The sequence below is a fragment of the Maniola hyperantus genome, chromosome 24 (assembly GCF_902806685.2).
Source record: "Maniola hyperantus chromosome 24, iAphHyp1.2, whole genome shotgun sequence".
NCBI lineage: Eukaryota > Metazoa > Arthropoda > Insecta > Lepidoptera > Nymphalidae > Maniola > Maniola hyperantus.
Window position 1 is genome coordinate 3,048,151 of NC_048559.1, and position 120,385 is coordinate 3,168,535.

The following is a 120,385-nucleotide window of genomic DNA, read 5'->3' on the forward strand; positions in this document are numbered from 1 at the left end:
TCTAATACTATTCCAAAAAAAATACAAAAATATTGGACTTTATAGTTTGACGTAAGATTTTTTACACGTTTATTACCTGTTATCTCCTAAAGCCACCATGATCCAAACATCATAGTCGCTGATCGTTCCTCCCTGTGTTGGGGACAGTAAACTTTCAGCATTTATAAAATAACGAAGGTCTGGCACGCGCTGGCTCTCTGTCTCTATTATAATGTAACCTAGATATACTTTAATATCTTATTGTTAAACGACTTTTTTACTGTATTTTAAATTAAATTTACATTAAAAAAATAAAAATCGTTCGCTTTCTTTTAAGGTTCACCTGCAAGTGGTTAAAGGGTAAAATTAAGGACGTTATCTAAATATATAAAAGGAAAAGGTACCTGAATGACTGACTGACTGATCTATCAACGCACAGCTCAAACTACTGGACGGATCGGGCTGAAAATTCTCACGCAGGTAGCTTTTATGACGTAGACATCCGCTAAGAAAGGATTTTTGAAAATTCAACCCCTAATAGGGTGAAATAGGGGTTTGAAATTTCTGTAGTCCACGCGAACAAAGTCGGGAGCATAAGCTAGTGTAACATAAATTATAAATAATTATCTTTATGTTAAACGACTTTACTGTATTTTTAAAATAATACTTACATTTATAAAATACAAGCTCATGCTCGCGACTTCGTCCGCGTGAACTACACAAATTTCAAACTCCTAATTTACCGCCTTAGGGATGGAATTTCCAAAAATCCTTTCTTAGCGGATGCCTACGTCATAATAACTATCTGCATGCTAAATTCCAGCCCGATCCGTCCAGTAGTTTGAGCTGTGCGTTGATAGATCAGTCAGTCAGTCAGTCAGTCAGTCAGTCAGTCAGTCAGTCATTCAGTCAGTCAGTCACCTTTTCCTTTTATATATATAGATTAAAAAAGTGAATAGCTGTGAAAGCCTAGTGGTTAGGACGTCCGCCTTCTAATCGGAGGTCGGGGGTTTGATCCCTGGGCACGCACCACTTACTTTTCAGAATTATCTGCGTTTTAAGAAATTAAAATAACACTTGCTTTAACGATAAAGGAAAACTTCGTGAGAAAACCTGCATGCCTGAGAGTTCTCCATAATGTACACAAAGGTGTGTGAAGTCTACCACGCTGGCTATGTGCAGATTGAACTGTCAGGCATGCAGGTTTCCTCACGATATTTTACCTTCACCATTAAAGCAAGTGATATTTACTTAATTGTTTTACCAATTAACGTCGTCTTAATATTGGCTTTTTTTTGTTGTGTTTATAATTTTTTTTTAAATGGATTATTAGCCATGTTAAATGACTAATATTCCCCTCTCCTCTCCAACTAAGCGTCAAGCTTGTGCTAGGAGTAGGTACGACAATAGTGCAACGGGCGGGGTTTGAACCGTCGACCTTTCGGTTTTCAGTCCACTCCTTTACCCGTTGAGCTATTGAGGCTCTATATATAATTGTCGGGAAAAGGTTTGTATGCAAGAAAATTCTTGGGAAATCCAGGGGAAAAGACAGTTCGTGGGACGCGGACGAAGTTCCGGGCAACAGCAAGTCTAAATATATAAAAGGAAAAGGTGACTGACTGACTGACTGATTGATCTATCAACGCACAGCTCAAACTGAGCGTAGCGAAAAAATTCTAAGCCTATGGCTCAAACTATTGGACGGATCGGGCTGAAATTTGGCATGCAGATAGCTATTATGACGTAGGCATCCGCTGAGAAAGGATTTTTGAAAATTCAACCCCTAAGAGGGTAAAATAGGGGGTCGAAATTTGAGTAGTCCACGCGGATGAACTCGCGGGCATAAGCTAGTTCTGAATAAAATTGAAAAAATTATAATGATTTAATTTTTATTACAAAAACATAATATATTATCACATACAAAACGAACGCAACTAAAATCTAAATGTTTAGCAGAATACGGTATTTGACTATATCAAAAATAAATTATTTCTCAGTGATTATTAAATAGAGCGTATATAATTACCAAAATACGTAAATTCCATTTCCTTTGTTAGTTTTATGTGTGACAACCATTTTAAATTATCGATTAAACTAAAAAAGCACGTCAAATGATTGTGACGTCACATACCGGCATTTGATAGAATTTTGCATACTAAACGCGCGTTTTGACGTTAGATAAAAAGTTACTGTGACTAGTTGTCAAATACCGGATTGGTGACTGAGAAGGCTTAGTTACTATTTGTTAAGAAGTTCCTGTATTTCCAACAAACTCTTCCCTTTGGTCTCTATAAGGAAGAAGAAGGCAAAGAGGAAGGCGCCAGCACATACACACGTGAAAAACCAGAAGATAACATGGCCGCCAACGATCTCCAATAGGATTCCACACCCTGTGGTCACGAAAAATCCCCATAACCACGCCAGGGTCATCGTCAGTGTCGATCCTTTGCTTCTGACGTTAGACGTGAACATTTCACCTACAATCACATTTGGGACTACGCCAAAACCTGAAAGAAGAAAAAAATTAAACTACTTACCTACTAAGAACCAAAAAAGAACGTTCTTAATTCGATGCGGAAAACGGAACCGTTATAGAGTCGTCATGTCTGTCTGTCCGTCCGTATGTCACAGCCACTTTTATCCGAAACTATAAGAACTATACTGTTGAAACTTGGTAAGATGTATTCTGTGAATCACACAAAAATAGAAAAAAAAAACAATAAATTTTGGGGTTCCCCCATACTTAGAACTGAAAATCAAAAAATTTTTTTTTTTCATGAAACCCATACGTGTATCTATGGATAGGTCTTCAAAAATGATATTGAGGTTTTTAATATCATTTTTTTCATAACTGAATAGTTTGCGCGAGAGACACTTCCAAAGTGGTAAAATGTGTGTGTCCCCCCCCTGTAACTTCTAAACTAAGAGAATGATAAAACTAAAAAAATATATGATGTACATTACCATGCAAACTTCCACCAAAAATTGGTTTGAACGAGATCTAGTAAAGTTTTTGATTTATCGTGCAAAATGTCGATAAAATACGATTGTAGTACGGAACCCTCAGTGCGCGAGTCTGATTCGCACTTGGCCGGTTTTTTTTCTATGTATGTATAATAATATAGCGATTTTTCCATGGTTTCTGAGCCGATTTGCAATTTTTTTTGACTCAATAGAGGAAGGTTGTGAAATGGTCCCATAAATTTTTTTCGAACTTCTAGAATTTCTAGACGCTGCAGGGTACACCACTCTTAAACCGTAAGGATTCAGGAACTGCTGATGGTGGCCAAGTTGCGTGGAAGCAACCGGCTGAGCTTTCTTATTGAAAGGTCTTGGAGTTTGGACTGTAGTACCTAATAAAATGTTGTGATTTTTTGTATAGCGGTAATTCATTATTAAGGAGAATAACTTAAAAAATAATATTTTTTATTTGTATACGTATATGTAGCTTAGGATATGTTACACTAGTTGTACCTGTGGTCTACATGAAACAATATATGATTTGGGAAACGTACTATGTACCTATATAATATGCGGACTGCGCGTCAAACAGTTCAATCTTAGAAAAAGGCATCCATAATTTCTTTAAACTAAGATAATGTTACGTTTTACAAATAATTACTCACCAAAATCATACGCGATGAAATATACAACCAATATTAGTAAAGGAAACCATTTAACTTTTTCAACTAACGAAGGGTCCACAGAATTTAAGTAAAAGTATAACCCCAGCAGAAACTGAAAAAAGAGAAAAAAATAAGTACACGTAACCCGATGATTTAATATCGATGGCGTAACCTTTAAAACGCGTGGTTGAAGCCTGAACAATTCCATTTTTAAGGTTCCGTACCTCTAAAGAAAAAACGGAACCCTTATAGGATCACTTTGTTGTCTGCCTGTCTGTCTGTCTGTCGGTCGGTCAATAAACCTACAGGGTACTTCCCCTTTGACCTAGAATCATGAAATTTGGCAGGTAGGTAGGTCTTATTGCAGACATTCGGGGAAAAATCTGAAAACCGTGAATTTGTGGTTACATCACACAAAAAAATTAAATTGTAGTCATGAATTAATAATTGGTATTTTCAATTTTCTATCTGTTCTATGACTTATTTAAGTACTTACCATACTCAACGAGCATAAAAATGTAGATATTAACAACATGATTCTCCTTCCTACCCTCTCGACAAACATCGATGACAGAACGCTTCCAATCAGTTGAAACGACACAATAATGATCATAGAGAGATCAGTGCTCAGTGACGAGCCAGCCATCTTGAATATGGACGCGCAGAAATATAGAACCACAAGAAATCCGCTGCTATTTTGCAAGGAGCTCAACACAAATGCAATGAAAAAAGCCTGAAAAAGATAAGAAATAAAATGATACAATTAATAAGGGTTTGAACAAGTTTAATAGTGACTATAGCTTATTCGTGTGGACTTAGGTTATTAGGTGTAAAATTTTAATTGAATAATTTTTTTTTAAAGATGAGGGACTTTTGGTCTCCTCTGCGCAGGCCTTTAACGAGTCATTTTTGAATACAGAAATTACCTTCCTGTTACTTCTTATTGTAAATAGCTCGGACCAGTCTTTCATGCTACTGGTTTGCACATACTCCTTTTTGACTGATAGTAGTTTATCTATGTCTTCTGATCTGCCCAAGTCGTGTAACACTTCTTTCACTTTTTCATCATCACCTACAATAATATTATGTTTACTTATAAAAGCATAAGCCAGAAGAGCAGGTATAATTTAACTAATTTCTGGATAAGTTTTTAAAATGTCCTCTCATAGTAAAGCTTGTGCGGGGATATAAATCACAACGCGTAGAGGCTTGAAAGACGAAAAAAGCTTGGATTTGACATGCTCCAGCAATGCACGGGGCTGCAATTTGTTTGTACAATATAGTATCCTAATAACATTGTAAATTGAAAACTTATAAAGAGCAACCGCCGAGTTTCTTGCTGGTTCTTCTCGGTAGGAACGGCATTCCGAACCAGTGGTAAATTAAACTATCTGACGATTCAAAAGCACTTTTAACAGTTTACTTGAATAAAAATATATTCTACTCTATTCTGTTCTGTTCTGTTCTATTCTAATCCATTCTATTCTATTCGAAAGTCTTATATATTTTCAGTTCTTTGAGTATGGAGGTGTTTGTATGAAGTGCGTTCCATTTTATTTTTAAGAGGCGTCTCCAGCAACACATTTCTAATTGCTAATAATGTTATAATTAAAAAATGCTTTAATTTTTCTACGAAATATTTTTATTTAATAAGAGTACCTATTAGCCTTGTTAATTTATGACTAATATTCCCCTTTCCCCTCCAACTAAGTGAAAAGCTTGTGCTAATTAATAGTAGGTACGACAAATAGTGCAATGGGCGGGGTTTGAATCGACATCCTTAAGGAATTCAGTCCGCTCATTAACCGTTCAACTGTTGAGGCTCAAATAATAAAATAATATATAATTTACCTTTCAAAATATAATATATCGGTGACTCAGGTATAAATAAGGCTCCTAATGCAACACATACATACATGGCGAAACCACAAAAAGTCGTTCCAGAATACGACAGAAATGGTCCAATTAAGAACAACAATATAGTGCCTATAGTCTGGCATATACCAATAACTATTAGAAGAATGCCTCTGATATTTGTTGATCTGTGAAAATTAAAACATTCATTAAAAACCTTTCCCTCTCAGTGGACTCAAATTATTACTTTTCTCAAAAGCTGAATACTTGCAGATAATTTAGTAAAAAGATGGCGAAAGATTTCCATTTTTAATCGTGGAAATAAGAGACCTAACACACCAAATTCCTATTTTTAACCGACTTCAAAAAAAGGAGGAGGTTCTCAATTCGTCGGAATCTTTTTTTTTTTTTTATGTATGTTCCCCGATTACTCAAAAACGCCTGGACCGATTTTGAAAATTCTTTTTTTGTTTGAAAGGGTATACTTCAAAGTTGGTCCCATTTCAATTTGGTGAAGATCTGATGAACATCTTCGAAGATAGATACTGGAACTCCTCAACGGATAAGAGTAAATTGCTCGCGATCAGTGTAATAGCTTAGTAAACAGTAGATTTTTAACCAGTCATAGCATAATTCTATGGGGCCACTAAAAATTGTGAAATAAAATTTTTTTACAAAAAAAATAAAAACCGACTTCTTACATAAACACTAAAAATTGAAAAATAATTTAATTTATTACCGAATATATTATGTGTACAAGAGTTAATATAGTTCCATAATAATATTTTTTGGGGTCGGTGCCAATGAGGTGCCATTGTGGAGTCTCATAAAAATATGAAGTCTAGACGATTCGCGCAGCTAAAGCTAATTGGCACCGGCACCAAAAAGTATTATTATGGAACTATATTAACTCTTGTACACATAATATATTCGGTAATAAATTAAATTATTTTTCAATTTTTAGTGTTTATGTAAGAAGTCGGTTTTTATTTTTTTTGTAATTTTTTTTTAACAATAATGTATTTGAAGTTTTCTACTCTTACTTTGAGGTGGCTAAACTTCTAAGTTCTGAGGTGTTGCTGGATCTCGTCGTTTCGAATCTTATACTTCCGGAAAACTTTGAATATAGTCTTATAGCTTGCCGAGTGAGCGGCAGAAAATAATGTACATCAACCTAGAATGAGATTTCGGCTTTGTAGAACGTTGTCTCTGTCACTCATACATATGTGACGTTTTGTCGATCTCAACAACAGAGACAATGCTCTACAAAACCGCTATCTCCTTCTAAAGATCGATATACATTATTTTCTGCCCCGTACTGTACCTAATACGCAATTTCACCAATATACACAAACCACATCACAGCTAGGATGCCTCCATTGAACCCCAGCAACAACCTGCCGCAGTACAACATAGCCAAGTTCGTAGCAAGGGCTAGTGTACACGACCCTATCACTCCTAGCGCAGCGCCAGCTATCAGACATGGCTTCCTTCCTACGGTATTCGATACCCTCTAACAGTGACTCTTTTGTGGATCATGATTTACCTAATACTCAAGTTATTTCACCAATATACACAATCCACATCACAGCTAGGATGCCTTGCTCCATTGAACCCCAGCAACGACCTGCCGCAGTACAACGCACCGTATCGTATCGTAGCGAGGGATAGTATACACGACCCTATCACTCCTAGCGCAGCGCCGGCTATCAGACATGGCTTCCTTCCTACGGTATTCGATAGCCTCTAATAGTGTATCTAAATTTGTGGATCATGATGTACCTAATACTCACGCGATTTCTCCAGTATACACAATCGACATTACGGCAAGGATGCCTCCATTGAACCCCAGCAACAACCTGCCGCAGTACAACATAGCCAAGTTCGTAGCGAGGGATAGTATACACGACCCTATCACTCCTAGCGCAGCGCCAGCTATCAGATATGGTTTCCTTCCTACGGTATTCGATAGCCTCTAATAGTGTATCTAAATTTGTGGATCATGATGTACCTAATACTCACGGAATTTCACCAATATACACAATCGACATCACGGCAAGGATGCCTCCATTGAACCCCAGCAACAACCTGCCGCAGTACAACATAGCCAAGTTCGTAGCGAGGGATAGTATACACGACCCTATCACTCCTAGCGCAGCGCCGGCTATCAGATATGGCTTCCTTTCTACGGTATTCGATAGCCTCTAATAGTGTATCTAAATTTGTGGATCATGATTTACCTAATACTCACGCAATTTCACCAATATACACAATCGACATCACGGCAAGGACGCCTCCATTGAACCCCAGCAACAATCTGCCGCAGTACAACATAGCTAAGTTCGTAGCGAGGGATAGTATACACGACCCTATCACTCCTAGCGCAGCGCCGGCTATCAGACATGGCTTCCTTCCTACGGTATTTGATAGCCATCCGGACAAGTAAGGACCTGAAAAATAACAACTTGTTGTACTTATTTAAATATAATTAAACTCATAACTGCCCTGGGTAGGGCAGGGTTCCCTAAGTCTAGTCTTGGTAGAAAATTAAGATGGTAAAAAGTACATAGTTAAAACTGGTTTGTTTTCAGCTGGCATTTTCATTTACCTAGTGTTATGTAGCAAAAAATATCAAAATTGGCTCATGTATTCTTTTGGGTGTTAAAATATTTGTTCGAATAACTCAGGTTAAGTCAGGTATAGTCTGCGAAAGGTTGAGATGGCACACCGGGCTAATGCGGGGGCGGTGCGGGTGTGCGGGACGTTCCCTCCCCGATTGCCATTTCGATCTGTCACGTTCCTACTATAGGCATTTTGTTGCTGTGAAAGTCAAATTATTAAGATCACTGTGACAGACGGACAGATAGTCAGACAAACAGACAGGTCCCGTTAGTCTTCTGTCTTTTTATTAGAAAGTAGATATATAAAAATCAATGCAGGTAAACCTATGACTCTTAATGATGCATGACTTGCAACGGTATTTGACTGTCGATGACGCCTGACGCTGGACAGCCAGGCTGATTCTTTGCGGAAGAAATTTGAGTAGGCGCTTCTACATACCTGGTATAGCCCCTATATACACAATGGTGGCAACCAGTGACAAATCCGTCTCAGTCAGGTTATATGGAATCGGCGATTGTTCTGGATCCTGTAATTTTGGAGTAATAGTTCCAGTCCAGGCTGCATAGTATCCTATAGCTATTTGTCCCACGTATACTGAAAAAAATCATCACCTTAAATATTTATATTTCGCATGGAACAGAGTGCAACAGAATAGAACAGAACGGAGCGGAACAGACCGGGCCAGAACGAAGAGAAGAGAAGATAAGAGAGGATAAGAGAAGAGAAGATAAGAGAAGAGAAGAGAAGAGAAGAGAAGAGAAGAGAAGAGAAGAGAAGAGAAGAGAAGAGAAGAGAAGAGAAGAGAAGAGAAGAGAATAGGAGAAGGCGAATTTTAGAATTTATAGACGAAAGTTTTCGTGTGGCTCTAGGTCTCAGATTGGGAACAGCACGGATGTCCGTTTGGAAAAGAGATTTTGGAATCCATGGACTCTCTTGCCAAGGGAGCTCGGGTAGGCAATTTAGGCATGCGATTAAAAGGGTTCTTGCCACCATAAACATTGCTGCGCTCATTGAGCCGGCAGGGATTAGTCGGGATGATGGCAAAAGACCTGATGGATTGACGCTGGTTCCCTTAGAACGGGTACGGGCGCTAATGTGGGACGCCACGTGCGTTGACACATTGCCCCATGTCATATCAGGGAGACAGCATCAAGACCGGGAACCGCAGCAGAAATAGCTGAAACCGGCAAGCGGCGTAATATTCCTCTCTTATCGAGTGTTACATTTTTATTCGGTTACCGTGAAGACCCCAGCAACTATGGAGACTTAGTGCTAAAAAAATTTACGAGACATTTTACCGCGATTAATATTCCTCATCTGGTGCGTGCGATGCCAAACCAACCAGCACGTATCGCGTGATCCTTGCTGTTTGTTGTTAATCTTATAACTATTATAATTATTATTATCTTATAACTGAACACGCAGGGCATTGTACTGTTTCTGCGTGTAGTCCACCCACAGGGTGCTCGTGTAAAAAGAAAAAACACGGCACAACCGTACAAAGCGCAGCGCAGCAGGGTTTGTTTCTATCTTCCTTATAATCTAAGAGCAGCATAGCTCAGTGACGCGAGCTGCCGCGTACTGCAGTTGTAGTGCGATAGTCGCGCCCTGCAGTCACACTGCAGTGACGCGACGTGCAGCTCAGGTGCGTAGGCAGCTTTATGCCTGACACACATACCGCATACACATACCGGTATCCGTGGTTACAAGATGAATGATATCAAAATGCGGTCAATAGTACCTACTTAAAGATAAGAAACAGGTAGGTAGGTACTAAAAATCATGATCAATCCATCGCCAGCCTCCTGCTGAACATGGGTCTCTTCTCAGATTGAGATAGGTGTAGAGTGTAGACCAGTCTGCCACGCTGGCTCAGTGCGAATAGGCATTAGGCATACTTCACACACCTTTCAGAACATTATGGAGAACTCTCAGGCGTGCAGGTTTCCTCACGAAGTTTTCTTTTACCGTTAAATCAAGTGATATTTAAATTGCATAAAACACAGATAACTCTGAAAGTTGCGTGCCCGAGATCGAACCTCCGACCTCCCGAATAGAAGGCCTACGTCTTAACCAGAAGGCTATCAGCGCTTACTATATAGAAATCTTTCAAATGAATTGATCGTTCGCGTGGAATTAATTAGGTTTTTGAAAATCCCGTGGGAACTCTTTGATTTTCTGGAATAAAAAGTAGCAGGACTTCAACTACCCATGCGAAAAATCACGTCAATCCGTTGCTCCGTTGCGCCGTGATTGAAGGACAAACCAACAAACAAACACACTTTCGCATTTATAATAGTAGTGATATTGACAAATGGGCTGACCTCATGGGTCAGATCTTGCACTTTTGTGAAAATTTATAATTTTGCTTTTTAAAATTTATAATTTTAACAATTTTTGTAAGTATGTTTATGTTAGTTTGTACTCGTAGTTTAATCAGTGTAATTGGCTTTATGGCCGTTCTAATTAAATAATAAATAAATAATAATAATAATAATAATATTTTAACACAGTATTTAAACTTTGCAAAAGTTATTTTACCTAATATTACTTATTGTAAATTGGCTAGGTACTCACGACACAATGACACCAACACCTGTTTCTTCACACCAGTAATCCGTATAAACATTATAATATATAAAACTTGATTTGATCTCACACTACCAAGACGTATATAATATAAATATGTGGTTAAAGAATTTTATTCTCAAAAGAAATCAGATATACAAATTTCACTTAATGAGAAATTATAGTAACAAAACTTAAACTAATTTTATCTTTCGGCACAGCGCGGTGGCAAGCAACAACACGATCGTAAAAATAGCGGGTAGTATAATGTATGGCAATGCTCATACACTTTGCCGGCAGGGCCGGACTCAGATATTTATAATAACAAAATTTTTCAGTTTCTTTTTGAAAATGTTTATCTTACTAATATTTTTAATTTCTGTAGGTATTTTATTAAACATTTGTGCTCCTTCAAAAGTTATATTCTTTTTACCGTAATTAGTGCGTGAACCTTTTAGAGAGATGTTATCAACGTTACGTAAAAGTCGGCCTCCCAGTTCCCTTTTAGTTTTAAATGATAATTTTGAATGTATTGTCTTTGATATAATTTTTTTAATTAATATGCATGTATTATAGTAATACATTTGTAGGATATTCATTAATTTAGTTTCCGCATAAATAATTTTTGTAGGGGTAAGGAAGTCATAATTATAAAGAATTTTTATTATTTTATTTTGGATTATTTGTAGACAATTTAAATTAGTTTTAGCCGCACTGCCCCAAATTTCTATCAAATAATCAAGATGAGGTTTTACGAGTGAGTTGTAAATGTTTATCCGAACCTTTTGTGGAAGACATCGAACTATACCATATAGCGATCCTAGAAGAGATGACAGTGTTGATTTTACTTTACTTATGTGCGGTTTCCAAGTTAACTGGCTGTCAATCGTTAAACCAAGGTATTTTTCTTCGGTAGATTGTTTAATTTTAAAATTATTTATTGTAAGTGGAATGTGTACCGGGACTTTTTTGTTTTTTTGCTTTAAAATAACATAGCTCGTTTTGATGTATTGACAGTTAGTAGGTTGTATTGAAACCAGTCATGTAAGGTGTTGAGATCCTCTTGTGCTAATTTTATTAAGTCATCGATTGAGCGTCCATAGTAGAATATACATGTATCGTCAGCATATAGACTTACTTCTCCATGTAAAGATAAATCACTAATATCATTGACATATATTAAAAATAACAGAGGCCCTAGTATAGAGCCCTGAGGAACTCCGCAAGTAATTGGCTGAGCATCACTTTGATAATTGCCAATTTTTACAATTTGGAACCGATTTGTTAGGTAAGACTCAATTGTTTTGTACGCAGAGCCCGTAATTCCTATGTTTACAAGTTTTTTTAATAAGACTGAGTGACTTACGGTGTCAAACGCTTTCTTTAAGTCTATAAATATACCAAGAGCAATATTTTTTGAGTCTATGTTCGATTTAATTTTGGTCACGAGATCTATTGTAGCTGATAAAGTATTTGACTTTGGACGAAATCCGTACTGCCGTTCGAAAATAAAATTTAGTTGGTTAAGGTAAATATCTAGTCTATTATAAATAATCTTCTCAAATATTTTTGAAATTACTGGCAATACTGAAACTGGTCTGTAGTTACTGGGATCCGATTTCTTTCCAGATTTATATATTGGCGTAACTTTTGCTATTTTGTGCTCATCTGGGAATTGGCCTTTGTCTAAATAATGGTTAATGCAATTTACAAGAGACGGGCACAGGTAATCTTTTATACATTTAATAGTTTTTGTGCTGATTCTGTCTATACCTGAACTGCAATTTGAATCAAGATTATTTACTATTTGAATTACTTCTTCTGCGGTACAGGGTGTAAATTTAGGTAACTTTTGCGAAAATTTATCTCGATTTGCAGTACATGTATTAATGTGATATTTTAATGGAATTTGTTTAGCTAATTGCGGACCAATTTCAACAAAAAAATTGTTAAAATATTTACATATTTCATTACCGTTCGTTATTATACCGGATTCAGTCATAAGCTTTGGAGGAGCACATTCTGTTTTGATTTTATTATTAGATAGAGTATTGATAAGATTCCATGTCCTTTTACGATCGGTTTTACATTTGTCAAATAAATTAAGATAATATTTCTTCTTAGTCTTAGCAATTAATCCAAAAGTTTCATTCCTTTCTTTCTTGAAGTTCGATAGAATATCTGTATTATTAGGGTTTTTCTTTGTTTTTCTCCAAATTTCATTTCTCTTATTTATTTTATTGATTACATCTTTATTTATCCAATCCTGTTGCGGTAGATTAAGTATTTTTGTTTTCTGTATTGAGCTTTTCTTTACTAAATCTTTAATTGTATTTTCCAGTAAACTGTAATCGTAATTATCAAATGTGACTTCTTTCGAATAAGTTCGCAGGTTTTCATAGTTGATAGTTTCATAGTTGACTTTTCGATGTGATTCTGGTTTGTAATTTTTAATACCAAGTACAAGTTGTTGATGATCTGAAATTGAAGAGTCCAGTAATGCTACGTGGTAGTTTATATCTTTTAGGTTTGTAATGATATGGTCTAAAATACTATTTGTAGTAGCCGTGGTGCGTGTAGAATACTCTGGCGATATATTGTTTATAATTTTGTATCCATTTTCTTCTATCATTTCTTTATACTTTTGTATGTTTCCATCATTAGCTAGAAGGTTAATATTGAAATCACCAAATATTATGGCTCGTTTCCTCTGCCGTAGTTGCGTTTCAAAATCAACCAAAAATGTGTCCATATTTGAATATCCAGGTTTGTACACTAGTCCTATATCCATGTTGTATTTTTCAGTATGAATCCATAAGTAATTGTTACCATTCCTATATACCTCCTGAACTACATTATGTTTTATATTGTTATGTATATAGATTGATACTCCTCCACCAAGTTTATCATTTCTGTAATTATAGTAATGTGTATAGTTAGAAATTTGAAGGTTTTTAGCATCTTGTTCACATTTTATCCAAGTTTCTGTTAAAAGTAATATATGAATCTGTTGTTCAAACGAATTCAAAATACACTTTAACTCATCTAATTTTCCTGGTTTCACAATACTTCTCACATTGCTATACAAAAAATTAAAGGCACATCGTCTTTTATCTAAATCTTTGTAATTTTGTAATATCTGGTAGGTTATTTCTTCTTGGTTAGTATTATCATCCGATCGTGTTACTTTTCCTAGTTTTTTGATGATTTCACTATTTTTGGAGTCCCTTTAATATATTTTATCGTAAGGTTGTTTTCACCAAGTTTTTGCCTGCTTGAAAGTTCTTCTTTTAATTCCTTAAAGTATAATAGCTGTGACGGTGTTCGGTCAGCAAAAACTTTTATATTTTTATCCTTAATATTTCCCTTGTTTTGGAGAATTTTTCTGGATTCCGCAGTTGTATTAAATAAAACCTAATATATGTTTTATTATTTACTTTAAAATGATTTTTTTAAATGTAATGTAGTAATTCAACACATTACTAAATGACAATCGCACGGTCTCTTCGGAGGTAAGTTTGCAAATGGGTTAGTTCAACGTGCTTAAAAAATCTGGCAAGTGCTAGTTGGACTCGCACACAAAGGGTTCCGTACCATCCTACACGATAATATATTAACCATAATGACAACTCTCGATCTATTACGGTTCACAGGTTCTGTACAGGCTACAGCCTGCTAACAGACAGAAATGGATGTATTTATCAGTCATTGAAGTACAAATACTTTTTTATATTTATTTTCTTATCAGTCAATCGCGCAGATACGTATGTAAATATGAGCAGCTGGCGAAGACGCGGTATAAAATTTACACTTTTTGTCAAAATCCTTTTTAACCGACTTCAAAAGAGGAGAAGGTTCTCAATTCGTCGGATCTCTTCTTTCGTTACCCAGAATCTAGTAAAAAACCGGCCAAGTGCGAGTCAGGCTCGCACACCGAGGGTTCCGTAGTACAGTCGTATTTTTTCGACATTTTGCACGATAAATCAAAAACTATGATTCATAAAAATAAAAAAATACTAATTATTAGTTCATGACCACAATTTTTTTTGTGTGTGATGTGACCACAAACTCACGGTTTTTAGATTCTGCCCCTAAAGCCAGCTGTAAGACCCACCTACCTACCAAATTTCATCATTCTTGGTCAACGGGAAGTACCCTGTAGGTTTCTTGACAGACAGACAGACAGACAACAAAGTGAGAGAGATAAGGGTTCCGTTTTTCCTTTTAAGGTACAGAACCCTAAAAATTAGACCTTCCATTCACAAAAAAAGGATTTTAAGAAATTTCCAAGCTAAGCCGAGACCAGTTAGCTGTCTCGGAATAAAAAACCAATCAGATATTACAAACTCATTTTTTATTCAAAATCTGCTGAATCTCAAATAAGCTTCTTCCCTTCGTCTCCACAACGCAAAATGTTGAGAATAATACGGAACAAAAACACGTCCCTGAGAAGAACCAGAACGCAACATGTCCTCCGATCCTATCAATCAAGGCTCCAAACGCTGTGGTGATTAGGAAACCGGCTGCCGCTGATGACGTCATGCATACAGCTGATCCTTTACTCCTTACATTGCTTGTAAACATCTCTCCCATAAGAACATGTGGAATTACTCCAAGCCCTGAAAAAAAAATTGGTCAAGTGCGAGTCGGACTCTCACACAACGTTTTACGTAACGACGGTTCCGTAACGTACAAAAAACAACTCTTTTAACTTTTTTTATTTTCATGGCGGCCATTTTGAAATTTTTACTATTTGCTGTTATACCGGACACACACTCTGTGGAAATTTCAATTCTCTAACACGAGATACAGCTTGCTGAGAGACAGATGAATGGACTGACGGATGGAAGAACGGACGGACGGACGGCCAGCGGGGGCTTAGTAAAAGGATCCCGTAGGCAGTCTTCGGGTACGGAACCCTAAAAATTGTAACATAATTATCTTTTGATGTCCTCCCTGCGATGTGGTCTTAGAATGACGGCTTGGGTTCGATTCCCGGCAGGTGCAATTTATAATATACAGTGCCATATCCCTTCCAAGTTAGCCCGCTTCCATCATAGACAGCATCATCATCCCCAGATCGCAGTCAAGGGCTAACATGTATGTGAATAAAAAAGATATAATTAATCAGTACCTACCCTTATTATAAATTCAAAAGTGTGTTTGTTTGTTGGTGTGTTGGTTTATCCATCAATCACGTCGCAGTGATTTTTTGCATGGCTATAGATAAAGACCTGGAGAGTGACATAGGCTACTTTTTATCCCGGAAAATCAAAGAGTTCCCACGGGATTTTTGAATCCCGGGCATCAGCTAGTAAGTAATTATAATCTTAATCTATATATATAAAATTCAAAGTCCTGATTGACTGACAGACTGACTTATAATATATCAACGCACTGCCTAAACCGCTGGTTCTAGAGACATGAAATTTGAGGGAGTGTTCTTTTTAAAGAGTAGGCATCCACTAAGAAAGGATTTTTGGAAATTCCACCCCTAAGTGGGTTAAATAGGGGATGAAAGTTTGTAGGAAATTTCGTAATTTTTAAGTTACTTGCATAAAAATTGGTATTTGGTTTGTCGGTCACAAATGAAGAAATACGTGTTCCAGGATTTTTGGAAATTCAACCCCCACCTCTATTGTCACCTCGAAATTCCACCCGAGCGAAGCCGGGGCGGGTCAGCTAGTAATGAATATAAAGCAGCAGCCTATAATTGGTGATAATTTAAAAACCTAAATCCACGCGGACGGTGTAGAGGATAAAAGTTATTACAGTCATAAACCTTGAAAATTTACCTGAAACGCCTAAATTTTATGTAATGAGTAAGGCTGTACAATACAAAAACCAATAAAAAGATTACGTTTTTTAGAATTCCGCGCCTCATTTAAGTGGAAAAAAACACCTAAAGGATGACATGTCAGTCTGAGCAATGGTAATACGAAGCGGCGTAATGGGCTGATTACACCTACCGAGTAGTGAAGCGAGACAGTAAAATGTCACTCGGCCGAGACAGTGCTGTGGTGGCCGTTTATATATGTATTTCGAAATTGCGCCGAGCACTCGTAAGTGTTTATACCAACCGAGTACTCGGCCGAGGACAACTGACTCGCCACTGTACTCGTTAGGTGTAACCGTACCATAAATGTCGTAACTAATGGTACGATTACACCTACCGAGTAGTGAAGCGAGACAGTAAAATGTCACTCGGCCGAGACAGTGCTGTGGCTGAGAAATTGTGGCGAAATTGCACTCGTTAAAGTGTTTAAACACCAACCGAGTACTCGGCCGAGGACACTGACTCGCCACTGTACTCGTTAGGTGTAATCGTACCATTAGGAAAAGTTATACGTAACTATAGTACGCGACAGGTTATGGCAATTGGGGTATGAGGCAGAGGGACGCCCCGCACACCCGCATTTTATCCGCACTAGCCCGCACCGGGTAAGCGCGGGGGCTATGCGGGTGTGCGAGGCGTTCCCTCCCCGATTGCCATCTCGATCTGTCGCCGACTATACCTATCGCTCAGTGATAATCAAATGTTGGGATTAAAAGCAGGCCCCGATAAAATACTGAGATGAGATACCAAAAGTAAGTACTTAAGATAAATACTACTGTCTATGAGAGATAACTTCTAAGCAAAAAACCGGCCAAGTGCCAGTCAGACTCGCGCACTGAGGGTTCTGTACTACAATCGTATTTTACACGACATTTTGCACGATAAATCAAAAACAGTTATGCCTAAAAATAAATAAAAATCTGTTTTAGAATGTACCAGTAAAGCCCTTTCATATGACACCGCACTTTGTATAGTAATCTTACTTTGAAAGTTGAAAATAACAATATTTGTTCATGGATATATTTTACTTATTTTCTTGTGATGTAACCACAAATTCACGGTTTTTAGATTTTGCCATTCATGTCTGCTATAAGACTACCTTCCTGCCAAATTTCATGAATCTAGGTCAACGGGAAGTACCCAATAGGTTTCTAGACAGATGGACCGCCAGACAGACAGAGAGTCAGACAGACAGACAACGGAACCCTAAAAATCAGTCAAGTGAGAGTAGGACTCGCAAACGAAGACGTCATCATTATCATCATCAACCAATAGACGTCCACTGCTGGACATAGGTCTCTTGTAGGGACTTACACACGCCACGGTCTTGCGCCGCCTGAATCCAGCAGCTCCCTGCGGACTCGTCTGATGTCGTCCACCTAGTGGGGGGTCTTCCAACGCTGCGCCTTCCGGTGCGAGGTCGCCATTCCAGCACCTTGGGAGTGGAACTTGGGACCCTAACGTCTGTCGGTTTTCCGAAACATGTGCCCTGCCCAATGCCACTTCAGCTTCGCAACCCGTTGAGCTATGTCAAGATCTCTTCATTTCTGATTTGATCACGTAGAGAAACTCCAAGCATAGCTCTCTTCAGAAAAGTTCCGTAGTTACCATCGTACAAAAAACAACACTTTTTTTAATATTTATGACGGCCATTTTGAATCACGAGATACAACCCGCTGACAGACAGACAGACGGACGGACGGACGGACAGCGGAGTCTTAATATATATAGGGTCCCGCAATTTTCGATATGTATTTAATAATTATTTAGAAAATTCCTTAAAGTGTAGGTAAAATACCACCATTATAAAAGATAGGGTCCCGCTGGCACCGTTCGGGTACGGAACCCTAAAAAGAAGAAAAACACGTGTAAAATTATTAGGCACTTACCACATTCAAAGCCAATGAAAAATACGATCAAGATAGCTAGAGGTAACCATTTCACATCACTCACTATGGGATTTTGTATGTGATCCAAGTAAAAGTATAGGCCAAGAAAGAACTGAAAAAAAACCATAGGTACTATTCAGATTATCCACAATTGGGTACCTATTTTACTACTTTTGAATTTGATAAATATTATTACTTTATTATAAACTAGGATGAAAATAATGACGTACGCTGAAAAAAATATTAAAATCCAGCAATGATTTACAAAATTACAGGCATTTTAATTTTGGAGTGGGAGGGTCTTCTATCCCTTTCTCGCAAAACGAGAATTTGTATGAAACCGCACGAAGCTACTATAGCATTTGTCAAAATGACGTCATAATTCTATATTGCTATCTCTGTCTAATCAGAAATATTTAAATGCTTATAACTTTTTTATTATTAATTCGATTTAATTAGTTTTTTCAGTTTACGTCATTATTTTTATCCTAGTCCATACTAATACTCGTGTGCTAATATTACGTGCTTTTCACGGCCCATCCGTTCAACCGATTTGGATGAAATTTGGTATAGAGATAGCTTGCATCCCAGGGAAGGACATAGGCTACTTGTTTATCCCAGAAAATCAAAGAGTTCCCACGGGATTTGTAAAAACCTAAATCCACGTGGACGAAGTCGCGGGCAGTCTTCTAAATATATAAAAGGAAAGGGTGACTGACTGACTGACTGACTGACTGACTGACTGACTGACTGACTGACTGACTGATCTATCAACGCACAGCTCAAACTACTGGACGGATCGGGCTAAAATTTGGCATGCAGATAGCTATTATGACGTAGGCATCCGCTAAGAAAGGATTTTTGAAAATTCAACCCCTAAGGGGGTGAAATAGGGGTTTGAAATTTGTGAAGTCCACGCGGACGAAGTCGCGAGCATAAGCTAGTTTATAATAAAGTAATAAAAAAATTGGAGTCAAATACCCAATTGGCTGTTTTTTAAAGTGTATCCTGTATTCTTACTCTCTGTAATTTTGTTAACAATAAAGTTGTTTAAAGTAAAATTAAATTAAATTATTCCATCATACTTTCATCCACACTAATATTATAAACTAGATGATGCCCGCGACTTTGTCGGCGTGGATTTAGGTTTCTAAAAATCCATTGGAAACCCTTTGATTTTCCGGGGTAAAATCAGCCTATGACCTTCCTCAGGATGTAAGCTATCTCTGTACTAAATTTCGTCAAAATCGGTGAACGGATGGGCCGTGAAAGGCTAGCAGACAGACAGACAGACACACTTCCGCATATATAATATTAGTATGGATGTTGGCATCCGCAACTACCCTGATCCATTAAAATGTAATATCTTTTTATGGTGTAGATACAAATGTAGTACATTTTACTAAGTATTGTGGCGGTTGCCACAGTAGAATCTAGATGGCGCTGTTCAATCGATAACTTTTCATGACGTAGTCCCGAACAAATGTACCGCCGACAGTACTCACACTAACGGAGTTTTCTGCAATCTGGACTATAAATATAGAAGTTTCAAGATACAACCGTCGATCCTGCACACCGCTCCCGTACACTTACCATACTTAAAGAGCAAATGGCACTTGATATCGTAAGCAACATTTTTCTCCCAGCTCTTTCAACGAGAACTGTGCTAATAGCAGTACCAGTCAATTGAAACCCTGCTATAATAAGCATAGACAAACTGGCGTCAAGCTTAGAACCGGCCATATCAAAAATAATTGATGCAAAAAATATAACTGCCATAATCCCACTGCAGTGTTGTAGAATATTAACTGCTACTACTATAAACAGTGCTCTACTATTGCTTCTTATAGAAAATAGCTCTTGCCAGTCTTTTTTGCTCGACAATTCATGAAATTCCTTTTTTGCTTCCACTAATGTCTCTACATCATCATCTCTTCCTAATTGTTGGAGAACTTTTCTTAATGCTTTCTCATCACCTATAAAATAAAAACATTCGCTAAATAATTTCAAATACATATCAAAAATTGCGGACCGGTTAGGTAAAATATTATAAAAATATAGTAAAAACGCTAATCACTTAGCATCAGGTGACCCGCCTGCTCATTTGCTCGCTATTTTTATTAAATCCTCTACAACCTCTCGCACTGCCAAGGGCCACTGGTAGAGATCTCTCATAGAGATAAGTGCTTCTCTGTTCACTTTTACTCTCTTTTTCTCTTTATTGTAAATGTTTTTAGTACTTTAAAAAAATTAGTTTACAAGCACTTATACAGGTTGTAACCAGAACGCTAGCAAAAACTTAGCGTTATTGTTATAATACCTAAACAAAATCCATTACCAATAACCATTTGCCTCATTTTGTAGTTTTAGTGATTTAATATTTTTAAACCCGCATGCAAACCTCGGGTCATTGCCCCGCTTACGACGCGGAATTGACTCCGAGTGACCTACTAACGTAACGTTCGTTGACCTCTGGCGTCAGTCAGATTTTTTATTTGCAATATATCATAATTTTTTTAAAAACAATAGGATTTAGGAAATAGGAATGCACTTCCGGTCGAAATAAGACGCTCCAAATCGCTGGCAATCTTTAAAAACCGTGTCAAGAAACACTATCTGTCACTGTAGATTTTCTGCCATAACTATATGTACAGTTAGCTATGTAGTATGTATTATTTATTTAATTATACTATATTGATTTTATATAGTATTTATATACATGTATATATTATATTATGTTTTATAGTATGTACCAATTAGAGTGTATATGTTTATATATACCTATATATATTTATATATATATTTTATTTATAGCTACATTGCGATTCCCCGTCTTACAGTTCTATAAATTCTTAAGTATGGGTTGCCTGGAAGAGATCACTTTAGTGATAAGGTCGCCCTTTGTTTTTTAAGTGTATCCTGTATTCTTACTCTCTGTAAATCTATTAACAATAAAGTTGTTTTAAATTAAAATTAAATTAAAATTAAATTTTTTATTTATTTTTTCGCGGTTTTCTTTATGCTAGCATATCAGTAATCATCAGTACTATCAGGCCTGTCTTCGTTTTTGCTAGCGTACTGGTTACACACTGTATTTATATGGATTACCTTTCAACATATGAAATATTGGTGTTTCAGGTATAGTTAGTGCTGCCACTGTAAAAGCAAGACTTATGCCTGCTCCAACAAAAGTCGTTCCTGCGTATGTAAGAAAGTAGCCAGTTGTGAGGACCATTATAGATCCACATACTATTGATATTCCAACACCTGTCAAAAGAATGCCTCTATTGTTCGTAGACCTGCAAAACGAACAATCTGTATACAGTTATCTAAATGATAAAAGGGCGTGGATTTGACCTGCAGCTCGTTCCAGCAACGCACAAGACTGCAAATACTTTTGTATACATGGCATAATCTTGTACCTATATCAAATATTTGAAAAGAGCAACCGCCGAGTTTCTTGCTGGTTCTTCTCGGTAGGAAAGGCATTCCGAACCAGTGGTAGATGCATCCGACTATTCGAAAGTACTTGTAAAAGTTTATTTGAATAAAAAAGATTTTTATTTCATTTTTATTTTATTTTAGTGTGTCTGGTTACCGATGTCGCACCCGTTAAGGGTAGGTAAGCGACACAAACAATTTTATCGACAAATCATATTTTTTTTTAATCAACTTTGTGAAAAAGGCAGCCATTTTAATTTTCATTTCGACTTAGCAAGGGTACTTGCATTTTAGTTAGCAATTTCTCATGATATAGCAGTCATACAGACACAAAACTAGCTTTGTTCGATAGCTAAAAATGTACCCAACAAATTAGTTGCAAGTTTATATCATCATCATCATCATGATCAACCCATCGCCGGCTCACTACAGAGCACGGGTCTCCTCTCAGAGGGAGAAGGGTTTTGGCAATAGTCTACCACGCTGGCCATGTGCGGATTGGTAGATTTCACACACCTTTGAAAACAATATGGACAACTCTCGAACATGCAGATTTTCTCACGATGTTTTCCTTCACAGTTAAAGCAAGTGATATTTAATTACTTAAAACGCACATGACTCCGAAAAGTTAGAGGTGCGTGCCCGGGATCGAACCCCCGAGCTCCGATTAGAAGGCGGACGTCCTAACTACTAGGCTATCACAACTTACTAGGACTAAACCGGGTTTTTTGTTACAGAAATCCAACTTATCCTGCATACGTTCGGAGTCAGACTCTGGGTCGGACAAACTGTCGCTGAGACAATGCCTGTAAGCAGCCCTCTAAAACATTACATATATATTATAACAGCTGTGATAGCCTAGTCCGCGTCCTATCACAGCTGTTATATATGTTATGTTTAAATTTGAAGTAATTAAGTTAAGTAATTCAGAAGTTATAAGGCTCTGACAAACGGATGGACGGACGGACGGATAAATGCAATTTCTCTCAAGTTCTCCGGGCGAGTTTCCACCCCTATGTCGTCAACATTCCGTCTTCGCGTACGAAACGCTTTGCGTCATCATTCCTTAGAGTAGGGTCTGGAATACTCTTCCTAGATCAGTGTTTCCTGCAAATTATAGTCCGGGTATCTTTAAAACAAAAGTGTATAGGCACCTTCTAGGCAAACGCGTCCAATCTTAGGCCACATCATCACTTCCCATCGTGTGCTGGTGGTCAAGCGTGCGCCTATAATGAATTAAAAAAAAGTAGATTCAGAGACTTGCTTCGCTCGATCAAAAAGAAGACATACTAACGCAATTTCCCCAATATACACCACGCTCATAACACTAAGGATGCCAGCACCAAATCCAGATAAGATCCTGCCGCAATACAGCACAGCAAGAGATTTCGCTGTCGCTAAGACAATATAGCCTATTGTAGCGATCAACCCGCCCAGGATTAGGCAAGGCTTTCGACCCTTGACGTTGGAGAGCCATCCCATTATGTATGGACCTAGAAGAAGGTACAAAAAACACTGAAAATAGTAGAAAAACCAGTAGGTCAAATTTTATTAAGTTTATCCATATGTGATTGCTTTACAGCGCTTCATCTTATTCAGATGACAGAGATTTAGACCGGCTCAGCGTCAGCACCGGCTTACTTAGTAGCTACGGACCTTCCAAAAATGTAATATACAGGTATAAATTTAATTTCCGGAAATTTAATATACAGTTTGTAACCAGAACGTTCGCAAAAGTTTTGCGTTATTGTTATCAGTATACCTACCCTTGTTATAAATGCGAAAGTGTGTTTGTTTGTTGGTTTGTCCTTTAATCACGTCGCAACGGTACAACGGATTGCATGGGTACAGATAAAGACCTGGAGAGTGACATAGGCTACTTTTTATCCCGGAAAATCAAAGAGTTCCCAGGGTATTTTTAAAAAACCTAATTCCACGCGGACGAAGTCGCGGGCATCAGCTAGTAATACCTTAATTGTATTAGCTATGGGCTATTGCTGCAAAAAAAGCAATCGAATTAATTGACAAACAAACAATTAAGTAAACGATTTTCGATTTATTAGTCTTTACAACAAAAAAACAATCGAATAAAAATCGACAGTCAAAAATCAATATTCGAATGAATATTGAAAATATTGTGAGGTATCGCCCATAAAGTTTTTAATTTTAACTCGATTCCGATTGTTTAATTGTTATCAAATAAGAATAATCGAATAATTCGATTATTTTTCGAATTAATTGCTAATCGCTACTTTGTAAATCGTAAGTTCCCGGCAGTTAAATAGTCGCGTCTGCGAGTGCGCGCTCGCGCAGGTATTGTTTCACGCGCTCGTGTACTGTGTACAGATATAGTACTCACACTAATGCAGATGGCAAACGCGGGGTGCGGTGCGGCGCACGGGCTGGTGTTTTCAACCCCTCGCGTCGCAGTAGCATTTTTAGGCGTCTGTCCCACTGACGCCCAAAAATGCTATTACGACGCGTTTTGCGGTTAACTTCCAAAACGACTATTTAATGAGGAAGTTTCAGGGCAACGTTCGATAAAATTTTCATAGATGGCGCTTAAATACTAGCACCACTAAAAACGAAAAATAATACCTACATATCTCTATATTATGATCTATGCTCAAGGTCAATCCTTACGTTTCTTCCCCTATGCAAAATTAATTTATTACTTGTATTATAGTTCACAGATTTTGTGGCAGAAGAAAAGAAACATAAGGAAAACTGCAGTGCACGCTAGCTGTTACTCTTCATCTATGTCATTGATTAACACGACCTATAGGTATTATTTTTCGTTTTTCGTGGTATTTAAGCGCCATCGATGAAAATTTTATCGAACGTTGGCTAGAAACTTTCTCATTGGCGTTGACTAATGCCAGGTTTCTGAGGTACTTTTGACGACGGTTTATCTATTCAAAAGCGCTTTTGGTCCGATAACTCGAGGCAGTGCGTTTCTGAACAACGCAATGCAAGATAAACTCCGTTCAAACTTAACTGGCCAATGTGCGCCGTTTATCTATTTGATAAAGTTATTTGACGTTTCATCTGTCAGTAGGTAGTTCATGGTTTGCGTATTTTTTGATTAAAAAGTATTTTATTAGTAAGTTGTTCGTTACTTTGCAAAAACAGTGTTTAGCCACTTATTTAGCATAGAAAAAATACTATTATTAATAAAATTAGCGTTAATGGCGAAATAAAATAATAATATGCATTTCAAACTCGTTTCCAGTAACAGACCCATCTAATGACAGAAAAATGAACTAGTTATCGGTTTCATAGTTTTTTTTTGTATTCAGAAACGCATGGACAGTAAATTTAAACGACGTTTATCTTATACTTAACTTTATTGAACTTGATTGAGCTAATGAGAACATAACTGACGAGTTTAGAAACCGGGCATGAGTAGGTATGCAATGCAAATGGATGCAAGCTGATAGTTACCCGGAATGGACCCCAGGTATAGTAAAGATGCAACTAAGGAAAGCTGGGTGTCCGTCAACCACTTTGGAAGCGGGGATTGTTTAGGATCTTGCAGCTTTGACAAAATGGGCACCGTCCAGCTTATTGTAAAACCTATCAGCGTTATGCCTATGTATACTGAAAATATACAAGACAAAAATTAAAAACTATAATCAGACCTCATCGTGATCTTCCAGGTCTCCTCTTATAATAAGCCCTCAATAGCTCAACGGGTACAGGAGTGGACTGAAAAGCGAAAGGGCGGCGGTTCAAACCCCGCCCGTTGCACTATTGTCGTACCTATTCCTAGCACAAGCTTTACGTTCAGTTGGAGAGGAAAGGGGAATATTAGTAATTTAACATGGCTAATATTATTTTAAAATCGGCCAAGTGCGAGTCAGACTCGCGCACTGAGGGTTCCGTAGTACAGTCGTATTTTGCGACATTTTTCACGATAATTCAAAAACTATGATGCATAAAAATAAACAAAAATCTGTTTTAAAATGCACAGGTGCCCTCTCATATGATACCCCACTTGATATAGTTATCTTACTTCGAAATGGAAAATACTAATTTTTAGTTCATGACTACCATTTATTTTTTTGTGTGTGATGTAACCACAAATTCACGGTTTTCAGTTTTTCCCCTAATGTCTGCCTATAAGACCTACCTACCTGCCAAATTTTATGATTCTAGGTCAACGGGAAGTACCCTGTAGGTTTATTGACAGACCGACAGACCGACAGACAGACAACAAAATGATCCTATAAGGGCTCCGTTTTTCCTTTTGAGGTACGGAACCCTAAAAACTATAATCAGACCTCATCGTGATCTTCCAGGTCTCCTCTTATAATAAGAGGAGATTGGTCCTCCACGTTGGCCAAATGCAGATCAGCAGACTTCACACATCTTTGAGAAAATTATTTAGAACTCTTAGGCATGCAGGTGCTTTTCTTCCACGTTAAAGCAAGGTAAAGTTAAGGTTTTTTTTTCAGATACAAGTTAGCCCTTGGCTGCAATCCCACCTGGTGGTAAGTGATGATGCAGTCTAAGATGGAAGCGCGCTAACCTGGAAGGGGTAAGCCAGTTTTATCATAAGTATATCAAAGAGTTCCCACAGGACTTTTTCCCGCAGACAGCATCTACTCCATACTAATACCTATTATAAATGCGAAAGTGTGTCTGTCTGTCTGTCTGCTAGCTTTTCACGGCCCAACAGTTCAACCGATTTTGATGAAATTTAATACAGAGTTAGCTTACATTCGGGGAAGGACATAGGCTACTTTTTATCCCGAGAAGTTAAAGAGTTCCTACGGAATTTTGAAAAACCTAAATCCACGCGGACGAAGTCGCGGGCATCATCTAGTAATAAATAAGGTAACTTACCACACATTGAAGCCAACACTTGCCGCTTCTTCCCAGTTATTTCCAAAATCATTTTAAACTTTTCAAACTAAATGTTTAACGTATCCAATGGGAAAATGGTTAACTCACTTGTTTCTAAATCAATAGATACTTAATTAAAATGCTACCAAAACGGAATTTGAAATAGGTAATAGAAATAGTATCTGCAGCATATCGCAAATTTTGAGCTATTAGTAGTATATAGTATTCAGTCCAATCAATCCATCAGTCTGTATGCATTGGTAATAAGAATGTGTCACCAAACACGGTCCTCTGCCTTCCTCATCCACCCGCTTCCTGTCCTTCTTCAGACCATCGGCTGGAGGTCGTCTTACACTGCTCTTATCGTACGCGGTTTCTGCATTTACTTTAATAGAAATAATCTTAATATATAAAATGAACAAGGTGACTGACTGACTGACTGACCTATCAACGCACAGCTCAAACTACTGGACGGATCGGGCTGAAATTTGGCATGCAGATAGCTATTATAACGTAGGCGTCCGCTAAGAAAGAATTTTTGAATAAAATGAAAAAGGTGACTGACTGACTGACTGACTGACTGACTGACCTATCAACGCGCAGCTCAAACTACTGGACGGATCGGGCTGAAATTTGGCATGCAGATAGCTATTATAACGTAGGCGTCCGCTAAGAAAGGATTTTTGAAAATTCAACCCCTAAGGGGGTGAAATAGGGGTTTGAAATTTGTGTAGTCCACGCGGACAAAGTCGCGAGCATAAGCTAGTTACGTCATAATAATATCTCTAGCAACCAATGCACCGTAAATTATATCTTAATGCTATAAAAATAGGTCTGTTTTTATTAAAAAAATCGCACTGATGTTTCACTAGCCAAGCTCACATACCACTTCTATTCCTTTTCCGAATTCTTTCTGTGGTTGCAAACGTTTCTTAATTAATTGTAATTAGTTACGACTCACAATATATTTAATACTAAGCATATTGTTTTATTGCTTTAAATATATATACACGTAATATTTTTAACAAAATATGTTTTGCACTGGAAGATAACATGGGTTTTTTTTAAATTACATACTTAATTGAAACTAATCTCGAAATCAATATTTTGATGATTAGATTACTTTCATCATCCGATAGTGAAGAGGGATTTTAATAATAATTTGACAGCTATTTCGCTATTCGCCAAAATACTGTTGCAGCAAGAAAATCTTGAACTCAGCCAATTACAGCCATTGAAATTGTAGTACCTAATCGCACCTTTCGTACTAAGGGGTTATCAATTAATAAATACTGATAGACAATTCCTATCTAGGTACGTTGAAGGTCTTCGCTAAACATCCATCTGGGCTTATTATCTTGTCTCTTCGACATGGTGCTTAAACAAAAATCACTAAAAAAAATTCAAGATGGCGGAATTTACTCTTCCATAGAAAATATATGGCGAATATTGAAGAGACTACCAGTTGAGAACTATGCAAGACTTTGATATGGTTCCTTTTCAAAATGTATACATCTGTCCGTCTGTCTGTCTATCCGTTCGTATGTCACAGCCACTTTTTTTCGAAACTATAAGAACTATATACCTACTGTTGAAACTTGGTAGGTCTTCAAAAATTATATTGAGGTTTCTAAACTATCATCATCTTTTTAAAATTTATAATTTTAAGTTGTTAATTTTTGTAAGTATGTTTATGTTAGTTTGTACTCGTATTTTAATTAGTGTAATTGGCTTTATGGCCGTTCTAATTAAATAATAAATAAATAATAATAATAATAATAATAATGTATGTATGTATGTAATGTAATGTATGTAATGTATGTATGTAATGTTTATGTAGGTTTATTTATTTTTATGTATGTAAGTATATTATAAACTTTTTTGGCTTTTATATGTATCTATTTTGTACACGGGCGTGAGAGTAAATGATATATAATAATAATAATTATAGATATAATTTTTTTGTAAACTAAATAGTTTGCGCGAGAGACACTTCCAAAGTGGCAAAATGTGTGCCCCCCCCCCCCCCTCTGTAACTTCTAAAATAAGAGAATATAATTATTATTATTATGATGTACGCAAACTTCCACCGAAAATTAATTTGAATGAGATCTAGTAAGTAGTTTTTGATTTATCCTGAAAAATGTCGATAAAATACGATTGTAGTACGGAACTCACAGTGCGCGAGTCTGATTCGCTCTTGGCCGGTTTTTTTAAGTGTATCCTGTATTCTAACTCTCTGTAATTTTGTTAAGGATAAAGTTGTTTTAAATTAAATTTAAATTAAAAATATGACAAATTATGACCATGGAAGGCAAGCAGCATATCGGCATAACGATATAATATATGAGAAAAACTACAGAAAAAACAGAACAAAATCATTAAAACCTCAATTACAATTTTTAAAGCTTTATTCTGATATTCATAAAATTCATAATTATGAGAACACAGTTATCACACAAACACAATTGAATAAGGTTAAATCTTATCTGGTAATTATCTAATATTCATTTTTTACTTAGTAAATCTTGAATCTCCAGCAAACTTTTCCCTTTAGTCTCCAAAACGCAAAAAATTGTAAAAACCACAGCACCAAGACATGTAGCGGCAAAAATCCAGAATGCTATATAGCCTATGCTTTCTATGATAGAGCCAAAAATCGTGGTGACCACAAATCCTGCTGCCCATGAAGATGTTAGGGCTACCGCAGAACCTTTGCTTCTTACGTTGGTTGTAAACATTTCGCCGATCAGAGTGTTTGGGATTATGCCCAAGCCTGAAAAATTGAAATTATTTATTAAAATCTTCGAACAAAAATCATTCCAGCGGGCGATGGAGAGCTTGGAGTTTCTCTATGTGTTCAAATCAGAAATGAGGAGATCCGTAGGAGAACTAGATTAACCGACATATTAGCTCATGGGGTTGCGAAGCTGAAGTGGCAATGGGCAGGGTACATAGTTCAAAACCGATAGACGTTGGGGTCCTAATTAGGTGCTAGAATGGTGACCTCGCACCGGAATGCGCAGCGTTGGAAGACCCCCACTAGATGGACAGACATCAAACGAGTCGCAGGGGGCCGCTGGATTCAGGCGGCGCAAGATCGTGGCGTGTGGAAGTCCCACACCACAAGATACCTATGTCCAGCAGTGCACGTCGCCGCCGGGTCACTACTGAGCACGCGTCTACTCACAGAATTAGAAGGGTTTGGCCATAGTCCACCAAGCTGATGAAGTGCGGATTGGCAGACTGCACACACCTTTGAAAACATTATGGAGAACTCTCAGGCATTCAGGTTTCCTGGCCGTTAAAGCAAGTGATATTTTAATTGCTTAGAACACACATACCCAACTCTGCAAAGTTCGAGGTGCATACCCGGGATAGAATCCGAGACCCTATAGAATAGGAGTCCGACACCTAAACTTTACACTAGATTATACACTAGATTATAACATGGGGTTATTCAAGGGGCGGACCAACAAATTCCTAAAAGGCCGGCAACGCATCGGCGGTTCCTCTGGTGCTGCAAATGTTCATGGGCGACGGTAATCACTTAACATCAGGTGACCCGCCTGCTCGTTTGCACGCTAAAAAAAACTAAATATTTTAAACTTACCAGAATCATATCCAATGAAAAACAATATTAGCACGGCGAGTGGAAACCATTTAATCTTATCAATTACTGGATTCCCTACATGATCCAAATAGAAATAAAGACCTAAAAAGAACTGAAACAAATCATTCAAAAAAATTCAAAATTAAAATAATTTATTCAGAACTAGCTGACCCGGCGAACTTCGTACCGCCCGCCTAACAGTCGATTCTTTATTTTTTTATTTTTTTTATACTTACAATTTTTTTTAATTTTTCTCTCTTAATAATACTTACACAAATTAAAAAAAAATTAAAATGTACGAAGTTATATATAAGCTTGTTGTGTTGAGTCTTTGTTATTGCAAAAACATGGTCATCCGAAGCGAGCGGCTGTGAGCGAACGATCTGTGACCCTACCGCGGTTGTTTGACAGCTACAGTGTCACGATCGTAATCATCTCTGATTGGTTAATGCTCGCTCACTATTGGCCACAATGCATTGCTGCTCATTGTTGCAACAAGAATCGCACAAATTCAGCCAATCAGAACAATTGAGATTGTAATAATGATTGATGCAGGTTTTAGACAATCCGCTGGTGTCGATTGTCCGCGCTGCATGCCGCTTGCACGGCTCGAATCAGCTGGTGCATGCGGTCGTTCAAGCTCGGTGTCCAAACTTGCAGGATTTTAAAGTATTGTTTGCTCAAAATATAACACGTTGTAAAAATGATTGCAATCGATTCTGTTACTGATTCTGACCATACTTTCAGGTTTTGCGTTAGTAGGTACACCAAAACTAACGTTGTATACTCACTTAGAAGAATATGCAGATTTTAGAATACTCACCATTGCCAAAGAGCATATACAACTAGAGACGACTAACAAAACTTTTCTTCCACTCCTTTCAACCACAAAAGGACCGATGAAACTTCCAATCATCTGAAAAGCTGCTATAATCAACATAGATATATTCGATTCCATAGTAGAACCAGCTATTTCGAAAATTGTCCCAGCAAAAAACACTACAACCATAACCCCACTGCAATGTTGAAATACGCTTATAGTAAGGACAATAATTAGTGCTTTTCTATTGCCTCTTAGACTAAATAGTTCAATCCAGTCTTTTTTGGCAGTGGTATCTTGGAATTCTTTTTTTGCTACCAATATTTTGTCTATGTCTTCACTTCTACCTAGTTCATTTAGGGTTTTTATAACCGCGGCATCATTACCTGAAACAATATTAAATTAATTTCGTTTATATTGTTTTTCCAGTTGATGTCTTCATCGGCATGGATTTACGTTTTTGAAAATCCCGTGGGAACTCTTTTATTTTCCGGGATGAAAAATAACCTAATATCACTTTACGTCTTTAACAATGGTACTGATTTTGAGCACAACCTAATTTTAGAGTATTCTCATCCTCTTCTTACTAATGTAATATGAAAAGGACATACGCAGTTTGACAGTTTTAAATTTAATTTTTAGATGGTAAAACCCGTGATTTTAGCGCACAGTCGCCAGCCTACTGTTTAAATTTGTAGCGTGCACTAAAATTTAGAGTCTTTAAATGTTCATTTTCTGTCCGTTTTTAGCATTGTTAAAAAGAAAAGGATGCAGATACTTAAAATTTTGTTTAGAGAAAGACAACGGAATCGGTGCCAATATCCATGCAAAAATCACGTTGATCTGTTGCTCTGTTCGGCGTGATTGCAGGAACCAATCATGAGTCCGGTGAAACTCCATTTATATGGTTTAAGTGGGTACTTACCTTCTAAAACATGAAATATAGGAGACTCTGGTATCAAAAGGGAAGTCAGTGTAAAAGCTATGCAGCACGCTAGACCAACATAGTTCGTCCCAGAATATGAAAAAAAATGACTAGCGGTATATAAAATTATGGCACCGATTGTGTGAAATATTCCCAATATTGTTAAAAGGGTGCCTCTGATGTTTGTAGATCTGAGGGAAAACACATAACTACTTCATATAAAATTTAATTCTAATTACGTTATAGAAGAGCAAACTGGTAAGGTGCGAGTCGAATTCAAATGAAATCAAATCAAATGGTTTATTCAAAATTCATACTAATATTATAAATGCGAATGTGTGTCTGTCTGTCTGTCTGTCTGCTCGCTTTTCACGGCCCAACAGTTTAACCGATTTTGATGAAATTTGGTACAGAGTTAGCTTACATCCCGGGGAAGGACACAGGCTACGTTTTATCCAGGGAAATCAAAGAGTTCCCACGGGATTTTCAAAAACCTCAATCCACGTGACGTAGTCGCGGGCATCAGCTAGTAGGTAATAAATTACTGATACTTATGAAAATACTTTTGAAAGTCCGTTGTTGCGTTTGTAAGATGATATACCTAGTGGTGATAATTTTTACTCGAACTTAAAAACTAAAGCTACACGCGCACGAAGGGCTCCGTACCATCGTACTATACAAGATTTTTTTTTGTGATGTAACCATGAATTTGTGGTTAGATCACAAAAATCCAAAAAATGTTATTTCTTGTTTTGTATTTGGTTTTTGGATTTTTCCTTTTACTTGTGCTGTAAGACTGTGCCTTCCATGATTTTAGGCCAACGAGACGAGGCCCAATAGATTTTGATTCCCTTAACGGGTCTTAACGTACGAAGATATCAACATTGCAATCTTTTGTTTTTGTGGAAATAAATAATTATAAAATTAAATTAAATTAGACAGACAGACAGCGAAGTGATCCTATAGGGGTTCCTTTTTCTCGGAAGATACGGACACTTAAAAGCAAAAAATAGCACCATAGGTAGGTACTTACGCCATTTCTCCAATATAAACCAAATTCGTCACTGCAATGATGCCAAGTCCAATACCACACAAAACTCTGGTACATAACAACATCGCCAGATTTGTACTTAACGCCAAAATTAAAAGCGATAGAGAGGTTATAACCCCGCCAAAAAACTGGCATGGCTTCCTCCCTTTGATGTTTGATAACCAACCGGATATGTATGGACCTGAAAATGAAAATGGAAGACACGTAAATGTAAAACCAATATCGACAGTGGAAATTTCAATTGTCGCAAGGGCCATTTTGTCGTAACTAAATTTAATATGTACAGTTATGGTATATAACCGTTGGAAATTTTGATATCTCTTATAATAGAAAAGTTATAAGTTGAAACACCTTGTAGTAAGTGGCAATTATACGAAAATTTTAGGTCATAGGTATCGTAACTCTTTATAAATGTCAGATTTACATCTAGGCTATCACAGTTTTTTATTTACTAAAAAACAAAACAAATATTACCTGGTATACATCCCACATATAATATAGAAGCAACCAAAGAAAGCTGCGTCTCTGTAGGCAGTTCATTAAGTGGTGATTGACCACTATCCCGCAATTTAGGAAGAATCACTCCTGACCATGCCACTGAAAAACCTACCACTAGTTGTCCTAGATACACTGAAAATATAATCACATATTAGTTGTTCGACTCGCACTTGAGCGGTCTTTTTTTCATACAAAATGGTAAAATGTGCTTACACCTTTATAATAATGTCCTTTAACGCTAATGATCATCTGGGATTAAAATCATAACTTTAATCATAAGATTTTAGGTTAGGTTAGGTTAGTTAGGTTTAGGTAGGATTTTAGGTACGCTGTGATGTTAATTTCATTGTTTGTTTTTGCAATGCTAGGTATATAATCACATTTAACCAACCCATAAAAAACCGGTCAGATTTTAAGGTTCCGTACATAATTATGAACATCATATTTTGGGTGCGTGAAATATTTCTTTTCCGAGCTAGAACAACGCAATAAATCGTGAAAGAACAACCCAAAAAAGTTACAGCTTATATTATGGTATGTCGTATGGTTCATAATACATAGTATACCAAAATATCATATTCCTAACTAGTATAGTTTTGAGATAGCCCCCGTCACAAAAATGGTCTAAAAAATTACAACTTTGACTTTCCTTATTTTTTAAGATAAAAATAAAATAAAAAATATGTTTGTTTTCTACACAATTAACTGTGAAAAAACCGGCCAAGTGCGAGTCAGGCTCGCGCAACGAGGGTCAACGGGAAGTACCCTGTAGGTTTCTTGACAGACCCACAGACAGACAGAGAACAAAGTGATCCTATAAGGGTTCCGTTTTTCCTTTTGAGGTACGTAACCCTAAAAAACAACTTGAAAGCGTGAGAAACAATATAAATAACCGTAACGCTGGGCTGTAACTGAGACTTTTTTTAGCCAAACCCTAAAGTAAAGTAGGTACAGATTTTTGCCTGACCTAGGAATCGAACCCAGGACCTTGTGATTACCTAGTAACAAGACCAATACTTACTACATGTTGCTATCAACACTTGCCGCGTTCTTCCATTTATTTGTATTAAATTAGACTTCATATTACTATTTTACAATTCAATAAGTCACATTTAATAATGCACAGTAGTACACAGTATGCCACACAAAACACCGGCACAATTTAACTATCTCGTATGAACATTGTTGGATAAAACACAATTAACGTATATCTAGTGATAATCATTATAACAACAGTAGTCGTAATCCTGTTTATCAGCAAGACCGTCTAACTGTATACTTAAATCTAAGGTTCTTTATGTACTGCATTCGATACGAATCTGAGAATTCACAATCCGACACAACAGTAGGTATTACGTACTACTAAAAAGCGGCCAAGTACGAGTCAGGCTCGCGCACCGAAGGTTCCGTACTACAGTCGTATTTGTTCACCATTTTGCACGATGAATCAAAAACTATTAGGTATGCATAAAAACGAATAAAAATCCGTTTTAGATGTCCCTTTCATAATATGATACCCCACTTGGTATAGTTATCTTACTTTGAAAATTGGAAAACTAATTATTTGTTCATGAACAAATTTTAATTTTTTTGTGATGTAACCACAAATCACGTTTTTAGGGTGTATTCACTTGAGATATATTCGGTATACCTACCTACCTAACAAATTTAAATATTGTAGGTCAACGGGAAGTAACCCTATAAGTTTTTTTGACAGACACGATGGACAGACAGACAGACAACAAAGTGATCCTATAAGGGTTCCTTTTTTCCTTTTGAGGTACGGAACCTTAAAAATAAACCAAGTGTGAGTCTCGCTCTTATAGGGTTCCGTACATAATATTACGAACAACATAATATTTAGGGCGTATGAAATATTTCATTTCCGGGCTAGATATCATAACTAACTGTAAAAGAAAAAACCCTAAAAAACTTCGTTTGTTTTGGTCACAGTTTACAAACTACTTTATGCAATGTTGTTTTCAGCAGTTTAAATACAGTATATAATACATTAAAATTTCATATTCCTAACTAGTTTAGTTTAGTTATAAGATAGACCCCGTCACAAAAATTGGTCAAAAACTTTCAACTTTGACACCCCCCTTTTGTATTTTTTACGATAAAAAAGAATGAAAAATATACCTATTCGTACTTTACTCAATGAGCACTCATCATCATCATGATTCATGATCAACCCATCACCGGCTCACTACAGAGCACGGGTCTCCTCTCAGAGTGAGAAGGGTTTTGGCCATTGTCTACCATACTGGCCATGTGCGGATTGGTAGACTTCACACACCTTTGAGAACGTTATGGAGAACTCTCAGGCATGCAGGTTTCCTCACGATATTTTCCTTCACCGTTAAAGCAAGTGATATTTAATTAACTAAAACGCACATAACTCCGAAAAGTTAGAGGTGCGTGCCTGGGATCGAACCCCCGACCTCCGATTAGGCGGCGGACGTCCTAATCACTAAGCTATCACAGCTTTTTGAGCTCTAGCTAGACCTCTATCACAGCTCTATTCCATAATATGATAGGGATATGTTAGGGTTAGAAAAAAAATGAAGGCTCATTTGCCCTGACAAATAATTTAATTATTGAATTTCAAATTCAATATTCGGTTTTGGGTCAACGTTCTACACCAAAATACCAAAATTTTAGGTTTCAAACTTATTTCGTCTACGAGCTTTACCGTGACATGTGGACAGACAGACAGCAAAGCATTGCTTTGCAATTTGTGCATTGTAAGGTCGACATCTCCTGAGGATGCTCCGGTGTCGGGACGAAACGGCCGTCGATTGTGTTTGGGATTTGTGTGGTGCTGCGTGGTGGTGGTGCGTATTGCTTGCCGAGTGGCTGCTTTTCCTGCATGATTAGCAGTGGGAGGGCGGGTGGTGCTATTCGCATGCTGCATGTTGCATCATACAGATTCGACCTGTTTCAGCCGATTACAGCAAATTAAGCTTTTGGTTCATTGTACTTATATCATGGACTTCCGCAAAGTAACGCCTGCTTCTATACAACATAGACTGAAGTGACATTGGTAAGGCTCCGTTTTGCCCTTTGGGTACGGAGCCCTAACAACCGGTTCAGTGTCGAACAGGTTAAGTGTGTCAATCGTATCGCAATGTCACGCGAAGGTTTTGGTACCATCTCGTTAAAGCTGATCTAACACTATGTACTTTTTTAACCGACTTCCAAAAAGGAGGTGGTTATAAGTAAATACTTACCCCTAAAATATGTTATAGCAAAAAATAATTTGGAAGTCGGGTTTTTGATAATAATGTTTTTTCTTTTTTTTTAATTGGGAAAATCAACAGCTTAAATTAATCTATTATAATCTTTAAATTAAGTAACTACAAGCTAATGGTAGGTTTTCACAAGTACTTAGATAGAAATTAAAACTAAGATGAACACAGTGACAACTATAACTAGATAAGTATAATTACGTTGTGCTAGCAAATAAATTTATTAAACTGTGTGTTGGATTCGGATTGGATGCAGTGTGTTGGCTTTTTAAAGAGCCTGAGGATCAACGCATACCTACAGACGGGGTGGTATTGGGGTAAAAGGGGTAAGTATTCTAACGATATCCCATACGTCCGAATCTGTTCAGTCATATTATACTTAGAAGTTATGGTGGAATAAATAAACTCACATGCATATTACAGTACGCGACAGGTAGAGATGGTGATCGGGGTATGAGGCGGAGGGACCCCCCCCCCTCCCCCGCACACCCATGCGTCACCCGCACCGGATTAGCGCGGGGGCTGTCTGGGTGTGCGGGGCGTCCTCACCTGATTGGTATCTCGACCTATCGCGTACTATACCTACATACATCAGCCTTCTATGTCCGTCCATCCGTCTGTCTATCAGTGGGCTGTAGGTACCTATCTCATAGACTAGAGAGTTGAAATTTTTTAGTGTGTAGGTACCTACCTATTTCTAATGCCGCTATCACAACAAATCCTACTAATATTATAAACTAGCTGATCCCCGCGGCTTCGCCCGCGTAGATTTAGGTTTTTAAAGATCCCGTATAGCCTATGTCACTCAGGAATAATGTAGCTTTCTACTGGTGAAAGAATTTTTAAAATCGGTTCAGTAGTTCTAAAGATTACCCCCTACAAACAAACTTAACGACATTACCTCTTTATATAATACTAGCTGATCCCCGCGGCTTCGCCCGCGTAGATTTAGGTTTTTAAAGATCCCGTATAGCCTATGTCACTCAGGAATAATGTAGCTTTCTACTGGTGAAAGAATTTTTAAAATCGGTTCAGTAGTTCTAAAGATTACCCCCTACAAACAAACTTAACGACATCGGGCCGTGCAGCAGAAATCGTAATATTTTAATTTCGCCATAACTTCAAAACCAAACGTCCAATTTTAATCATTCAAAGACCAAATATTATCTCATTATCTCCATAAACTGTTCTTAGTGATGAAATCATTTATTTTGATAAGGATTAATAGCATGAGTAAAATAAACGCGTTTAAATGTAGTCCAAAAAAAATTCAAGATTTTTAAATAAAAAAATGGTTGCTGTGCCTCACTCGACATAGATGGGTATAGTGTGTCGCGGACTTTTTTGTAGATATTTATAAGATCTACAATTAATTAGAACATTTTATGGTTCTATCTTTTATAGTTTAGGCAGCGTACGCAAAATAAGTAACTTTTCTGGTTGATTTTTTACACCTTGTGTCCGAAAAACCCAAATATCTTACGGAACCCTATTTTTTTCCAAAATAAAATATAGCCTATGTTACTCGTGGATAATGTAACTTTCGAATGGTGAAAGAATTTTTAAAATCGGTCCAGTAGTTTTTGAGCCTATTCAGTACAAACAAACAAACAAAGTTTTCCTCTTTATAATATTAGTGTAGACTAGATGATGCCCGCGACTTCGTCCGCGAAATCCCGTGGGAACTCTTTAATTTTCCGGGACAAAAAGTAGCCTATGTCCTTCCTGAGAGAAAGTGTGGATGTTTGGATTTTTGGATGTTTGTTACTCAATCACGCAAAAACTACTGGACGGATTTGGCTGAAATGTTTAACGAAGATAGATTATACCCTGGATTAACACATATGCTACTTTTTGTCCCGGAAAATCAAACAGTTCCCGCGGGATGTTGAAAAACGTAAATCCACGCGGACGAAGTCGCAGGCATCAGCTAGTACTTAATAAAAATTTCGAAATGGCGACCCATGCTTTCTTAAACAATAGTACTGACTACGGAACTCTACGGGTTTTTTTAAGGTACCGTATAAAATTAAACCAAAACACAGCACAGTAGAAATCGTTAAAACACAACTACTAAGTATATACTATTTATTCAATAGCTCTTGAATCTCTAACAAATTTTTTCCTTTCGTTTCAGGAATGAAGAATAGTGTAAAAATAAATGCGCAAGCGCATACAAATGAAAAGAACATAAACGCAAAATGTCCGCCGACACTTTCCAGCAGCATCCCGAAGACCGTGTTCACGGTGAACCCAAAAACCCATGATATGCTCATGGTGAGGGTAGATCCCTTACTTCTGACGTTCGGTGTGAACATTTCACCGATAATCGTGATTGGGATTATGCCGTAACCTAAAAATAAATAATAAGTAACTCAAATCGATAAATAAATAAATAAAATAAAACGTTTTTATTTCGACCAACAAGGATCATATTGGTGTTAGTAATTACACGAAACTTAAACCTATTTGTTAGTAAAAAATCTATAACTATTTAAATTAGGACAGGATCGATTTGCCAGCACGTGAATCATACAACAGTGATTCAAGTACATAAAGAACAGCAATATGTAACTTTCAAAACAATTAATAGAAAACTGCAATAACTTCCAAATTATGGATTTGACTAGCAGCTTGCTCGAGCAATGCGCAAGACTATAATAATTATTGAATCGAATGCATCTACCACTGGTTCGGAATGCCTTTGCGACCGAGAAGAACCAGCATGGAACCAAGCGGTTGCTATTTTCAAAGTCATGTCATGTAAAAAGTACTTAGAGTCTGTTCACTAACATAGTGTCGCTACACCCGCAGGCGCATTTATTATTTTGCTTTTGTTATGTTATTTTTCACTGTGTTTGTTAAATAAACGTTTTCTATTCTAGGAATAAAATAGAATACCTGCTAGTTTGGGTAGTTTAAAATAAAAACAACTTACCGAAATTATAACTGATGAAGTAAATAATTAAAATCACAAGCGGCAACCACTTGAGTTTATTGATTATAGAGTTTTCTAAATAGTTCAAATAAAAGTATAATCCAAGAGTGAACTGAAAGTAAAAAATCAAATGCTACCTTTTCTGTGGAAAAATCTTTTACTAAAATGAGACCTAATTCTGACTGATAATCCATACTAATATTATAAATGCGAAAGTGTGTCTGTCTGTATGTCTGCTAGCTTTTCACGGCCCATCCGTTCAACCGATTTTGACGAAATTTAGTACAGAGATAGTGTACATCCCAGGGAAGGACATAGGCTATTATATATTTTTATCCCGGAAAATCAAAGAGTTCCCATGGGATTTTTAAAAACCTAAATCCACGCGGACGAAGTCGCGGGCATCATCTAGTAATTAAATAAATTAAAAGTAAATGGTGACATATTTTGTGAAACTTAAAACTAATTAATATTGAAAGAAATATCATATTGCAAGTGATATAAATTGAGGAACGAAAAGATAGTGCTGAATCTATCAAACAATGTGATCCCTAATAAAATGCAAAAGCAAGAAATTTTGGACAAAATAAAGGTCTAGTAATCTCTGAACTCAATTTAATTGTGTCAATGATTGAATCAATGAATAACTACCTACTTGATTTTTGTACACCACAAAAATTTGTACCTACAGAGAAAGAAAAATAAGTATTAATGTACAACGGCTTTAATTAATGTAGGGTAATCCATATTTTAGGTTTACTTACCATGCTCATACAACAACTGGCACAAGATATCATCAAAATCCTTCTCCTTCCCGTCCTTTCAATAAAGAAAGGTGTTATAATACTTCCCACTAATTGAAATCCTACTATAATTATCATAGATATATTCGATTTTATCGATGATCCAGCCATTTCAAAGATGGACGCAGAAAAGTAAACTACAGCTAAAAGACCACTGCAGTTTTGTAATACATTTATTACCACTGCTATGAGAAAAGCTTTTCTGTTACTTCTTATAGTGAATAGCTCTTTCCAATCTTGCCTATTGGTTGTTTCTAAATAGTCTTTTTTGGCTGATTCTAGTTTTAGTACGTCTTCCAATCGACCTAAATCTTGTAAAACTTCTATTGCTTTATCATCATTACCTGCAAATATTTTTTTATTCAAATATTGGATATCTAAGCCCCCTTTCACACGGCAGTCCAGTTTTTTGCAGGATCCCGTTTGATGCAGACGGTAAACGGGATCCTGCAAAAAACTGGAGCGCGGAACCTGGAACTCAAAGGCGTGTGAAGTCTACCAATCCGCACATGGCCAGCGTGGTAGACTATGGCCAAAACCCTTCTCACTCTGAAAGGAGACCGGCAGGGTTGATTACGTATCTCGCGACAGGCTTGCGACAGGCGTAAATCTCGCAATCATTGCTGTCAAACGTCCGGCTAGAGAGAGACAGCAATAGCCACAAACAAAATAAGAAGAAGAAGAAGAGAGACAGCAAATAAACTGTAGCATTGCTACTGCTGTCGCGTTGCTGTCGCTACTGTAACGTTTTACGTAATCACCCCGCCGTGCTCTGTAGTGAGCCGGCTATGGGTTGATCATGTTGATGATTATGATGACTCGTTCACTAGATAGTGTTTCTGTCCAAAAAAAAATGTCTAACGGCCTATTAAAAGTAACTCTACATTAATTTTTACGCTAAATCTAGTTTTACCCAAAAAGTTCTTTCGTTACATATTTTAATTTTGAAGTAATAATATCAAACTTTGATGAAATCTGAAGTTAGAGCGCACTCTGACTTAGCTTAGACTAAAACGAGTCAGAGACCTCTCACATAAATCTGTCTCGTTTTAATTCAATCTTAAGTCTTAGCAAAGTAAAAGTGCGCTCTATATATCTCACCCTTGGACTCCGTAGACGAATGATATCGTAAATGTAATATATCGAACAGGAACCCAAGCTTAGCAAACAAATTAACAAACCTTTGATTATATAAAAAGTAGGAGATTCTGGTAACAAAACTGCACCCAAGGTAAATGCGATTGACAATGCCAAACCAACAGAAGTCGTTAGGAAGTATGACAATAGTGGTCCTATAGAAAACAGTAATATTGAGCCCACCGTCATAAATATACCAGTGGCGGTCAACAGAATACCCCTGATGTTTGTAGATCTATAAACAAAAATTGGATTTAGTAGAGATACAAGAAGATTTCACAAAATTGATTATATCTGTAAATTATAAAGGGAAAAGCTGACTGATCTATTAACGCACAGCTCAAACTACACTACGCAACTAGACATCTGCTAAGAAAGGATTTGTGAAAATTCAACCCCTAAGGGGTTAAAGAATAGGGATTTGAAATTTGTGTAGTTCTCGCGGACGAAGTCTCGAGCTTAAGCTGTAGTTAACCTATAAAAGCTTGGTGCCAATTGGGTATTTGGCTACTTTTGAATTTGATAAATATTATTACTTTATTATAAACTAGGATAAAAATAATGACGTACACTGAAAAAAATATTAAAATCCAACAAATATTTACAAAGTTACAGGCATTTTAATTTATGAGTGGGAGGGTCTTCTATCCCTTTCTCGCAAAACGAAAATTTGTATGAAACTGCACGAAGCTACTATGGCATTAGTAGGTGTGACGTCAAACTGCTGTATTGCTTTCTCTGTCTAATCAGAAATATTTAAATGCTTATAACTTTTTTGATATTTGATCGATTTAATTAGTTTTTTCAGTTTACGTCAATTTTTTTATTCTAGTTTATAATAAAGTAATAAAAAAATTGGAGTCAAATACCCAATTGAGCAACGTAGACCGAACTAATACCAAATGAGCTCGGTGGCTATCATTCAGTGTTAGACACTGAGTTAGCGAATTACCCTACAGTTCATTAGGAAGCCAGCCACGTATAAATAGGAACGACTTACGCAATTTCACCAATGTAAACCACACTCATAACGCCAACTATGCCCCCAGCAAAACCTAATAGCAGTCTCCCACAGTACAGCATTGATAAATTCCTAGCTGCGGCCAATATGGCGGACCCGATGACCGACAGAACACCCCCTGCTATCATACAAGGTTTCCTTCCTATGGCGTTTGATAACCACCCACTGGCATATGGACCTGAAATAAATTTACAATTTACCTAATTAAAATCGAAACTCTAACTGAAATCCTTTATTCAGATTGGGTATTATTTGTATACACTTTCTGATTTGCAAGACAGTGGTGATAAAATTGTATTACGTAAACTTAAAACTAAAACAACGAGGGTTCCAAACGCGCCCAGGTCTGAGAAGAGCCCAAAAAAAACTTAGCCGAATATTCTTTTTTAACCGATTTCCACAAAGGAGGTGGTTCTCAATTCGGTCCGTTTTTTTATGTATGTACACCGATATCTCTTGCTATAATGGTGAAGAATAACATTGTGAGGAAACCTGCATGCCTGAGAGTTCTCCATAATGTTCTCAAAGGTGTGTGAATCTGCCCATCCGCACTTGGCTAGCGTGGCCAAAACCTTTTTCACTCTAAGAATCTAGGAGAGGGAGACCTGTGCTCTGTAGTGAGCCGGCGATGGTTTGATCATGATGAGACCATCATCTTAGAGTCCACCTATCCCATAAGTCATAGTATCATTGCTACCTAAGGAATGTCTCAAAGCTTTATATAGACCCATCGGTAAAACTGTACGTTGTCTGTCAGTTAGTCAGTCAGTGTTAGAGATCTATTTAGTAGGTGGTACCTAGATAAGCAATTATTTATTTTGACAATATGAGAAAACTCATACTTCCATAATTGTGTCTGTCTGTCTGTCTGCCTGCTAGCTTTTCACGGCCTAACAATTAAACCGATTTTGATGAAATTTGGTACAGAGTTAGCTTACGTCCCAGGGACGGATATATGCTACTTTTTATCCCGGAAAATCAAAGAGCTCCCAAAGGATTTTTAAAAAACGGGCATCTCTTAGTTATTAACTAAAAACTATTGCATAGGTACCTGGTATAGATCCTAGCATCGTCATAGTAGCAACCAAAGATAATTCTGTTTCAGTCAATTTGTACGGAACCGGCGATTGGTATGGATTACGTAGCTTAGGCAGGATAGGGCCGGGCCAGGCCCCATAGAATCCGACTGTCATCTGTCCTAGATACACTGAAACACAAGACTCTTTTCTATTAAAAAAATAGTTATATTGTGGCGGTCGCTCCGTAAGGACTAGATCACACTAACTCAGTTTCACACTCATAACGTTAGTAGGTACATAATAATTGAATGCACTCATATACGAAAAAAATCATAAAGCAATCATGCGATATGAACCTAAGACAGAAAGCAACTTGCAACGATCTTACTAGATGGCACCACAGGTATCTTTAATAACTCACTATGAAGCCTGGATCACGGTAACGAAGTGTTAATCCCAGACATTTATATAAATTGGCTTATATCTACAAATTTCCAACCCCTTTTTACCCCTTTACTGGTTGAATTTTCGAAATTCCATTCTTAGCGAATGTCTATGATCCGTCCAGTAGTTTGAGCTGTGCGTTGATAGATCAGTCAGTCAGGCAGGCAGCTTTTCCCTTTATATAATATTATGTATTTAGATAAATTTAAATAACTTACAGATAGATGAAATCAACACTTGTCTTTTAACTCCAGTAATTTGCAAGAGCATAATTGATAATATTTTTTTTATATTTACGTTTACTAACACTGACCTCACATTCATTAATCACATCAAAATTAATCATTCAAAATTACGATGCGAATAAAACAAAGTGAAGAAAAAAATAAAGAAAAGTAGTTGGCATTTGTAACAAAAATAAACACTGTATAGTCCGTACAAAATGACTCCTCACGCGCCATTTTAACTCTATGGGTCAACTGTCATCTCAAAAGAACGGGTTCACCTTTATAATAAGGACTAAAATCGCACTTTGAAATGTTACATGTTTTTTGACACATAAAAATGGCGCGTGAGGAGTTAAACTTTACGCGTTAGGTATATACTGAAAAATTGATAAGCTAGAGATGTGACTCAAGGTTATCCGATATCGATAAAGTAGATAATCGCGCATTTGGACCCGTCTTTGCGAAAAGTCGCGAATATAAAGAAAGAGTAAGTATAATAAATCAATAAATTTTATACTCCTAACTTTGTCTTTAGTTCATGAAAAATTTAAATAACAAAAGTAATTTAAATTTTTCGTGATTCCCATGACCCACAACCTATGTCAGTGTAGATCAGCCCCCCAATTGTGTAAGAATAACCATTTCATGGCTATCGCAATCGTCAAGAAATTCTGCCCTATGATTGGTTGATTCGCTGTTTACATATTTTCACAGCCAATCAAAGGGCAGAATTCTTGACGATTGCGATAGCCATGAAATGGTTATTCTTACACAATTGGGGGGCAGACCCGTATAATACCAGGGGTCGGCCAGTAAATTATTGCAAGTGGGGTCCGAATACTGTTGAAATGTTTTTATCAAGGTCTAGAAAAAAACTCATATTGCATATTCGATTTTATTTTGCCACATTTATGCAATTATACAAATCACAATTGGTAACATTAATACATTATAATATATATCTGTCCCGGCTTTACTCACGTGTTTAGTCGACGTTAGCCACAGTTAGTTACGGGCAGCGGCACGCGCAGCTCGCAGTCACAATTGCGACGCGTGCGCGAACTGGCTCCCTTGAAAAAGGGCCCCGGATATTATATATAATGCAAATCACTCACGATAGTTTAAGCGCTAAAATTAATGCATTAATGTAAAAATTACACTGGACGCGGCCTTGAGCCAGTTTTTTTTGTTTGTTGGTTTATTGGTTTGCTTTATTTTAGAAACTTACATCCACGCGGACGAAGTCGCGAGCATCATGTATTATTTAAATATAAAGAGATTATAGACACAATCTAAAAAGATTAAATAAATCTTATTATCTTATCTTCGCATCACATCAAACAATCGTCTTTGAAAAATACACAGCTTGGATAAATATTATTTTATGTTTCAACTAGCTTATGCGCGCGACTTCGTCCACGTGGACTACACAAATTTCAAACCCCTACTTCACCCCCTTAGGGGTTGAATTTTCAAAAATCCTTTCTTAACGGATGCCTACGTCATAATAGCTATCTGCATGCCAAACAGGCCGATCCGTCCAGTAGTTGAGCTGTGCGTTGATAGATCAGTCACCTTTACCCTTTATATATATATATATAAATATATCTTAAATATATTATATATATATATTTAAGATTCAGTATGACGTAATTTTACTTTATTAACTTAGTAATATGAAAATGATATCGATAAATGAGTGAAAAACTTATAAATATAGGCAGACATAATTTATTACTATAATTTATTACTTGTAATAAATTATCTCTGGTATAGGTAACCGATATAAATAGTGCAAACCATTTCAAAAATTCCATTACGTAAATGATTGCCAATCATATTATCTAAGACTAGCTGACCCGCCCCGGCTTCGCTCGGGTGGAGTTTAGAAAATTGAGGGGGGGATTGAATTAAGTTTTTCTCTCCGTAAGAACCATCCTCGTACTTTAAGGAATATTATAAAAAAATAATTAGCGAAATCGATTCAGCTGTTCTCGAGATTTGCGATTCATTTTTATTCAACACATTCAGCGATTCATTTTTATATATAGAGAGAGAAGATGCAAATCAACCAACTATTGTTTTCCTATAAATTGAAAATACTTTTGAAAGAACGTTTTCTTGCGTAGAAACACTTTACAATATAATATTAGGGAGTAAATAAAACTATTCGTAGTTTTGACATGACAGTTGACACATAAAGTTAAAATGGCGCGTGGGAACTCATGTTGTACGCGTTATAGTATTTTTTACACACACTCTGTGTACACTGTTCTGCAATTCAGATATTTTTTATCTTTTATTTACAAAGTTGCTGTAATCTATGTTAGCATTATCATGCCCTTAAATATACAAAATAGTTTACAGAAATTTTACTTACTTAGTAATTTTAGGTGATATTATGTATTTAAAAACTTGTTTCGAAATTTTCTTCAAGTGTAAGTTTAATAAACTTACTTATATCTATTATTAACTAGCTGCCCCGGCGAACTTCGTACCGCCTAACAGCCGATTCTTTTTCAGGATTTTTTAAATTTTTCTCTCCGTAAGAACCATCCTCGTACTTCAAGGAATATTATCTACACTATATAATAATATTATAAAGAGGAAAACTTTGTTTGTTTGTTTGTTTGTTTGTACTGAATAGGCTCAAAAACTACTGGACCGATTTTAAAAATTCTTTCACCATTCGAAAGCTACATTATCCACGAGTAACATAGGCTATATTTTATTTTGGAAAAAAATAGGGTTCCGTAAGATATTTGGGTTTTTCGGACACAAGGTGTAAAAAATCAACCAGAAAAGTTACTTATTTTGCGTACGCTGCCTAAACTATAAAAGATAGAACCATAAAATGTTCTAATTAATTGTAGATCTTATAAATATCTACAAAAAAGTCCGCGACACACTATACCCATCTATGTCGAGTGAGGCACAGCAACCATTTTTTTATTTAAAAATCTTGAATTTTTTTTGGACTACATTTAAACGCGTTTATTTTACTCATGCTATTAATCCTTATCAAAATAAATAATTTCATCACTAAGAACAGTTTATGGAGATAATATTTGGTCTTTGAATGATTAAAATTGGACGTTTGGTTTTGAAGTTATGGCGAAATTAAAATATTACGATTTCTGCTGCACGGCCCGTTGTCTACACTAATATTATAAAGAGGAAAACTTTGTTTGTTTGTTTGTTTGTTTGTACTGAATAGGCTCAAAAACTACTGGACCGATTTTAAAAATTCTTTCACCATTCGAAAGCTACATTATCCACGAGTAACATAGGCTATATTTTATTTTGGAAAAAAATAGGGTTCCGTAAGATATTTGGGTTTTTCGGACACAAGGTGTAAAAAATCAACCAGAAAAGTTACTTATTTTGCGTACGCTGCCTAAACTATAAAAGATAGAACCATAAAATGTTCTAATTAATTGTAGATCTTATAAATATCTACGAAAAAGTCCGCGACACACTATACCCATCTATGTCGAGTGAGGCACAGCAACCATTTTTTTATTTAAAAATCTTGAATTTTTTTTGGACTACATTTAAACGCGTTTATTTTACTCATGCTATTAATCCTTATCAAAATAAATGATTTCATCACTAAGAACAGTTTATGGAGATAATATTTGGTCTTTGAATGATTAAAATTGGACGTTTGGTTTTGAAGTTATGGCGAAATTAAAATATTACGATTTCTGCTGCACGGCCCGTTGTCTACACTAATATTATAAAGAGGAAAACTTTGTTTGTTTGTTTGTTTGTTTGTACTGAATAGGCTCAAAAACTACTGGACCGATTTTAAAAATTCTTTCACCATTCGAAAGCTACATTATCCACGAGTAACATAGGCTATATTTTATTTTGGAAAAAAATAGGGTTCCGTAAGATATTTGGGTTTTTCGGACACAAGGTGTAAAAAATCAACCAGAAAAGTTACTTATTTTGCGTACGCTGCCTAAACTATAAAAGATAGAACCATAAAATGTTCTAATTAATTGTAGATCTTATAAATATCTACGAAAAAGTCCGCGACACACTATACCCATCTATGTCGAGTGAGGCACAGCAACCATTTTTTTATTTAAAAATCTTGAATTTTTTTTGGACTACATTTAAACGCGTTTATTTTACTCATGCTATTAATCCTTATCAAAATAAATGATTTCATCACTAAGAACAGTTTATGGAGATAATATTTGGTCTTTGAATGATTAAAATTGGACGTTTGGTTTTGAAGTTATGGCGAAATTAAAATATTACGATTTCTGCTGCACGGCCCGTTGTCTACACTAATATTATAAAGAGGAAAACTTTGTTTGTTTGTTTGTTTGTTTGTTTGTTTGTTTGTTTGTTTGTACTGAATAGGCTCAAAAACTACTGGACCGATTTTAAAAATTCTTTCTCCATTCGAAAGCTACATTATCCACGAGTAACATAGGCTATATTTTATTTTGGAAAAAAATAGGGTTCCGTAAGATATTTGGGTTTTTCGGACACAAGGTGTAAAAAATCAACCAGAAAAGTTACTTATTTTGCGTACGCTGCCTAAACTATAAAAGATAGAACCATAAAATGTTCTAATTAATTGTAGATCTTATAAATATCTACAAAAAAGTCCGCGACACACTATACCCATCTATGTCGAGTGAGGCACAGCAACCATTTTTTTATTTAAAAATCTTGAATTTTTTTTGGACTACATTTAAACGCGTTTATTTTACTCATGCTATTAATCCTTATCAAAATAAATGATTTCATCACTAAGAACAGTTTATGGAGATAATATTTGGTCTTTGAATGATTAAAATTGGACGTTTGGTTTTGAAGTTATGGCGAAATTAAAATATTACGATTTCTGCTGCACGGCCCGTTGTATTATATAAAGAGGTAATGTCGTTAAGTTTGTTTGTAGGGGGTAATCTTTAGAACTACTGAACCGATTTTAAAAATTCTTTCACCAGTAGAAAGCTACATTATTCCTGAGTGACACAGGCTATACGGGATCTTTAAAAACCTAAATCTACGCGGGCGAAGCCGCGGGGATCATATTATATAAAGAGGTAATGTCGTTAAGTTTGTTTGTAGGGGGTAATCTTTAGAACTACTGAACCGATTTAAAAATTCTTTCACCAGTAGAAAGCTACATTATTCCTGAGTGACATAGGCTATACGGGATCTTTAAAAACCTAAATCTACGCGGGCGAAGCCGCGGGGATCAGCTAGTATTATATAAAGAGGTAATGTCGTTAAGTTTGTTTGTAGGGGGTAATCTTTAGAACTACTGAACCGATTTTAAAAATTCTTTCACCAGTAGAAAGCTACATTATTCCTGAGTGACATAGGCTATACGGGATCTTTAAAAACCTAAATCTACGCGGGCGAAGCCGCGGGGATCAGCTAGTATTATATAAGAGGTAATGTCGTTAAGTTTGTTTGTAGGGGGTAATCTTTAGAACTACTGAACCGATTTTAAAAATTCTTTCACCAGTAGAAAGCTACATTATTCCTGAGTGACATAGGCTATACGGGATCTTTAAAAACCTAAATCTACGCGGGCGAAGCCGCGGGGATCAGCTAGTGAAAAATAATTAGCGAAATCGGTTCAGCTGTTCTCGAGATTTGCGATCACCAACACATTCAGCGAATAATTTTTATATATAGAGATTATAACTTTAATAATAGTAGATTCTACAACAAGGGCATACAAGCCATTTTATCGGAGACGTTTCTTCACCTTGCCTTCAGCTCGGGCAGATATTATTTAAGTCGTGGATAAAAGGTGTTTTATGTCCGAGTACACTCTGCTTTCACTTCGATTGCGAGGAAAAGAAAAGCCATTTCATAATGTTCCCCCACTTGGTATAGTTATCTTACCTTGAAAATTAAAAATACTAATTATTCGGGTTTTCGGATTTATTCCTTTACTTACGCTATAAGACCTACCTACCAAATTTTATGATTCTAGGTCAACGGGAAGTACCCTATAGGTTTTCTGGACAGACACGACGGACAGACGGACAGACAGACAACAAAGTGATCCTATAAGGGTTCTTTTTTCCTTTTGAGGTATGAAATCCCTAGAAACTATAATTTATTGTTCTCGTTATAATAATTAATCAATTATTATTAATTGCTTCATTCAATAAGTTAACATTAAAATAAAGTAAGATATAAAGCTGCATATTTATCGAAATTTATTTTCTTTTTCAACAATTAAAATACTTAATTTTTTTTCTATAGATACAGCTAGATTTTTAATAATTAACTATGCCGCAAATTGCTATTGCGCTGGAACCATGTCTCATTAACATCGAAATGACGTCATTTGACGTATATTTTGAGTAAAAACATATCATCAGCTCGAAACTTCAGTCTAGTGCTGACGTCACGTGGCGGCCACGCGTATTAGCAATTTGCGGGACTTATACACATCCATATTTTAAAAATTACATACAAATTCGTTCGCTTGTGCACAAACTATATACAAAATACCTCAGTGTTTACTCACCTTTGAGTAAATAACATAATATGACGGCCATAATAATAGTAATATGACATAAGTTGCATTGGCACAATTCGTTTTCATAGAAAATCGTGCTAATAAAAACCGAATGTACACCAAAGAAGTACACATCTTAATGCTTGAATTTTTTAAATACAAGAAAAACAGTACGCTTATTACGAGATTTTATGTCTCACCAACGTTGATAGTATTCGAGTGTCGAAACACTTCCGCGTTATTGTAAACTGGATCTTAACTGCCTTGTTTTAAAGCTCAAGTTTGTCTACACATCTACATCCAGCGCTTCAACCGGTAACGTTGCAAAATTAAAATCAGTGGCATTGAATTTTTGACTTCAATTCAAGGCTCTTTAGTTCCATTTTACTTTGACGTTATTGTGTTTCGACTCTCGAATTTTACAACGCAACGTTGTACGTAAAATCTAAGCGTACAGAGGCTCGTGCTGTCTCGCTCATAATTCGCGCGTACAAAACATGGCGCGGAGGCAACAACCAATAGCGGACGGACGCGCGCTATGATTGGCTGAAATATATTCAAGCCATTCAAGAATAATATTTCTGCGCAAGTATATCAGCATAACTTATAAAAGTGGTGGTAGTACTGTACCCACCTTTGGGTAAAACGATATCTAAAGGTACTGATAGACTTGAGCATTCACTTGCAATGAGCATTCGTGCGAATGTTACATCACAGAAAAATACGAGAACATTTTAGCGAGCATTCTATCGAGCGTTCTGGCGAGCATTTTTGACCGACTTCAAAAAAAGGAGGAGGTTCTCAATTCGTCGGAATCTTTTTTTTTTTTTTTTTATGTATGTTCCCCGATTACTCGAAAACGCCTAGACCGATTTTGAAAAAATTTTTTTTGTTTGAAAGGGTATACTTCAAAGTTGGTCCCATTTCAATTTGGTGAAGATCTGATGAACATCTTCGAAGATAGATACTGGAACTCCTCAACGGATAAGAGTAAATTGCTCGCGATCAGTGTAATAGCTTAGTAAACAGTAGACTTTTAACCAGTAATAGCATAATTCCATGGGGCCACTAAAAATTGTGAAATAAAAATTTTTACAAAAAAAATAAAAACCGACTTCGTTACACAAACACTAAAAATTGAAAAATAATTTAATTTATTACCGAATATATTATGTATACAAGAGTTAATATAGTTCCATAATAATATTTTTTGGGGTCGGTGCCAATGAGGTGCCATGGTGGAGTCCCATAAAAATATGAAGTCTAGACGATTCGCGCAGCTAAAGCTAATTGGCACCGGCACCAAAAAGTATTATTATGGAACTATATTAACTCTTGTATACATAATATATTCGGTAATAAATTAAATTATTTTTCAATTTTTAGTGTTTGTGTAACGAAGTCGGTTTTTATTTTTTTTGTAAAAATTTTTTAGCGAACAGATTTGCATCTAAGACGAAACAGATTAGTTGGCCACCATCTTCTATTTTCCTTTTTTTTTAACATAACCAATGAGTATAAATGCAGCACACGCGACCGTCAAGTCTGATATCTTCATGAAGAATTGACGAGCATCGAATAGAGCGTTCGCTAGAATTCTCAAGATGTTCGTAGCAATATTTGGCGTATGCTTGGCTCGGCTCGTTGTTCAGTTCGACAAAATAAAAACGGCGAATGCTCGATGTTCTGTTACAAGTGAATGCTTAAGTCTATCAGCACCTTAAGAGGTTGCTTCAAAATATGACGGCCCGAAGTTGTTCTATTTCGCGAACACCGTTTCGCTATGTTGTGTAACTGCACACGTGCACTTTGGTTTAGTGTGCGTGGTTTTACGTTACGTTACGCACACAAATGCGTTAACGTTTATGTACACTTACTATAGTAGGGCCATTACGAACGTGCAAACTGGGTCATTTTATCGAACCTCTCGCTTGTACAATACATGTGTAATTCAACTAGATGGCGCTGTTCAATCGATAACATTTTTATGACGTAGTCCCGAACAAATGTAACGCCGACAGTACTCGCACTAACGGAGTTTTCTGCAATCTGGACTATATATATAGAAGTTTCAAGATACAACCGTCGCGCGTCGGCCCAGCTGGCGCTACCGAGCACAACCAACCCCTCGCCCGGTGGGAGAATCTCCCTTTGGTACGGTCGAGCCTGCACATCGCTCCCGTACACATGCCTTATGGAACTGGAACCCGATGCTCTGGTGTTGACGTTGTGTGTAACAGCAACAAAAGGATTTGTCGATAGCCGATTATAAAAAGCGCCCATACATTGTACCTGCGTCTACTTCCTGCGTCCGAATACGCCCTTTATCAATAACGATTTCTGTGGCATTCTCACAACCCTTGATCGTAATGATTTATGACTCAGTTCGCACGTCCGTAATAGCCTTAGTATAACAACCAAAGTTGTATTCTGCATTCTGCATTCTACAGGATATATACCGGAGAGTGTGCCCAAGTTCTTTTTGAGCTGGTTCCTCCTTCATCTTTCTACTATCATACCGCAAGGTATTGCCAAGGTCTGTACCCGTACGTACTCGAAATTCCACGGTCACGTACCTACGAAGCAAGATTTGCCTCCTCGTTTCTAATTAGAACCGCTAGAATATGGAAAGCACGTCCGGCATCAGTTTTTCCCTCCAATGGGGATGATGACTACTTATGTCAAAAATAAATAAAATTATTCCTTAGGAATTATAAAATAAAGAAATCTTCGGAAATCCACGTCCGCTAACATCATCATTTTAAATGATAAGTTACGTCACATCACGTCAAACGTTTATGATGTCACATCTATGTATTTCATACTAAGCGAGCGTTTTGATGTTTGATAAAAAGTCGCCGATTTGACAAGATCATCATCTCTATTTTAATATGGGTACCTTCAAGTCAAGAGTGAATAGCCATCGTCTAGGCAAGCACGCTTTATCTTAGGCTGCATCATTACTTGCCAGCAAGTCTGATTGCAGCCACGCGCTGGTTCATAAAAAAAGCTTAGCTTAGCTTCTCATAGCTTTAGTTTTCAGTACGTAATTAATTATCACCACTACATTATCATATTACAAATAAAACTTTTTTTACCATCAGTCAGCGTAACATGTTACCTATTCTGAATAAATAATTTGACTTTGACTTTGACTTTGAAAACAAAAAGTCAAGGCCGAGCGGTCATCATGAAATAGAACAACTAAGTATACCAGTCGTTATTTATTAAGCCGGCGCTTCACGTTTGTGACAAACAACAAACACCACAGCAGGCTTGCCTGCCAATTGGAACGCTCCAAAGCGTTGGCAAGCATACGCAGAGGCGGATTATCCTTAAGGCAAACTAGGCACGTGCCTAGGGGCGCGAGGTTACGAAGGTGCGCGCGCGATCATGTAGAGTTCAATTACCTGGCCTACCTAATTATCCCTACTAATATAAAGTATATCTTGGAGTGACCGAAACTGCCTCTTCTTTAATATTGCAATGCGTCATGACGTGATGTTCTTCACTAGTTAACATAAATAGTATTATCACCAACTACCAGCTATGCAATGAGACAATTTCTTGTTCTTTAGAAGTTAGTTTGTACAATTTGCTTAGGGCGCTCTGGACATTAATTAATCCGCCTCTGAGCATACACAAGCACCCGTCCACACGCTTGCTGTTTGCTGTTTGTCACAAGCGTCTGGCGCCGGCATTACATGTAATCTTCGGTTATCTGCTCAACAGTTTCTGGATCTCATTCAAGTTCTTGCCCTTAGTTTCGGGAACGAATTGGTACGTGAACCAGAAAGCGACTACACAGGACGCGGAGAAAATCCCGAACGTGACGTCACCGCCCAGTACTTTGACCATGGTGCCGAAACATGTGGCGATGCCGAAGCCGATGAGCCACGCGGTCGTCATGGAGACTGCGGAGCCCGTGCTGCGCGCGTTGCCTCTGAACATCTCGCCTACTAGCGCGCTAGGCATGGGGCCGAAACCTGGAAAAGTAAAATTCGCTATAGGTAACATCAAACAATTAATTTCTAAGGCTGCGTACCCGAAGGCAAACGGGATCCTAGTATAGTCCGAGACAGGTTGAAATGGCAATTGGGGTATGAAGTGGGGCGTCCCCACCCCGATTACCATCTCGACCTGTGGGGTACTATAATGTTTCCATCTCTCAGCCTGATTTCACTGCTCGTCCGTTAAGCCAATTTTGACGAAAGTCACAGAGCTAGTTTGCAACCCAGGGATGGACAGGCTACATTTTTTCCCGAACAATCAAAGAGATGCCAGAGGATTCTTAAGATTTAAGTAACTAAGGTTCATAAAAAGACTTTACTTTAGAACCTTAAACCATAAGGCTCCGCGTTAACGGGCCACCGACCACAGCCACCGGACCTGTCGCGCGCCACGTTCTTTGGTAACGCACAAACGAAAGTGGTCGATGGCCGCTACAATGAGGAAGTTTCAAGGCAACGTTCGATAAAATTTTCATAGGTGGCGCTAAGTTACTAACACCACTAAAAGCGAAAAATAATATAGATATAGGTATTATTTTTCGTTTTTAGTGGTGTTTTATTATAGCGCCTATTATAATATATTTATATATAATTTAGCGCCATCTATGAAAATTTTATCGAACGTTGGCTAGAAACTCATTCCTCATTTGTAACACTCTCCTACTGCATGTAGCGAGCGGCCGCCACCGGTGGCGTGTCGCGGATACTAAGTCGCGACTGGATGCCATTCGCTACACGTGTGCGGTGATCCCATACAAAACGTGTTAAAAATCATCACGCGTCAGTACGCGACAGAAAATATAGTACATCGATCTTTAGAAAGACATAGCGGTTTCGTAAACAGTTGTCTCTGTCGACCTACAGAACATCACATTTAGGTATAATTTGACAGAGACAACGCTCTACAAAGCCGAAATCTCATTCTAAAGGTCGATGTACTATATTTCTTGCCGGCTACTTTAAACAGCTTGTCGCCAGCCACCGGTGCCTGCTATGTTCCGTGGGCCGTGGCCCATTTGCAGTTTGCACGGAGCCTTAACGTGTACTACAAACTACTAAGTAACTTATACTTAACTAGCTGACCCGCCCCGGCTTCGCTCGGGTGGAATTTAGAAGTTCGGCGTGGGGGTAGAATTTTCAAAAATCCTGAAATTGGTCCCTCCAAATTTAATGTCTCTAGGACCAGCGGTTTAGGCTGTGTGTTGATATATAAGTCAGTCAGTCAGTCAGAACTTTTATATATAGAAGATTTACCAATCTCGTAGGAAAAGAAGTACATAATAAGCGCAGCTAGAGGCAGCCATCCCACTTCTGCAATCACTTCGCTCTCGATCCTCGACAAATAGAAGTATGTTCCGAGGGTAGACTGAAAATAGATAAAATACTTAATTACATAAGAGCTTTTTGACCTCATTCCACCCTCATTTTTCTACAACCGCACCGCGCGCCACCGTAAGGAATTTCACCCTCACCACCTGGGTGTCTGGTGCACTTCGACCGTCCGCTGTGCCAGATCCTTCTTTCCACGCACATGCAAACTGTGGAACCAACTCCCATCGGCGGTGTTCCCACTAGATTACAACATGGGGTTATTCAAGGGGTACTGATACAAGCTGAGTGGCCTACCTGTTCGAGGTGTTGCACTGCTGTACAGGACGATATTGCCTACACCATGTACCACCTATATACCTCGAATAAACATTATTCTATTCTATTCTATTCTATTCTTGATAATAAGGGTACTGATAATAAGGGTACTGATAATAAGGGTACTGATAATAAGGGTACTGATAATAAGGGTACTGATAATAAGGGTACTGATAATAAGGGTACTGATAATAAGAATATTGATAATAAGGGTACTGATAATAAGGGTACTGATGCACTTAACACAGTGTGTGATTTGTGAAGTCTGCCAATCCGCATTGGCCTACTCGTGTGGCGTAAGTCTATTGGGCATAATATACTCACTAAACTGAGAGCACAGAATGCAGTAGAGACGAGCAGCAATATCCTCCGTCCCGCTCTCTCCACCACAAAAGGCGCCACGCTGCTTGCTATCAATCTTGTCGCACCGATTATAATAGTTGCTAAGTCTGGCCTGAAAATAGTAAAATTTCATCTTTGAAGCGAAAAACTAGTCAAGTGCGAGTCGGAGTCGCACACGATGGGTAGACCATCGTATAGAAATAACATATTTCTTGACGTAACCACAAATTCACGGTTTTTGGATGTTTCCCTTTACTTGTGATATACTCATAAGACATTGCTACCTGCAAATTTCATGATTTTTGGTCAACTCGAAATACTATAGGTTTTTATTCACGAGTCTTGACAGACACGACGGACAGACAGAGAACGAAGTGATTCTGTTAGGGTCCCTTTTTTCTCAGGAGATATTAAGAACCCTATTAACAGTTGCGCTCAAACAATTGACCTATGTCAAACTCCGGGAAAAGTTCCAGAAGTTACCTATTACTGCTAGTAGAAGTGAAGGCTGGACCCAGAAACCTCACTATAGTTGGGCCAATATGAATGTGCGAACCATGAACAGAGTCATAATAAATCATAACGATCGGGTTGTGAGAATTCCGCAAATGTCGTTATCGATAAAAGGATGCCGTTCAGACGGAGCTGGTAACTAATTTTGTATTTCCTTGCTCTTTATAACCTGTTATCGACCTTCGACAAATCTTTTTTTCTGTTACACACAACAGTAGAGAGTAAGAGCGAGCGAGAGGTCTGACAAAAATGATTTATGACCCCGTTCGCACGTTCATAATGTCCCAACTATAGTGTGTTTTATAAGTTTTGGATTGACAAAGTCCCGCGGGGTGATTACGTAAAACGTTGCAGTAGCGACAGCAACGCGACAGCAGTACCTAGCAATCCGACAGTTCACTTGCTGTCTCTCTTCTTCTTCTTATTTTACTTTGTGGCTATTGCTATCTCTCTCTAGCCGGACGTTTGACAGAAATGATCTCAATAGCTCAACCGGTAAAGGAGTGGACTGAAAACCGAAAGCTCGACGGTTCAAATCCTGCCCGTTGCACTATAATTGTCGTACCTACTCCTAGCACAAGCCTGACGCTTAGTTGGAGAGGAAAGGGGAATATTAGTCATTTAACGCGGCTAATATTCTTTATATATAAAAAATTATCGCGAGAGTTACCCCTGTCGCAAGCCTGTCGCGAGATACGTAATCACCCCGCCGGACTAACTGACTCACTCCAAATAATATTACTTATGTTAATTTGTAGAACAGAACTTGTAAAACAGCCTAATTTTCGAGTAAATTAATTCATTACATAAATTACATTAACATAGCCAGTCTTCTCTGAGATTTGTTGCTAAGTTCACAACTCAATGTTATAAGCAGATTTCTTCAATGATAGATAGAATATAAAATTGTTGTTGGGAAAAACAACAACTCTACTGGATTGTTACAGAGTATCGAAACTCAATTTAATAAACTGAAACTATCTATAAAAAATAAAAAATAAACCAGAAAAATGGTAGTTGTGAAAAACAACACTGTTGCAACTCCGTTAGTATGTTGTAGAGTACACAAGCATAATGCATATTTAAATCAGGTAGTACTAGTGACTCCACTAACTTTAGACCGATATCTGTACTACCCACTTTTAGTAAAATCTTTGAAAAATTGATTTTAACTCAACTGTTAAATTTTTTCAATATAAATGACTTATTACACACCAAACAGTTTGGTTTTACACGGGGTCGCTCAACAACCGATGCTGGTGTTGAGTTAATACTAAATATATTTGAAGCCTGGGAGAAATCACGTGATGCGCTTGGCGTTTTCTGTGATCTACCCAAGGCTTTCGACTGCGTTGCTCATGAAACATTGGTCGCGAAATTGCACCATTATGGAATTAGGGGTGCAGCATTGGAATTGATGAGTTCTTACCTAAATAATAGAATACAAAAGGTAGACGTGAATGGAAAGCGATCTCCCGGATCCGTTGTAAAAATAGGGGTCCCACAAGGTTCTATTTTGGGACCTTTTCTGTTCCTCATTTACATAAATGACCTTCCTTACCTCGGTAAGGACAATTACGGGATAGTCTTGTTTGCTGATGATACATCACTTTTATTTAAAAACAATCGATATTTAACAACTTTTGATGAAGTAAGCAATTCTCTCACCAAGGTAGTACAGTGGTTCGAAGCTAATAACCTGCTTCTCAACGGGAAAATGACAAAGTGTATTAAATTCACACTACCAAATGTTAAGCAGGTGAAAACCACTGTGCAACTTAATAATGAGGAATTGGATTTAGTGGATACCGCTATTTTCCTAGGAATAACGTAAGATGCAAAACTTCAATGGGGCTCTCATATAAATAACTTATCGAACAGACTTAGTTCTGCCGCATATGCAGTAAAAAAGATTCGCCAGTTGACAGACATAGAAACGGCGAGACTAGTATATTTTAGTTACTTTCACATCATTATGTCATATGGTCATATTATTATGGGGTAGTGCTGCTAATATTAATTCTATTTTTGTGCTGCAGAAAAAGGCTGTTCGAGCCATATATAGTATGGGACCACGAGAGTCGCTGAGAACTAAATTTAGAGAAGTTAAAATTATGACAGTGCATTATCAATATATTTTTGAAAATTTATTGTACGTCCATAAAAACATAAATAAGTTCAAGAAAAAAAGTGACTGTCATAATGTAAATACTAGAAATAAAAATAAGCTTGTAATGCCCACCTCCAGGCTAAGTAAAGTTAGCAATTCATTTATTGGAAAATCTATAAGATTTTATAATAAGCTTCCAGAAGACATATTGGAGATGTCTCTCAACAAGTTCAAAGTTTTCATAAAACGTAAACTAATTGAACATTCCTATTACAATGTAAAGGATTATTTAAATGATAAGCAAGCTTGGGAATGAGTTGCTTAACGGATTGTGATAGTTCTATAATTTTGTAAAGTGGTGATAATAAAAACAATACCCGGCTGAGTTTGTTGTGGGCTCTTCTCAGACCTGGGCGCGTTTGGAACCCTCGTAGCTTTAGTTTTAAGTTTGCGAAATAATTATCACCACTATATCTTAGAAATCCAACATCTGACTTTCAAAAAGAGTTATTAATTACCTATTTTGAATAAATCATTTGATTTTGACTTTGACTTTGAATGTGATAAGCAGAGGTTTTTTAATATGTTTTTGCAATTATTAGCTAGAGAGACTTAAAATAAAGTCTTATTACACGATTCAGGGTACTAGCTGAAAATCAGCGCTGTATGTTCTTGTGCATCAAGGCATACAGCATAATGCTGAGCTGGGACCCTTTTTCGGGTTGAACCATAGATGACAGTTTGTTCCAGCGCTTCATTTGCTTGAAGCACGGCGGGCTTATACTCAGGTGGAAAAAGCGCCGGAATAACCAGCTAGTTATAAGGTGTGATGTGTGGCACAGTTTGGAAAATAAACGTCTTTCTTTCTTATTACTACAGGAAAATACCTATATCTTCCTGCCCTTATCCTACGCTATGTGGGGTCGGCACAACATGTCTTCTTCCACTCGCTTCTGTCATCCGTCAACGCACTATCCACCCCTTTAACACGCGCCATATCCTCTTTCACGCAATCTTTTCTTTGGTCTTCCTCTCCCCTTTTTCCCTTCCACATACATATTTACAGAAAATAACATATTATTAGAAATATTATACCTTATAGAAGAGCCGGCAGTTTTAAAAATTGTTGTTGCAAAAAACAACACGGCCGCAACTCCACTGGTTTGTTGCAGAGTACACAAACTCAATGTTATGAACAATGATTTTCTGTTGGCTTTCACAGTGAATATCTTGATCCACGCCTTCCAGCTGTTAGCCTCGCCTGGATTAGTACCCTTGACTGAGTCAAAAACGTTTTCCAAATCATCCAAACGGCCTAAAGAACGGAGGACTTTTTTGGCTTCCATTTCTTTCCCTGTGGACAAAAATATTGGAATAAAGATTTCTGTTTACACATCTTCGAGGAGGATTGCGTGTCTATGTGGGGACGCCCCGCACACCCGCACAGCCCCCGCAGATAGCGCGGATGACGTGCGGGTGTACTGGGCGTCCCCTGCCTGACGCCCCGATTGCCATCTCAACCTGTCGTGTACTATACCTATGTGGTTGTCAGTTCATAGGTTTTCTTATAATTGCTAAAGGACTCATTAAATTTTGACAAATGAGAGTCGTTAGTCGTTGAGAGCTCTCAGTTAGCGTATTTTTCAGGGAACTTAGCAACTGACAATTTTATTTACTTACTAGCTCAAGCCTGTGATTTCGTTGGCGTGGAAATTGGAATACACATATTTTAAACCCCTTTGATGAATTTTCAAAAATAACATGGACATAAACGAGAATTTGTAGAATTTGAATTGATAGAATTTGTTTTATAGTATCATGTAGTGATATAAACAAGAAACAAAGTAAGAACCACTACAAAATTAGACTGTTATTTTCCTCAATGACTCTTAAAAGTCACTAATAAATTCTGTACAGTTTTTTATTTGCTTAGAAATGAATTCAATAGGTAACGAAAATGATCATATAATTTTTTGACTGCCAATATCGATGGTTAGATTGAATAATAATTAAGAAGTACATATTTTAGGATTACGTTCTTAAAAATTAAAAAAAAACTTGCTCTCACACAATCAGTGATGCGTAAAAATTCCTAACCAAAATTAAAATCCATACTTCCATACTAATATTATAAATGCGAAAGTGTATCTGTCTGCTAGCCTTTCACGGCCCATCCGTTCAACCGATTTTGTCGAAATTTGGTACAGAGATAGCTTGCATCCCGGGAAAGGACATAGGCTACTTTTTATCCCGGAAAATCGAAGAGTTCCTATGGGATTTTTAAAAACGTAAATCCACGCGGACGAAGTTGCGGGCATCATCTAGTTGTAAATAAGTAGCACAAATGCAAGCACGCATATTAAGTTTTTATTAAAGTTTTTACCGAGTGATTTCAGCAGTATGACAGTCAGTCAATTTATTCTTTTTAGGATTCCGTACCCAAAGGGTAAAAACGAAGCCCTATTAATGTCACTATGCCGTCTGTCTGTCTAACCGCGTGTTACAGGTCTAGCGGCCATCTTGAAGTTTTTATTATACAGCTGCACTGGCGAACTTCGTACCGCCTAATAGTCGATTCAATTTTTTTTAATTTTTTTTTATTCAGATACAAGTTAGCCCTTGACTGCAATCTCACCTGATGGTAAGTGATGATGCAGTCTAAGATGATAGCGGGCTAACCTGGAAGGGGTATGGCAGTTTTTATTAAACCCATACCCCTTTGGTTTCTACACGGCATCGTACCGGAACGCTAAATCGCCTGGCGGCACGGCTTTGCCGGTAGGGTGGTAACTAGCCACGGCCGAAGCCTCCCACCAGACCAGACCAGAAATTTAGAAATTATAAAATTCCAAACCCCTGCCAGGAATCGAACCCGGGACCTCCCACTAATAAGACCACAGCGCTCACCACTGCGCCAGGGAGGTCGTCAAAATTTTTAAATTTTTAAATTTTTCTCACCGTAAAAACCATCCTCGTACTTCAAGGAATATTATAAAAAAAGAATTAGCGAAATCGGTGCAGCTGTTCTCGAGATTTGCGATCAGCAACACATTTAGGGATTCATTTTTATATATAGAGATAGGTATTTGTTGTTATAGCGGCAATAGAAATACACATTCAACGTCCTTCGTCAAAACTAGATTTTATTGGTTTTTTTTTTCAGATAAAAGTAGTTTTGACTGGATAACAGCTTTGACTATAACTTAGAATCATCGGTGATCGGCAAATTATTATGCAAATAAGTTTTGTATGGATCGATTGATAAAATTTTCCTATTTGTTTTGGTTATTTGCGAGTAAGTGCTGTTTGAGAATTTCGTTTGCATATTAAGCAGTTTGTTTTTAATTATTTTAGCCATTTCGATAGGTCTTTAATAGCGGTAGGCGGCTTCGCTAGTAATTGCTGTCGCTAAGTTGTGAAATACTTTACCATTTACTTACATAATAATAGGTATTATCTATATTGATTTATGTAAATGATTATATTACAATAAAACTTAAAACTAGTCTTATCTTATTACTTCACAAATTATGGCTGCGTGGAATGGTGGTTCCATTGGATCAGAGGTTCTATGGAAAAACGTTTGTTTTAAAAAGTTTCCTTTAAGAGCAGGTTTGCAAACTTACGCTCAGCCATACGAACGAAGCCATTGCGTGGCTATTTATTGTAATTTAGAGTGATGTTTATAATTTTTTTATGCTTGATCAAATAAATGGATTGTTACCAAAACTATACAAATAGATTTGTTAAAGAACGTAGTTTATTTTGATAAAAATTTTTGGTTGAATTTATGTTTTATTCAATACAAAAAGTTGTCTTAAACTACCCACATAATTCTTGAAAATTGGCAACAATTCTTTTTTTACCCAGTAGTGTAATTAAAAATCCATATTCTAGTACCTACATTATAAGTCAATAAGACTATATTTCTGATATTTTGGTATTTTTTTCCAGTAAATTTTATGATTTTCAAGGACATATTATGGGCTTCAAAGTTGAGTCTGTTATTTATTTAATTAAAACGGTGCGGGAGATTGGACACTACAAAATAGATTTTGTAAATATGATCCTTTAGTTTGGCTCGTCTTGGCGTCTGGCGTCTGATACATTAAATGTCAATACGAAAGATTGATTTATTTTAAACATGTATAGGTATTTAATTATATTATGAAAGTTCGTCCTATGATGGTATATTTGAAATCTTAGAATTTCATAGTTCAAGCAATAGCTGGCCCTTAAAAAAAAAAAACAACAAACCTTTTATAGCGTAATAAACTGGAGATTCTGGTATGAAATAGATCCCGATCACATGTAAAATGTTGATGCCTAGCACGGCGTAACCCGTGCCTGCGTACGATACTACGGACCCCACGGCGTATGCGGCCAGGGTCCCCGCAATACCAACAATTGAAGTCGACGTCAAAAGAATGCCGCGGATGTGAGTTGATCTGTAATAAGTTAAAACTTTTAAGTCTAAGTACGTACTAACTTAAATAAAAATCTGTTTTAGAATGCACAAGTGAAGCCCTTTCATATTATGATACCCCACTTGATATAGGTAATTATCTTACTTCGAAAGTTGAAAATAGCAATATTTGTTTATGACCACAATTTAATTTTTTTTTGTGCGATGTAACCACAAATTCATGGTTTTCAGATTTTTCCTCGAATGTCTGCTACGAGACCTACCTACCTGCCAAATTTCATGATTCTAGGTCAACGGGAAGTACCCTGTAGGTTTCTTGACAGACCGACAGACAGACAGACAACAAAGTGATCCTATAAGGGTTCCGTTATTCCTTTTGAGGTACGGAACCCTAAAAAGGAGTGATGTACCTATTTATTCGACCCGTATACAGGATGTAACCAGAACGCTGGCAAAAATAAAGACAGTTGATAATACTGATGATTACTTATATCAATCACCCCACAAAAATAAACACGAAAGAAATATATTAATAAATCCTATAATTATTTTATAAAAGTGTACGATATATTGCATATAAGTAAAACATCTGACTGACGCTAGAGGTCAACGAACGTTGCGTAAGTAGTCCACTCGGGGTCAATGCCGCGTCGTAGATGGGGCATTGACCCGAGATTTTCAAGCTATACATTGCGGGTTTGAAAAATACTAAATCACTAAAACTACAAAATGAGGCAAATAATTGTTGGTATTGGATTGTGTTTAGGTGGTATAACAATAACGCTAAGTTTTTGCTAGCGTTCTGGTTACAAGTTACAACCTGTATAATATCGTAATTATCTCTAAAACTAAACCAGTTTTTTCGTGAAGACTCTGGGCCATGGAGGCTTAGTGCTAAAAAATGAGACATTTCACCGCGATTAATAGCCTCATCTGGTGACAGAAGGACTGGCTCATTTTTTGCGCAAAGGATCAGCCTGGATGTGGCTGTCCAGGGCGGAAATGCAGCCAGTATTCTTGGCACCATTCCACGCAGGCATGATTTGTATAGATAAAGTTAGCTTTAAGTTCCATTGTAATATTTTGATTGTAACTGATTTATGAAACCGAAACAAATAAGTCCAAATTATTATACAATACACCTATCCTGCCATAATATGCCATCAGAGAGTTCCAATGTCTTGGCAAATTTTGTTTTGGACTAATCGTACTGGTTATTATTTCTAATGATTGCCTAGGCCAATCATGATATGCCAGTATTTCAACCTTGGACTATAACATAATAAATAACATACCCTGTACGGAATCGAAAAAGATATGAAATGCCAAAAGGGCAGAAAATAAAACTTTCAATTGAGCGTGATAGCCTGAGGAAGTGTAGGAAAGTGGAATAGTATTCCCTCAAATATTTCAAAAGTTGACGATAGAATATTAAAAAAGTTTTATCCACGATTCCTCTCACGTCCGTAAACCGAGTCATATGTATATTTATTGCTAAAGGTGGAGTTCCTAGCGACGCGAAATTTCCGCGACTTTTTAACATTACTTTTAACTCTAAGTACTTCTCACACTGATACACAGTCGAACAGTCTTACAACTATATACAATATCTGTCACCGGCTGTACTCACTTATTTAGTCGACGTTAGCCCGACTAGTTTAGAGCGGCACGCGCAGCTCACAGTCTCAACCGCGACGCGTGCGCGAACTGACTCCCTTGAAAAAGGACCCCGGATGGGTTCGAAACTAGTCGGGCTAACGTCGACTAAATATGTGAGTACAACCGGTGACAGATGTTGTATATAGTGGAAATCACTCAAGATAGTTTAAACGCTAAAATTTAAGGACCTATGCAGTAACATTTAAGGATCTATGCAGACGGTCTGCATTTGGACCGGAAGATAAATAATTTTCAAAAATGCAATTTGAATGCGCTGAAATGACATAACTGATTTGCAACTACCCACTGACTTTGCAGTCCTGCACGCCAGTACTGAACTGCACACAAACTGCAAGCGGACTGGAGGCGATATAATACACCCTACTCTGATAACACAAATGTGGTACCATTGTCGCAACAAATGCGCATTGGTACTCCACTTTAAGGTAAGAATCCATTATAAGAATTTATACTCACGCAATTTCACCGACGTAGACAAGATTGCTGACCGTCACCATTCCCATACCGATGCCACTTATGATTCGTATCGCGTACACCATTGCCACGTTTTTCGTAACTATTATTAAGATGATTGCTACCAAATTGAGTAGCCCTCCGAAGAAAAGACATGGCTTTCGGCCTATGACATTAGAAAGGTAACTTGGAATATATGGACCTAAAAACGAAATTAGGTGATAAATATAATGAATGGGTAACTTTTGATAGAATTGTGGGTTAACCATTAATTTCATTCATAATTCATATTATGTATGGAACATTTACGGTTGAAATCTGAAACTTATCTTAGTATTAAGCTCTCAAGAGTGCCCATGTAACGTCCTAAAATATATCTGACCACAAAGTAACAAATAAATGAACAGATAGACGGGCTCACTTTCGATCTACAACATTAGTACGAAATAAACGGTTAACTAATATATAAATCTTATTTATATACTAGCTTATGCTCGCGACTTCATTCGCGCGGACTACACAAATTTCAAACCCCTATTTTACCCCCTTAGGGGTTGTATTTTCAAAAATCCTTTCTTAGCGGATGTCTACGTCATAATAGCTATCTGCATGCTAAATTTCGGCCCGATCCGTCCAGTAGTTTGAGCTTTGCGTTGATAGATCAGTCAGTCAGTCACCTTTTCCTTTTATATATTTAGAGTACCGCAAAATACTCACCAACTATAGCTCCGACGTATAGAAGAGAACCAATCCAAGACGCTTCTAGATCTGTTATCAGACGTGGTAGCGGCGTCTGGTCAGGGTCCTGCAGCTTTGGTATGATGGGCGCGGACCAACCCACGCTGTAGCCATCGATGAACTGGCCTATGTTAACTGAAACAAGAATACCATAACTATAACGCATCATCATCATTATCATTATCATCATCATCATCATCATGGACCCATCGCAGGTTCACTACCTGAGAACCTGCATAATATGTTTACTGAAACAAGAATACCATAACTATCACTCATCATCATCATCATCGACCCATCGCAGGCTTCCTACCTGAGAACCTACCTCACTCTTTTTTGAACAAATAAAGGGTTTTATAATGTTCTCAAAGGTGTTTTATAATGGCCAAGCCCTTCTCACTCTGAGAGGAGACCCGTGCTCTGCAGTGAGCCGGCGATGGGTTGATCATGATGATGAACCACAAATTCACGGTTTCCGGATGTTAGCCTATACTGGTACCTACTATAAGACATTGCTACCTGCCAAATTTCATGATTCTAGGTTAACGGGAAGTACCCTATAGGTTTTGATTTCCTTGACGGGTCTTGTCAGACACGACAGACATACAGACTCAAAACTATTGATTTGTGCTTGTGCACTAATGTATTTATTTACTTTTTAGATAACCGAGGGAGAGGGCTGGCTATCCTTAACACAGATCTAAAAATCTAGCTAGGATAGCCAGTTCTTGATCTTGTAACATTCTTAATATTGTATATGATTATTCCAACAAGCACGCAAATTGTTCAAGATCAAATCCATGTATGTGTGTAACTAGATGATTGAAAAATAAACGTTTTATTTATTTATTTATTTATTATATTACTTGCTATTGTTAGGCAAAATCAAAACTTTAGGTACTTTAAAACTTAAAATATACTTGCGATATCTTGGTACCTAAGTGCTTAGTTACCTACAAATATTAGCTATGTCTTACTAAAGTGTAAACAAATACTACCTACATACCCAAGTAGGTTTAGCTATAACTATGTTAATAAGCACCACGTTTTGACAAGATGCTAGGTGACATCATAAAGAATTCTCCCCAATTCCTAGAATTTTAAACCATTAACCTAGCATATAAAAACCGGATTTTAAGTTTAAATGATTCGATGTAATGGCCATTATCGTTCATTTCCTTCAATCAATTCTGCATTCTACAGATTTATTAAGTTGTTATTGTCAAAAAGATATGTGTGTCATACAATATTCGACAAATTAATTTTAATTTAGAGGCTGCTAAGATTCTCAATAACATGAACATCAAAAAGGAAACAAAGAACCAAATCGTTCGAACTATTGTTAAAGTTTCACACTGCAGTCCAGTTTCTTGCAGGATCCCGTTTTCTGCAGGATCCCGTTTGATGGCGAATGTGTTTGTATGCTAGCTAGCGAGCATCCCGCAAGCGGGACAAAAAACAACGTTTATATCGGCAGATTATAGAGCTTGATTATTATTTACCTATTTCTGTGCTTAATGACTATTTCATTTATAACAACGAAATCAAAACTGTTTTAAAGGAAAGCTTTATAGACAAGTTTTAAAGTCCAAAAACTTTCAATCGTAACTAAAAAATAACGTCTAAGAAACTTTCTTAAACGCATTTTAAACAAAAAATGAAGCCCAAGAAACTTTCGAAACGCATTTTTATTTTTAAAAAAAGCCCAAGAAACTTTCTAAACGCATTTTAATTAAAAAACAAAGCCCAAGAAATTTTCCTAAACGCGTTTTGATTTCAAAAATAACGTCCAAGAAACTTTCCTAAACACATTTTACCTAAAAAATAAAGCCCAAGAAACTTTCTAATCGCATGTTAATTAAAAAACAAAGCTGAAGAAACTTTCCTAAACACATTTTAATATAAAAATAAAGCTCAAGAAACTTTCTAATCGCATGTTAATTAAAAAACAAAGATCAAGAAACTTTCCTAAAAACATTTTAATAAAAAATAAAGCCCAAGAAACTTTCCAAAACGAATTTTAATCTCTAAATATATAAAAGGAAAAGGTAGTCAACTTTTCCTGGTTTCCCGGAAAAGGTGACTGACTGAGTGACTGACTGACTGATCTATCAACGCACAGCTCAAACTATTGGATGGATCGGGCTGAAATTTGGCATGCAGATAGCTATTATGACGTAGGCATCCGCTAAGAATGGATTTTTTAAAATTCAACCCCTAAGGGGGTGAAATAGGGGTTTGAAATTTGTGTAGTCCACGCGGACGAAGTCGCGAGCATAAGCTAGTTAAAAAATAAAGTCCATGAACTTTTCTAATCATGTTAATTAAAAAATAAAGTCCAAGAACTTTTCTAATCATGTTAATTAAAAAATAAAGTCCAAGAAACATTTAATTTAAAAAACTCACCGCATGCAACAATAAGTATTTGCGCGCGCAAATTCATTTTCCGAATTTCCTTTTTCAAGCACTTTTTTAGTTTCGTTTAAAAATTACCGACGACACGTTTCATAAGCTAAAAGCGTTTTTATTATTCATGGAGACATTATTATAATAGACTGTCGTTTGTGCTTATAGGTCCACTACTAAATTAAATTAGTATGCCTACTATAAAATCATTTTAAAGCGTGCAGAACACGCATAAGATAGGGTTCCGCTGGCATGCTTATAAAAAACCGTCTTAGGCTCAAAGCTCACTGAAACGGCAGCGGCGCCGCCGCCGGCAGCGTCCCGAACGACCTTGGCGTCGAACCACTGAAGGGCTATGAAATTCTGCCTGGCTTAGTTCAGTATACAATCTACGCTCTAGAAGAAGTCTCGTGTGTATTCGTGTGTATATTTCACTCGTGGAGTGAAAATTGGAATTTCGGATTCGGTCGATCAAGTCCGAAATTCCTATTTTCACTCACGTATCTGTGGATAAAACTCTTTGTGGGGTCGAGCATTGCATTTTAATCACTGCGCTAAATAAACATAAATAAAAAAATAAAAAAAAAAACATATTATTTATTATACAATGGACGAATTTCGTAACGACAAGGTTGTGTGGGAACGGTCGACTTTGCATTCAGCAGCCCACAGGATATTGTTATTCTTAGTTACAATACTTATGTATTGTAATTTTTTTTTAATAATATTTTTTTGTATATTTACATATAAGAAAAAAAGAGCAACTGCTGAGTTTTTTGGCGGCTCTTCTCAATATAATCTCAAGGCTGAATATTTCAGCCAGATTCAAGCGATACTAGGTACTTATGTATCTTATTAGTGAAGCTGGGTTTACGCTATGAAACTGTAACCGCTCGCTGCCGCCCTGCCAGCTGCTGCTATTTCAGTGAGTTTTGAGCCTTAACGTAAAGAAAAAAAAGAATAATCAGAAACAAAGTTATTTTTGTGAGAATAACATTTTTTCTCTCACTGTGCAGTTTATTCCAAGTTGCAACTACACACTTGGTAGAATAAACTTGGTTAATAAATAATTATTGGTCTCAAAATAGTCTTGGTAGGTAATTTTTTATACCTACCCGTAAGTTCTACTATGTGCTATTTATTCTAGACTAGGGAACGTCCGCGGCTTTACTTCGTGGGCATTTTTAAAACTCATTATATAATATACTAGCTCGCGACTTCATCCGCGTGGACTACACACAAAACCCTTTTTCACCCCCTTAGGGGTTAAATTTTCAAAACCCTTTCTTAGCGGATGCCTACTACGTCATAATAGCTATCTGCATGCCAAGCCCGATCCGTCCAGTAGTTTGAGCTGTGCGTTGATAGATCAGTCAGTCAGTCAGTCAGTCATCTTTTCCTTTTATATATTTAGATTATACATTGTATAACATTGCTTAACTTGTATAACAATCATATAAAGCGAACCATTGTACACAATTTCAGCTTTCTAGGCAAGGATTTGACTGGGTATTGGTAAGTCCGGGAGTTTTCTTTTTACTGTATGAGATTATTTACTAGTTTAGAAGTAAGTAAGAGGGTAGAAAGTTTGTATCCAATGAGGAGGTTTCCAGGCAAAGTTCGAGAAAATATTCATAAATGGTGCTGAATATATTATTACCACCTCTAAAGACGAAAAATAATACCTATATCTATATCATATATCCTTTAAATTTTTAAATTTAAGTTGGATGCGAAATTAATTAATTACTTCTATTCACACAGATTTTGTGGGGAAGAAACGTGAGGAAAATTGCAGTGCACGCTAGCTCTTACTCTTCATCTATGTCATTGATTGACACGACCTAAACATTAAAGCATAGATCATATAGATATAGGTATTATTTTTCCTCTTTCGTGGCAACCTATGCGAAATATTCAAGAGACACCTATGAAAATTTTATTGAAGCTGTCCCTGAAACTTACTCATTGTGTTTCAATTTTTTGCAAAAATCATCTACTGAAATATTAAAATTATCGTATTTATGGTTTTCAAATAAAAAGCTTCTAAAAGTCGCGAATTGCACATTGCAAGGGCTTTTTAATAGTTTGCACACGGCCGCGAGTTGACAAAAGGCTGTGATAGACGGACAGACAGAGGGACTAGAGGAGGTATATCCCTCCTACATCATGGGACGAAACTAAAGGGTTCTTTCACTAGGGAGTCAACGCAAAGTTCGTCAATTTCTCCTTACGTCTTACCAGCACCTTAGAACACCAACGTCTATCAGTTCTAATTCTTTGGTTTACTACGGAACCCTAAAAATAGGAAGTCAATAGAAACCGGTCAGAATGTGAAGCACATAAATAGTCTCCATAGACGAATTCAAGTTTACCATTATTATTAGACAATAATATTATTGTTAGGTATGTGTTGCGAGAGAATTGGTTATAATCAGACATGATTCATAATGACCGATCGTTGGTGAAACTTTGGAAAATTTTATTATTTTTCACCAACTTTGGTAACAAGTCGCCTATTTTGAGGTTCCGTACCCGAAGAGTGCCAACGGGACCCTATTATTAAGCCTCCGCTGTCCGTCCGTCTGTCTCGTCTCGTGTCTGGCGTTGATAAGTCAGTCAGAACTTTTACATAATACTAGCTGATACCCGCGACTTCGTCCGCGTCGAATTAGGTTTTGCAAAAATCCCGTGGGTAGCTACTCTTTGATTTTCCGATAAAAAAAGTAGCCTATGTCACTCTCCAGGTCTTTATCTATATCCATGCAAAAAATCACGTCAATCCGTCGTTGCACCTTCGCGACGTGATTGAAGGACAAAGCAATAAAACAACAAACAAACACTTTCGCATTTATAACACTGTTGCCCGCAACTTCGTCCGCGTGAATTTAGGTTTTCAAAAATCCTGTGGGAATACTTTGATTTTCCGGGATAAGAAGTAGCCTATGTCCTTTCCCGGAATGCAAGCTATCGCTGTAGCTTTCGTCAAAATCGGTTGAACGGATGGGCCGTGAAAGGCTAGCAGACAGACAGACAGACACACTTTCGCATGTATAATATATGTAGCGATGGGTAGCGATGGCTAGCGATATGGGTAGCCATTATAAATATCGCAAGTCGCAATCAATATTTAAAAACTTGCGCTAATATAGGTTTGAGCGCGAAATGAAACACCACACCATTTTACATTAACTTTATTAGCTCATCATATCTTGTATTTCTTTCAACGTCTTCCCTTTCGTCTCAGGCACGCAGAAGAAGACGAAAAAGAAAGAGACAACGCATGACCCTCCGAAGATCCAGAATGTGACGTCACCTCCTAACTCATTAATCATGGTAGTGAAACTAGTAGTTAAAGCGAAGCCGACTAGCCATGTGAGGGTTATGGCTAGAGCTGATCCGTTTGAGCGTACATTAGCGCAGAACATTTCTCCCACTATCGCGTTCGGTATTGTTCCAAAACCTGAAAAAAAAATTTGCAAAATTGCAGTAAAAATTTCTTTAGGCGCGTTTTTTTAGAAACCCCATGGGAACTCCTTGATTTTCCGGAATAAAATATAGCCTATGTACGTCTTCAAGATGCAAGCTACACAGGGTGTAACCAGAACGCTGGCAAAAACGAAGACAGGTGATAGTACTGATGTTTACTGATATGATACCACCAAAAAACACGAAATTAACCGGAATAAATAAACCGTCACATCACAGTATTTTATAGAATCTCGCATACTAAGCGCTCGTTTTGACGTTTGATAAAAAGTTACTGATTTGACTAGTTGACTAGTTGTCAAATACCGTATAAGAAGACTTCAGAAGACTCTTACCAGCTTCATAGCTGAAGAAGTATATAATCAGGGCGAAGAGCGGCAGCCACCCGATGTCGTCCAAAAAGATGCTCTCTACTCTGTCGAAGTAGAAGTACAGACCTAGGACTCCCTAAAAAGTGAAAAACATAGAAATTAAATTCGTTATCTTGGGTGTAAATATTTTACTTTAAATGAGTAGGTAAATTGGTTAATTTAAATCTAGACTAGAATTCATCGTGAGGAAACCTGTATGCCTGAGAGTTCTTCACAATGTTCTCAAAGGTGTGTGAAGTCTGCCAATCCGCACATGGCTAGCGTGGTAGACTATGGCCAAAAACCCTTCTCACTTTGAGAGGAGACCCGTGTTCTGTAGTGAGCCAGCGATTCGCTGATTATGATGATGATGATTATAAAGGGAATTTCTGTTCAAAATTTATCCTTTCTAAGTCCAAGAGCTCTGACTGGGCGTTGGCCGTTGATAAGTCGGTCAGTGAATGATTAAGGACTTTTTATTGTGTGAGATTATTGACTTTAGTATGGCGCATTACTAAAGGTAATTCATGCAAAGTCAAAGCAAAACAACCAAAACCAATGAATGTTCTCTTACCAAACTCAACGCACAAGCAGTCATCGAAATAAGCAACAACAGCCGCCTTCCAGATTTTTCTATAAACAGTGGAGCGATAAGACTCGACACCAATCTTGTCACTCCAATTATGATGGTGGCTATATCGGACCTGATGGTTGACCCAGCCAGCTCAAATATCGTAGTTGCGAAGAACAAAACTACTGCCACACCGCTTAACTGCTGTAAAGTACCTAAAGTACAAAGAAATCACAATATTACTGAAAGGGGAAACCCACAAAATTATAAATAGGTAAAAGAGAAATAATCTCTTCGCAGTCTCAACCGCGACGAGTGCGTGAACTGAGTCCCTGTGAAAAAGGACCCCAAATAGGTTCGAAACTAGTCGGGCTAACGTCGACTAAACACGTGAGTAAAGCCGGGTGTAAGAGATTAATTGAAATCACTCACGATAGTTTAAACGCTAAAAGAGAAAGAGGTTTACCGCCGAATCCAAATCGGCTTAGCAGCGTTCGGGAAGCTTCGAGATGTTTTCTCGTCAAAACTTCCTCAGTGCTTGAAAAGTCTTCGAACAGTCCGTGTTGCCATGTGGATCCGAGACACTCGCTATGGGCCTCATAAGAAAGCTCAGAGTCACTTAACGTGTGATGGGGATGGGGATATCAGAAATGAAGATTTTTCTAAAACCGCACCGCGCGCCACCGTAAAGAATTTCACCCTCACCACCTGGGTGTCTGGTGCACTTCGACCGTCCGCTGTGCCAGATCCTTCTTTCCACGCACATGCAAACTGTGGAACCAACTCCCATCGGCGGTGTTCCCACTAGATTACAACATGGGGCTATTCAAGGGGTGGACCAACAGATTCCTAAAAGGCCGGCAACGCATCGGCGGTTCCTCTGGTGCTGCAAATGTTCATGGGCGGCGGTAATCACTTCACATCAGGTGACCCGCCTGCTCGTGTGCTCGCTATCTCTATTAAAAAAAGAAAAAAAAAGATATTCTTTTTGGAACTTTTTGGAGCATTGCGGGAGATCCACTAGACTACCACCGCTGTTTGGAACATTGCGGAATAATAATAAGATGTAAGTATCAAAACATCAGCTCTCTTACCTAAAGTAAATGTTATGAATAAAGACATCCTGTTGGATTTGATTGTGAATATTTCTATCCAGTCTTTCAGTTTGGTTGATTCGTTTCCCTTGTTGCAGTAGGTCTCAAGTAGCTTCTCGACGTCGTATGATCTTCCGAGTAGATTCAGTGTCTTTGCTGCTTTCACGTCCTCACCTGAAAGATAAGTGTTTCATATATATAGTGACATAATATGTCGCTAACTATGGGCCTCATAAGAAAGCTCAGAGTCACTCAGCGGGCGATGGAGAGACCTATGCTCGGAGTTTCTCTACGTGATCAAATCAGGAATGAGGAGACCCGTAGGAGAACTAGAGTATCCGACATAGCTCAACGGGTTGCGAAGCTGAAGTGGCAATGGGTAGGGCACATATTTCGGAAAACCGATAGACGTTGGGGTCCCAAGGTGCTGGTATGGTGACTTCGCACCGGAGGGCGCAGAGTTGGAAGACCCCCCACTAGGTGGACGGATGACATCAGACGAGACGCAGGGAGCCGCTGGATTCAGGCGGTGCAAGACCGTTCCGTTTGCCGTTTCCGTTTGCATCATCATGATCAACCCACCGCCGGCTCACTACACAGCACGGGCCTCTTCCCAGAGTGAGAAGGGTTTTGGCCATAGTCTACAACGCTGGCCAAGTGCGGTATGGCAGACTTCACACACCTTTGAGAACATTATGGAGAACTCTTAGGCATGCAGATTTCTTCACGATGTTTGCCTTCGCCGTTAAAGCATTGTGATATTTAATTACTTAAAACGCACATAACTCCAAAAAGTTAGATTAAGTATTACTCATTCCAAAAACCCCTACCATTGTTTAATTAATGGAAACAGGTCACGACCCTCAGTAATAAGGAGTAAGACCAGAAGATTCCAAAGGCAGGAGTCGGATTTCGAAGTTTTTCGACGTTATTAAAACCATACTTTCATTATTTTACCTGCCCATTATTCTTGTCAGCTCGTTCATCATTTTAGCTGTTTGGTAATTATAGGTAGGTATATTATGTTGCCCAAAATTTATACTTACCCAATATTTTTATTTTTTATACCAACCTACTATTTTTATAACTCATCCGTAATAAATCAGCTGTGGTCTGTCGTTTTTGTTTTTTTATACGGAAGGTTGTTTAGTTTAATGTTTGTATATTTTGTTGGCAAAATATTAAAACTGACTACACAGTAAAATTATGAAGTCGTTCCTTTTTAGGGTTCCGTACCTCAAAAGGAAAACGGAACCCTTATAGGATCACTTTGTTGTCTGTCTGTCTGTCAATAAATCTACAGGGTACTTCCCGTTGACCAAGACTCATGAAATTTGGCAGGTAGGTAGGTCTTATAGCAGCCATAAGGGGAAAAATCTGAAAACCATGAATTTGTAGTTACGTCACACAAATAAATTGTGGTCATAAACTAATACATAATTATCTAATTAATATTTTCAATTTTCAATGTAAGATAACTATATCAAGTGGGGTATCATATCATATGAAAGGGGGAAAAAAGGAAAAAATATCACATTACCTGTGCATTCTAAAACAGATTTTTATTTATTTTTATGCATTTTTTTTTTATGTTTTTGATTTCTCTTGCAAAATGTCGAAAAAATACGACTTTAGTACGGAGCCCTCGGTGCGCGAGCCTGACTCACACTTGGCCGGTTTTTAGGGAAAGGAAAACATCGTGAGTAAATCAACATACCTAATATTTTTAATGGATTAAGTACCTACCTACTAAAACCACGTTAGTAAGTCCACGCGGACGAAGTCGCAGGAATCAGCTAGTATTGTATAAAATGGTAAATATGTGTAATAATTTTATTTTAATGTTTTTTACCATACTCTTACAGGGTCTCATTAATGAATGAGTAATGACTAATGTTATTCTTGTAACTAGGTAGGTACATAATTTGAAACGCAAAATCTATACCTACTTAATAAATAAAATTGAAGTGTCTGTCTGTAATTTCGAAATAACTACCTCAAATTAAGCTCATATTGCAGCTCCTGCCTTCCGCCTCAGGAAAGTCCAAAAATTATTTGTGGGTATTGGTATTACCTTTTATAATAAAATCCCGCAAACTATTTTGGACTTACCTTTGCACAAGTTTAAAAATTCTATTAAAAATATGCTCCTGAAAAAAGCATATTACACAATTGAAGATTATCTAAATGATAAAAGAGCGTGGATTTGACCTGCAGCTCGTTCCAGCAACGCACAAGACTGCAAATACTATTTTATACATGGCATAATTTTGTACCTATATCAAATATTTGAAAAGAGCAACCGCCGAGTTTCTTGCTGGTTCTTCTCGGCAGGAAAGGCATTCCGAACCAGTGGTAGATGCATCCGACTATTCGTAAGCACTTGTAAAAGTTTATACGAATAAAAAAGATTTTCATTTTCATTTTCATTATGGTTATTTGAACTGTACCATAACTGAATCACGCGTTTTTAAAATTTTTGTCCGTCTGTCTGTCTGTTGAACGGACTAATCTTCGGAACGGCTAAACTAATTTTGACGGGACTTTCACAGGCAAGTAGGGAGTAACATAGGCTACTTTTTTAACCGACTTTCAAAATAGGAGGAGCTGTGTTTTTCTACCTATATCACCGAAATCTCCGAGGTTTTGAATCGATTGAGTAATTTTTTTTGATTCGACAGAGAAGCTTTGTGACATTGCCCCATAAAAAAATTTGGATTCCAACTCCTGAATCCTGATGCTGCACGGGACCTCACCACAAAAATTGTCTACTATAAATTGATGGGATTTAGAAACTGTCGTTTATAAATTGATATTGGAGGTACCTAACCTACCAAGTAAAGACTTTTTAAACTCGAGCACCCAACTCCTCAGCCCTGATGCTGTAAGGAATTGCGTTTTTAAATCGTGGCAATCCCACGGAATTTCTAAAATTAAAAAAAAAACCTTTATTTTGACCATAAGAGCGATCATTATTTTTGATTAAACGATAAATAAATATGATTTTGATATATGGTAAAGAACCATGCATTTAATTAATGTTTTTACGAAATTTGGTGCTGAGATATCTTGCATCTCGAGGACGGGCTACTACAGATAGGCTACTTTTTTCCTGGAGAATAAAAATTCCCACGGGTTTTTAAAAACCTAAATCCACGCGGGCGAAGCCGCGGGCATCAGCTAGTAAAGAATAAGAACTAATGAATGAATGGGAAAATTTTGGTATTTATGAACCTGAAATCATAAATACGCCGCCTGAATCCAGCGGCTCCCTGCGACTCGTCTGCATCGTCCACCTAGTGGGGGGTGTTCCAACGCTGCTCCTTCTCAAACGGAATAAAAATACAATGAGCCAAAAGCAGTCGGAGGGCGGGCGGTGCATGTCGCATGCTGCATGTTGCACCATACAGATTCGACCTGTTTCAGCGGATTATAGCAAATTAAGCTTTTGGTTCATTGCATATCCAGGGCCCTCTTTCCCACTGGGCACTCTGGGTACGTGCCCAGGGCCCACGATCGATAGGGGCCCACTAGTCGCTGCCACCAAATCACCAAACTATAAACGACCGACCGATATTTTAGTACCGAAAAACCAATTGAATATCTATTTCTATAAAATCAATGGTCAAAAATGCCCTCTCAAACAAACGACCATAGAGGTTGTTAAGAGGCCGCATGCCCGATTTTCGATTTTTTGGGAACTATTGAAGCTTCAGATATAACGATTCTAATACAAAAAAAAGGTAAAATATCATAGATCAATCCCTTCTTAATAGACTACCGGTAACAAAACATTAATTTTATTGAAAATTATAATTCAAATCTTAATTCTTGCAGAAGACGTTTTACTGATTTCACGCTTTTGAGTGAAACTTCGGCCACATATTTAATAACAAAAAATTGTAGAAAGCGACTTTAAAAAAATACCAATATTATGAACACACTCTCAAAATTATAATCCTGGATTTAGTTGTTATACGTTGTATACAAAATTAGTAGATAAAAAAATCAAAACCGTACGCACGATTTATGAAAATGTAAGCGTTAGAATAACCCGGATATCTTTAAATTGTCGCAATTTGACTAATAGTAAAAAATATAGCACGAAAGTTCAGTATTCACTTAGCGTAAATTGTAAAAATATAGAATTCTAGAAACTATTTATATGACCGAAAAAAATTATCAAAGTATCTTAAAATTTACACATAAAATGGTGCAGCAGACAGTACGACTGGCATACCGAGCTCAGCGCTCTTCGAGGGACGACGTGTTGTTGTCGGGCGCAGTCTCACGCACACATGCAAAGCTTGTGTAAATTACTGTTTTTAACAATACATAGCGCGATCGACTCAGTTTGATGAACATAGATCCGATCAATACTGAACAGATGATAAGTTTTTGATACAATTGGTATATATTATTTTGGTTTTTTTTTTGGTGTGACTATATTAAAATATCATACTAGAAGTTCTATTTAATTTAATTATATCAAAAAGAGGTTTTCAATTCAGTGCATAATTTTTTCAAGTGAAGTTTTGAATTAAATTAATAATTAGTTTTGATTATTTTTTGAAGCATATAGAAAATTCCACGCAGACCTTTATTGATATAGAGATAATAAAATAAATAATTTAATAAAAAAATAATATCATAAAAATAAGCACTTAACAAAAATATATAGATAGAATAAAAATATATCACTACCGTTATTATAAATGCGAAAGTGTGTTTGTTTGTTGATTGATTTTTTTGTTTGTTGGTTTGTCCTTCAATCATGTCGCATCGAAGCAACGGATTGATATTTTTGGGTATGGTTAGAGGGAGAGTGACATAGGCTACTTTTTATCCACTATCCTTATTTGAAATGCGAAAGTATGTTTGTTTGTTGTTTTGTTGGTTCGTCATTCAATCACGTCGCAACGGAGCAACGGATTGATGTGATTTTTGCATGGGTATAGTTAAAGACCTGGAAAGTAACATAGGCTACTTTTTATCCCGGAAAAGTTCCTCCGGGATTTTTTAAAACCTGAATCCACGCGGACGAAGTCGCGGGCATCAGCTAGTTAATTATAAAGTACATTATATAGGTATAAAATTAAGGTACATTATAAGTGTAAAATTTATGTTTAATATACGGAAAGGTACTATAAATGAGGTGCGTACCAGTTTAATTTATGACATATTTTATTGTATTTGCAAACTGCATCTAAACAATGATATACCTGAGAGTGTATATCAAAACCACAATGATGTTTCCGAACCAAGATTACCAGATTGTTGTGAGGATCAGTGTAGTAATCCTTTGCTAGTAATCTGTTCCTTTAATGATAAGCAGTTTATAACTAACTTAGTCTAGATTTTAACTTTAGTATCAAACTTGCTCCTCCCCCTTTCCCAGCCTCCCCGATGACGCTGTAGTGACCAGAAGGGCCTACGCAGCTTACTCTATTCAAAACTAAACAACAATGCAACTACTTTACTTATTCTATTGTTCGCGTTATCATCCAGGTACCTACTGCTAACAAAACCATAAAGTTAACTGTTTTGTTTATATGACGTTGGTACTTGGTATCCATATAATACGGTTTTTATTTGTTATTCAATTAATTCATGCTGTTTCTATTTTTACCCGACTTATATTGTAGTTGTTAGCAGTGCTTACTTTATAAATAAGGAATCCGTATTCAGTGTGCTTAGTATGAGATTATCATTTATTCATACCAACATTGCTAGAAATCGAGTGTCGAAATACAATAACGTCCGAATAAAAAGAACCTAAAAATTGAGATTCCCCATTTTTAGATTTCCGAAAAGCTCGATCGATACCTCTCAGGGACACTGTACCTATCATTAATGCGAAAGTGTGTTTGTTTGTTGGTTTATTGGTTTGTCCTTCAATCACATCGCAACAGTGCAATGGATTGGCGTGAGATGTGCTTGGGTATAGATAAAGACCTGGAGAGTGACGTAGGCTAATTTTTATCCTGGAAAATCAAAGGGATTTCCCACGGGATTTTAAAAACACTTAATTCCACGTGGACAAAGTCGCGGGCATCAGCTAGTTATATAGTAAAAATATAATTTTTATCGAAAATTATGCCCAAATATAGTTAAAACTATTAAAATATACACGCTGAAATTTTAATAGTTGTTTTCCCGAAGCGAAATGTCATAGTATAACAATCGATTTACAACTAAAGGAAAATTAGAATCAAAAACCGGACAAGTGCGAGTCAGACTCACGCACCGAGAGTTCCATACTAAAGTGATATTTTTTCCACATTTTGCACGATAATTCAAAAGCTTTGATGCATAAAAATAAATAAAAATATATTTTAGAATGCACAGGTGAAGTCTTTTTATATCCTTTAGATATCTTACTTCGAAAATTGAAATTACTAATTATTAGTTCATGACCACAATTTAATTTTTTTGTGTGATGTAACCATAAAAATCACGGTTTTCAGATTTTTCCCCGAATGTCTGCTATAAGACCTACCTACCTGCCAAATGTCTTGATTCTAGGTCAACGGGAAGTACCCTGTAGGTTTCTTGACAGACCGACAGACAGATAGACAGATAGACAGACAGACAACAAAATGGTCTTATAAGGGTTCCGTTATTCCTTTCGAGGTATGAAACCCTAAACAAGGCTTTACAGTGTAGAAAACAAAAGAGACCTCGAACCAATAGTAATACCTGTGTCACTACGCGCGGAAGCTTATTTTGCTGTAAACCTTTTATCGGCAGCTCGTACGATTCTACTTACCTTCTAATACTTAGGCACATTTCTGGTCGAGTGCGTGCAAGCTAGTTTATGCCATATCACTACGCGCGAGATTTTATTTTGCACTAAACATTTTCACTATCGACAGCGCGGTTGGAATGGACCTACTTACCTACTATTTACGTTATATCTATTGAATTGTGTAGTATTGTTTCTCACACTATTGAGTTGATGATTACCTAAATGGCTCTCAAGAACTATCAGTCAGAGACATGGGCCCAATACTAAAACTACGGACTGACACGTAAAGAATTCTATACCATCGTATAAGAAAGAACACTTTTTTTTTCAAGGCGGGCATTTTAAAATTCTTATTACGTACTAGATGATGCCCGCGACTTCGTCCGCGTGGATTTAGGTTTTTAAAATCCTGTGGGAACTCTTCAATTTTTCCGGGATAAAAAGTAGCCTTTGTCCTTCCCCGGGATGTAAGCTATCTCTACTAAATTTCGTCAAAATCGGTTGAACGGTTGAGCCGTGAGAAGCTAGCAGACAGACAGACAGACACACTTTTGCATTTATAATATCAGTATGGATTTGTTGTTATAGCGGCAATAAAAATACACATCCTATGCAAATTTAACTCTCTACCTACTACGGTTCTTGAGATACAGCCCGCTGATAGACAGACGGACGGACGGATGGATGGTGAGACGGAAGGACAGCGGAGTCTTAGTAATAAGATCCCATTGGCACCCTTCCGGTACGGAACCCTTATTACCAGCGGACCCCAACAGTTCTCAAAAACTATTGATCATAGAATATATATTATATATCATAGAATAGCATTCTTCAACTAATTTTCCATCTCTGTAGGTACTCATCAAAATTGGCTAAAAGAAAGCGTGAAAAGTCTAGGCCGGTCAACACTTATATTCTTTTTTCAACAAAACAAAAACATCACAGTTTGAATACGACCAAATATTAGTTTACTTATAATAGTAGGTAACTACCTAATCATCAAGTCTTTTGTAATATAATATTTTAGGTAGTAATCGGGCCATTGTCGATCGGTTGAAAAGTTGGTTCGAAGCAAATACAAACACAATAAATGTCCCTGCAAGAATTCAGCACGTGCAAATTTTATTTACCTAAAGCTTAGCACCTGTACAATAGACAATTGCACACCTAAGACACGGTAATATTACGTGCCTGAGAGTACTTCTTTATGAAAATAACAATAGTATACCTGAGATAACCAGATTACTCTATTGACCAATGTCATAAACATTAGTTAGTAATCGGGTTCCTTCCATTGTTCATCGCAGTTTGATGCCCGCGACGTCATCCGCGTGGATTTACGTTTTTAATTATCCCATCCAAACTTTTTGGTTTTCCGAGATAAAACTTATGTTACTCTCCAGATCACTGTCACTTTAACTAGGTATATCCATGCAAAAAATTACGCCAATCTGTTGTTTTGTGATTGAAGGACAAACCAGCAAACCAATAAACCAACAAACGAATACACTTTCGCATTTATAATATGCATTCTTATAGGTGTTTACCTATGTGTAAGTAACTGTGTAAGTTATTACACATCTTAATACAAAATAAATAAATCTAACAAAAAATAAATTAAAAACATACTAAAGATCCAAAATTGTGTTCTATAAGAGCTTAGATTTTTTGGAATCGACTACGCAAAGTATCAATATAGGCCTGTCCGACCTAAGGTGAGTATGCCATGTCTATGTGTGAGTGCAGATTACGGTGCCATTGTGAGGTACACGCACACATTTAAAACTCGAGCTGAAACTCATTAGAGCGCTACAGCGTACGGCCTCTTAACCAGTCAAAACTGACTTATATCCGAGCCTTCTTATTTTTACCTGCTCTGTCAAGATCATAGGAGCCCCGTTATTGTAATGTGCCCAGGGCCTCCAATAGGTTAAAGACGGCTCTGTGTATATCATGGATTTCCGCAAAGTATAATAATAGTATTTTACCTTTCATAGCATAATATACCGGTGATTCGGGAATAAATATCAAGGTGATGATATGAACGAAGCAGATGGCTAGTGCTATGTAGCCCGTCGCGACGTAGGACACGAAGGGCGCCACCGAGTACACCACGAGCGTTCCGGTTATACCCATGATGGATGTGGACGTCAGGAGAATACCTCGGATGTGGGTAGACCTGAAAAATTGAAGAAATTAAAGCTGGAATAACAATATCAGTAACCATCTTAAATATATAAAATGCAAAGGTGACTGACAGACTGATCTATCAACGCACAGCTCAAACTACTCGGGCTTAAATTTGGCATGCAGATAGCTTTTACGACGTAGGCAGCCGCTAAGAAAGGATTTTTGAAAATTCAACCTCTAAGGGGGTGTATGATGCTGAGGGTGGCACCGATGGCTTACGACTGATCGTAATTCTAGCAACTTGGCTTGGGAGTTGGGACCCCAACGTCTGTCGGTTTTTTGAACTGTGTCCCTTGTCACTTCAGCTGTGCAACTCGTTGAGCTATGTCGGTTACTCTGGTTCCCCTACGAATCTCCTCATTTCTGATTTGGTCACAGAAACTCCAACCTACCTAATGAGGGGAACTACCGCCGCTGCGTGATCGCTATTCTATCGTCTTGGTACCCTAACGTCTACTGCCGGTAAAAAGATCGTTGGTAAAAAAAACCGGCCAAGTGCGAGTCAGGCTCGCGCAATGAGGGGTCCGTACTACAGTCGTATTTTTTCGACATTTTGCACGATAATTCAAAAACTATGATGCATAAAAATAAATAAAAATCTGTTTTAGAATGTACATGTGAAGACCTTTCATATGATACCCCACTTGATATAGTCACTCACTTCGAAAGTTGAAAATACTAATTATTAGTTCATGACCACAATTTAATTTTTTGTGTGTGATCTAACCCTAAATTCACGGTTTTCAGATGTTTTCCCAAATGTCAGCTATAAGATCTACCTACCTGCCAAATTTCATGATTCTAGGTCAACGGGAAGTACCCTGTAGGTTTCTTGGCAGACAGACAGACAGACAGACAGACAGACAACAAAGTGATCCTATAAGGGTTCCGTTGTTCCTTTTGAGGTACGAAACCCTAATAAAAGCATACATACGCAATTTCGCCAACGTAGACTATATTCCCGACGATCGTGATGCCCATGCCCAGTCCACTGACTATCCTGATCGCGTACACCATGGCCAGGTTGTTGGTGGTCACCACCAGGATGTAAGCCAGGATGTTGAGGGTGGCGCCGATGGCCAGGCATGGCTTACGACCGATCACGTTTGACAGGAACCCGGTAGCGTACGGTCCTGAAAAGTAAGGAAAACTAAGAAAACCCGGTCAAGTGCAAGTTGGATTCGCACACGAAGAATTCCGTACCATCATACAAGATATACATACCTAACACTCTTATGTAGAACACTGCAAGTTATTGTAATTTTTCATGTTTTTTGTGACTAGTTTATGCTCGCGATTTCGTCCGCGAGGTCTATATAAATTTCAAACCCCTGTTTCACCCCCTTAGGGGTTGAATTTTCAAAAATCCTTTCTTAGCGGATGCCTATGTCATAATAGCTATCTGCGTGCCAAATTTCAGCCCGCGTCCAGTAGTTTCAGCTGTGCGTTGATAGATCAGTCAGTCAGTCAGTCACCTTTTATATATTCAGACAGATGTAACCACAAATTCACGGTTTTCGGATTTATTCCTTTACTTGTCCTAAAAGACCTATACCTACCTGCCAAATTTCATGATTCTAGGTCAACGGGAAGTACCCAATAGGTTTTCTTGACAGACACGACAGACGGACAGACCTGTGGTCCTATTTGGGTTCATTTTTTCCTTTTGAGATACGGAACCCTAAAAACTAAAGTACGTATAAACGGGCATACGATGTATCGCTACTGCGTCGCGACATTTTTGCGACTGTATCGCTGCAAAAGTGAATAAGCATCTTCTAGGCAAGCCCGTTCCATCTTAGGCTGCATCATCACTTACCACCAGGTCTGATTGCAGCCGAGCACTGGTCTGTACCTAAGATTATGTTCACCGAATGCATAGGGTTAATTCAAGAGCCTCAATAGCTCAACGGGTAAAGGAGTGACTGAAAACTGAAAGGTCGACGGTTCAAACCCCGCCCGTTGCACTATTGTCGTACCTACTCCTAGCACAAGCCTAACGCTTAGTTGGAGAGGAATGGGGAATATTAATCATTTAACATGGCTAATATTCTTTTAAAAAATGTGTAATGTGTATTAGATCCTGGGCATGTTTTATACTCCTTTCACAAAAGCTTTATTTCATCATCATCATCATGATCAACCCATCGCCGGCTCACTATAGAGCACGGGTCTCCTCTCAGAGTGAGAAGGGTTTTTGGCCATAGTCTACCACGCTGGTCATGTGCGGCTTCACACCTTTGAGAATATTATGGTGTATTAAAAAAAAACCGGCCAAGTGCGTGACGGGCAACGCGCAGTGTACCACTCGTGTGGGGTTCCGTAGTCACAATCCTCGACAAACAGATGTTACTCCTTAACCTGTGAACCCTACTTAGCCATGATAGTTTTCCCTTAAAATTGATTATATATACTACTGCTGTGAATTTTTTCACGTTCCTATATACTACCATTTGGCTGATAGAGGGGGGGACACTTGACTCTAATAAAAATTAACACTTTAAAACATCATATTTTACAAACGGATCTAGTAATCAAAAAATGATGTTCCCAGACCCACGGTATTTTTAAAAGACCTATTCAACAATACCCCACACTACAGGGCAGACGAGAAAAAAAAAAGTTCATCCCCACTTTACATTTCATCATGGCGCGTTTTCCGCCAAGAAGTCCCCTTTTACACTGCCTCTTCTCTTTCAGAGCACTCCCCTCACACCTTCCAACAGCATTGGGATCCTTGGAGTCCACATTTCGAGCGAGGTTCAATTCCGCGATCATTTGGAAAGCAAGGCCAAATTAGCCTCCAAAAAGCTTGGGGTGCTCAACAGAGCAAAGCGGTACTTCGCGCCCGAGCATAGGCTCCTACTCTATAAGGCGCAAGTCCGCCCTCACATGGAGTACTGCTCCCACCTTTGGGCTGGAGCACCCCAGTACCAACTCCTTCCATTTGATCGGATCCAAAGGCGGGCTGTTCGACTTGTGGACGATCCCAAACTAACCGCCTCGTTGGAAAGCCTGGAGCACCGCAGAGACGTTAGCTCTCTATGCGTGTTCTATCGCCTGTATAATGGGGAGTGCTCTGAACAGCTTTTTGACCTCATTCCACCCTCTTTTTTCTACAACCGCACCGCGCGCCACCGTAAGGAATTTCACCCTCACCATCTGGGTGTCTGGTGCACTTCGACCGTCCGCTGCGCCAGATCCTTCTTTCCACGCACGTGCAAACTGTGGAACCAACTCCCATCGGCGGTGTTCCCACTAGATTATAACATGGGGTTATTCAAGGGGCGGACCAACAAATTCCTAAAAGGCCGGTAACGCATCGGCGGCTCCTCTGGTGCTGCAAATGTTCATGGGCGGCGGTAATCACTTAACATCAGGTGACCCGCCTGCTCGCTTGCTCGCTATATCTATTTAAAAAAAAAAAAAAAAAAAAAACATGTAGGGGAGCTACCCTAAAAAAATATTTATCAAAATTTTATTGCACCAATTTGTCGGCGTGATTAATATTTATAACCATGCCAAATTACAGATTTCTAGCACTAATAGTCTCTGAGATTAACCGAGTACGGACGGACAGACAGACGGACGGACATGGCGAAACTATAAGGGTACGTTGTTTACTACGGAACCCTAAAAACCAAAGTCGCGGTTGGTGATCTCTACACGAATAGCAAACGTAATACAAAATAATATCCGCGTAGTTACACTTTGTATGTCAAGAATCAGGACCCTGTGTTTGTAAATTTGTAATCCAAACAAATCCTCGAATTAAGATAACATACACCTGATAACAATACAATTATTATGACTAAAAAGCGCCAATCTATAAATTAGTTGGTTAGGTTATCGACATGGTGCTATTAATGATATAGTCCGTCGCGCTCTGGCCACTGCCTTCATCCCAACTCAGCTAGAACCTTCCGGCTTGTCCAGGGATGACGGCAAGAGGCCAGATGGGATGACTATAGTACCATGGTCGATGGGGTGTGCGCTGGTGTGGGATGCGACCTGCGTCGACACGTTGGCAGCGTCCCATTTACCGGGCACGTGCCAAAAAGCGGCTGCAGCAGCCGAGTCAGCTCAAGAGCTTAAGCGCCGTAAAAACTCAGTCATTAGTAAGGACTATGAGCTTAGTAAGTTTGAGACTCTGGGCCCATGGTCATCGGACACGAAAGCTTTTATAAACGTCGTGTCCCAAAAGCTGATCCACGCGTCTGGTGACCCAAGAGCTGGTGCTTATTTCGCTCAACGGTTGAGCCTTGCCGTTCAGCGAGGTAATAACGCCAGTGTTTTGGGCACAATGCCCATAAATGGCCATTTGGACGGCGTATATTTTTTGTAAGTATAAATTTTTTAGTGATAAGTTTTTCTGTATGTATATACTATATATATATCTCGACTCTAGTATCATAAGGTCGGATGTGTACTTCCGACCAAACTCACTTTTTTACATAAAGGTAATGAGCATTTCGGGCTCTTTCTGCCAAGCTGACACCAGTATTTCTATCTCTTTTCGTTGCAAAGATAAATACATGCATAATGTCGTATCTGAACACATTCTAAAAATTTGGAGAACCATAATTATATTTTTTGACTTGCGTATGTATGCACCAAAGCAATGGAGAAAAATGATAGATGTATTTTGAGTTCGACCATTATGCTACGAAATAAGTTTATTTGTAATACTAGCTGGTACTGCAGTTAAGCACTTCTGCTTCTAAAATATGTAATAATTTTGTTAGGTAAAATCACAACAGATATTATGCTTCGAATTTTTTGTATTAATATTTGGACTGTGAATCATTTAAGACTTTTTGCCTTGTAATATAAATAATTTTGCAATAAAATTCATGGAAGTAAGTTGAAATAAAGCTTTTTGTTTGTGACTACATTAAAGTTGATGTGATTAATAGGTAAGAGATCCATCCTATTTCACCAAAATTTTGGACTAAACTGCGGGAAAAAAGTAAAGAGCCAGAATAAAGCTGAAGACATTTTGAAAATGTAGACTAGAAAATCTTTTAGGACCACGAAAATCACACCATGGAAATCTAAACATATATTATTATAATACCCCACTAAGCAAAAAACCGTGCATTTATGGTGTTTTTTATGAATCATAGTTCAAATCATCAGTTCAAAAATTTATTGCCCTAGTTTTTATGGTAGCCTTAAAAAATTAGAGTACCTAATCAATTTTTTTCTTCTTTACCCGTCTTATAATTGACCGAATTTGATATTAATCCAGAGCAGAAATTATAAGGCACCTACAATATGTGATGATAGTGATTCAAACGAAACATACCTAATTATAGGAAGCTTTAGATTATGTTAATTTAAATATAAATGTAGTATAAATTAATTTATTAATTAAACAACTAATAAAAGTGAAAGTAAAAAAATAAAAAACTTAACTAAAACACGAAAGAAACAGTTTAAAAAAGTATCTGTTAAAAAGAACAGTCGAAACAGAAGCAATGGAATTTTCAAGAAAGCAGAAAGTATTTTTTTTATTACAAAAGTGGCAATGCCGGATTTGTCTAACAGTAAATCCTTATACCTGCGTAGTTTCTGCACCTTAAAAACGATTCATGATGCTACCAGCAGTGTTGCTACTTTAATGTGGTCTGAAAACATCAGCTGCAGCGGAAGGAATAAAACAGTATCTTGTCTTATTTCATTAATCTACTATAAGAAACAAAGTATTCTCGAAATTGTTGAAGAATTGACTTTGTGGTCTGATAATTGTGTCGGTCATATTCGGAGCATAATAATCGTTATGGCTTACTTATGATTATTATAAGGATTACCACACTAAAAGGTGATAAATCACAAGCCTTATGCTAAAATGCAACATGTACCTACGTGGAGTAAGATGTAATCCATGCACAAATAGAAAAAAAGGGAACAGCTGAAAACAATGCAGATTACTAAACTAAGAGATTGGTCACAGTTTACAATAACATGCGAAGGAAACAAAACTTTTTGATAAGTTTGATTTGGCACTACAACATATTTTTAAAGACCACATCCCTTTACAAAGGTGATATATCAGGACCGTTTGTTATATAAAAAAAAAATAAGAACGGCGGGGATTTTCAGATTTCGGAATATATTACCTGGCTACAACTAACGCAATAATGCTGGGTGTTATTATTTTATAAAAACTACTTTAAAGAAGACTTTTTTGTATTTCATTAGTATGTTATAGGTACATATAAACTTAAAATTCTTCCCCGCTTTCGCCCAATATACGACATAATGAGAAACCATTATCCACTGTAAAATATAACCAACATTTGCAGTAGGTACCTGATGACCTCCATTCTTACTTTACGTACCTAATCATTATAAGGAAAATCAGGCTATGTTGGCATGTTTTAGATTTCTATATTGATGTAACTGTCATGTATGCAATTCCACAAAAAATGTTTGGCCCACTGTAGGTTTCTAATTACTTTGTAATTTTTTTTTCCAATTTTTGGCCGTTGTTTTTAATTAATGGGCTTTATTTGTGAATTTGTAAATGTTATTTTCATTCATTCAGAAGTCACAAGGTTTACACGGATGCAATGGTCAGACTATCGGGCGAATGCAATTATTATGTTTCAGATCTAACTAATCAGTTTCAGAAAAATCAGATAGGTACATTGTTGCTATCTCACAAAACTCCTAAATGATTTTTGTGACATAACTACTGTGATCTTTTGTCCGAATATTACTTATGTATAATCAGTTAAGACGTATTATGAAATATTAAGTAATAGATCCGACTTTTATTTCAAATTTGTAATAGTAAAAATTGCAGCCATAAAGTCGGTTTACAACTTATGCACACAATTTTTTAGCACAGTTACGATTATTACCAGCATAAAGTCGCATATCGTCCATTTTGAAGAAATTGTGAGTTTATATTTTATTTATTAATGATAAAGTATTTCTAGTAATGGGTAATGATAGGTACAGTTAAGTGTTAAATATTACAAAAACAACTGAAATCGTATCTCTAGTAGTTTAGAAATTATGACCCGAATTCACCTGTAAATTTATAATTAAATTACCTTATTATTATCGTTGGTTAGGTTAGTTATTATGTGAAAGCATTTATCTAGCTATTTAAGGGGAAAATCCGAAAACCGTGAATTTGTGGTTAGGTACATCACAAAAAAATAAAGTGTTATTTCTTATACAATGCAATGTTACGGAATCCTTCGTGTGCGAATCTGTCTCACACTTGACCGATTTTCTTTAAATTATTATACTTACATTTTATAGTACCTATTTAGTAGAATAGAGTAGAGTAAAGTTGACTAGAGATTAGAAAAGAGAAGAATTTCATTTTCGACTTACCCACCATAGCACCTATGTATAGCAAGGATCCTATCCATGATGCTTGGAAATCTGTGATGAGTTCTGGAAGGGGCGTCTGCTCCGGATCCTGAAGTTTCGGAATAATAGGAGCTGACCACCCCACGCTATATCCTACGATTAACTGACCGATGTTAACTGGAAAACAAATTAATTAATTTGTAGGTTAATGTTTATCTATACTTTAAAGAAAATTTCTAAGTCAACGATGATAGAGGGCTTCCAGCCAGAAGATCCGGGGTACGACCCGGGGTCTTTAACTTTTCAAAGTTATGAGCGTTTAAAGCAAAATATCACTTGCTTTAACAGTGAAGGAAAACATCGTGAAGAAACCGGCACCGTACAAGCGTCTCCCAGATACATGCTGCAGTTCTTCATAATGTTTGACGACCTCCCTGGCGCAGTGGTAAGCACTGTCTTACTAGTGGGAGGTCCCGGGTTCGATCCCTGGCAGGGGTTTGGAATTTTATAATTTCTAGATTTCTGGTCTGGTCTGGTGGCTAGTTTAGCGTTCCGGTACGATGCCGTGTAGAGGAACCAACAAACCAAAGAGGAATGGGTTTAATAAAAACTGCCATAACACTTCCAGGTTAGCCCGCTTCCATCTTAGACTGCATCATCACTTACCACCAGGTGAGACTGCAGTCAAGGGCTAACTTGTATCTGAATAAATAAAATAATGAATATAAAATATAATGTTACCAAGATGTGTGAAATCTGCCAATCATTGGCCAATCCGTACTTGGCCAGCGGCGTGGCCATGGCGAAACTCTTTTCATTCTGCAGGCCCGTGCTCAGGACACTTAGGGAAAATTTATTAAACTCACTCTGACTTTGCTTAGACTTAAGACACAGTTAAAACGAGACAGGTGTATATCTCTCACATAAATCTGTCTCGTTTTACTGAGCAAAGTCAAAGTGCGCACCATAGTTCTCAGCCTTAGTCGCTGTAGATGAGTTGATCATGAAGATTATGAAAAATGGTTCTGGAAATCTTAGGCGCTGCGGCTCGGAAGAGTGGAATAGAAAAAGTACTTACTGCATGCTACGATGAGCAGTTGAAATTTTATACTATTGTCCATTAGAACTTTTTTATTCGGAATTACTGTGTACACGTACTTTTCTTCTGTGAACATCACGATTTAAAAAATTAAAAAAAAAAAAAAATTAAAATTCAGTACTAATCGTCATCCTGTATTGATTTGCTAATTTCAAATGAATAATTATTATTTATAGATTTGGATAATCTTAGTGAAAATACCTACCAACAACAGGTTTAATACATGCCTTTTGATTTTTGGGGGTCCTTATAGTTAATTTTAATAACCGACGTGTTTTTTGGCATAAAATCCTACCTCCCCGATATTAACCCGATTCATAATCATCATTCATCCTGTCGCCAGTCCACTACTGAGCACGGGTCTCCTTTGAGAATACAAAGGGCTTATGTCAATGATCCCGTCCACTACGCTGGCAAAGTGCAGACTCGCAGACTTCACACACGATCACAGAATACATTTACTCTAAGGAGCACACGATTGAGAATGGAAAACTGTTAGTCATACATATCTAATATTTCTTCACGATGCTATCCTTCGCAAGTTATACTTTTCATCTCTCACTCACTCGGAAAAAATCCGTTTGCCCTTTGAAATCTGGGTGGAAAGTGGTAATTTTGCTCGCTAGGGCGAAAATTACGAGTTGAAATTCGAACGTGACAAACTGTTGTCTATGGTTGCGTAGAGGCGTAGACTTAATTTTTTCTTTCTATTAAAAAAAACCACATAATGAAACGTTCGGAGACGCGGTTCATCCTTACAGTCTTTACTGTTGTTATTATTTACAAACTAAATTGTTAAGTGACCCGTAGGAACTTTTATTTTTATTAAATTAAAATATAATTAATTCATTTCTATATTATTTAGGTAATTAAATTAAACAATCTATTTCAGCTTTATTGAGTAAACAATATAATGAAGTTCGTTGAATTATAAAAATTATTTTTTTTTGTTGTAAGAATTTTAAATTTGAATTCTGAACGCACCTGAAAAAAACTTTATTCATCATTTATAGAATCTTCTTTAATTAGAACCTCGCCATAAAGCAAAATAAGAAGAAGAAGAATTAGAACCTCCTGTGAGAACCTCCTTCATTGCCTGACTTGTGACCTAACTTCTTATTGAAACCTTCACGGTTCTGGCGCCTCTTGTATCAATCATCTAGCGTTTTCCTCGCTGTAATGAGATGAAAAGTTGTGTGTTTCGCACGGGTGCAAATTTATTTGCGCTCGAGTCTTTGAATTCCTCGCTACGCTCAGGACAAAATAACATCTTTGCACCCTTGCATAACAAATAACTATTAATTGCTTAAAACGCACATACCTTCACTTTTCTACCGCCGAGCCGTACCGCAAGACGTCGGGCGAGTTTCCATCCGTCGAAAAAATTTTCGTCATCATTTCTCATACGCATGTCGAGTAGTTCCTTATCACACTCTCCGATATCTTGTAGAACTCCGACAGTCAGGCAACCTTGCGCCGTTCCAAACTTTGAAGCTTAGAATTGATGACCAATGATTAGATTCTTACATGACTATCCAGGTATCCATCGAATCTAGTGCATCAAGCTGGTACTTGATAAAGCCATCCCATAAATAGTGTACAACAAAATTAGCCAAATTGTCTGCTAAAATCATAAGAATTTAACTACGGAATCCTTCCTTAGTAATAGATTAAAGATTTGATAACAAGAAATCACATTAATCCGAATTATAAAGTAATTTAATTAAGCCCGTATCTGTAATCGTTAAGTCCGTCCTATATTATCTGATGTCTACTGCGATTGCATTTCCCTATTTATCATGAACTTGAACTGTCAGCGTTAAATGTAGGTACATAGGTCAATGAGGAAGGCGGAAGACTGCGTGGGGGACTGTGGTGCCTTTCATTGAAAATGAAGCGGAGCCCCACCACTGCCGCCTCCGCCTCCTCCACCGGACGCACGAGAGGGGCGCGAGAGCGGAAGTAAAAACAGAATGAAATAACAGGCGAGGAAGTGGATAACAGGAGACACAACGATCAGCGAAGGGAATCTCCTGTGACTGTGACGTCTGTCCCGAAAAGGGGAGAATGACACATAGGGGCAAGGAAGTAGATAGAAAATAACTTGTAGGTAGTCAAGAAAGCGCCCCCGAAAACATGTCAAAGAGCGGTGGTAGGTTATGTCACTTGTCCTCGACTCCTCCCAACCCCTCTCAAGGCGGCTGCTGCTGCTAACACTCCATCAGTGTTTCCATGTACACGGTAATTACCGTAGATGCACCGTAATTCAGTCCTAATCTACCGTCAAGGTAATATGCCCATTACCTTGACCGTGTCACCGTAATACAAAAATCACGTTAAAAATTCATAATATACTGCGTAATACGAGTACGAATCTCAGTCACGTTAGCATATTTCGTAATGGCAACATTTCTCTTGCTCTCGGTTTAAACATCAAATCTCAGCGATATATTTTCGTCCTTATTCAAGTAATTAGGAAGGAATGAAATGTAAAATTAATGAGATTTAACAAAATATTAATATGAATAAATCCGTTTATGAAAAAGATATTGCTATGCTAGGAGAGTCAGATTCAGAATAATATTAATAATTGATTAAAAAGCAAATTCGTGACTTTTTCTTTTAAAAATTACACGGTAATTTACACGGTATTCTCTTAGCTAATCCACCGTAATTAAATCTAGAAACACCGTAATTTTAACCCTTCAACACGGTAATTCTCGATTTACATATGGAAACACTGCACTCCATGCATGATGATGAACTGGTGCAGATTATGTCATGATATTATGTCAAACTCTGCTGAATTTGCATTCTCTTTTATTATCGCTACCGATATTTTAATGCGAAAGTGTGTTTGTTTTTGGTTTGTTGATTTTTCCTTTAAAAGCCTGTTAATAAAAGATTTAAAAAAAAACACGCCGCAACGTAGCAAGGGATTGATTTATTGCATGGATATAACAAAAGACCTATGAAGAGTGACATAAGCCACTTTTTGTCCCGGAAAATGAAAGAGTTCCCGCAAGATTTTAAAACACTAAATCAAGGGAGAGCAAAACGAAAAAAAAACCGGCCAAGTGCGAGTCAGGCTCGCGCAATGAGGGTTCCGTACTACAGTCGTATTTTTCGACATTTTGCATGATAATTCAAAAACTATGATACATAAAAATAAATAAAAATCTGTTTTAGAATGCACAGATGAATACCTTTCATATGATACCCCACTTGATATAGTTATCTTACTTAGAAATTAAAAATACAGAAAAATAACAATACAGACAGACAGACAGACAACAAAGTGATCCTATAAGGGTTCCGTTTTTCCTTTTGAGGTACGGAACCCTAAAATTCCGAATATCCACCCCGTATGAGGATTGGATGTTGATAGATGAACCTTCCAAGTATCCACCCTAGAGGGGATTTTTTGAGGGAATAAACGGAATAACCCCCATCAAAGCACTGTTAGACTCGTAACTGTAGACGTCTGTCTTTTCTTTTAGCTTTATAGACTTCAGCACTCTCTAATTACTATCAGTAATATACAATCACTCTCTTCCGTAATCACTAACTCACTACTTATCCATATTATGAGAAATGCGGAAGTGTGTTTTGTTGGTTAATTAGTGTGTTGGTTCTTCCTTCGATCACGCCGCAACAGAGCAACGGAATGACCTGATTTTTTTTTACATTAATATAGTTGAAGATCTGGAGAGTGCCATAGGCTACTTTTTATGCCGGAAAATCAAAGAGTTCCCATGAGATTTTTGCAAATCTAAATCCACGCGTTTTTGAAATTCATTTGGGTTCATCATCATCAACCAATAGACGTCCACTGCTGGACATAGGTCTCTTGTAGGGACTTCCACACTCCACGGTATTGCGCCGCGCGCCGCCTGGATCCAGCGGCTCCCTGCGATTCGTCTGTTGTCGTCCGTCCACCTAGTGGGGGGTCTTCCAACGCTGCGTCTTCCGGTGCGAGGTCGCCATTCCAGCACCTTTAGACCCCAACGTCTATCGGTTGTACGAACTATATGCCCTGCCCATTGCCACTTCAGCTTCGCAATTCCGTTGAGCTATGTCGGTTACTCTAGTTCTCCTACGTTACTCCTAGGTTACTCTAGTTCTCCTATCACAGGTTCAGCTAGTAATATATCATTATATATAATATACGATGTGTCTGAACCTTGCGCTGGCGCCGTAAAAGCTATAAAATTGAGAACTGTTTTAGAACAACAATTCAATTGCGATTGTAATTTGTAGCAAATAATATGATTAGCACTACTTTCGTAGTACCTGACGAGATATCAAGATAAAAATAAAGCAAGTTGAAAATGTCTTACTAATCTAAATATACCTTTTATAAAAGGAAAAGGTGACTGACTGACTGATTGATCTATCAACGCACAGCTCAAACTACAGGACGGATCAGGCTGAAATTTGGTATGCAGATAGCTATTATGACGTAGGCATCCGCTAAGAAAGGATTTTTGAAAATTCAACCCCTAAGGGGGTGAACTAGGGGTTTGAAGTTTGTGTAGTCCACGCGGACGAAGTCGCGAACATAAGCTAGTCCCATTATAAATTCTCAATTATGAAACCTGCAAGGAATTGAATCAAGGACCCGCCCACTTATATCATTACAACGTTCACCACTGTACCCATTTCGTCAAAAAGTCTAGAAAATCAACAACAAGCTATTATGTACAGATATGATTTGGCTTACGAACGACTTAATCAAATAGGTAATTAGGAGATACCTTTTTAATCTATATATTAATTCAAACTAACACGCATTCTGCGTGAAGTCACGCACTAAGTACCTGGCAGGTATTATTCCATGACAATTGTATGACCTTCCAGACAATCATAGATCGGAACGTTATTTTATTGTTACTTTGAGAGGCGTCTCTAGCCCTTGTGGCGCCCGTGTGCAACCAGTACCCTGGCGCCCTCTAGTCTAGTAGGAGCAGGGTCAAAATGGAATACCAACAGTTATATTATTTTCAAACGGAAATTCAGATGCAAATGGTGCAAATTTAAATGATGACGGCATCGGCCATAACACGAGCGCAGGGTCTTTGAGAGCGCCGCCGGCATCGACGCATCTTTGGAGGTGTCGCATTAGAGGGCGTTCGGCGCCCCCTTAGACCCGGAGCCCGTGTGCGCCGCACACCCTGCACCATAGGTAAAGACGCCTGTGGTTACTTTGCAGGGTTCCGTGCCCGAACGGTGCCAACGGGACCCCAGGTATTTGCCAAGCCTCCTCTGGCCGTCCTTTCGTCCGTCTGTCCAAGCGCGGATCTACCGTTGTGCACACAATGGGCATGCCCACAACCCTAATAGACAGTGGCGTAACAATAATGCTCGATTTATCAAATTGCGAATACCTAGATTTGATTTCAGAGGTTTCCAAACAGGCAAAAAATATGCGCCTCCCGTGGGCAGAATTGCAAAAAAACTTTGCACTCGTCTCGCTCGCGCTTTATTAGTTTCTGAGTTTTTTTATTCCGATACGTAATAGCTGAGAAGTTTCGATAAGTTAGCCCAAGACTGCGATTTCACCTGGTGGTAGGTGACGATGCACTGTAGGATGGAAGTAGGCTAACTTGTAAGGAGTATGGCAGTTTTATTAAACCCATAAATAAAACCTGGGAAGCTCGCACCGCAGTCAAAACTCGGGCTGGCTCTGATTAATATTATTTACTTGTTTAACTATTAAAATTGACTCTGTGAGTTGACCATACGAACTGCACCATGAGCCCAAGACCCCCCAAAAACGTGGGCTTAATAAAAACCGACTTTTTTGAGAGCTGGATCCGCGCCTGCGTCTGTCTAAGACAAAGCTTTAGCCAGCTGCATCTCATGAACCGTAATACGAAGAGAGTTATCACCGAGTGTGTTAACATCAAGTAATAAAAATTTCTAAATTTCAAAGTAGGTAGTAGTTACATTGTATTGTACGGAACCCTTTGTGTGCGAGTCCAACTAGCACTAGACCGGATTATTTATTGTAAACCAACAGCTCAGTTGGAAGAGTGATAAGTACCTAGGTACTCCATACTCCATAGGCGCAGTAGTGGATAGCCCGTTGGAGGCTCTGAGCGGCATTTTCTACTCAATGAGGGCCTCGTCGGGCTCGTTCCTTGTTATTGGTACCTATAATTTTTTTTGCGGATTTACCTGAATGAAATCAAAATAATAATCTTTTTTTTTATGTTAGCCTAATTAATTGCTGATTAATATTCCCCTTTCCTCGCCAAATAAGCGTAAAGCTTGTGCTAGGAGTAGGTACGGTCAGGTCAGGTAGGTCAATAGTGCAACGGGTGGGATTTGAACCAGCGACCTTTCGGTTTTCAGTCCGCTCTTTTAACCGTTGAGCTATCGAGGCTCTGATCTTCAAAGTGGGTGGGACCTACACTGTCCACATTTTGAATGTCAATAGTATTTAATAGTAAAATGTATAGTATAATAATTTAATTAAGGAATAACAGCGCGAGCAAAGTGAACTCGATTTTTTTTCCTTTTATAATTAATTTCTGTATAAATACAGATAACTTTCACTCATAACTCACGCATTAATACAAAAATGCCACAACAGATCAGACTTCTAAAAAATTTATTTTATGTAATTGTTTCCAAAAAACATTAACGTCGACTCGGGTTACCAGGACAGTAGCAAGGCTTGGTACAATTCGCCTTTGTGCCCCTCGGCGAACAGTTAAGTTTGCCGCAACCTTGACTTCTCTTTTCTCGCCCATTTCTCTTCATTTTCGACATCAGACAGTTAAGCTGGTTTGCCAATTGCCCCACAGTGTTACACATTTGCTCCAGCGTGCTCATAGATATGTCAGGACTTGCGCTTCGTCCATGATCCCCTGGTATATCGATGGAGGATGTGCACCCAGAATTAGGTACCGAATACGTCTGTGCCGGTTTGCAAGGAGGCAATGGGGGTGGCTGTGGACGATCAGCCAAATGAGGGATACTGTTTTGCTTACATTTATGCCCACATTGATTCAAAGCGCATCTTTTTTCATCTTCGGGTGGTTGTGGGATATTAAAGTTGATTGGGCAAGTATGGTTATCACATTTTGGTGACTTATTCGCGGGGCAATACGAGTTGTTGCAGCTATAAGGCTCGTTAGTCCGGTACTCTCTTGGGAGTACACTCTTGCAATCCGGACAAGGACATGTGACTTGTATGATTCCGGCTTTAATGTCCCTTATCTTCCCAGGGGTATAGTTTAGACAGTCGAAGTGCATCCAAGTTTTGCAAGCCCCCTGGCATTGTAACCCGTTCTTCGTTGTTACTTGAGATAGACATATTTTGCATGGGTTCTTCACTTTACTGCATCTTGGCATGGTGACAGTGGGTGACGAATAGTGTGATGAAATAAGTTAAATTAATTTATGGGCATTTTGAAAGTTATGGTTATGGTTTTGCTTCTTTAGATTTTTTCACTTATTCAGCCATGATAGAGATTTGTTAATAAAGCTATGTGCGGAGAAATAGGAACAAACTGGATAGACATGTTGATATAAAATTGACACTGACTTTCAGAGACATGGTGAAAGAAATGACAGTATTAGTTATCTTTTAACGTGCCTAATTAGAAGAGGTTTTCTTACCAGTGTGACACCTCAGGGATCGCGGTTATAGAGATGGCAATCGGGGTGGGAACGCCCCGCACACCCACACAGACCCCCCGCGGGCCGTGCTCGCCACGTGCGGGAAAGCGCGGACGTCGTAAACGTGTGCGGGGCATCCCCCGCCTCATACACATCGGTGTATGAGGCGGGGGATGCCCCGCATCTGTATACGTGACAGATCGAAATGGCAATCGTGCCATTTCGATCTGTCACGTATACAGATGCCCCGCACACCCGCACACCACCCGCACTCGCCCGCACCGATGCGTGTGTGCCGTTCTCTCCCCGATTGCAATTTCAACCTGTCATAGGAAGGTAGAAAATAAAACAATCAAAATCAGCTGGGACGTTCTATTGAGTACATTTTTCCAACTTGTACATAAGATCTCTCAACTGTTTGGAGAGATTACCGACGGTGTTGCACAAGCTCTGAATTGTCGAATACAGCATCTTTTGGTTCTCTTCGCAAACAGTACACGGGACCTTCGAATCCGATGAGGACGGTCGCATCTTTTGTTGTTTACCTGTGGTAATGATTACAATAAGTAAAAAAATTAAAAACCAGTCAAGTGCTAGTCGGATTCGCACACGAAGGGTTTCGTACCACCGATTACAACACTTTCTAAAGTTTCATTGCGGCATTATTAATTTTAGTGTTATAGCGGCAATAAAAATACAAATTCTGTGAAAATGCCAGCTCTCTACCTATTATAGTTCACGAGATACCCGCTGACAGACGGACGAACGGACGGTGGACGGACGGACAGCAGAAGCTCAGTAATAGGGTCCGTTAACCCTAAAAACTTCTTTACATACGTTTCGATCGCGCATCTTGTGTTCAGGTTGAACCACAGAAATCTTAATAACAAGGCCTAGTTAAAGGTTTCTTCTGTGGGTTGAACTCAACCAATCTTCTATCGTAACATATACTATCGTACCGTAAGACATCGCCTAGGTCTGCACCCATACGTAGTCGAAATTCGAAAGCGATTTGCCTCCTCTTTCTAATTCGAACCGCTAAGATTTGGAACACCCTTCTAGCGTCAGTTTTCCCCTCCAATTACAATATGGGTACTTTCAAGAGTAAATCGGCATCTTCTAGGTAAGCGCGCTCCATCTTAGCCTGCATCATCACTTGCCACCAGGTCTCATTGCAGTCACACGAGTAGATATTCCTACTCTGTGTTGCAGACAAGCGCTAGTCTATAAATCAAAAAAAACTTACTTGCATAATCGGAGCTTTTCCATACATCTGAATACGATTGCGACTGAGTGGCTGCAATCCGAGAGCAAGAGCATTCATCTATTTTCGCGCTTTGATTCGTTGGAACAGCTTGCGCACTTTCTTCCACACCTTGCCTCAGCTGATTGACTGATGTCGTTCGAGAGCAGGGGCATTCATCTATTTTCGTGCTTTGATTCGTCGGAACATCATTCGTGCTTTCTTCCACACCTTGCCTCAACAGCTTATTGCCTGCAATCAATGGAGTGCAAGAGCATTCATCTATTTTCACGCCTTGATTTGTTGGAACAGCTTGCATGCTTTCTCCCTCACCTTGCCTCGACTGATTGGCTGCAATCAATGGAGAGCAAGAGCATTCATCTGTTTTCGTTGTTTGATTCGTCGGAACAGATTGCATACTTTTTTCTACATCATGCCTTTTGTCAGGCGAATATTCGACAGGAAACCGTTTATATTTGGGACTTGGAGATTTAAGATTTGGAGACTGACTTGACTTGCATGACGTATCAGAACCATACATGCTATAAGGATTTGCTTTACTCGCATATTCCACCGACTCGCAAGGTGGTGGTAAATTCACCGGACATCCCGAGTTTGTGCACGAAAGTGGTGGATTAGTTAGAATCTCTTTAGCATCATTAGTTTCACAATTCGGGCATGGGCACATAACTTTAATGACCCCGGCCTTGATGTCTTGGATTTTACCAGGACTGTAGTTCAGGCATTTGAAATGCACCCAAGTACGGCAAACACCTTTGCATTGGAGCCCATTTTTCTTTGTGACTTTCTGAAGACATATTTTGCAAGGGTTTTTGGGCACTTTCTGGCACTTCATATCGTCGGATTATGAGGATTTTGGGGTGTTATTATGAGTAGCTATTCATTTTTTACTCTTCATACCTTTGGCATTAGGTACTACAGGGATTTTAACGCGTTTTATACTTACAAATCATTTTTTAATGTTTCTGTTTTGAACAATAGCATTATCCATGATGGATGTCAAGTGACAGAGTGTATCATTGCTAGAGTAACCATGATTTTGGGTTTTACATAACAGACTTCCAAAAAATGAAAATTTAAGAAAAAATAAATCGCTTGAAGCCGTAGGTGAAAATTATATAAAGGGCAAAAATGCTACATTCAGCAGCAGATTTCAATCACTGTTTTTCCAACGCTAAATCTTGTGTGGCTTGATTACGCTGGAATTGGAAAGGTATACGTCAACTGGTCACGACCACGAGGGTGTGCGACAGACAGCTCATAATCACAATTTACCATTTAGAACAGCGAGAAACCGTGCATGATACCAAATCTTCAATGTAACAAGAGCAACTGTGTTATTTTTCGAATTGCCGCTAAAAGTATTAAGGCGTTTAATAAAGAAGTATGTGTTACGAATTACGATGACTTTTTCCGCGTGAATTTAGATAGGTACTTTAAAAGTAAAACACCCGCTGGAACTCTTTTGGTCCAAGATCCCAGTACCTACCGCTAGATATGTCGTATTTTCTGAGTTACAAAATGGACAAAGCTTTAATCTAAGGTATAGGACAACTCGATTCCACATATGTTGTCGTTGACTGTTACAAACGCGGAAATAAGATACGTCTGGCAAGTGGCTCTAAGTCTAGCGGGCTATTGCTGTTTCTGCAGGGATGCAACTTGCAAGCTATTTAATTGTGCCAGAGTGAACTAGAGTGAGGAAACTGTCGGTTTGAAACATTAGGCTATTATGACGTAAAATCAAAGAAAATAGGGCTACTTTAGGGCTACCTGTGTCAATTAATGTACTAACATTTGACGCCTGCCAGTGACATCGACGCCTTGACTTTATGTTAGTCCGTTGTCCGCCGAATGTCGTGGAGATTGGTGCGATTACCGGTTGAGCTGTAAGTTGTAACTGTAACTTTCAAATAAAGATATAGACAAACTTTTCGGTAAAATCGGTAAAAAATATTAAAAAATACGCGGACAAAGTCCCGGGCATTATCTAGTAATCATATAGGTATTATAGTCAGTACAAAATGACTTCTAACTCTATGTGTCAACTGTCATGTCAAAAGTACGGTTCACCCTCAGAACAAGGACTATTAGAAGTAGCCCTATTTTGACACTTACCTACTGTTAGAGCGAGATAGCTAAATGCATTTAAGCTCTTATTAGAACGTGACAAAATGATTATGTTTTGTCCTTATCACCGTGGCCACTTTTTTTTGTTTGCCAAAATGTATTTGTACGTGAGTATTTGGCAAACAACGTGAAGTGTCGAAGAAGAAAATCGTACTTTTGACATGACAAAAATTGACACATGAAGTTAAAATGGCGCGTGAGAAGTCATTTTGTACGCACAATATACAATTAGAAAATCTCGCTGGTGCTGTTGCAAATTTTCAATATTAAGACCTCATAAAGTCAAAACTACTTAGGTATCTATAGGTAGCTAGAGGTATTAACTCTTTCGAGTTAACGATCGACTATAATAGGTATGATAAAAATCAATTCGAATGAGTCTTCGTTATAGCATGAGAGACAGTGGGAAATATATTATGACAACTATTCTTCACCGGCTAGCTGATATAATTCTATATTTCTATGTTCAGTTAAAAATAATTACAACAAAAAATATCGGTCAATTAGTGCAGGTCAGACTTCCCCGCACCGAGGATTTCTTACTATAAAACAGTCATGTCAAATATGCGGCGCACTGAGCATTTTCATGCGGCCTGAATCAATTCTGAAAACAGCCAAATTTCTGAAATTGGGCGCGCTGCAACAAGTCCATTAAGGTGGTTTAATAGATCCAGCCGCAAAACATCAAATTTTAGTTAGTTTTTCGGAAATAGTAGACTAATCATACATCGAAGGCTTATGGTAATGAGTTTTGCGGGCATAACATTTATGCATCTACATGTTTTTCCATAAAAACTTTGGTCAATAATACTCATTTACTTCATATTTGTGCAAATCTGGTAAAATTCAGAAAATTATCTTTCAGGAACAAACTTCATAGATCATAATTCAGTTTTTTGATTCGTAAACTTCACAGATTAGGTGGAACGTTATTTTTTCGAGATTTTGCACGATAAATCAAAAACTATTTTCATAAAATTCTGTTTTAGAATGAACATTGGCCATTTCGTATGATACCCCACTCGATATAGTTAAGTATCTTACTTTGAAAGGAGATCGCCCGTGAACGGGCCCTCTTTTGTGGCGCCGTGTCAAAACTTAAATTATTTTTTTTACATGTGTTATTTTTTACGATTATGCTTTATAACGACTTTTTTTCACTGTATTATTGAAAATACCCACAATTACAGTTAGAATCGTAAACATGCATTTATTTTGAAGAAGTATTAATTAAATATAACCTCAATATCAGCAATATAAAAAATAAGATTTCTTTATAACCAGGGTGAATAAATAGAAATCGTTTGCAGAATATAAAGAGTTAATTATTAATTGTCTATAAAATAAAATTAAAACCATGGTGACATAACAATTATATTAGGGGAGGGCCCAAAGCTCCTAAGAAAATGGGCAATCTCTTTTCAAAGCCCCGATTTTCGATTTGCATCGATGTGATTATTACAATCGCAACTGTTGTGACTGGCTTAATTTCAGGTATTCTTGTTGCAACAATGCATTATATCCAATAGTGAGCGACTGTCGACCAATCAGAGGTGATTATGACCGTCACACTGTAGCTGTCATTTTACCGTAATTGAGCCCCTAGTTTGCGAATTCAAACTCAAATTATTTATTCAGAATAGGTAAAATTTTACGCTTACTGATGATCAAAATTTTAATTTGTAAGATGATATAGTGGTGATAATTAATACGTACCTACTTAAAACTAAAGCTACGAGGGTTCCAAACGTGTCCGGTCTGAGAAGAGCCCACAACAAACTAAATTTTTCTAAGAAAAGGACTATGGTCAATATAAATGGTTGAAATGAATAGTTAGCCACGGCTCTAAAACCACTATTTCACCATGTATAACCCGGGGGGGTGATTACGTAAAACTTTGCAGTAGCGACAGCAACGCGACAGCAGTAACAATGCGATTGTTCATTTGCCGTGTCTCTCTTCTTCTTCTTCTTATTTTGCTTTGTGGCTGTTGCTGTCTCTCTCTAGCCGGACGTTTGACACTTTTGACAGCAATGATCACGAGATTTACGCCTGTCGCAAGCCTGGCGTGAGATACGTAATTACCCCGCCGGCCGCGCCGGTGCGATGCGCCTTTATAAGCACTTCCTATAAATTGACCACCATCTCTCCGACTACAATGCCGTGTGTAAGCTAGCATTCCATTATGATTAGTATGGATTTTCGAACGTGCGAGGTAATCATAAACAAAATACCGTACGGTCTGACTCACTAACGGTCGCTACTGCTTCTTATTCAATTCTTTTATTTCTATTGATAAAGTATAATAATGGCGAGTTATTCAGGTATCTATGTATTAGGTTCGGTACCTACTTATTAATTCCTTTATTACTTTTTTCCTGATTTAGCATTGCTTTAGTAAATACCTGTACCTACGGAACCCTTCGTGTGCGAGTCCGACTCGCACTTGGCCGCTTTTTTTTTCCTTCCACTCTTTTTTAACTTAGAAATGCTAGCCTGAGATTTCAACCTGGGACCTTTGAACCTCCTAACCATTAGGCCATCATCAAGGCAATCCAAAACATAGAAAAAATAATTAATTTACCTGCCAATTAGGTACCATCAGTGCCCTTATTATAAATGCGAGTGTGTTTGTTTGTTGGTTTGTCCTTCAATCACGTCGCAACGGATTGACGTGATTTTTTTGCATGGGTATAGATAAAGTCCAGGAGAGTGACATAGACTACTTTTTATCCCGGAAAATCAAAGAGTTCCCACGGGATTTAAAAAAAATCTAATTCCACGCGGACGAAGTCGCGGGCATCAGCTAGTGACTAATAAATAAATGCTTTCAGTATGATGTTGCATCAAAATGTCTTTTAAATAAATGTTAATTCTATGAAAATGAGGTCAAAGGACCTGACAGTGGCATAACCTGGATATAACAGTAAATCGATTATTTATTATTTTGATCCTTCGAGCCTTCGGTCATTGACAGTCACGATTCACACCCAGCCGATAATTATATAACTATCTCATTTTCGTCTAAACTTTAAATAGTGAGGGCAAGTGAGAGGTAAAATCTCAACGGGACTTTTCATTTCTTGAAGAACTCAAGGACAAATGTACTGAGATTTCCCATACCTGTGTAAAAAAGAGATAGCGCTATTTAAATGATAAAGATGAAAATAGGCACTCGGTTCATAAGAAAAAGAATAGCGAAGTGTGCTGACGTAGCGCTTACGCCGCGAAAGTGCTTTTCCGTGTTCGATTTTTAAATAACTGTCAAGTTAACTTTTATTTTTTTTCTGAATAAGGTTATAGTTTTATTTTATTCAGTCTATATTCAGAGTGCTGACGTATTTTTTGTGTAGGTATTTAAAAATAGAATTCGCGAAATGATTACGTGGTGTGCGTCCACCGGTGCTTAGCTACCGTCACGAAAATTATCTGGAAAATTATCATTATTTTATAAACCTTGGTAAATGTAAATAAGAAGTTGATAAGCGATTATTATTAATTGTTGTGCGGAATTCGTGTTTTTGAATTTGGAACTTTTATTTTGTGGGTAAGTTTAAAAATTAAAAATGTTTTCATTTTAAATTTCTTTCAAGATCTCTACGTAAGCTTAAAAAATCTAATAGAAATGCGCTTCCATATCAAGCAATTCAATTTTTTTTTTCTAGTATACCTATCAATCGATTATTGATCTGTTAAGCAATGTTGACGCAAGTCAGTAACTGGATGGGTGACCGACTATGGAGGTCCAAGTTTGGCCTTTCGTTTCCTCCGGGCCTCGGAGAGCGCGTTAAGCCTTCGGTCCCGGTTATCATTTATCACTAACATCTGATAATATGTAATGTAACTGTAAACCCGAATCGAAATCTCGTTCTGTTAGTGAGTTGTATGTGGAAGAATCTGGGAAACTACCGCATTATTATCCTAATAGAACTCCTCGTCAACCAATCAGAGATGATTGCGATCGTGACATTGTACCTAGCTGTCATTCTCCCGCATTCGCGCAGCGGGATAAAGTAGCTTTAATGGTAAAACTTTGGTAAAAGAACTGTTAAAAAATTACGTAAAACCTGCATCAATCATTATTACAATCTCAATAATTGTTGTGATTGGCTGAATTTGTGCTTTTCTTGTTGCAACAATGCATTGCAGCCAATAGTGAGCGTGCGTCAACCAATAAGATGTGATTGCGATCGTGACATTGTAGCTGTCATCCTACCGCAATCGCGCAGCGGCTCAGTAGTTTCAGAGTTTATCGATTACAAACAAACACTTTGTAATATTAGCATAGACACTTAGACACACGCATCTTTATTCGTATCCGTTATCCGTATTCGTTTCGTATTCGTATACGAATCGCAAAAATACGAATGAGTGCACACGCGTACACACGTTTTGTAGGTATGCCGGCAACTTCGAATCGTATTTTCATGTCTCACGAAAACGATCTGAATACGAATGAGTGCACAAACGCCCTAAGGGTAAACCGTACTTTTGACATGATACCAACCTAGTTGACACGTAGAACAAATATGGCGAATGCGTTCTCAATGCGTTATAAATTCAAGACCTAGGTAGGTATTTAGGTACCTAGATCGTGGTATATATATTAAATAGGTAGTTACTTGTTCACTTATTGGTCACACAATAAATTGCAATGGTTTTGTTGTTATTCATCACTTTTCATGAAGTTGGTAAGTAAAAATGACCTTGTGATAATAATTATAATGTTACACCGATAAGCACAATTATTTAGGTGTCTACCTAAATACTTAGTGATTTTTCAATTCGAAGAAGTAGGTAGGTATATCTATACTGATACATAAAATTGAAGTGTCTGTCTATAATTTCGAAATAACTACCTCATAGGTATTAAGCTCATATGCACAGTTATTTGAACTGTACCATAACTGAATCACACGCTTATAAAATTTTTGTATGTCTCTCTGTGTGTTTGAACGGGCTCATCTTCGGAACGGCTGAACCTATTTTGACGAGACTTTCACAGACAAGTAGAGGATTAACCAAGGAGTAACATAGGCTCATTTTTAACCATCTTTTATGAAAGGAGGAGTTGTGTTTATCGCCCTATGTACACCGTTTTATGTATAAATAAACTTTGTGACATTGTCCCATAAAAAAATTGATTCCAACTCCTTAATCCTGATGCTGCAGGGGACCTGACCACCAAGACTGATAAAATTTACTATAGGTACCTTCATGCCGTATAGGTACAAAATAAGTTCTAAAAAAGTTAATTACGACAAATTTTTGCAGTATGTGTATAAGTTCAGTGTTTTGTTTACAAAAAAAACCGGCCAAGTGCGAGTTAGGCTCGCGCACCGAGGGTTCCGTAGTACAGTCGTATTTTTTCGACATTTTGCACAATAAATCAAAAACTATGATTCATAAAAATAAATAAAAATCTGTTTTAGAATCCACAGATGAAGCCCTTTCATATGATTCCCCACTTGATATAGTTATCTTACTTCGAAAATTGAAAATGCGAATTATTACAGACATAGACAGACAGACAGACAGACAGACAACAAAGTGATCCTATAAGGGTTCCGTTTTTCCTTTAAAATCCCTACAACCCTAAAAATGTTAATTACGACCACTTTTTGCAGTAAGTGTTTTGTTTATACAAAAACTCAAAACGGTAACAAATCATAGAAGTTTCTTATGGAATCATATGGAATAGCGGTCAGGTGGAAAGGCAAACGACCTGCCGAGTGACGTCACGCAGGTATACCGCTAGGAAGTTAGGCTCGACGTACACTTGGGAAAATTCCTCTTTTTTACACGACTCGACTGCCTAAAAAATCCGGGCAAGTGCGAGTCGGACTCGCATACGGAGGGTTCCGCACCATCGTTCAAAATATTATTACACTAGATTTACTTTTTCATTTTTTTTAATTTGTGGGACGGCATTTTCAAATTCCCCATCTTGGTTTTTTATTATTTGTTGCTACAGCGATAGCGGCAAGAATACATATTATTATGTGATCGCTTCTCTACCTATTATGGTTCATGAGATACAGCGCGCTGACAGACAGACGGACAGACAGCGGAAGAAGTATGTAAAGGAAATCAGATATACCCACTTGTGCATCTCTATATAGAAAAATGAATCACTAAATGTTGCTGATCGCAAATCTCGAGAACAGCTGAACCGATTTCGCTAATTCTTTTTTAATAATATTCCTTGAAGTACGAGGATGGTACGGAGAGAAAAATTTAAAAAATGCCTGAAAAAGAACCGACTGTTAGGCGGTACGAAGTTCACCGGCGCAGCTAGTTTATAATATTAGTATTCAGTATGGATATGTACCCAGTACTAAAGTGTTATGCTCATCGCTTATCTAAATTATTCCAAGTAGGTACGTAGATAGGTACTATTTACTTTTAACAAAAAAAAAACCATGAAAAACTCATTCTTTATCTAAAAAGTAATTACCTACCTGTATAATAATAGTTGACAATCTACTTAAAATGCGAAAGACACTCATAAGAAATTCCTAAAACATTACTCAGTTCTAATTTTTTTGCACATTTTAAACTTTATCTGTAGTCTGTCCGTACCTTTACGAATTCTTTTTTCGAATACAAAAATCGATGTTGGCGAAATCTATACTAGCAACCTGCCCGGCTTCGCCTATTATAATTTTCGTAGGGATCTCTATTTTTTTAAATAAAATATAGCCTATGTAGGTAGTTTGTACTGTGAAAGCATCCAGTTATGACTTATGTCGTAGGTATCTTTTAATAAAAACCGACTTCGTTACATAAACACTAAAAATTGAAAAATAATTTAATTTATTACCGAATATATTATGTATACAAGAGTTAATATAGTTCCATAATAATATTTTTTGGTGCCGGTGCCAATTAGCTTTAGCTGCGCGAATCGTCTAGACTTCATATTTTTATGGGACTCCACAATGGCACCTCATTGGTACCGACCCCAAAAAATATTATTATGGAACTATATTAACTCTTGTATACATAATATATTCGGTAATAAATTAAATTATTTTTCAATTTTTAGTGTTTATGTAACGAAGTCGGTTTTTATTTTTTTTGTAAAAAAATTTTATTTCACAATTTTTAGTGGCCCCATGAAATTATGCTATGACTGGTTAAAAATCTACTGTTTACTAAGCTATTACACTGATCGCGAGCAATTTACTCTTATCCGTTGAGGAGTTCCAGTATCTATCTTCGAAGATGTTCATCAGATCTTCACCAAATTGAAATGGGACCAACTTTGAAGTATACCCTTTCAAACAAAAAAAGAATTTTCAAAATCGGTCCAGGCGTTTTTGAGTAATCGGGGAACATACATAAAAAAAAAAAAAAAGATTCCGACGAATTGAGAACCTCCTCCTTTTTTTGAAGTCGGTTAAAAATAAGTGATTTACACATAGTACATGATTAACTTACGACTTTACTAATGTAAACACTCGTAAAGTAGGTATAGGTACCTACCCGAATTTGTTGTCAATTATTAATTACAGCTACCGTGTAATGGCGACCTAAAACAAAATGCTTAAAATCATTGCTTAAAATACATAAAATTGCAGTATTAATACAAAATGAGAACTCACTCGCCATTTTAACTGTATGTGTCAACTGTCATGTCACGACTCTAGTCCTTATTTTAAAGGTGAACAGTACAGTGCGACAAGGCTCTCTTGGCACTTGTATGACGTTGACAGGGAGGCGATGTTGGAGAACAAAGGCGACTATTCAAACAAGAACAAAGGGCTTGAGGGCAACGTTAGTTCCGGTCTTCGCCACGCGCCAAGATAGATAGCCTTTGGCTCTACCGCGGTTGTTTGACAGCTACAATGTCACGATCGCAATCATCTCTGATTGGTTAATGCTCGCTCACTATTGGCCACAATGCATTGTTGCAACAAGAATCGCACATATTCAGCCAATCAGATCAATTGAGATCGTAATAATGATTGATGCACGTTTTAGACAATCGCCCTACTGGTCACACTGTACTTTTGACATGACAGTTGACACGGAGTTAAAATGGCGAGCGAGAACTTAAAAATGCATTATACTTACCTTTGACTATTGTTCAGATAATGTATGTTACATACCTACCTAACTTATCCCACCCCATTCAAGCGTGAATCAGACCTTTTCTAGCGAAACTTAAGACATATTTTCTTTCCTTGTGTCACAATACTTTTCTAAGGGTGCAAGAAGCAGCAAGACTGTATAGAGCAAAGAGAGGAAAACAACAAGATGTGTTAGGAGACAGATTGGTAGAGACAAAGAAGTGTTTTTTGGATGCTCTCCACCCTGCGCAAGAGATAGGCATTGACTACGTTAAACTAGAGGACATATCGGATCCCTCTGTTGGGAAGAGCGACCGGGAAGGGCTGCAAATATTCACGGATGGTAGCAAGATCGGCGGCAAGGTCGGCGCAGCTCTGGTGTACTGGAGAGATGGTATTGAAACCGGAAAAAAGAAATTCCTTTTGGAATCGTACTGCTCAGTATACCAGGCCGAAATGTATGCGCTGTACCGAGCCACCGATGTTGCTATCAAATGCAAAGACAAGCAGATAAACATTTATAGTGACTCAAAATCATCTTTGGAAACTATTCAAAATTTAAAATCTTATCACCCATTGGCATTCGAAATTAGACAAAATTTGAAAAAATTAAAAGATAAACAAAAAATAATTAGACTCTTCTGGATTAGGGCTCACGTCGGGGTCGAGGGCAATGAAAGAGCCGACCAGTTAGCTAAAGAAGCAGCAATAACTAAAAAGACAGCCCCCGACTACGACGCGTGCCCTATATCCTTTATCAAAAGACATATCAGATACGAAACCGTGAAAATTTGGCAACATAGATATAAAATAACTGAAAAGGCTGCAGTCACCAAGTCGTTCTTCCCAACAGTGGAAGGAGCTAATGCGATCTTGCGCAGGTTAACACTAACACCAGCTCTTGTTCAAGTGTTCAGTGGGCATGGCGGGTTTTCGGAGTACCTGCACAGGTTCAAGTGCAAGGAGGGTCCTGGCTGTGTCTGCGATGAGACTGTCGATGAGTCGATTTTACATCTACTCATCGACTGTCCGCAGCACAGCAGAATACGTGAGGACCTACACCAGCAAATACAAATAGAACTGTGCAGGGGCTCTATCCCCGCCATACTGGAGAGCACGGCAAGCCGGCAAATATTCTTAGAATTTTGCTTGAAAATTGCGAGAATAGTCATTGAAAGGAACAGAACCAGATAATAAAGGTCCAATGTTGTTTTATATTATAAGAATACATAAACTAACATGGACAGAAATTGCATGGTTCTGTTCCTTTCACCTTGCATAAAATGACACTTCTGTCAACAAATAAAATTAAATAAATAAATTAAATAAATAACAAATTAGTGTAATTCAAAATTTATAAAGTCTAAAAAAGTCTCTGACATCTTGTCAGGGGAGCGGTGACACTTGTCATAGCGACAAGTAATAAAAAAAAAAAAAAAAAAAAAAAAAAAAAAAATACTTTTCTAGAAACTTTGGTTGACAGAATAGCTAGAGTAGGTAGGTATTTTTGCTACATGATTCAAGCAGGAATGCCGAGGATCGTGTGTGGTGGCGCGCTCTTGGGAAGGCCTACGTCCAGCAGTGATTGATTACCGCTTGGGGTTGAATTTCCAAAATTCCTTTCTTAGCGGATGTCTACACCATAATAGTATCTGCATGCCCATCCCGATCAGTCAAGTAGTTAGAGATGTGCGTTGATAGATCAGTCAGTCAGTCAGCTTTTCCTTTTACATACAGACTAATGAATAAAAGATTGGTAAAATTACTTCACGCATCACTTCTATTCTATTTCACAAGAATTTTCTGGTCATAATTTAAAGCGAAATCGCATATAAATAAAGTACGGTCTGCGAAAAAATATGTTAAGCGATTTGCTCTTATCTTTACACGATAAGTGTTTTTAAGTTATGGGTGGAAAACCACATCTCGAATAGTTTTCTCTTGATATTATTATATAAATTTTCATGCACCGAGCGCTGCTGTGACGAATTGTATCGTGTTCGAAACCTATAGAATTTTGTATAGAAGCAGGCGTTATTTTGCGGAAATCTATGGTAGGTGCTTATACCTACAATGAACTTAACTTGCTATAATCCGTTGAAACAGATCAAATCTGTATGGTGCAACATGCAGCATGCGATATGCACCGCCCACCCTTCCACTGCTTAACATGCAGGACAAGCCAGCCACCGACTGAAATGCCAGATAATGAATGACGGAAATCGAACTATACGTCTATTACAAAAATCCGAAAAGCTAGAGATGCGTTCCTGAGATTGAACCCCCGACCTCCACCTTCACCACTAGGTGTCACGGTTAGTCATCACCGTGGTCAGCACTTTACTACTACTGCTGGACATAGGTCTCTTGTAGGGATATCCACACGCCACGGTCTTGCGCCGCCTGGATCCAGCGGCTCCCTGCGACTCGTCTGATGTCGTCCGTTCACCTTGTAGGGGTCTTCCGGTGCAAGGTCGCCATTCCAGCACCTTGGGGCCCCAACGTCTACCGGTTGTACGAACTATGTGCCCTGCCCATTGCCACTTCAGCTTCGCAACCCGTTGAGCTATGTCGGTTACTCTAGTTTTCCTACGGATCTCCTCATTTCTATCTCCTCATTCAACAAAGTATAATTATTTATTATTAATCCTCGAGCTCGTATACCAAAATAAAAGGTACGCAATAACAATAAAAACTTCTCACTTTTTCAGATCCAAAAATGGCGAAAATAACATTAGTCCTACTTATTTGCCAAATCCTAAGTCTTCCAATACTAAGTAACGGGAATGATGACAATCCCTTACTGGAGCTTGCGTCGTCATTCCTGCAGAATATGGGAGAAGGTGGCAATGACAAGATGGAAGGGCTTGCCGCGATAGGCAATATGGTTGGGACGCTGATGCAAGGGGACAATGCTAAAAACTTGGGATCGATGCTGGGACAGGATGGTGGGAACACCGGTGATGTTTTGTCTAGTAAGTGTTCCATATGCGTGAAAATCAGTACCCTTAATATAAACCAGCTGAAGCTCGCGACTTCGTACGCGTGGATTTAGATTTTTTAAAATCCCGTGGGAACTCTTTGATTTTCCGGGATAAAAGTAGCCTATGTCACTCTCCAGGTCTTTATCTATACACATGCAAAAATCCCGTCAATCCGTTGCACCAAACCAACAAACCAACAAACAGACACACTTTCGCATAGACATAGGCTACTTTTTATCCCGGAAAATCAACCACGGGATTCCCACGGGATTTTTTAAAAACCTATATCCACGCGAACGAAGTCGCGGAAATCAGCTAGAAAAATAATATGATACCTGAATTCTTTTTTCAGGTCTGGGCAGTCTACTAGGAGGTCAGGATGGCAAAATCAATCCATCCCTGGTTGGCTCAATGGTGTCAATGTTCGCTAGCCAGATGGGCTCGAACGGAGACACGCCCCGGCGGGAGAAACGGCAGACCAAAGAGAACAACATGGAGAATTTACTGAGCGTGGTGTCAGGTATGTTCATTTTAGTTCTTTAACATTCACCATCATCATCACCAACCGATAGACGTCTCTTGACAATAAATAATATTTTGCATTAAGATGAAAATTTCGTGCTCGCTTCGCTTGCATTAAAATGTTTGTTCTTCCGCTATCGTCCCTCGATCAAAGATTTATTTGTAACCATTTCATTTTCAGGTCTAGGTGGCTTATTAGGTGGCCAAGATGGAAAGATCGACCCTTCCCTCGTAGGATCAGTCGTATCAATGTTCGCTCAACAGATGTCGTCGAATGGCGATCAGAACCAGCGCCAGAAACGACAAGCAAACCAAGAATCCAACGACGTTAACATGGACAGTCTGTTAAACATGGCTTCAGGGTTTCTAGGCAATAAAAACGTTGCCGGTATGATGCCAATGATCATGAACACTCTAAACTCGTTCTCTGAAGACGAAGCGAATAAGAGAGCTGATGAGCATAAAGATCACGCGTCCTTCCTACCCCCATTTTTAGAGAAGGCTCACTTATATTGGGATGTATTTATCAATTCGCAATTAGGGAAAACTATCTGGGAGAAGTCTGGGTTTAAGAAAGCCACGAAATCATTTATGGGACCAGATGGAAAGCTCAGTTTCGAGTTGATGTTCAAGAGTTTCGAGAACCAGTCGTTTAGACGACACTGGATTAAAGCAGTTGCGAAGTATTTGACTGATATGGTGGTACATATCGCTAAACCGGAAGTGTATCAGAGGTAAGCGAATTTTCTTTTTCACATTTTCTTCCGCAACATGACTAAAGCTTATATATTGCATGCTTGCGACTCCGTCCGCATGGACTACACAAATTTCAAACCACTATTTCACCCCCTTAGGGGTTGAATTTTCAAAAATCCTTTCTTAGCCGATGCCTACGTCGTAATACTGCATGACAAATTTCAGCCCGATCCGCCCAGTAGTTTGAGCTTTTCCTTTTATATATTTAGAAGATAGCCACCAAGCGAGGAATACTAAGTAAACGTACCTATTACGATTTTCAGGTACCTATCCTCAACCCAGTACATAATAAACAGTTTCCTGGACTCTCAGGGTCTGCCCAAGACGACGCACTTCAACGTGAATAATCCAGAAAAATCCATCTCCACATTGACCAATTATGTGCTGAAGAAGTACCTAGATATGGACACGGATGTCTCGGACTATGTTAAGCCAGCTATGGACTATATAAAAGTAAGTTTAAAAAAAGGCAACAATATTAAAAGTCGTGTCTGCCAAGAAAAGGGAATCAAAACCTATAGGGTATTTCCTAGTATATAGACCTATTATGAAAGGCAGGTAGCGAGGTGTTATTTATGGCAGAAGTGAAAGAAAAATCCGAAAACAATCAATTTGTGGTTACATCACAAAAAAACCGGCCAAGTGCGAGTCAGGCTCGCGCACCGAGGGTTCCATACTACTACAGTCTTATTTTTTCGACATTTTGCACGATAAATCAAAAACTATTATGCATAAAAATAAATAAAAATCTGTTTTAGAATGTACAGGTAAACTTTCATATGATACCCCACTTGGCATAGTTATCTTACTTTGAAAATTGAAAATACTATTTATATTTTGTTCATGATCACGTTTTAGTTTTTTTTTGTGATGAATTCAATTTTCTACTCGATTTTCCAGCAAATCCTAAAAATGGCGCAATCTGCCTCCCAGTCGTTCGCCAACCGAGCTGACTACCACGCCGTCGCGGACAGACTCACAGACACCCTCAACCTTGAAGTCATCGAGCCTGTTCTCCGAGTCTACAGGGCCTACAAGCACTCCATCGAAGCTCCACACTGCCAGGAACATCTCATGTGCGTCGTGAACAGGCACCATGACCAGGATAAACATGGCGAGTACCTCCATTCAATCTGAACAACGTATTCCAAGCAACTGCGCCTTCCGTATTCTTCAAAGTAAGACAGAAAAGGCACCATCTAGGCAAGCACGTCTCTTCGTAAAAGGTAATTGCTTGATTCCACGCGGTGGCTGACACTAACACACTCACTCAATCAATCAAACACTCACTCATTCACTCTCTCACTCACTCACACATTAACGCACTCACTCACTTACTCACTCACTCACTCATTCATTTAACCTGGCCATCAATTCAAGTCATCAAGCCCGTTCTCCGAGTCTACAGGGCCTACGAGCACTCCATCAAAGCTCCACACTGCCAGGAACATCTCATGTGCGTCGTGAACAGGCACCACGACCAGGATAAATACGGTGAGTACCTCCATCCATACTTCACACCACCGATCCTCATCAAATACTTCATTTGTTCATCTTTTCATCCATCCATCATACTGGGCGTAAGCGTTGGTAGCGTATCCAAGCAACTTCGCCTTCCGTATTCTTTTAAGTAAAACATAAAAGACACCTTAGTAGGTGTCTAGATTCTAGAGACAAGCGTGTCTCTCCATAAAGTATAAACCTGGTCATTGCTTCCACGCGGTGGCCAACGTTAACACACTCACTCAATGACTCACTCATTCACTCACTAAACCTGGCCATCAATTCAAGTCATCAAACCCGTTCTTCGACTCCACAGGGCCTACAAGCACTCTATAAAATCTCCACACTGCCAGGAACATCTCATGTGCGTCGTGAACAGGCGCCACGCAGGATAAACACGGTGAAACAATGAATCCTTGCTCCGAACAGACCCTACAAACACTTCATACAAGCCTCACACTGTCAGAAATGAGTGAAGGACATGGGCCCTATTGATTGACTGTCGTCTTCAGGATATCTATGCAAAAAATCGCAGCGTGATTAAAAACTAGACCAACGAGGCAGTGAAGACTGTAACACCTGTAACATGATATTTGCAGGTCTGCCAGGCTTCAAAGCCGGCCTAACCAAGCTGAGCAGTCTGGTCGCATCGGCGGCGCTGAGCTTCCAAAACGGCAAAGGGTTCTGGGATCTCTACAATGCTATACAGAGCGATGTCAACTGTGATGTAAGTATACGCTGTATGATATCTTCTTCTTGAAATGCCGTCTCCTATCGGAGGTTGGCAATCATTAAGTAGGGTTATATTATATCTGCACCTTGGACACTGCTGCGCGGAAAACAGATCGGGTACTCTTTCCGTACCATTGGCGTAAATTCTTTAGCCACGATGTTCTTTTGTCACCTATTTTCACCTGAATAATGAATTGAGTATAATATACTAGCTGATCCCCGCGGCTTCGCCCACGTAGATTTAGGTTTTTAAAGATCCCGTATAGCCTATGTCACTCAGGAATAATGTAGCTTTCTACTGGTGAAAGAATTTTTAAAATCCCCCCTACAAACAAACTTAACGACATCGGGCCGTGCAGCAGAAATCGTAATATTTTAATTTCGCCATAACTTCAAAACCAAACGTCCAATTTTAATTATTCAAAGACCAAATATTATCTCATTATCTCCATAAACTGTTCTTAGTGATGAAATCATTTATTTTGATAAGGATTAATAGCATGAGTAAAATAAACGCGTTTAAATGTAGTCCAAAAAAATTCAAGATTTTTAAATAAAAAAATGGTTGCTGTGCCTCACTCGACATAGATGGGTATAGTGTGTCGCGGACTTTTTTGTAGATATTTATAAGATCTACAATTAATTAGAACATTTTATGGTTCTATCTTTTATAGTTTAGGCAGCGTACGCAAAATAAGTAACTTTTCTGGTTGATTTTTTACACCTTGTGTCCGAAAAACCCAAATATCTTACGGAACCCTATTTTTTTCCAAAATAAAATATAGCCTATGTTACTCGTGGATAATGTAGCTTTCGAATGGTGAAAGAATTTTTAAAATCGGTCCAGTAGTTTTTGAGCCTATTCAGTACAAACAAACAAACAAAGTTTTCCTCTTTATAATATTAGTGTAGACTACTTAGGGATAATATACTACTTAGGGTGCTATTTTGAAACCGAGAGACCTATACCTAATGTCAGATTTTGCTATAAATCGGTATTCTACAGAACATATTTCGGAGAGTGTGCCGAAGAACTTTTCAACCTGGTTCCTCGTTCACCCTTCTACTATCGTACTCAGGCCCATCTTTCCCACTGGGCACTCTGGGCACATGCCTAGGGCCCGCGATAAATAGGGGCCCACTAGTCCCTGCCAGAATCACTAAACCGACCGACCGATATTTTATTAACGAAAAACATATTTATTTCGATAAAATCAAAGGTCAAAAAGGCCCACTCAAACAGAGGACCATAGAGATAGTTAACTATAGTCAAGACTGACTTATATTCGATCCTTCTTGTTTACCCCCGACCCACTACTCTGTCATGGTCATAGGGGCCCAATTATTCTAATGTGCCCAGGGCCCTCCAATAGGTTAAAGATGGCCCTGATCGTAATGCAAGGCATCACCAAGTTCTGCACCCGTACCTACGTAGTCGAAATTCCACGGATACGTACCAAGCGATTTGCCTCGCCCTCTTCATTTCTTATCCGAACCGCTAAGATTTGGAACACCCTTCCAGCAACAGTTTTCCCCTCCAATTATAATATGGGTACCTTCAAGTCGAGAGGGAATAGGCATCTTCTAGACAAGCGCGCTCGATCTTAGGCTACATCATCACTTGCCACCGTTTAATTGCAGCCAAGCGCTAGTCTATAAATTTAAAAAAAATCTCTACCGAATTAGCACCAACAAATGACCAATGTTAATAATATTGTTCCATGTGTAGAATAAAATAATTTACATATTTTCAGGCCAAATATCCCGCGGATTGCGCGGCTTTCCACGAGCACGAAATGAAAGTTACTACGGAAGTGTACCATAGCGAGCTCTAAATAAAGTTTATTTTCATTTATATCAAAGTGCATTTCATTAAAGTGCAGGCACATTACTGTGTTGGGGCTTACAAAACCGGTTTAGAAGTGACGACAGACTAGTGTGCATGTCTTCCATAGATATAGGATATAGGTAGTTTTAGTATATGCAAAACCTAAAAATAGTTGTTCAGAATCCCTAACAGAATCTGTTGCAATCATTTTTACAATAATATGTTATTTTGACCAAAAAATACTTTAAAATCCTGCAAGTTTAGACACCTAGTTGCATGACCGCATGCACCAGCTGATTTGAGCCGCGCAAGCGGGAATCTCGTTCGCTAACAGCCGCTCGCTTGGGGTGACCATGTTTTTGCGATGACAACGACTCAACACAACAAGCTTATAACTTCGTAAATTTTCATTAAATATTTTGGAAATTTCGTATATTAACCTAAGCATATTATTGATGTATAAATATTAGTATTTCGGTTTAAGCGTTAACTAAACTTGTTGTGTATACAAAATAAATGCCGTCCTAACAAATGAGCTAGTGATGTGACCCTGAACTACTCGAAGGTAAAAAGAGCTGATGATACAGATTTGTGGTTCATTTAAATATCTAATTAACTACCTAAAATAGTTATATACTTACCGCCGTACTCAGAGTCGCTAATCGTTACTTAAGATGGAGTTAAAACGAGACATTTAGGTATGTGAGAGATATAGCTCTGTCTCGCTTTAACTAAACTTAAGTAACGATTAAGTGGCTCAGAGTACGGCGGAAGTGAGTTCATATCTAAAGAAATACTTTAACATAGCGACAATTAATTTTAATTAATTGTATAAGTTATAAT

General features: G+C 37.9%; 7 protein-coding genes across 8 annotated transcripts; 2 read left to right on the top strand and 5 right to left on the bottom strand.

Annotated features, from left to right (window-relative positions):
* Nucleotides 1-1,958: 1,958 nt before the first annotated feature.
* LOC117993730 (facilitated trehalose transporter Tret1-like) lies at nucleotides 1,959-10,710 on the bottom strand. Its single transcript, XM_069506741.1, has 8 exons — nucleotides 10,659-10,710; nucleotides 8,520-8,675; nucleotides 7,711-7,909; nucleotides 5,457-5,647; nucleotides 4,532-4,677; nucleotides 4,102-4,338; nucleotides 3,606-3,717; nucleotides 1,959-2,486 (listed from the first exon to the last, which is right to left on the bottom strand). Exons 1-8 carry the CDS (start codon nucleotides 10,708-10,710, stop codon nucleotides 2,218-2,220), a joined length of 1,362 nt encoding a protein of 453 aa, XP_069362842.1. The 3' UTR covers nucleotides 1,959-2,217.
* A 4,276-nt stretch (nucleotides 10,711-14,986) lies between these two features.
* LOC138404012 (facilitated trehalose transporter Tret1-like) lies at nucleotides 14,987-26,715 on the bottom strand. The gene is made up of 7 exons (XM_069506742.1): nucleotides 26,664-26,715; nucleotides 25,260-25,415; nucleotides 23,110-23,308; nucleotides 21,483-21,673; nucleotides 19,968-20,350; nucleotides 18,375-18,486; nucleotides 14,987-15,268 (listed from the first exon to the last, which is right to left on the bottom strand). Exons 1-7 carry the CDS (start codon nucleotides 26,713-26,715, stop codon nucleotides 14,997-14,999), a joined length of 1,365 nt encoding a protein of 454 aa, XP_069362843.1. The 3' UTR covers nucleotides 14,987-14,996.
* A 2,369-nt stretch (nucleotides 26,716-29,084) lies between these two features.
* Nucleotides 29,085-34,758, bottom strand: LOC117993393 (facilitated trehalose transporter Tret1-like). The gene is made up of 7 exons (XM_034981186.2): nucleotides 34,592-34,758; nucleotides 33,547-33,702; nucleotides 33,055-33,253; nucleotides 32,022-32,212; nucleotides 31,100-31,482; nucleotides 30,277-30,388; nucleotides 29,085-29,439 (listed from the first exon to the last, which is right to left on the bottom strand). Exons 1-7 carry the CDS (start codon nucleotides 34,650-34,652, stop codon nucleotides 29,171-29,173), a joined length of 1,371 nt encoding a protein of 456 aa, XP_034837077.1. The 5' UTR covers nucleotides 34,653-34,758; the 3' UTR covers nucleotides 29,085-29,170.
* A 4,147-nt stretch (nucleotides 34,759-38,905) lies between these two features.
* Nucleotides 38,906-99,481, bottom strand: LOC117993395 (uncharacterized). The gene is made up of 22 exons (XM_069507022.1): nucleotides 98,785-99,481; nucleotides 92,099-92,182; nucleotides 91,042-91,197; nucleotides 84,623-84,821; nucleotides 83,487-83,677; nucleotides 74,751-74,924; nucleotides 73,660-73,871; nucleotides 73,071-73,182; nucleotides 72,449-72,709; nucleotides 66,850-66,975; nucleotides 66,106-66,304; nucleotides 63,801-63,991; nucleotides 60,639-60,897; nucleotides 56,903-57,032; nucleotides 56,186-56,297; nucleotides 54,647-54,907; nucleotides 43,772-43,927; nucleotides 42,700-42,898; nucleotides 41,744-41,934; nucleotides 40,524-40,906; nucleotides 39,760-39,871; nucleotides 38,906-39,174 (listed from the first exon to the last, which is right to left on the bottom strand). Exons 1-22 carry the CDS (start codon nucleotides 99,479-99,481, stop codon nucleotides 38,906-38,908), a joined length of 4,674 nt encoding a protein of 1,557 aa, XP_069363123.1.
* Nucleotides 99,482-100,106: 625 nt separating this feature from the next.
* LOC117993398 (uncharacterized) lies at nucleotides 100,107-102,068 on the bottom strand. Of its 2 annotated transcripts, none has more exons than XM_069507033.1 (3): nucleotides 101,325-102,068; nucleotides 100,995-101,222; nucleotides 100,107-100,293 (listed from the first exon to the last, which is right to left on the bottom strand). In XM_069507033.1, exons 1-3 carry the CDS (start codon nucleotides 101,845-101,847, stop codon nucleotides 100,121-100,123), a joined length of 924 nt encoding a protein of 307 aa, XP_069363134.1. In that variant the 5' UTR covers nucleotides 101,848-102,068; the 3' UTR covers nucleotides 100,107-100,120. The 2 variants fall into 2 exon arrangements, with proteins under 2 accessions (XP_069363134.1, XP_034837081.2); XM_034981190.2 differs by having other exon boundaries at nucleotides 100,995-101,243.
* Nucleotides 102,069-106,334: 4,266 nt separating this feature from the next.
* Nucleotides 106,335-119,570, top strand: LOC117993537 (uncharacterized). The gene is made up of 8 exons (XM_069507031.1): nucleotides 106,335-106,689; nucleotides 113,929-114,192; nucleotides 114,554-114,721; nucleotides 114,905-115,457; nucleotides 115,743-115,932; nucleotides 116,380-116,593; nucleotides 117,582-117,709; nucleotides 119,469-119,570. Exons 2-8 carry the CDS (start codon nucleotides 113,937-113,939, stop codon nucleotides 119,547-119,549), a joined length of 1,590 nt encoding a protein of 529 aa, XP_069363132.1. The 5' UTR covers nucleotides 106,335-106,689; nucleotides 113,929-113,936; the 3' UTR covers nucleotides 119,550-119,570.
* LOC138404013 (uncharacterized) lies at nucleotides 109,387-112,411 on the top strand. The gene is made up of 2 exons (XM_069506743.1): nucleotides 109,387-109,415; nucleotides 111,355-112,411. The coding sequence occupies exons 1-2, from the start codon at nucleotides 109,387-109,389 to the stop codon at nucleotides 112,409-112,411; spliced, it is 1,086 nt and encodes a 361-aa protein (XP_069362844.1).
* Nucleotides 119,571-120,385: the final 815 nt, after the last annotated feature.

What these genes read in the sequence shown, in the direction of transcription:
- LOC117993730 (XM_069506741.1), bottom strand. Translation starts at nt 10,710, where the DNA reads ATGTTTATACGGATTACTGGTGTGAAGAAACAGGTGTTGGTGTCATTG. An exon ending in GTATATAGGGGCTATACCAG is followed by an intron (nt 7,910 to 8,519) that starts GTATGTAGAAGC and finishes GTTATTTTTCAG; the next exon opens with GTCCTTACTTGTCCGGATGG. An exon ending in CAATAAGAAGTAACAGGAAG is followed by an intron (nt 4,339 to 4,531) that starts GTAATTTCTGTA and finishes TATCTTTTTCAG; the next exon opens with GCTTTTTTCATTGCATTTGT.
- LOC138404012 (XM_069506742.1), bottom strand. Translation starts at nt 26,715, where the DNA reads ATGATTTTGGAAATAACTGGGAAGAAGCGGCAAGTGTTGGCTTCAATG. An exon ending in ATACCTGGGGTCCATTCCGG is followed by an intron (nt 23,309 to 25,259) that starts GTAACTATCAGC and finishes ACCTTCTTCTAG; the next exon opens with GTCCATACATAATGGGATGG. An exon ending in CCATTTGCTCTTTAAGTATG is followed by an intron (nt 18,487 to 19,967) that starts GTAAGTGTACGG and finishes GTTTTTTTTCAG; the next exon opens with TTCTTTCTTGGCCTATACTT.
- LOC117993393 (XM_034981186.2), bottom strand. Translation starts at nt 34,652, where the DNA reads ATGAAGTCTAATTTAATACAAATAAATGGAAGAACGCGGCAAGTGTTG. An exon ending in AGTGTTGATAGCAACATGTA is followed by an intron (nt 33,703 to 34,591) that starts GTAAGTATTGGT and finishes TTATATTTTCAG; the next exon opens with TGTATCTAGGACAACTAGTG. An exon ending in GTTTATATTGGAGAAATGGC is followed by an intron (nt 32,213 to 33,054) that starts GTAAGTACCTAC and finishes GTTTTCCCTCAG; the next exon opens with ATCTACAAACATCAGAGGCA.
- LOC117993395 (XM_069507022.1), bottom strand. Translation starts at nt 99,481, where the DNA reads ATGCCAAGATGCAGTAAAGTGAAGAACCCATGCAAAATATGTCTATCT. An exon ending in GGTATATTATGCTATGAAAG is followed by an intron (nt 74,925 to 83,486) that starts GTAAAATACTAT and finishes CTTATCTTTCAG; the next exon opens with GTGAGGACGTGAAAGCAGCA. An exon ending in CATTCTGTGCTCTCAGTTTA is followed by an intron (nt 56,298 to 56,902) that starts GTGAGTATATTA and finishes ATCTATTTTCAG; the next exon opens with TCTACCCTCGGAACATACTT.
- LOC117993398 (XM_034981190.2), bottom strand. Translation starts at nt 101,847, where the DNA reads ATGAAGTGCCAGAAAGTGCCCAAAAACCCTTGCAAAATATGTCTTCAG. An exon ending in AGCCAATCAGTCGAGGCAAG is followed by an intron (nt 101,244 to 101,324) that starts GTGAGGGAGAAA and finishes CATTGATTGCAG; the next exon opens with GCAATAAGCTGTTGAGGCAA. An exon ending in GAAAAGCTCCGATTATGCAA is followed by an intron (nt 100,294 to 100,994) that starts GTAAGTTTTTTT and finishes TCATTACCACAG; the next exon opens with GTAAACAACAAAAGATGCGA.
- LOC138404013 (XM_069506743.1), top strand. Translation starts at nt 109,387, where the DNA reads ATGCCTGAAAAAGAACCGACTGTTAGGCG. An exon ending in AAAGAACCGACTGTTAGGCG is followed by an intron (nt 109,416 to 111,354) that starts GTACGAAGTTCA and finishes TACTTTTCTAAG; the next exon opens with GGTGCAAGAAGCAGCAAGAC.
- LOC117993537 (XM_069507031.1), top strand. Translation starts at nt 113,937, where the DNA reads ATGGCGAAAATAACATTAGTCCTACTTATTTGCCAAATCCTAAGTCTT. An exon ending in CACCGGTGATGTTTTGTCTA is followed by an intron (nt 114,193 to 114,553) that starts GTAAGTGTTCCA and finishes TTCTTTTTTCAG; the next exon opens with GTCTGGGCAGTCTACTAGGA. An exon ending in AGAGCGATGTCAACTGTGAT is followed by an intron (nt 117,710 to 119,468) that starts GTAAGTATACGC and finishes ACATATTTTCAG; the next exon opens with GCCAAATATCCCGCGGATTG.